Source organism: Phocoena sinus, chromosome 1 (genome assembly GCF_008692025.1).
Source record: "Phocoena sinus isolate mPhoSin1 chromosome 1, mPhoSin1.pri, whole genome shotgun sequence".
Taxonomy (NCBI): Eukaryota; Metazoa; Chordata; class Mammalia; order Artiodactyla; family Phocoenidae; genus Phocoena; species Phocoena sinus.
Window position 1 is genome coordinate 58,342,541 of NC_045763.1, and position 109,606 is coordinate 58,452,146.

The 109,606-nt window shown below is 38.4% G+C and overlaps 1 protein-coding gene across 1 annotated transcript; it reads left to right on the forward strand.

Moving 5' to 3' along the window:
* Positions 1 to 35,332: 35,332 nt before the first annotated feature.
* IL23R (interleukin 23 receptor) lies at positions 35,333 to 89,899 on the forward strand. Its single transcript, XM_032641242.1, has 11 exons — positions 35,333 to 35,411; positions 36,501 to 36,603; positions 39,491 to 39,787; positions 46,067 to 46,190; positions 57,372 to 57,532; positions 61,621 to 61,766; positions 67,741 to 67,897; positions 80,403 to 80,492; positions 82,812 to 82,917; positions 85,418 to 85,508; positions 89,074 to 89,899. The coding sequence occupies exons 2-11, from the start codon at positions 36,534 to 36,536 to the stop codon at positions 89,722 to 89,724; spliced, it is 1,893 nt and encodes a 630-aa protein (XP_032497133.1). The 5' UTR covers positions 35,333 to 35,411; positions 36,501 to 36,533; the 3' UTR covers positions 89,725 to 89,899.
* Positions 89,900 to 109,606: the final 19,707 nt, after the last annotated feature.

Sequence of the window (109,606 nt, forward strand, 5' to 3'; positions counted from 1 at the left end):
GCTATTATACTCTGTCCTTCATTATAGAACTTGGCACATTGTGTTATAGAGATTTACCATTTGACAATTGACAATGGTAAGTTCTTTCTCACTGTGTTAAAAGCTCATTTAAAGCAAGAATTGATTTACCTACCTTTGAATCTCAGAACCAGGCAAAGAATTTTACACCTAACTGGGATCTGAAAATTATAATTTAGTTTGGAGATGTCTCTGAATGAAACGGTTTAGGAGGAATAATCCCAATTTATCTGTAATGGATGATATTAATTCATGATGATTTACTGGGGATAAAATACGAAGTTGAGTGAATTATAAAATTTGGTTCTTGCCAAATCTAAACTCAGTAAAATTATTTTCAAAGGAAACTTGGATTTATGTTCTTAATTACTGGCTCAGTAATGACAGTTTTTTGAAAAAGAATACAATGAGGGCTTCCCTGGTGGCGCAGTAGTTGAGAGTCTGCCTGCCGATGCAGGGGACGCGGGTTCGTGCCCCGGTCCGGGAGGATCCCACATGTGGAGCGGCTGGGCCGCTGAGCCTGCATGTCTGGAGCCTGTGCTCCGCAATGGGAGAGGCCACAACAGTGAGAGGCCCGCATAACGCAAAAAAAAAAAAAAGAATACAATGAAATAGAGAACTTGCCAACTAGAGCAGAATAAAATCCTCAGTCACTCTCATAGTAAATCATCCACAGGCCTCACTGCAAAGACTTGGCTATATCAACAAATTTCAAGGTTGCAAGGCCAACATTATAAGCACATTAGAGACTGAGTTGTTACTAAAAATAACAATACCAAACTAAAAAGTTACTTTTAAGAGCATTAATTCATTTTAACAGTTAGCACTTTGAAAAAAAAAAGTCAAAAACCAAACAAACAAAAAGCCCAACGTTGCCAACATAACCGGCTCTGCTAAGAAGACTTCTTCAGCAAGTTGCAAATGTCTCCTATTAAAGGAAGAATTTAGGAAAACTGAAAGTGGCTCTAAACTCACAAACTAAAGAGCAGGACTGAGCAACTGTCTAGAAAATGGAGAGGCTCAAATTATAATTTACTCCATTATCTGGCTTTACCAGTTCAAATGTTTACTCCTTGCAGGCAAGGCCTCTGTCTTATACTTGTACCTGACACAGTCCACTAAACACTGTATTGAACACATAGTAAGCACTCTGTTAAATGATTACTTTTTGCTCAATAATGAGATAACTGGCTGAATTTCTTTACCTCACATTCCAAGTACACATACAAGGGAATTCTTTTTTTAGTCTAAAATGTTGATAAATGACTCATATTATAGGCTGACTTATGTCACCCCCAAATTTGTATGTTGAAGCCCTAATCCCAATATCTCAGAATGTGGATGTATTTGGAGGGAGGGCCTTTATTTTAAAGAGGTAATTAAGTTAAAATGAGGTCATTAGAGTGGGCCTTGATCCACTATGACTAGTGTCACATAGGAAGAGAAAATTAAGACATAGACAATATGCACAAAGGAAAGACCATGTGAGGACACAGGGAAAAGGCATCCATCTGCAAGCCAAGGAGAGAGGCCAAAGAAGAAACCAACTCTGCAGACACCTTGGTTTTGAACTTCTAGCCTCCAGAATTATAAGGAATAAATTACTGTTGTTTAAGTCACACCGTCTGTGGTATGGTGTATGGCAGCCCCAGAAAACTAACACAGCCCACAAATCACGAGAACTAATTTAAAAACTCATTATTAGAAGAATTAATTATTAAACCTGGCCTACGTACATAGATCCACACCGTATAATTTCTTGTCCCCTTTCTGTTATAAGAGAGCGGGAGAGGAAATTGCCTCATCTTTTTCAAACATTACTAAAATTTGCCGGTCAACCAATTTGAGGTTGGATGGTGAAATTCTAATGGCAAATATCAAAAATGTTTTAAAAGTATGATGTATATGTTCTGGGGAGTATTACTGTGGGCAAACAATGAGATAACGATTGGAAGAATCCATTGGCAAATTCGAAATCCCACCACAATTATTGCAGGAGTGATCAACTCCAGCCAGACCGGTCCAGGCCCATTCTGTCTGTTTTGGGAAGTTTGAAGGGCACCAATTACGCAGCCCAGAGTCGGCTTGTACCACATGCCCGCCCTCCAGTTCTGCTTCCCCAGGGAGCCTCCACCACAGGAACCGCCGGCGGGGTGCAGGGGCACAGGTGCACGTGGAAAACAAGGGCCCTGCACACTCTATGCCTACGATCCTTAAATAGGAAGCCAAAATATCAAAGATGTTTTGGTTGAGGAAGCTCCTTAAAATTAAGTATAGAAGAAGCAAAGGTCTTTTCAAGGAACCTGGGAAAAGCCCCTGAGGCCGGCCTCCCACCTGCAGCCCACACTCACCTGAGAAAGCGTGGTGAGAGCAAGCCCACAACCCAGAGTGATGGTGACGCCTCTCACCCAATCCCTCCCCAGTCAGATCTCACTGGAGAAATTACCGCGACCAGGGCAGGAAGGGTCTAAGACTTAATAAAACTATGCATTTCTTTATTTTTTTAATTAATTAATTAAATTTATCTATTTTTGGCTGCATTGGGTCTTTGTTGCTGCACGCAGGCTTTTCTTTGGTTGCGGCGAGTGGGGGCTACTCTTTGTTGCGGTGCACGAGCTTCCCATTGCGGTGGCTTCTCTTGTTGGGAGCACGGGCTCTAGGCGCGTGGGCTTCAGTAGCTGTGGCTCACGGGCTCTAGAGCACAGGCTCAGTAGTTGTGGCACACCGGCCTAGCTGCTCTGCAGCATGTGGGATCCTCCCGGGCCAGGGCTTGAGCCCGTGTCTCCTGCATTGGCAGGCAGATTCCCAACCACTGAACCACCTGGGAAGCCCCAAAACTATGAATTTCTTATTTTGCCTTCCATCTCCATACAAATTTTAATTTCCAGCCTTCCAGAGCCTCTACCTCCCCAGACGGCATCTACTTCTTTCTTTTCTCTTCTGGCTCTGGTAGCTCTTTTCTGCCCGCTTTAGCCCCTTGGCAATGCGTCCTGTGTCCACAGAAACAGTTTCCTGAGCTTTCCCTACCTTGAAAAGGTCTTGAGAGCAGAGTTCTCTCTCCTCCAAGGGGCTTTCGACCTCACACTTCTGTCACTAAAAACCAAAATGACTCACCAAACCCTTACGGATATAAAAACTATTATGCTGAAGACTGGAAGGAGAGAGAGGTTAAGGAAAGAAGAAAATCAAGTAAAAAGAACTGGGGAGCAGTGACTTTGCTTCTCTTTATTTCCTTCTTCCTTTTGTACTTTCTTGGAAACGCAGAATTTCAAAAAGAAGCTTAAAGCTTCCTCCATGCAGTTTGCAGCTCTGAATGGAAGTTGACAATCTATTTTTGAATACCTGATGAAAGACTGCTTTCATGACTTATGACATTAAACAAACAAACAAACAAAAGAAAACCGATTCTTATTCCTGAGGCCAAGAAACCACCCGTGTGATTGGTAAGATCACCCTTGTATTTTACAAGTTGTATAGCAGGTTTGGCCACACACACACACACACACACACACACACACACACACCCTATACCATTCATACACACCACAGAATAATAATCTAAAATTGACTGGCTTGGGTTTCCCTGGTGGCGCAGTGGTTGAGAGTCCGCCTGCCGATGCAGGGGACACGGGTTCGTGCCCCGGTCCGGGAAGATACCACATGCCACGGAGCGGCTGGGCCCGTGAGCCATGGCCGCTGAGCCTGTGCGTCCAGAGCCTGTGCTCTGCAACAGGAGAGGCCACAACAGTGAGAGACCTGTGTACTGCAAAAATAAAATAAAATAAAATAAAAATGACTGACTTGAAAACATTCTTGATTTGCTCAAGAATGGTGGAGCATTTCTACAACGATGATTAATTTTTTAGTCAAGAGTTATATTGATAACTATTTCAGGAATGTGCCTTAACTGATGCAAATCAAAATAGAAGTAAAAGCTTTAGAAAACAGCATTAATCATTACAAGTCCACGCTAGTGGCAATGACAGAACTTTGCAAAAAAAGTAGTTTTAACTATGTAATAATAAAAATTGAGTTAGAACTTGTTATTCATAGCCAATGTATGAAAAAATTGGAATCAATTTATTTAAATATAAGATTTTCAATGATAAAAGTATAAGGTAGTTTAATTCTATCATATTTTTAAAACCATATCCATTCAAGTACAATGATTTGTATGGAATTGGTAAATAGAATCTAGTGGACATTTGACTAATATTATTATAATGCCTTCACCTCAAATTTGCACAAAGGTGAAATTAGCTTCTTAAATAAAGGAGAATTGAGTTCAGAATTGTTAGCCACTTACCAATTTTTAGTCAATAAGATTTGTAAAACATGAATCTTATATAAAATTCTTAGAATATTATCATTATATGAGTTAATATTTATGGAACACAACTATGTGCCAGACACTAGACTAGAAATTTTTAATAACATCTCTCATTCAATGCTTCATCTTTCATTAATCCTGAATCTTTAATTACTATGTATGAGAATGGTATTATCTTCAATTTTAGAAATGATCAAATGCAAAGAAATTATGTGATTTGCCCAATATTATACAATGATTAAGCATTAGTATAACATAAAATATTTTCTCTTTAAAAAAAAACATTTGATAAAATGTACGCCAGAAACAATTTAAATGGATTCTTTCCTAACTTCCTTAATTGCTCTCAGTTAAATTCAACAGGTATTTACTGAATGAGCTCATGAACCTATTATAGACAAATATTGTGTAAAGGAGTCTAATGAATGCTTTATTTTAAAAGAATACAATGTCTTAAAGCATAAACAAACAACACTATCTTAAAACATAAACTGTATTCTACCAATATAAGAAAGCAAAGAAAGTAGTATCTGCAGACTTTTTCCTCCTGCAAGGTGTTTAGGCCAACCACAGAGTTAGAGGGCATCTTCCCTAAGACCACTCACTTCTGACACCAAGTTTGAACTCTCAGGTTCAATAATTAGCTAGAAGGACTCACAGAACTCACTGAAAGCCATTATACTCAAGATTAGGGTTTATTACAGGGAAAGGATACAAGTTAAAATCAACCAAGGAATAAAACACATAGGGAAGAGTCCAGGAGAAGTGCCAAATGCAGAGCTTCTTTTGTCCTTTTCCTGGGGTCAGGAACAGCTTACTCTCCCAGTATCGATGTATAACAATGCATAAGGAGCACAGCCAACCAGGGAAGCTCACCTAAGTTTTGTGCCCAGAGTTTTTATTGGAGGTTCATCATATAGGCGTGACTGACTGATTAATTGCCCACATGGTTAATCTCAGTCTCCAGGTTGACTGATCCAAAGCCCCCACTTTAAGTCACATTATTGGTCTTTCTGGAGTGGTCATTCCCCACCCCTAAGACTATGCGGGAGGAGCCAGCCCTCCACCCTAAATCACATTGTTGCACTATCCAGTGTGACCCAAGGCCCCCAGGCAAACAAAGACACTCTATCAGATACAACACTCCTAGGACCCAGAGATTACCTCCCAGAAGCCAAGGGCAAAGTCCAGAGCATCTTTTTGGGCAAGAGATTCTTTATTATATATTCTTTACTACATACTGACTATATTTTGTTCAGAAAATATCCAGATTTTTATGTAGCCATTCAGAAATGGTGAAATCCTGTCTTTCCCCACCTTCTGTCCTCTCTAGAAAAGGGAGCATTTCTTTTCTTGCCCCACACAAACCATGAGGCCTGGGAGAAGTGTCATTATTCTTCAACTTTCCTATTGTCCCTTTCATACCTCTATTTTTCTTCTTCCTTAGGAAAGACTTCCTTTTATGAGGTTTGTGCCAACCATCTCTCCGCACCTACTTATTAACAAATTCCCAGCCATTTCTCACTTTTCTGGATTTGGGACCTTTCTCAGTCTCTATATTAAATTTATGAAGTCAATAGTTTCACCTCAACACTCATTAACCTCCCAGATTAAAGCTATCTTTACTTCATTGTCCACAAAAACCGAAACTCTGAAATCTTGAGCTTCAATAGATCATCTTAGATCACAAACTCTCCTCCCTATCACCTCTCTTACTTCTAGATAATGGGCTCTTTGGCCCCTTAGTGACCCCTTAATTCCATCTCTCTTATTTGAAAATCCAATGGACATCTTTCAGACCCTATGCTATTTGACATCTTTCAGACCCTATGCTATTTGAACTCTATTCTGAATTTGACACTGTTGATTTCTGGCTCCTTGAAATGTTCCTTGGCTTCAAGGGATGCTACTCTCTCCTCCTACTTCTCCTGCCTTACTGAGAATTTTCTTATTACTTTCTTATTACTCTCCTTTATGGACTCCTATTCCTCTGCTCACTCCTCAAATATTATTCTACGCTGAGATTCTTTCCTGTTATTACCTTCCTTCGTTCTGAAACAGGAGGGAAGGGGACAGGGCACAACCTTTAAAAGAATGACATAGCTGTTGAGGATACAACATAACTGGTTAGAACCCATTTGCCCCAAGATGGCAGATGATTTGACTTCCAGCAAATGTCTGGGCCTCATTATGCACTCATTGTAATACATCAGCTAAATGACATACCCACCGGCACCAAGACAGTTCTGAGGCTGACCATAAGAGGCCAAAAAGAGAGTGATGGCCCAATTCCTGGAAATCCCCAGCCCTTCCCTAAAATACTTGGAACACTTCTTCCACTTGGTAGCCCGTGAAATTACCCAGCCCATAAAAACTAACCACCCCATATCTCGGGGCTGCTCTCACCTTTTGAGACAGACTACATTTTGTCTATGGAATGTGTATCTTTCTAAATAAATCCACTTCTTACCTATCAATTTGCCTCTTGCTGAATTCCTTCTGCACTGAGACATAAAGAACCTGAGCTTCACTAAGTCCTGAGACCAGGTGTCCGATCTCAATTAAAAGACAGCAGGTTCGAGTCCTAGCCTGTGGGTTCAAGTTCCAATCTGAGTTTTGGCTGAGTAAAAGTCTCAGCCCGTGGGTTCAAGTCTTAGAGTTTTGGCTAAGAGTCTCAGCCCAGGGGTTCAAGTACCAATCTGAGTTTTGGCTGGGTTCGAGTCCCATCTGAGGCGTGCGGTTTCCGTTCCCTTCTTGGCCTTGACATTGCCCTCAGAACACAGTCCAAATTACACAGCAAAGAATATGGATATGGAAATTTCTACCATCTGAGTCCAGTTTATGTTGAACTGAGTTCTGATTTTTTTTTTTTTTTAAATCTCAGCCAATCCCTGGTACACAAAATGACAGCCTTATCTGTTCATGTAAATTTTTCAGATGTTTCAGGTTTTCATATCTTTGTGCCTTTGCTTATGCTGCTCCCTCAGTACAGACACTTTAGAGGAATGTAATCCCAAAGCTCCAAGGGGAGAACATGTTGTCTATGCTATGCCAATGAGACCACTGACTGTACCCCCTGACCACAGTGATTGACTCAGGGAGAGGCACATGACTCACGTGAGGCCAGTTAGGGCCCTGAGTCAAGCTACCATGGAAATTAGAACTACTGTCAGACTTTTTCATGATAAAATAAATTCTCTTTGTGCACAAACCAGTTTGGATTTATTTTTTCACTTCCTATAAAAGGAAATCTAAAAACTGACACTATGCTCAACAAATATTTGTCAAATGAATGGAAACCGTAAAATAGGTAGATTAATGATTTCATAGGGCTGGTCTGAGAATTAAACGATTTATCAATCTGAAGCACCAAGCCCAGTGCCTAACAAAAGCAGATTCTCAAAACTTTCATTATGTTTCTGTGCCCCTAGCCCTCCTCCCTATCTCCACAAAGTCCACACAGTACAATTCAAAACTGCCACCTGAACTTGATTTTATAGTACCAAGAAAGTACATATTCTCTAATATTTAAATTATTAAATCCTAGAGTTTTCCCCCATAAATCCTCTCCTCCTGTTTAAGACCACAACTTTAAACATATTCCTTTGTATAGTATCTTAAAATGTTTTGCTTGCTTTACATGCAAAAACACAATATTTAAAGTAAAGGATTGTAAAATCTCGCTTCATAAATATTTAAAATTTCTGCATGTCAATAAACATCAAAACATGTTAAAGTTGGAAAACTACCCAACATGTGTAAACAAAAAGTATCTCAAAAAATCTTAGGAATCATTAAGAAGAGGACAAACACAATAATGGGAAAAAAATGTGTGTTGAATATAAACAGTCTACTTGCAAAAGAATACTTACAAATGACCATTAATTATATTTTTAATTATCAACAAAATATTCAAAGCCATATGCATTAAACCTACAAAATATAACTTTTTCCCTATCCTATCGGCAATCTGGGGAAAGAAACAGAGAAATATGCACACCTGTGCTGTACCAGTGGAAGTATGAATTGTTAGAATGGTGATTTACAATTTGTAGGAAATCTTTCAAAATATATGTAAACTTTGGCCCAGCAATTCCATTTTCAAGAATTTATATTTAGAAATTAATCACAGAAATGCACAAACAATTAGGCACAATGCTGTTAGTGTAACATTTTTTATAATGGTGTGAAAAATAAAAACTAGGATAATAGCATCTATTTATTATTTATTGACTTCTCAATTACTAAATGTATTATGTATCAAGTACTATACTGAATTTCACATATATTGTCTCATTTATTCTTCATTTTATAGATTACAAGTTGGATTCAGAAACTTTAAGTATCTTGGTTAAGATCATAAAGCTAGTAAGTGGCAGATTCAGAATTTAAACCCAGTTATATCTGTTTCCAAAGCCTATAATCTTTACTACTATTTTCAGATTTTCTTGTCAAGCTTTTGTCCAGCCATAGGATGTTACATATGATGCAGCTATTGAAAGTGATGTAAAGGAATACTTAATGACATAGGAAACTGTTCATGATGTTGTGTTAGTTGAAAAAAAATCAGATTATAGGACTTTACATATTTACATTTAGAATTATTATTATTTTTTTAACAAAGTATGGGTCTATGTTCACAGAAAAGATCTGCAATAAAACACTCTTAAAAGATGGTTATCTTAGGGTGGTAAAACTATTCCTTGGAATTTTTTTGCTACTTTGTACTCTTTTCCATTTTCTAAATGCACAAAAGACTAATGCATAGTAGAGACTACATATGAATATGTATTATATTTGCACCCAAGTTACTAAAATACTTCAATATGGTCCCCAATTTTTTTTCTTCTTGTGAAATTTGAAAATGCAAGAGCCTCTTTGAAAAAAGTTTGAAATGTCTTTCCATTTGACATTCAAAAAAGTTTGAATAAAAGTACATAAAGCTAAAGATTTAAAAAATAATAATTTAATGGTTTCAAAAGTAAGGGATAAACCAATGAAAAATAGAAAAGCTGAGTGTAGGACTTCCCTGGTGGCGCTGTGGTTAAGAATCTGCCTGCCAATGCAGGGGACATGGGTTCGAGCCCTGGTCTGGGAAGATCCCACATGCTGCAGAGCAACTAAGCCCGTGTGCCACAACTACTAAGCCTGCGCTCTAGAGCCTGAGAGCCACAGCTACTGAGCCTGCGTGCCACAACTACTGAAGCCCATGCGCCTAGAACCAGTGCTATGCAGCGAGAACCTACCGCAATGAGAGGCCTGTGCACTGCAATGAAGATTAGCTCCCGCTTGCCACAACTAGAAAAAGCCCACGTGCAGCAACGAAGACCCAATGCAGCCAAATAAATAAATAAATACATTAAAAAAAAAAAAAGCTGAGTGTAGACAAGAGGAAAATTGCTGATAATTTGATAGCAATCCCCTTTAAAATGCTTCTATTGTCTGTTCCAGGCTATGGCACTTTTACCTGAGGGAGGGGTCAAGACACTTTTGTGTGAATAAGAGCTGGAGCCCCTCCAATTGGCCTGCTCTCAAAGATGTTTTACAAATACAATACAGCAATCTGCTTTGATCCTAAGGCAGGAAAAATCTGAAATGGTCAAGACACTTTAACTCTGACATCAAGACTCCTAAATATAGATTGTATCCTAGAGTGGAAATAATAGATTATTTGCTCCTATGACTTATAACATCAGATGTAAACATTTTTATTGTTCAAAACTAGTGAAGGTACACTCAACTGAATTAAACAATCTCTTATGCTGAGGTGAACTCAGAATTCCTGCTTAGATGAACTTGGTGTTGGGAATATTATTATAATTCCAAAATCAGTCTTTCAACTTTTCTACAACTGTGATGGAAAACCAGTTTAACATGATTTTTATTTTATTTTCTTAAAAACATTTTTAAAATTTATTTATTTCATGTTTTTGGCTGTGTCGAGTCTTCGTTGCAGCATGCGGGATTTTTCATTGCAGCGCTCGGGCTTCTCTCTATTTGTGGTGTGCAGGCTCCAGAGCACATGGACTCTGCAGTTGCAGCACGTGGGCTTAGTTGTCCCACAGCATGTGGGATCTTAGTTCCCCGACCAGGGATTGAACCTGCATCCCCGCACTGGAAGGCAGATTCTTAACCACTGGACCACCAGGGAAGTCCCAAACACACATCCATAGTGCCTGGACAGGGACATGAACCCTAGGCTGTGATTTTTAAATATGTGTTTTATTAGAAATATTTTGCAAGGAATTCTGTCACTTTTTAGGAAAATTTTAGGAAATCTGTCTTATTACTTTAAACTGTTCAAAAATACTCTAAAACTAAATTGGAAAAATATTATTATTATAGTCCTAGTAGACCAGTGACAAACCAGGCAAAGTTAAACTGAGGCAGGGAAGGTAGGAGAAAGATAAAAAGGACAGAGAGAGAAATAAGAATAAACTGAATAGGAGGGAAGAGTATTAAAGAGCAAATAAATAACTTATGTCTAAATAAGGAAAAATAATCATGACGGTTTTATGGTACAAATAAGAATATGCCCTAGATAGCTCTTTTGTTATTTTCTTCTTTTTGGTACTATTTAGAGAAAGAAGGTAATACTTTAAGGGAAAGAAGTTAAGGAGAAAGGAACTAAGACACATGTGTGAGGTATTTTGCTAGATGTTTTATCTATTTATTTCATTAAAAAATGAACCACTTTTTTTCAGTTATATATATATATTTTCCAGATTATTTTCCATTATAGTTTATTACAAACAATTGAATATAGTTCCATGTGTTATACAGTAGGTCCTTGTTGTTTATCTATTTTATATATAGTAGTGTGTATCTGTTAATCCCAAACTTCTAATTTATCTCCCCTTCCCTTCCCCTCTGGTAACCATAAGTTTGTTTTCTATGTCTGTGAGTCTGTTTCTGTTTTGTAAATAAATTCATTTGTATTCTTTTTTAGATTCCACATATAAGTGATATCATATAACATTTGTCTTTCTCTGTCTGACTTGCTTCACGTGATATGTCCATCCATGTCGCTGCAAATGGCAATATTAAGAATGAACAACTTTTGGGACTTCCCTGGTGGTCCAGTGGTTAAGAATCTGCCTTGCAATGCACGGGACTTGCGTTTGATCCTTGGTCAGGAAACTAAGGTCACACATGCCACGTGGCAACTCTAGAGCCTGCATGCTCTAGAGCCTGCGCGCCACAACTAGAGACAAGCCTGTGTGTCGCAACTACTGAGCCCGGGTACTCTGGAGCCCGTGCGCCACAACTAGAGAGAAGCCCGTGTGCTGCAACTACTGAGCCCAGGCTCTCTGGAGCCCACATGCCACAACTAGAGAGCCTGTGCACCACAATGAAGAGCCCACGCACCGCAACCAAAGATCCCACATGCCACAATGAAGATCCTGCATGCTGCATCTAAGACCCAACACAGCCAAATAAATAAATAAAATAAAAAACATTAAAAAAAAGAATGAACCACTTTTAATTGGACCCTGTATTTAGGGCATAACCTCACTTAGTCCTCCCCACAGGCTTAAGAGGTAGGTATTATTATCCCCACTTCATAGATGAGAAAACTGACACTTCGACAGGTTAAGTAATTTGACAAAGCTACTTAGGTAGAAAGAGGTAAACTTTTTTTTTCTTTCAAACCCAGGAGCTTTCTACTCCACCTCACAGCAAAACAAAATCAAAGGCTATACATGTGCTTCAAAGGCAAAACCTAAGCAGAGTGAATATCCTATCTGTGACACAAGACAAATTTTACAGACTAACAGATATGCAATCTTTAGATTGTTTGGCAATGAATAGCATGACTTAGTGCTAGGAAGGATTTTTGCTTTAAAAGTAGAATTAAAGGTGAATTGTTGTCTTATTTGGGTTCTCCCAAAAGCAGACCAAGCAAAAACAAGGATTTGGTATAAGGACTTTATTTAGGAGGCGATCCCACGAAGTGTGATGAAGAAGTGAAACAAGGAAAGGAAAGAAGAAAAGTCAATGCTTTAATGAATGGGTTACTGCTGTGGGCAACTGGGGCTCAGTTTCCCTGGGTAATTCTGAGAGTTGATGGAATTGATGTAGAACCGACGACATAATTGTCCCTACGATGGGTGAGGAAGCTAGGGTTTATCCACAACACTCATCCCTCACTGATTGATGGTTATTCTGAGCCATTATATTCCTGGCACGTCGACCCTGCCCCACAAACGGGCTGAGCTCACTCCTGAGGCCAGAGAAAGTCTCTAGGCAGAAAGACACAGATGCTTGAGGTGAGATACCCTTGGCAATATAAAGCAATTCTTCTTGAAGCTGCAAGTGACATCAAGAGTGAATTGAGGGGCTTCCCTGGTGGCGCAGTGGTTAAGAATCCGCCTGCCAATGCAGGGCACACGGGTTCAAGCCCTGGTCCGGGAAGATACCACATGCCGTGGAGCAACTAAGCCCGTGCACCACAACTACTGAGCCTGCGCTCTAGAGCCCGCGAGCCACAACTACTGAAGCTCATGCACCTAGAGCCCATGCTCCGCAACAAGAAATACCACCTCAACGAGAAGCCCGTGCACCGCAACTACCAAAGCCCGTGCACCTAGAGCCTATGCTCCGCAAGGAAGAGCAGCACCCCCACTCGCCGCAACTAGAGAAAGGCCGCACACAGCAACGAAGACCCAACGCAGCCAGAAATAAATAAATAAATAAAAATTTTAAAAAAAGGAGTGAATTGAGGGGATTCAAGTAGGACATCAACAGAGTCCAGTAAATAACTGTGTGTGTGTGTGTGTGTGTGTGTGTGTGTAATTTTAGTAGAATAAAATGCAGTTACAGAAGTAGGTTCAAAGAATAAAATGAAGAGAAAAACAATATTCTCTTATTTCACACACATGCTTCTACCACTTGATGGCAGTATACAAGTTTAGATGATTGAAACTAAAAAAATAGTAGTAATGACTTGAAATGACACTAAATATCTCATGATAATGGCTGTAAAACAATTTCCCCAAAATGTGTCATTTTCCAGTTGGAGATTAAGCTACTCTTACTATATTGTAGGTTTTTCAGAAAAATTCTTTCTCCAATGTGTCCCTTCTCCCCCAGCCCCTGCCTGTTTTTATACTATTATAATAGTCATGAAATTACCATTATAATGCAGTGAAACTATTGAATTAATGCTTAAACCACTTTCTTACTTTGTATGTCTCTTTACTTTTTGCTGCTACTGAGGCCTGACTTGTCTCCTTACATTGGCATTCCTTACAGAAAGAGGAAGATTTTCCTTTCAGTAAGAGAGGAGTTGTCTTTCTTATCAAAATGCTGACAAAAAAATCATCATAAAAGCTGATAACTATGACCAGAGGTTTATGACCTAGGTTTATCTTTCCAGCCCCATTTCTCTCTGAAGCTCCATTCATTTTGTGATGGCCTGTTTAACATGTCCACTGGAGGTCCCACAAGCACTGAAAATTCAACATGTCTACTTGTTAATTTATGCCCCTTCCTAAATTTGTTCCATCCCGCACCCTTTTGCCCTTTGACTTGGTCACTGACAATGAAATATTGGAGTCATTTTAATGTGAATAATAATTAATAATTAAAATGATTAATTGAGTTCTGAGTCTTTTATATACATTACCTTATTTAATGCTCAAAACAAGCCTATGAGGTAAGTACTATTGTTAAAACCATTTTATAAATGAGGAAACAGACTTGCCCATAGTTACATGGCTAGTAAGTAGAGGAACTGAGATGTAAACTCGGTGTTTTCAGAGTCCATACTGCTAACCCACACTTATCAGGAGCAGCACCAAATATCCATGTGTCTAAACATTTTCTCACCTCCCTTGCAACTAGGTTGGGATCATCTATCTAGTTCTGGCCAATGAAATGGGAATGGAAGTGATGTGTGTCTCTTCCAGGCCAAGGCACTTAAAGAAGTTGTATTCCCCTTAATCCCTTTTTCCCTCAGTTGTGGCAACTTTAGAAGCCATGAATTCCAGATGGCATAGTTAAAAGCTGGAGGAGACGCCACATGATTAAGGAAAAATACCTTTGTGGTAAGTTCCGGAGATTTCAGTTTGTTGTGATTACTGTGTATGCTAGCCTATCCTGACTGATACAAGCAACGTGCCAATAAATTCCTCCTTCTTCACTATCCACTTCAGATAGATCAATTACCAAATCTTTTCATTCCTCCTTAATTCTTCTTCCTCTCTTAAGTCCTCATTATTTCTCTAATTGGGACAGCTCCTAAATCCTTCTATATAACTCATCTTCCTGCCTTCATCCTCAACCATCTCCAATCCATACCCCACTGTGCAGCTAGAATGACCCTTCTAAAATAATATTATATTAATGTCCTGTTCTTACTTAACATTTTTAAACAGCTTCCCATTCCCCAGCAGATAACAGCCAGTCTTCTCAGCATGGGCCACAAGATCCTTGACAAGCTTGATAACACCCACGGCACAGGCCACTCCCCTCAACCTCATGTTCATTTCATTCAGGTCCCCCAATTCCCCTTATTCTGCTTTCTAACATGCTGCTCCTTTTGGGAATGCCTCTCCTATGCATCTTTTGAAATTCAACTTAGTTGTTGCCTTTCAGGAAGAAATCTTCCCTGACACTTTATTGCATCTCCTCTTTTCTGTGCTCCCATGGCCTCCCTCTCTTCTAGCCCTTATGCCATTGCATTGTAGCCCTTTTTTCCTATATCTGTGTTCATTTCACTATCATACTCATGTTAATATCTTCACTACCATGCATGCACAGTGTCTGGCACTATTGGATAATTAAATATTTTTTGAATGAATTAATAAATACATGAATGAATGAATAATATTTTTAGCTGTAATGTGTTTCCTAGATAAACTGCAGACAACACAAGATCACTAAAATAGTAGCAAAATTGCATTCTCTTGCTGTGGTAGTTGGTTGCAAGGATGGCCCCCAGTAAACCATGTCTCCCAGTATTCACACCCTTATGTAAACAATTCCCACATTGAGTCTGAACTGGCTCTGTAATTAGTTTTAATCAATAGAACGTGGAAGAACGGATATTGTGCAACTTCTAAGGTTGGGCTTAAAATATCTGCAGGTTCCAATTTTTCTGATTGGGATATTCCCTTTTGGAAACCAACTAACGTGCTGTGGTTAGTCCAAACCATGGCAATAACATAGGGAGGAAAACTGAGGCAGTCTGGTCAGCAGTCCCAGCTGATTTCCCAGATGGCAGCCAGCACAAGCTGCCAGCCATGTGAATGAGCCATCTTGGATGTTCCAGACTAGTTGAGCCACAGACAACTGCACCTCCAGTCAACATCATGTGGGACAGAAGAACCTTTCAGCTTAGCCCAGTCATCTCCTTCTCTCCTATTCTGGCTTCATGTGATCATGTCTCCTACGTGTGTAATGACAAAAGTGACAATTCTGCTGTCTTCTAAGTCTTTGCCACAGTTACCAGTGCCTGCCAATGTCTATGCTAACATTGCCGGCACTCGACATTGAGAGTGCAGATGTCTACACTGGGGTGCAGTCTCAGGTCACTACAGAAGTTGTTGTCATGGATACTGCTGACCTCTTGCACTTCACTATCCCACAGAGATCATTGTGAAAAAGCCCTTCAGATCTGATCACATTTTTATTGCGTCCCTTTCACTCTAGGGCTCAGGCATGAATCCGTGGGGGATGGGCCACTAGATAATCTGAGTGATAGACAGAAATAGTGCCACATTCATAATCATTTCTCCTCCTTTATCCTGGCCCACTGTCCTTAAGCCATACTTTTGTGCCATGACATTCCCTTCCCTTGGATTAAAATTTCTCCAATGAGGCACCAAGTCCTTCATGTATACAGATACTAGGATGTGAACCCCACCAGACCTTCAGACATGACCAGAGGAGACTGAAACCAAGAGGCTCAACATGCCCAGATTATAGTAGAATTATGACTGGAGATATTTATTCATTCATATGTTTAAGTGCAGAATACCTCTCCTCTTCCCACTTTCATTTGCTAACAGCTACCCTTCTTCTTGGGGAAACTGTCCTTCCCCCTTTCCAATTATTTTTTATAATTAATTAATTAATTGTTGGCTGTGTTGGGTCTTCGTTTGGGCTTTCTCTAGTTGTGGTGAGCGGGAGCTACTCTTCATTGCAGTGCGCGGGCTTCTCATTGCTGTGGCTTCTCTTGTTGCGGAGCACAGGCTCTAGGTGCAGGCTCAGTAGTTGTGGCACACGGGCTTAGTTGCTCCACGGCATGTGGGATCTTCCCGGATCAGGGCTCGAACCCATGTCCTCTGCATTAGCAGGTGGATTCTTAACCACTGTGTCACCAGGGAACTCCCTCCAATTAGTTTTGGTTGGACTGTCAACTACAGTACATCACTCCACCTGGCCTATAGGAATGAGAACATGACCTTGTTCTGGTCAATCATAGTACCCCATCTCTTTAGGAAAAGGGATTATTCTAAAGGATAAGTACAGGCCCCAAGACAGGGCAGAGTTCTTCTCTGAGATTTTTTTCAGGAAAAGACTCCTTTCTTGAGGCACAAAATAAGAAAGCTGTAGTCCTGGGCTTCTATGTGGAAGATATTTTGAGAAAATAAAGCCTAGAAGAATTAAGCCGACGAGAGACGAACGGTATGAAAGAGAGTTAAGTCCTAGTTATGTCAAGTTGGAAGTTTCTCTCCCTGAGATACCTGAAGTCACCTGTTCCCCACAGAAATTCCATCAATTCTATAATGGGCCGCATGCTTTTCCCATTAATTCCCATTTTTTTACTTAAGTAGTTTGAGTTGGATTTCTAGCAGTTACAGTTTAAAAAATTCTGACTATTGCAAATACAAGCAAACCAAAATGATAAAAATATTTTTTCTTGTTTTTAATTTATCTACCTTATATTCATAATGGGAAAATGACTTACAGTAAAAAGAGCTGAAGTTGCAGTATATTTAAAGCGTTACCTAATAAGAAATCAATGTGTTATAGTATATAATTTGTAGTTGCCACAATCTGATGAGCTTAACAAATTGTTTAAGAAATGAAAATTAGATTTTCAGAGTTTTTTGTAATGGGAAAAATTTATGGAAAAAGGTGTGCTTCATTGGAGTAAAACGACAATCTTAAAAGTTACTCAGCTTTACCGTTTTCTCTTGCAACTCCAATTTGAAAACTTGGTTGTTTTTTTTTTTTAAATTCTCTATAATTTTGCCATCCAGAAAAGAAAAGGTACACGATATAATATGAAGTAATGAAACTCTGAGAATTCTTTACTATTGAATAATACTATGCTCTGGATTAATGAAGTTTTTTGTTGGTTTCTAGCATAAAACATTTACAAATGTTTAATGATAACATATTAAATCATTCTTTTATTTAACAGCTAATTAGTATTAAACTAAGAAGGAAATCCCAGCAAAATATAAAAGTTCTTGTAAACAAGGCTGCAGCAAGGACCACTTGTGAAATGCATAAAGTATAAAGGCATCTAAAGAAGACAAATTAATTAAATTAATCTTCCAAGATATACTCTGTCAAACAGGAAAGTAGAAAATTGACAACTTAATTTATACTATAAATTGCCTTTTTACAATGTATTTACAGGTGTGAACACTTTGAGTTCCCAATACTGTGAAGAAAAGGAGGCACATGGAAGAAACATCCTGAAAGAGAAAGTTGGTTAGCTACTGAAGGTAAAGTTAACATCTCTCCTATGTTAAAAAAACTGAATCACACCTGTAAATTGTGGTTAGTGAAAGATGTGTTAAGCTCCTCAGTGTTTAGACCACTGTACTCTAACAGTTTAACAGGAAGCTACATGTGCTCCACTACTGACTGAGAGGTGAAGCAAAACTCTCACAGTTAGGTTACCAGAAGATTCTCCTGACAGAAATAGTTGACAAAACAAACAACTACTTTGTTTTCTTTCAGTCGAATTTTGGTTTCAAGTATAGTGCCAATGACTTCAATGTTTTACTTTTTTTCTCCTGTGCAAACTTGTGCTCCATTTTATTTGAGACTTCTTCCATTCTGTAATAGTATTCGATTTTAGTGCGAAAAGGAACACAGAATTGAACTCAAGACAGGACTCTTGCTTTATTCCATTTGTTATCACCATACCAAGAAACTAACATTTATTGCATAATTATGTGCCAGACACTGTGATATACATTTATAGATGTGATCTCATTCAATTCTCCCCCAAATCCTGTATGGTATGTATTATTACCCATATTTTACAGAGAAGAAAACTAATGGTAAAATGGGCTTGTGACTTGTCTAAGGTCATTCAACTAGGAAGTGGCCGAACTTGAATTTAAACTTAGGTTTCTCTGGCACCAGAATATTTCTCTTTCCCATTATTCCATGCTGGTGCATTTGTTTCACAGACATAAACATTAGAAAGTTTAATAGGCATGACCTACTCTTAAAGAGGCGCCAACTGGAAAAGAGGTTATTAACTTGGAATCCTCAAGGACACTTTCTTTGCAACTTGAGAGAGTTTATGTGCAAAATGACACTGTTTCAGGTTAATAATAGCTTTTATTGCTTCTCCTTTGACATAATAGCTATAAAATTCCTAGTATACTGCTCACAACATTGTAAGGGATAACTGGTTCTCTTCCAATCCTCTCTACTTTAGCATTTGGGGATTGATAAAATCTACTACTTGATATTACTATATTTGTATCTATGTAATAATACTATACAGGACTCCTATTGTCTTGTTTGCCCAACATCCAAATTTCCTCTGGAAACTGTTTCTCACATTCACACCTTGTGGTAGATTAAATGATTTAGCCCCATCCTTCTCCCTCCCCTGTTGGTCCAGAGGCAGACTGGGCTACTTAGAGCTCTTCTCAATGTTTTGAACTTGGAGGGAGAACATGAGGGCACTCTTCCTGGGGCAGAAAGTCTAAGGTATAAAACCTAGGAGTTATCCTCAGCCATTTTGGCCGCCCTGTGGAGAAAGCAGATTTGCAGTGAGAAAGATGAGTCGGGAGGTGAAGAGCGACACCTAGGGGCTCTTTAGAGTCCCTGGTTGCAGTTATTAAGGCCTCACTGCATCCTTAACCTTTCTTAGGTTCTCTGAACCAATAAATTTCTCCTTAGTTTGACTAAGCTATTTTGGCTGAGTTTAGTCTCTTGCAATTGAATGAGTATTGACCCATACACATTCTTTCTTTTCCTTTTTTTTTTTAAAAATTGTGGTGAAACCGTATTATGTAAAATTTACCATCTTAACCATTTCTAAGTCTGCAGTACAGCAGTGCATACTATATGCGCACTGTTGTGCAACAGATCTTTAGAACATTTTTGTCTTGTAAAACTGAAACTCTATAACCACTGACCAACAACTCCTCTTCTTCACATCCTTCCTTCCCCTGAAAACTACCATTCTACTTTCTGTTTCTTTGAGTTTAATTACTTTAGATACTTCATATATGTGGAATTATGAGCTATATGTCTTTTTGTGACCAGCTTATCTCACTTAGCATAATGTCCTCAAAGTTCATCCACATCATAACATATGACAGCATTTCCTTCTTTTTAGGGATGCATAATATTCCATTAGATATGTATATACCACATTTTCTTTATCCATTCATCCATCAATGGACATTTAGATTGCTTTCACCTCACGGCTCTTGTGAATAAAGCTGCCATGAAGATGGGAAATATGTGCGAATATATACGTATTTTCTTAATGGATTCAAACCCATAATTTCTTGTGCAATCTCTGCTTCTCCACTTTGGGAGGAAAAAAATGAAAGAAATATAGATGATAATAACAGTGGTGTGAGGACACAAACACCCACCAGTGAAACATACTCCTGAGCTTTCTCACACCGGGGCCCTTGGCCATATTATACCTTCTACCTGTCAAATCCCATCCTTCCCATAGTTCAGGGGCTATCTGAGATGTCATGTCCTCTATGGAGCATCTAAGATGTTCCCAGTGGAGAATCACTTTCTTTAACTCGAACTTCCATAAAGTATTTCTGTCTCTCTGTGCCTCTTATCACACTTTACTTGTGTTACTTTCTATTTTTCTGTTGTAATCCTTCTGAAGAAAAAGACAGTCTCCTAATCAAATTTGCATTTCCCAAATTACTCTTTCAAGTGTCTTACACATAACTGGCACTCGGTAAATATTTGTGGAATTAAGTGGTCCCTCAACCAAACCCCTGGGTTAAAACTAGATCCCCTCTTTTGTCCAAGTCAACCCATGTTTACTCTAATCCACTTACTTTATGCTGGAGGTTCATATTTCAATCATTTCCCATCATTTGATTGAAATTAAATCCCTAAATTACATTGGGCAAGTGAGTCAGCTAGTTTTTTAAAGGTCAAAATATTTGTTGCCAAAAGGCCAACAGGTTGAATTTGATCATCCTTTAGGTTAAGACGTACTTTAGCTTTAAGATTCTTTAGCTTTGTGATATATAGAGTTAATTCTTTTTTCCAATCATAAATAAATGAATTTCCAGGTAACCTTCTTAAGGATAGCTAGAAAATTTGCCTTGGTTTATTTTTCCTTATATCTTTACATAGGAATGTTCTGGGCTCAGTCCAAGGGCTTCTTTCCTTTTCTACCTCTAGTTTATATCTACTTTCTTGGTAATCTCACTCTGCTTGCGGTTTTAAATTCATCTCTGTGCAGAAGACACTCAAATTTTGTATCCCACCTGTATCCCTCCTCTGAAATTCAGATTGATAGGACCAACTGCTTATTCAACATCACTGTCTGGATGCATAATAGGCATTCTAAACCCAACATGGTCTAAAATAAATTCCTAATTTGTTTCCCCATTCCTCTGCAAAATATCTTCCTCTTCAAGTTTTACCCCAACTCAGTTAACGGCCACTTTACCCAACCTTTCTAGTTGCTTAGGCGAGGATCCTTGAAGTCAAATCACGGTCACTCCTCTTCTTAAAACATTCCAATAGCTTCTCATCTCAACTGTCAGAAGAGCTGAAGGCCCATGGAGCCTGACACTATTGCCCACCACCCCTTCACTGCAGTTACTTCTCTAACCTCCTTTCCTTCTGATTTTATCTCCCACTTTCATCTCCCCTTGTTTACTAAGCTCTTCCCACACTGGCCTCCTTATCTGTACTCAAATGCAGCCCAGAGCTTCTTTTCTTCCCCTTCCCTGCCCCCCACTGTTCTGCCTGCCTGAAGCACACTTCTTCAAATTAACTCCATGGCCCCTCACTGAGTCTACCAGATCTTTGCTCAGATATTATATTCCAGCAAAAGCTTCTCTGAGCACACTGAACTCTGTCTGTCTTTCCCACTTAATTTCTCTCCAAATGGTACCACCATCTAAAACTATATTTCACTTATTTATTTTACTTACTGTCTGTCTCCTCACATTAGAATCTAAGCTCCATGAGGACTAGATTTTTGTCTGCTTTGTTTACCCCTTTATTCTCAGTGGTGGAATAATTACTGAAACATAGTAAATACTCAGTACATGTTTCTTGAATAAATGAATGTTCTCAAAGTAGATACATAAGTTCACAACAAATACAGACAGAACAAAATGATAATTTTCTTTCACTCGAATTATACCTTTCAATGAATGTGTCTAGATGGCAAGAATGACTCCATGGTACATTTTACATTGTTAATAAAAAAAACCTCTCATTCAGTTGTTTTTTAAAAATACATACGGGTAGAATGGCAGAGAAAATATGCCAAAGTAAAGCAAAAAAAAAAAAAAATAGGCTCTCTAAAAATTTATTTTGCTACAGAGGATACTCTAAACAAGTTTCCTTAGGGCAGAGTACTTCTGGTGATGTGAGTAATTTTAGATGGTACACAGGTAAACATTTTCATTTAATAGCCATGTGATTATTTTAATGTGTGTTAGGAAAAACAAAGCTAGCATATCACAGCTGTGATCTTCTGGATGTGACTTTTTTTTTTTTTTTTTTTTTTTTTTTGCTGTACTTGGGCCTCCCACTGTTGTGGCCTCTCCCATTGCAGAGCACAGGCTCCGGACGCGCGGGCTCAGCAGCCATGGCTCACGGGCCCAGCTGCTCTGCGGCATGTGGGATCTTCCCGGACCGGGGCACAAACCCATGTCCCCTCAATCGGCAGGCGGACTCTCAACCACTGCGCCGCCAGGGAAGCCCTGGATGTGACTTTTTAAGGTGAGGCTACAACAGGAAGAGCTGTGGTAATTTGTATATCACACGAATCACAGGAGTGGGACTCAGGCCTACCCATGATCATAGTGAACCTCCTCTTGGAACTGTTCATAGAATGCTGTTCACTAGTATGTTTTCTTACATACTGAATTTTCAAGTCCATTCCTGCATTCTTTTCAGCATTAAATTGAAATGTCACTTTGAAAAGCTGTTGAATGTTGAGTACTGGAGTATTAAAATGATTGCCCTAGAAGCATAATCTAGTCACTGTTTGGATGCACCAGCAAAATCCCCCTGAGCACACACATGAAAACTGAAGAGGAGTATTTAAATGATGCTTTTCAAATTGTCAATTGTATAATCCAAAGTTCTCTTAAATTTCAGATTTTTACTTTTCAAAGAGATGAACAGAGGCAATGAAAACCATCGAAGATCATTAGCTTCCATGCGCCCAAGTCCTCACTCTTTCATTTGAGTTGATAGAACTCTAAATCTTTCTGAAGAAAGCCTTCAATCTTCAAAATTGTTTTCATGAATGGATTTAAAAGTAGAATATCTTACTGATATCTCTGCTAATTTGAACAGCTTAAAATCACCCTTACAATGTGAGCTTCCATTATAATTATACATGAAGGCCAAGTGAGTGAGGGGCCTGAAAAATAGAGTGATGAATGTGTCTTGATCATGCTATATTCTATTATTCTTTAACTGAAAAATTCTCTAAAAATATTTTAATATCATGAAACACTTCCTAAATATTTTTTCCCACCGATTGGCAGTGGTAAATGGATAAAGAAAACTCTTTTATTCTATTACTTTCTATTATCTTTAGCAAATGATATAAATTTTCCATCAAAGCCAATAATACTAATAATAAATGATAATAAGTTTCATTGTTAATAATAATTATCTTTATAGCAGTAAACACCTACATTGAGAAAAAAGAAAGATCACAAATAAACAACCTAAATTTATATCTCAAGAAACTAGAAAAAGAACAAAAAATTAAGCTCAAGGTTAGCAGAAGGAAGGAAATAACAAAGATCAGAGCAGAAATAAATGAAACAGAGACTAGAAAAGCAATAGAAAAGATCAATGAAACTAAGAGCCAATTTGTTGAAAAGGTGAACAAAACTGACAAACCTAGACTAAGAAAAAAAGAGAGCAACTCAAATAAATGAAATCAGAAATGAAAGAAGAGACATTAAAACTGATGCTGCAGAAATATAAAGATCATGGACTACTGTGAACAACTATATGCCAACAAATTGGATAACCTAGAATAAACAGATAAATTCCTAGAAACAGATAACCTACCAACATTGAATCATGGAGAAATAGAAAATATGAAGACCTATAACTATTAAGGAGATTGAATCAGTAATCTAAAGTCTCCTAGCAAAGAAAAGTTCAAGACAAGATGGCTTCAATTGGGAATTCTACCAAACATTTTAAGAAGGTTAACACCAATCCTTCTCAAACTTCCAAAAAATTGAAGAGGAAGAAACATTTCCAAACTCATTTTATAAGGCCAGCATTACCATGATAACAAAGCCAGACAAGACCATAAGAAAAGAAAATTACAGGTCAATATCCCTGATGAACATATATGCACAAATACTCAATAAAATACTAGCAAACTAAATTCAACAGCACATTGAAAAGGTCATACACCATGATCAAGCCATGTTTATCCCTGGGATACAAGGATGGTTCAACATCCATTTATTGATATTGAAATCAATGAATGTGATACACATTAATAGAATGAAGGATAAGAATCATATGATCATCTCAATAGATGCAGAAAGAGCATTTGACAAGAATTCAACATCCTTTCATGGCAAAAACTCTCAATAAATTAGGTATAGAAGGAATGTACCTCAACATAAAAAAGGCCATATATGACAATCCCACAGATAACATCATCCTGAACAGTGAAAAGCTAAAAGCTTTTCCTCTAAGATCTGGAATAAGACAAGGATGTCCACTCCCATCACTTCTATTCAACATGGTACTGGAAGTCCAAGCCAAAGCAATTAGGCAAGAAAAATAAATCAAAGCTACCCAAATTGAAAAAGAAATTGTCTCTGTTTGCAGATTTTATATATAGAGTAACCCTAAAGATTCCACCAAAAAGTAACTAGAGTTAACAAACAAATTCAGCACAGTTTCAGGATACAACATCAATATACAAAAACCAGTTGCATTTCTATACACTAACAACAAAATATCTGAAAGTGAAATTAAGAAAACAACCCACTTTAATAGCATCAAAAACAATAAAATATTTAAGAATAAACATAACCAAAGAAGTGAAAGATCTATACACTGAAAACTATAAGACACTGATGAAAGACACTGAAGAAGATATAAATATGAGTGAAAAGATACCCTGATATTAATCAATGAAGTTAGAACACTCCCTCACAACATACACAAAAATAAACTCAAAATGGCTTAAAGACTTAAATATAAGACATGACACCATAAAACTCCTAGAAGAGAATACAGGCAAAACATTCTCTAACATAAATTGTAGCAACGTTTTCTTAGGTTAGCCTCTGAAAGCAATAGAATAAAAATAAATAAATAAACAAATGGGACCTAATCAAACATAAGCTTTTGCACAGAAAAGGAAACCATAAACAAAATGAAAATACAAACTACAGACTTGGAGAAAATATTTGCAAATAATGCACCCAACAAGGGATTAATTTCCAAAATACACAAACAGCTCATACAACTCAATAACCAAAAAAAAACAAACAACCCGATCAAAAAATAGGCAGAAGACCTAAATAGACATTTCTCCAAAGAAGACATACAGGTGGCCAACAGGCACATGAAAAGTTTCTCAACACTGCTAATTATTAGAGAAATGCAAATCAAAACTACAATGAGGTATCACCTCACACTGGTCAGAAAGGCCACATTAAAAAGTCTACAAACAATAAATGCTGGAGAGGGTGTGGAGAAAAGGGAACTTTCCTACATTGTTGGTGGGAATGTAAATTGGTGCAGCCACTATGGAGAACAGTATGGAGATTCCTTAAAAAACAAAAAAAGAGAGCTGCCATATGACCCAGCAATCCCACTCCTGGGCATATATCCAGAGAAAACTATAATTCAAAAAGATACATGCACCCCAATTTTCATAGCAGCACTATTTACAACAGCCACGACATGAAAGCAACCTAAATGTCCGCTGACAGAGGAATGCATAGAGAAGATGTGAGATATATATATATATATCTCACATCTTATATAAAAAAGAATGAAATAATGCCATTTGCAGCAATGTGGATGGACCTAGAGATTATCATACTAAGTGAAGTAAGTCAGACAGAGAAAGACAAATACCATATGATATCAATTATATGTGGAATCTAAAAAATAACATGATACAAATGAACTTATTTATGAAACAGAAATAGACTCACTGACATAGAAAACAAACTTATGGTTACCAAAGAGTAAAGGGGTAGGGGATAAATTAGAAATTTGGGATTAACATATACACACTATATATAAAATAGATAATCAACAAGGTCCTACTGTATAGCACAGGGAACTATATTCAATATCTTATAATAAACTATAATGGAAAAGAATAGAAAAAAGAATATATTTATGTATAATATATATAACAGAATCACTTTACTGTACACCTGAAACTAACAAAACATTGTAAATCAACTGTACTTCAATTAAAAAGAAAAGCAAAGCTATCCTGTTTCCTTGGATTGGAAAAATTAATATTGCTAAAATGTTCATACTATCTGAAGTAATCTACAGATTCAATGCAATACCTATCAAAAGTCCAATGGTATTTTTCACAGAAATGGAAAAACAACCTTAGTATTTGTATAGAACCAAAAAAGACCTTGAATAGCCAAAGCAATCTTGAAAAGAAGAACAAAGCGGAAGGCATTACACTTCCTGATTTCAAACTATATTACAAAGCTATAGTAATCAAATCAGTATGGTGCTGGCATAAAAATAGACACACAGACCAATGGAATAGAAGAAAAAGCCCAGAAATAAACTTATGCATATATAATCAATTTTTGGCAAAGACACCAAGAACACACAATGGGGAAAGTATAGTCTCTTCAATAAATGGTGCTGAGAAAACTGGATTTCCACATGCAAAAGAATGAAATTAGACCCCTATCTTACATCATTCAAAAAAATTAACTTGAAATTACTTAAAGACTTAAATGTAAGACCTGAACCCATAAAACTCTTGGAGGAAAACACAGAGAAAAAGCTCCTTGACACTGGTCTTGGCAATGATTTTTGGATATGACACCAAAAGCCCAGACAACAAAAGCAAAAATAAGCAAGTGGGACTACATCAAACTGAAAAGCTTCTGCACAGCAAAGAAAACAATCAACACAAAGGAAAGGCAACCTATGGAATGAGAGAAAATAATTGCAAACTATATATCTGATAAGGGGTTAATATTTAAAATATATAAGGAACATACAACTCAATAGCAGGAAAACAATCTGATTAAAAAATGGGCAGAGGAACTGAATAGACATTTTTCCAAAAAAAGATACACAAATGGCCAACTGGTAACAGAGAAGGTGCTCAACATCACTAATCATGAAGGAAATGCACATCAAAACTACAGTGAGATATTACCTCACACTTGTTAGAAGGACTTTTTTATCAAAAAGACAAGAGATAACAAATGTTGCAGAAGATGTAGAGAAAAGGGAACACTTCTACACTGTTGGTGGGATGTAAAATGGTACAGCCATTATTGGAGATAGTATAGAGGTTCCTTAAAAAACTAAAAATTGAACTACCATATGATCCAACAATCCCACACCTGGGTATATATCTGAAGGAACTGAAATCAGTATCCAAAGAGATATCTGCACACCTATGTTCATTACCTTTATACACAATAAATGCAATAACCAAGCTATGGAAACAACCTAAGTGTCTGACAAGATGAATGGATAAAAAAGATGTGATGTATATATACAATGGAATATTATTCAGCCATGGGATAGAAAGGAATCCTGCCATTTGCAGCAACATGTATGAATTTGGAGGACACAAAATGAAATACACAAGACAGAGAAAGACAAATACTATTTGGTATCACTTATATGAGGAATCTAAAAAAAATAAAAAGTGAAACTCATAGAAACAGAGAGTAGAATGGTAGTTCCCAGAGGCTGTGGGGTGGGGGAAATAGGGAGATGTTGATCCAGGGGTGCAAACTTTTATTTATAAGATGAATAAGTTCTGAGGATCTAACATACAGCATGGTGAATATCGTTCATAATACCATATTGTATACTTGCTAAGAGAGTAGATCTGAAGTGTTCTTACAAAAAAAAAAAAAAAGAGAGAGAGAGAAAGAAAAAGAGTAACTATGTGAGGTGATGAATGCACTGATTATCTTGATTGTGGTAGTCATTTAACATATGTATACATATACCAAATCATCACATTGTACATTTTAAATATATATTGAATACAATTTTATTTGTCAATTATACCTCAATTTAAAAACTATTTATTATTATTGCATTTCTGGTATGGCCTTCTTTTCTTTGAGTCACTAAAGACTTAAGGTCTCTTTTAAAGAAGATGGTAGAAGAATGAAGGAGAATTTAGTGGGATAAAAACTCTTCCCCCCCCTCCACTTAGAGTTGAACTTGCATAAATAAATGTGTACACCAACCAGTAGACATATCAACAATTGCCTCCAGCTGCCTCATATTTTAGAATCGACTAGGAAGTAATCTCCTCTTTATATCCTTCCCTTTAAAGACTTCCTGTCCTTAATGTGTTTAGTATTTTTTAAATGTTTTTAAATTATCATATACAATATACTCATCCTAAAAAATAGGAAGTTATAGAAAAGCAAAAGGAAGAAAAAGTAACCATAATTCCATAATCCAAAGAAACCACTATTGATATTTTGGTGTATTTTTTCCACATACGGATTTTGTTTGGCCAGTATAGGTGAGAACTAGTACAATGGTCTTCCAAATGTTTTCCTTAAATACCCTTAAAATAAACTTTAAAAATTATGTACCCTATTGCATATTTTTAAATTAATGTCTAAAATATTAAACAAAAGTCTAAAAAAGTTTACTTCCTTTTAAATAGAAATTACTGAATGTTTTACAAGATGAAATAAGTGAGACAAGGCTGTTATAGGGACAAATATGCCATGATATAGTTTGATAATAAAACCTTTAAAATTTTACTTGATTTCTTTCAGATTTGCTGTACTTTATTGATAAGGTAGTTACACATGACTTTTATCCAATGTGTCTAGAAAAAATATGACAGTCCATCAAAAATCTCATTTACATTTAAGAGGATAACCATAAGCCCCCCATATTACTTCTGATGCTCAGCATTCAGACTATTCCAAAATGGGCCCAAATATCCCCAAATTGGCTAAAATTCAGAGTACATCAATATGGGCTGAAATACAAGTATTTTAGTAAGCTTCACTTTTCTAAAAAATGTATACAATGCAGGAAAAGATTAGAAGCCTTATGAGTTTAACGCACCTTGATTAGTAATCAGACGAGTTCTCCCTGAAACCAGTATCTCCATTTCTCTGTTTGCTTGGTACCCTGGAGCTAATTATACCCAGGGTCATGCACAATACTGAGATTTGGGGTGGAGGGATACCATTCTTTAAGAAGCGAAAGAATGACTACTGCGAACCCAGGCTCATTCTCAGAGAAATCAAATGTAGGGAAGTGCACATTAGGAAGTTGAAAATCTGGAAACTGATCTTAGGAGTATGCATGAAGTCTCCAAGAGCTACAGTTGTACACTGAAGGTTTTGAGTTCACCTCCGCTTCTGAGCATTCTTAAGTCTCTAAGAAATTCATAGGAAATAAGATAAAGTTGACCTTTAATGCACACCTCACAGGAAATGGTGATGATTCAGCCAGTGGCACCCACTCCTCCGATAGAACTGAATGAGCCATAAGGTATTTGATACTGAGAAATACTGAGCAGATGCATGTAGGGTACATGTAGGGTCCTTTGGATGAGTCAAAAGATTTATGGTATTTATTTCTCTTCAAAGCGACTACCTAACTCCTTATGAATAATGGGACTATTAATTCAGTAGTTGAGAAAATTAATAAAGTGACACCTCTTTTATCTGGCATATTAGAAGAATGAGTTTTTCCAGGTAAAATTATCATCAAGAAAATTATAACTCCAAGGCCATAAAGTTACAAAAGTAAGTTCAACATTTTTGACAAAAAGTTTTCTGAAATGAATAATACTGTCTGTTACATTCTTAAGACTGCGGAACTGAAATTGTACTTTTCGTAATTACTCAGTTGTGAGTTTTGAAAAGTAGGGCAGGCCCAGACAGTGAGCTGGGCACTGTTGGTGAAGCAAAGTGATATGGTGTGGTACACACCCATTGGAGGATGATGGGGTAGAAGTAGAGGCAGCTGAAGGAGGAATGCTGGTACCATAAAAAGGCAAAAGATTTACATGATCTGAAGAGAAACCAGAGTTATTTGGTATCATAAAATCTAGTTCAGAGTCACAAGTATGAGATCAAACTGCAGGGAATAGGTACGAAACCAAGCCTGAGTCACTGACCCAGATCAGGTAAACTTTGGCCTACAGGAGTTGGCATTCAGGGCTGAAGCTTGCAAAAGTGTGATCCTAAGGCTCCTGTATATTCCTCTCTGATCCCCTAACTGTTTTCATATTTTCTATTAGCATTTTTTTTTCATTGTAATTTTAAAATACAATTTTGTTTCCTACTTCAGGGTCCTTGAAAGCCATTAACATCCTCTTCTGTAGTCACAACACTTAGCCAGTCTATGCTGGCGCACAGAAGGCACTTAAGGCCCCTTTATCAGGCCTGTAACAATAGAAGGGCAGGGTGACACAGTCAATTATCCAAATAAGTCTTCAATTGCACATGCAAACGTCAGTATATTGAAGAGTGCAAAATGGTTCTTTACTCCAGGCTCAAGCCCCTTATTGCAGTATATACAGAAACCACCTTAAATGGACCTGAGGAGTGGCTCACTGCCCCTGCACAAGTCCATCCACAGTCACAGTGGGCTTTTCTTCTCTCATCCTAAATTTTGGGGGGACCACCCATGCAGTTGCCTCTCTTTTGAATGTTTAAAGAAGAAATTGGGAGGAGGAAGCCACTTTCCTAGCCAAATGTCTATTAAACAATTAGACTATTATTCTACTATGAATTGGGGAATTGCTTCAAAGCATAACTCCTGGTTTTTGCCTAGGGAAAAAGAAGCCCTCTGTCTTATCTTTGTGCTGCAGTTTCTAAAGGCCCTTTTCTGTCATCTTGGTTCGATTTGTGACTGCCCAAGGAGGAAGAGTGGATACATGTCTTGCCCCTGGCAGGGAGTGAGGAGGGAATCCAGTCACACTTTAGTCATTGTAGTACAGTAAGCCCTCTCAAATGGGAACACCTGTTTTACATGGTGTAGCAAGAGACTGGGCTGTACCACTGTATCCTAGCTACCAAGAATTGTGCAGATATGTACAAATGTCTGCCCTGAGCGTATCCATATATTAGGGGACTTCCTCTGGCCTCTATGGGTAGCCGTTGTCATCTTCTCTCCTGCAAAAAACAATTCATCCAAACACCCATCAGTCTCCCCACCCTTCCATAATATTGATTTCCTTTTTTCCACACAGAATTGCTAGATTACTATGGCACAAAACTTTAAGCCTCCCAAATCAGGTCTACTGAATGGGATTTGCATATTTAGTGGTACCTTCAAAGGGATGGCTTAGGAGCTTTACACATGATTCAGACATTCTCCCCTACTAAAGCCACTTCAAAGAAATGCAGTAATCAAAGTAGAAATAGTGTACCTGCTTTGCAAGCACAAATTCAAGAGTTCCCTAGTCCTCCTCTCTAACCAGATTATCTGCCCTAAGCCAGGCCTATTTAAAAATGTTGGGGCTGCCATATCACTTCCCTATATAGAGGTGGTAGGTTTTCCACCTCTATTCAGAGTCAGGGAGTCACTAAGTTCCCATTTCAGGGATCAACAGTCCACTCCTTGTTCTTCTCATTCCCACCCATATAGGGCATCTGAGTTCTGAGACAAGATAGATCCCTCTAGGTCTCCTCCCCAGTGCTAGATGAGTGTTGTTAGGCAACAGTTTAACATTCAAGGTCTTGGTCCAGCTATACTTCTTAAACTGGAAGATCCTAACCAATCCACTTCAAGGAGCTCCTTCTAGTAGTCAGTTGGTTTATGACAGTGTCGCCACTGGATGGGGAAACTGGAGATATTTTCAATCCACAATAGGCAGGTAAATTTATAGAAAAGCACAATTGCATAAGGACTACAGTTCTAGCTGTTTTCTTCTGTTCTGAAGTTCCCTAAAGTGGATTTTTTTTTTTGGAAAAAAGCTAAATGTTGCATTAAATGTATTTACCCTGTATGTGTTAACTCAAAATATACTTACTAATTTAATATGATATATTTTCAAGATCATGCATTTTACACTCAATCACCCTTTTCATCCCCTCAGCCAACAACCATTCCAAACTTTTACCAAATGCTAGAGAAAAACTTGAAATTGTGTGACTTTTAGAAAATAAACAAGGTTTATTACTTGCAGGCTTGTAAGATGGTGACAAGATATCTTCCAAAATGGAATAATTTTGAAAGTAAAATGGAGTGTTATGTGTAATTACCTTGGGACAAGTTTAAATTGCACTGTCCCAGGATACCCAGATGGCAACCCTGCCTATGGAAAGCAAGCCAAGACAATGGGTTTTGATGCTTTCTGATTAGCAAGTGAAGTCAAACCATTTACGTACAAGATTTTATATAGTCGATCCTCATCATTCCAATTCTGTACTTGTGAATATATTTACTAACTAAAATTGATTTGTAACCCCAAAATCAACACTTGCAGCACTTTGTCAGTCATTTGCTGAGATTTACAGAGTGGCGAAAGATTTGAGTCACACAATGTGCAAGTTCCCAGCTAAGAAACTTGTTTCCGCATGATACTGTAATCAAGTGTCCTTTCTCAAGTCTATTTTAGTGCTACATTTTTCACATTCTGTGCTTTTTTTTTGGTGATTTTTCTGTTTAACACGGCCCCCAAGTATAGTCCTGTAGTATTGTCTAGTGCTCCTAAGTGTAAGAAGTCTGCAATGTACACTACAAAGAACACCCGTGTTACCTAAGCTTTGTTCAGATATGAATTATAGGGCTGTTGGCCCTAAGTTCAATGTTAATGAGTCAATAATATAAACAGAAACACACATAAAGAGAAACACACATAAACAGAAACACACATAAAGCAATATTACGTATTGATCCATTGATAAAATTGTAAGCAGAGACTCACAGGACAAAGAAACAAAAGAAAGAATCACTAAAATAATTAATGAATTGGACTTAATCAAAATTAAAAACTTCTTTCAAAAGATGTTGGTAAGAAAATGAAAAGATAAGGTACAGACTAGGACAAAATATTTGCGAAATGTATGTCTGATAAAGGACTAGTTTCCAAACCACATATAGAACTCTCAAAACTCAGTAATAAGAAACATAATAAACCAATAAAAATGGACAAAATATTTGAACAGACTGTTCACTAAAAAAGAGATATGCATGGCAAATATCTTTGAAAAGATGGTTAAGAAGTACCACCAGCCCCCATTAAAATAAATAAATGAATCCTGATTTGCACTTAGCTGTCCATCAATCTCATCTCCACTGTCCGAATTCCTGAAAGGTTAGATGATGTCCTCTCCTTTATTTTCTATTCTAATTCACTTCAATCTCCTTTTTGCCCCCATTTCTTTTCTGAAACTATTCTCAGGGAAGACAGACTTTTGTTAAATTCAACATTACCTGTTAGTTCCTATCATATTTAATCTCTGACAATTTGACACTTGGTCACACACTTCTCGTATCTCTTCTTCTGTCCTTTGGTCAAGATTTTTGGCTCTGGCCACCTACTCCCTTCCCTTAGCTCCCTGGATGTTCTCTTTGAGTTCTTTTATTCTAATCTTACTTTTAATACTATTGACATGCTGAAATCTTCTAAATTTAGATCTTCAGCTCAAACTTCTCTCTCAAGTTTACCCAAGTCTCCAATATCCTACCAGTCTTCTCTAAACATGCTGTAAGCTCCTCCAAATCTCCATGATCAGAACCAAATTCATTACTTCCCCACCCTCACTCCTCCTTTTGTGTGCTCAGTTAATGCTGTTATCTGCTGAGTCAGCAAAAGTAGCCACAGAGTCAATCCTTAAGCTCCCAAATTCTTAGCCCCACACAGCGGTTGTTCACTGCACAGCTGTTGAATTGGCCTCCACAGAGCTCTCAGGTGTGTTTCCTCCTCTCAGTTCTCACTGCCTTTGCTTTGCCTTAGGCCTTCATCAGACTCTGGTTTTCCATAGCCTCCTAACTGGACTCTCTACCCTCATTCAATTCTCCACACAGTAACTAGAATTATCTTTCTAAAAATCCAACTTGATTATGTATTTCTCTGCCTAACCATCTTTGCTATCTCTGACACTTTCTGATAAAGGAAGTTGGGGTTTTTTTGTTGTTGTTTTGGGTTTTTTTCAGCTGTGTAGCCTGACAAGCAACGGCCAGGTGGCGATGTGCAGCTGGGTGAATGGGAGGACGGACAGGAATACACAGGAATACAAAGCCCATTACATTCTGCCACTGACCTAATTTTCCAGCTCAGATCCTTTTCCCTTCAACCTGGAGAAACAACCTGCCAGTCCTAAACAATTTACTTGCACCTTCTGTTCTTGGTATGTGAAATGTTTTCCCATACCCTCTCCTTCACAGTTTAGAAAATTGTTACTGGTGATTAAAACCCAGTGATAGTCAAAGACATTCTTATTCGTGTATTCCAGTGGACCTCAACCCTGGCTGTTCCTTGTAACTACCAGGAGAGGCTTTTTAAAGATATCGATGCACAAACATCCACTCACAGAAATTCTGATTTCATTGGGTACAATAAATTTGAGCATAGGAATGTTTTAAATATTCCCCCAGAGTATTCTAATGTGCTAGGTGCAACAGATATAAAAATTAAAAAGACAGTATGGAGTTTCTAACTTCAAGAAATTCACTGTGGAGGAAATTAATAAATTAATTGTCATTTACAATATAAAGGAGTACAAAGAGTGAAAAGATATTCATGTAGAACAAATAAGGAGGCAAGAAAAGGTATGTCGCAGAAGTCTCCTGGTGATGCTTACTATAAACCAACCAAATAATTTAATAATTATTTTATTTGGTTGTAGGATCCTGCTAAACCATGAACAATAGTTCAAAGCCACTAATCTGTAATTTTATCATGTAAACAATACAATAAAGCGGATGTTCTGTGATTAATCACCATTATATCTTTAATGCCCCGAACAATACCTGGCACATATTAGATGCTCAAAAATGCTTGTTAAATACATGAATGGTCAACAGTAGCATTTAAACTTTCTTTTCTTAAGAAATGGGTTTATAATGGATATCACTGTTGGTTGCAAATGAAAACTAAGCATCATATCTTTGGTGTCAAAGATTTTGATAGATAAAGCATATATATGTGTTCTACTTCTTGGCTGAGACAGATTATTTTAAATTAAGATGAGGGAAAAAAAGTACTGACAAAGCAGTTCACTTTCAATAATCTGGGTTTTCCCAAATAGTGACATAAGAGCCAGTCATTTTGAATTGGACGGTTTGAGTTCCTCTTTGAGAATCTGAAATGTAGGTCGGTGCTTTGCTGACATTTCCATTTGCCTCATCACTGAAAACCTGAAGTGATCGTTGACAGGCAGGCAGTGAGGAAAGAAGATGTGACACAGGCGACAGCCTGGCTCTGAAGTGGAATTATGTGCTTCAAACACGTTGAAAGGTAAAGAGACAACGATCATCTAAATACTCAAAAAACAGCTATATTTTCTTTTGGAAATACATGTGCCAAGTTGTCTTCTCTTAAAAGTTCTTGTGGTATTTCATACAGTGGTTACTGATGGAAGTTGAATCTGTAATATTGTCTATCACATCACTTTAAATAATATTATTGTGTATATTCTATCAGGTGAGTAGTTAACTCCTAACTGGGAACATTTTAGGGCTTGTTTCGCCTATTATTTATAAAGTGAAGACCTACTATTGTTAACAAATTATGAAAGGGATCCTTATATTCATAAGTCACGGGGACCCCAGTTTTTAAAAGTGTTATCAGATATCTTGTGCTATTTGATGAGTCATGAGTTTTGTTGTTTTATATGAAAGGCTCAGATTTTACTAAAGAGATAAAAATAACTGAATAATGTTGATTATTGAATAATTTATTCAATAATGTAGGTAACTGATTACCTGAATAATGTAACTCCAGTTGTAAACTCATGGCAATATTGTTTGGAATTTCTATAAGGTATTTCTTTTGAACTCTCTACAGATAAAAGGGCTTTCTGTAGATTTAACTGGTGATAGCACATAAGCCTTTGTCTCACTTTCTCTTGCTTCATTTTGAATGCTTTTTTTTCTGGAAGTTCTGACATTTTTGGCTTTTCCTGAGTTTTACTTATCAAAGACTAATATTTCTGGAGCTTGATAGGCATGTAAACCTGGTCAGGAAAAGAACTGAGCATCAGGGGTTAGAGCAGAAAGAGATTTCTGATGAGAGAGACAAGATTAGGAGGAGTTATATTTTATCAAGGGTCAAAATGTCCTACTAAGGTAATTCATAGTGATTTGGGGAGGGTATAAAATTCCATACTTTTGCTTTACTCCTCCACCTGTATTCTACCTCCTCGCGCTCCAGTAAGTCCTTTGCCCTGTTTCCTTTACCTCCCCCTTCCTTCCTTCCTTCCTTCCTTTTTTTCTTCCTAATTATTCTCATCAAAAGCAACTGTTAGAAAAAATGTTATGCCTTTTAGTATTTTATTGCTATTTTATTAAAATATTACAATTTAAACATTTTTCATATTTTTTCTAGAGGGCGACAAAGAGCTTTTTCCTGCTTTTGGTCATGAATCAGGTCACAATTCAATGGGACGTGGCAATAGCTCTTTACATATTCTTCAATTGGTGTCATGGAGGTACAGTGTTTTGAGTACCTATTGCTATTTTTTATTCAAATAAAATGTTGAGTGTTTATTATGTTCATGGCATTATGCTAGGATCTCTGAAGAATAAAAACTTATTATATCCAAAAAATTATATGCACATAAAATTATGTGGAATGAAATAAAGTCCAACCTCCCTACTAATTCAGGATTCATTTATCAAGCATCCTAACAGACAGACGTCTAATTCTTATACCAACATTTCCACGAAGGAGCTTATTATTTTGAGTTGGCATATTCTATCTTTGAACATTTTTAACTTATACGATAACTCATCAAACATTTCAACTTAATTCAATTCCACAAACCATTTATTGATGGTTACCGTGTGTCAGGTGCTGTGCTAAGCCTTGTATTCCTTCGTGCAGTAGTATTATGTGCTATTATTATTCCTATTTTGTAATTCACACAAACATCTGGCATTATGACAAAGGCATACACTGATTTTAGGAGTCCAGGAGGGAGATCATCAGAAGTTCAGGCAGGGCAGCCATCAGCTTTTGAGAGTTTCTGCATAGCATCCTTGGCAGGTGACAGGGATTCATTTACTAGGAGATAAGCAACACCAAGGCAGGGTTCTAGACCTTGAAGGAAGCTTTGCAAATCATGCAAGTTACTCAGAATAGTGACAAAAGCAAAACTGTCTTCTGTAGGTTGGGACACATTATATTAGAGATATAGAAGTAGCCCCACCTTGAGAACTAGAATCCTTCCAGCAGGATATTGGACACTTCCAGAGTCAGACCAACAGCTATCCAAGAAGATTTAGTAAAAATAAGACACCAGCTACTTTTTCCAGCTTCTGGAAATATGCAAATGATAAGTAGGACTTCTGTTTATATATCCAAGTGATTAATATAAAGCATAGAGAAATAAGACAAGCCCGTGTCATGTGGCATTAGAGACCTACCAGCTGTCCATTAAAAATTATTCTATATATTATTGTTCAATCTGCTATGAATATTTTTAATATCATCCAGACTATCTTTTCTACTAGAACAATATTTTACCCCTTTTTAACAGATTTGCTGAATAAAAAATATACTATGTTTAGCATTCCTCTGACCAATCTAAAAAGAAGAAATTAATGTTTTATATGACTTATTTTAACATATTAAAAAGAGAAATTGACAATTTTTCATATGACTTATTCTTATATAATCCATGTTGATTCCTGCTGATTACTGATTTTTTTCTATGCACTGAAAAATGATCAACTTATTAATTTATTCTTGAATGTTGTGAAGCTCAGCAGTCCAGTGTTTCTGGGGTTCTTCTTTATTCCACTTTTGAAAACCGGGAGAATATGTGTCCAAATCTGAAGTCTTCTGACATTTTTGATATTTTCTGTGTATTCTCAAGCACTACTCACAATGGTTTCATGAAAGTATTCACAGATTTTTTAAGGTGCTCAAGATGCAGTTTGTCTGAACTTGAATTGTTGAACTTATTTAAAGCAGTCAGATGCTTCTTAAAACTTCTTCCATGTCTTTGCCTTCAATTCCCTATTGATAATGATGGAATTATTTTTAGCATTACCTCAACATTTAAATATTTATAACTTATATGTAAATGTTCATTACATAACTGGCCATATTCAATTATGCTTATATTATAAAAAATTTAACTCTTTTTTAAAATTAATTAATTTATTTTTGGCTGCATCGGTCGTTGCAGTGTGCGGGCTTCTCATTGTGGTGGCTTCTCTTATTGTGGAGCATGGGCTCTAGGCATGCGGGCTTCAGTAGTTGTGGCACGTGGGCTCAGTAGTTGTGGCTTGCGGGCTCCAGAGCGCAGGCTCAGCAGTTGTGGTGCACGGGCTCAGTTGCTCCGCGGCATGTGGGATCTTCCCAGACCAGGGCTCGAACCTGTGTCCCCTGCATTGGCAGGCGGATTCTTAACCACTGCGCCACCAGGGAAGCCCCCAAAATTTAATTCTTTAAGCTTTGAATTCCAAAGATAAGAACTTTTAAAAATCAAATACTGACCTTTAATTATCACTATTTTGATAAGGTTTTAAGATATTCTGATACAGGTATTTCCAGAAAAAGCCTACAATAAATTTTCCTTGCTGTGAATTTAATTTAATTGATATTGCATTGCATTGTCATTCAAGTTTATGAAAATGACTTTATTGTCTTTTGGTTATAAAAATAATATGTTATTATATAATTTTAAAAACACAGAAATATACAATAAAAAATTACTCTAACACACAGAGATTATCATTGTTAATATCTTAGTGTATTTCTTTTTAATTCATTCATCGAGTTATTTTTAACATTGAGCCTCCATTAAATATGTTGTTTTGAAACTTGCTTTTCAACTTAAAAGTGATGAATTTTAAGTGATTGTCAAGCAATACATTTTTGCAGTTAGTAATTAGTACTGATTTTACTCATTAAACTCATAGTTTTCTGTTAAAAGTAGCCTTTATCAAGTGAAAGTGAAAATAGCTGGTGAAAGAGTGAAAGATTGAGTAGCTGGTTAGTGGGGTTTGGATTCTGCAGTGCCAATTCTTATTCCTAATGTTACCTTTGAAAAATGAGGTAGACTCAAAAAGTCTCAGTCCTCACCTTTAAACCAGGAGAGCTAATCATATTTGCTCTTTAGACAGCTAGAGAAACTTAAAGGCTGAAAGCTGACTCTAGTCTTGTGTCATGCTGCCGAACATCAATAGAACACGGTAAAAACACACTTTGATAAACTAAACAAATGATACTCTGAGTCCTAAAACTCTTTTCCAATGGAAATTATTCAGTTAATCGAAAAAAAATTTTTAATGCAATAGCACATTCTTCTGAATCTCTGGTTTTAATGCTTTACATGGAATTTTTAATTTTATCTATTTGTTTTCCAGGAATTACAAATATAAACTGCTCTGGACGCATCTGGGTAGAACCAGCCACAATTTTTAAGATGGGTATGAATATCTCTATATATTGCCAAGCAGCAATTAAGAACTGCCAACCAAGGAAACTTTATTTTTATAAAAATGGCATCAAAGAAAGATTTCAAATCACAAGAATTAATAAAACAACGGCTCGCCTTTGGTATAACAACTTTCAGGAGCCACAGGCCTTTATGTACTGTACTGCTGAATGTCCTGGATATTTTCAAGAGACACTGATATGTGGAAAAGACATTTCTTCTGGATGTAAGTGTTGAGGTGCATTCAAAATCCAAATGAAAGTTAGGCTAACAATTAACTGGTAATTACCAATCTTGTCTAATAATAGAGGCAAATTAATATAGTTCACTTCTTGTATTAGTTTAATGTAGGAGTTGCAAATTCAAATGTCTCCAGGGGCCAGGCTGGTGAAACGTGTGAGTTAAGGAGGCTGATGGGATCCGTGCAGAGAGGAAAGCACAGTGATGGTCTACTGGGCTCAGCCACTGCCCAGCTTCAGCATCTATGAGGGTCCAGTATCCCTAGATCTTTGGACACTTCAAAAGAAGACAGAAGTGTAAATTTTCAATGTGAACTCTACAAACTTTAAATGTTTGTATGCCAATGCATTCAAAAAATAATTTTTCAACACTAGTCTGGCCAAACACAGCATATGTGCAGGGCAGCATCCTCAGATTTTCACTGTTGCTCTTCTCATCTGTTTTTTACTTAACATTGTTATCCAAACTATTCAATAATATCAACCTTGAAGCAGATCCCATTGAAAAATTTTGAGGCTAAGATTTAGGAAGGAGAAAAATATTTGCAACATTAGCTTTGTGTCCCTGCTATACTTCTTACCAGCTGTGTGACCTTGGGCAAGTTGCTTAACTAGTCTGAGCCTCAATTCCATGTCTGTAAAATGAGGCTAATTATATTGGCCATGGTAAGCATCAAATTTCAATAATTTATTTGAAAGCACATTATACACTTTAAACTACAACATTAATGTGCCTAAACCCTCTTAAATGCATCCTTTTGATAAAACATGGGGGGATTCTGATACAATTCCCTGCACCTAATGTCACTGCCCTAATTGTGAATAATTGTGTTTGTTATTATTAAGAAAAAAATTAATTAAGTTAATTTTTTAAATATTTGGTAAGTTCAATTTGTGTTCCTGGTATTCTGAAGGTGTTTAAGTTACTATAGTAATATGGGCTGGCTTGTATAATTATACACTTAACTCTTGGTTCTACTATTATGAAGGAACAATCAGTAAGTTCAGCACGGTTTTAACCCAGAGGTTCATTCCCTACAGCATCTGGGCCCATTTTCAGTGAAAGATAGAGGGCTTTGGGTCTTTGTCATGCTCCCTTTCTCCATACTTTTGAGAATCAAATCTGAGTTCTTCCTCATCTCCAGTCCTCAGCTAGACAGAGCAAGCCCACCTGGCCACCTCCACCTGCCCCTTGAGGGGATGTCTGAGAAGCAAGAGGCTTTCTTGTTCTCAAGTAAGGCTATCGTCCTGCTGGGCTCCTGATCTCTGCGATTTTCAAGAGAGAAGAGCCGTGGGAAGTGGTAGAGGTCAACTAAGGAAGGAAATTTGTAGGCTTTGGAGTCAAAGAAAAAATTTATGCCTTAAAGTAATACTAACATGCTAAACTTGCCCTAAATTGTAGGAATTGAAACCACAAGTAGACATCTTATCTGATGTCTAAGGACTTCTTAGCTTGTCCACATCCTCAGGAAACAGAAATAACCCTTCATGCTTAAATACTTTCCTATTTATTCTTTGGGGGTGTGGTGGGGTGTTGAGAGAATATTTCTTTAGAGGGCAAATGAGTAACTTTCACAGTTGTGTGGAAAGATTAGTTTTTAATTAAAGCCAGAGTAAGAAAGGAGGCAAAAGAAGTACGCCTCCTTCCCTCTGTTGCAGTTTGGGTGACAGGTTATTGCCAACCGCTCTCCCTGTGTTGCCTGAGGCCCTCTGCCCTCAAACACAAACACCAGGCGATGTTTAGGGCCAGGAAATGGCCTTTTCTCCCCTTCTAGGACAACATATTAGAAGCACTTATACTTTTTGCTGATGGCTGCTTAGAAAGAACATCATCCTTTCCACTTATTTACTTCGTGCGTTGGAACTTCTTACATAGACCTCTGGTTATGAGCGTGAAATTGTAACTGCCATGTAAGGGTGTACTCAAACTCCTGGATTCAAGAACCCCTGTGTTCTCAGGCGCTGCACTCTTAGCAAACAGAACTTTCTATTTAAGTAGGTCAAGCAAAGGTTTCTGAGGGGTTTTGTGGTATTCTAGAAATCACATTGCTTTCACTGGATCACTTTGATTACAGGATATTCATCCTGTGAGCTTTATTGTGTCAACTTATCATCACTGTTCTGAACAAAATGATTATGTATATTTTTTTAAACTGGAGACAAATCATAAAAGACAAAGAGAAGATAAATGAGTCGTTGCTGTTCCTAAAAAGATATCTAAACGTATTAAAAAGGTTCTGTACCTTAATGTGTAATTTGTGAAATACAAACTATTATTATCACAGTTTTCATTTTTAGCCATAATCTTAAAAACTTCTTAGATTCTTATCTGTGATTAAATGCATGCATATTATGAAAAGTATTCTATTACAGTCACACCATTCACGGGATAAAATACTATAAGATGTCTTTATTCATTTAAAAACACCAGATTAAACTATTCATGAAAGTCATATATCCACATAATCATTTACTTAAAAGTTTAAATATCTTTGACTTAAATTTTAACCATCTTTGATCTCTACTTGTCACCAGTGCCTAGAAGGCACTGAATATTCATCTTTAACATTGCTACTAAGTCTCATTAGTGACACAATAGGCTGGTCTGCGTGCTCCTTAGGTAAGGAATTATGGAGTGATCTTTGCCAGAAGTATTGACTTTCTTTTAATTTTAAATTCTTCTCATTGTCATTTTATTAATCAAGCCAATCAAGTCATGAAATAAACTTTACTAAGTGGTTGGTATGCACCAAAAATGTGTTAAATGATAGAAATTCAGAGAAGAGGGGATCACAGACAGTGCCTTCAAGAAGCTCTCAGTAGAAAATGATACTTGGCTAAACTTTGAATTAACAAGAAATCTGGCCTGTGAATAGTGAGGGACCCAATGGTAGGGGAGAGGTGCAATTAGTAGGAGAGAGCAGAGTGTTTTCTGCTATCTGGCTGTACAGAAGGTTTTTATCCATGGACATTTAATAACCTGGCAATGAGATCTAAAAACAATTCGGTCTTATTCTTATAACCATATTCACATTCCCTTCTTTACATAGCTTCACGTTAACAAAGTGTGTATATTTGCATGTGTGTATATAATCTATTTGATCTTTTGCAAAGTTAATTAGTTACCAGACACTTCAGAGAGAATGCTGTGGCATAACATAGCCCAAAAGACTGACAGCTGTCTTTTAGGATGGCCAAATCAGTGATACTCTGTCTGAAACCAGAGGGAAAAAATAACTTCAGCACAGATCACTGAGGGACCCCAACTCAATCAATATCCAAAATGATTTAAATTTATGTTTCCACAGCTACCTCCTTCAAAGCTCAAAGAAAACTTAAAGATTTCTTTTATCCTACTTGGAGTCCAGTTTCTCCCCATTGTAACTTGATACTACAACTACACATTTTAGTGTGTTCTTACTGTTTGAAAACACGTTTTTTTTTGTTTTTTTTCTGAGAACGCCAAGTTAAAGTTTTATTTAACATCTTTATTGGAGTATAATTAATTTACAATGGTGTGTTAGTTTCTGTTTTATAACAAAGTAAATCAGCTATACATATATCCCCATATCTCCTCGAAAATATTTTTTTAATTGTAAAATCAAATTGCATTCATGCAGAAGGTTTTTAAAATTTTGGACTAACAAAAAAGAAATACTTATCATTTCTATAATCCCATAATCTCACTACTAACAGACTCCCTCTTTAATAATTTGGAATATGCCTTTCAAGTTTCAGTATTTTTCTCTCTCTCCCCTTCTCTATCTCTCTGTTTGTCTCTCAAATGAGACTACTATACTGTACTATTTTTTTCACTTTATCATATGGCCAGTACTTACCTACTTAATTAAACATATTTCTAGTGCCTTCCAAAGGCCATATACTTAAACTGTCTTCTATAACTTTGTTTTTGGATGTACTTTAGGAGTGCATTTTGGGTTGTTAAGGTGGTCTCCAATTCTTTCATTATTAGGAACAACACTTTAAGAGGCAAACCCTCTTTAGCCAAATATTTTTGTATATCTATGAACATTTCAATATGGTTGCATTCCTAGATTTAAAATTGCTGGGTCGCAAGATGTTACTCCCACTTTTAAAGATTGTGATATGTAAAGTGCTCTCCATAAAGGTTGTATCAATTTGCATTCCCACCAGCAGTGTGTTAGAGGATTTCCCTGAGTTCATTCCAATACTGTGGATTAACATTTTTCAAAATCCTTGCCAATTTGATAGATCTAAATGACATCTATTATTGGCTTAATTTGCAATGAGGATAAATTTTTCATATATTTATTTCTTCTTTTATAAGTAGTATTCTTGGTAGATGATTTACAGGTGAAGTGCAAGAACATACTTGTATTTAAGATAAAGCTTTGGGTATAACTTCAGGTGCATAAATGTCTGCATTTTTATTCTTTCTGAGCCCCCATCCTTTCCTTTTTTTTTTAATGGGAAAGAATTATCATGTTCTTTTTTTTTTCCTTTTTTTTTGGGCGCACAGTGAGGCATGTGGGATCTTAGCTCCCCGAGCAGGGATGGAACCCACGCCCCCTGAAGTGCAAGTGTGGAGTCTTAACCACTGGACTGCCAGGGAAATCCCTCTTGTCATTTTTTGAGTTGTCAAGTTTCCCAGGCTGTATTGCAAATGTAGGCACAAGCTGAGAGAGCCACACCTGAAAAGTGAGCATATGCTAAACACTCAGTATTTCCATACTTCTTTTTTTATCTTGATTCTTGGTAATTTATTATTGGATGATGCATCTGAAATTCCAGATGCAGTTCTACAGTTGCTGGGGTTTCATAGGCTTCAGAGGCTCCAAGGGCTCAAACAATGTCATTAGAACTCTCTCATCTTTTCTCATTTCTTGGGTTTTATTTTCCCCTGTGTTGGCTTCATTCTTAAATAGACTGTTTCACTATGACAGCAAAATGGCCATCAACAACTCACTGCTCACATGTTACTCAGAGATAGCAGTTTCAGTGGGGGAAGCACCTCTTTTACAATGGCTCCAGAAGAAGATCCTTGGATAACTCTGATTGGTTCATCTTGAGTCATGTGTTCATTCCCAAGGGAAATACTCTGATTAGTTAGCCTAGGTCAAGGGTACACTTCTGTGTGATTGACAGCCCTTGTCATAGGGGTGGCGGTTGGGAGTGAAGGAGATGTCAATTCTCAAAGGGAAAGATGGTAGCAGACAAAAACTAACAATATTCCCCATAACAGGGCCACTCGGAGAAAGAGTTGAGGGCATGGGAGAAGGGAAAAAGAGAGAGAAACTAGAAATAGAATTCTATGAATGCCAAAAAATTTTAATCTTTTTTTATTGTAGTAAAATGTACCATTTTAACTATTCTTAAGTGCACAGTTCTGTGGCGTTAAGCATATTGTACATTCACATCACTGTGTAACCATCACCACCATCCACTCCCAGAACTTTTTTCATCTTGCAAACCCAAAGCTCTGTACCCATTGAACAACAACTCCCCATCTCCCCCATCTCCCCAGACACCATCATTCTACTTTCAGTCTCTGTGTGTTTGACTGTTCTAGATACCTCCTATAAGTGGAATCATATAGTGTTTGCACTTCCATGTCTGGCTTATTTTATTTAGCATAATGTCCTCAAGGTTCATCCATGTTGTAGCATGTCAGAATTCCCTTTCTTTTAAAGACTCAGTAATACTCCATTGTATGTATGAACACCAAACTTTTAAAGTGGGTAGTGGAATAGGTGCTGGAGAAGTAGATAGTTGCCAGAGCAGAAGAAAAACACCATGGAGAACCCTTTCACAAGAGCCAAAAGGCAGAGAGGTTTCAAGGTGGGAGTGACCAAAATAGCAAATGCTGCAGAGGTCAAGCTCAATGATGACTGCACAGAAATCACGGGATTTGTGGATTAGAAAGTCACGATGACCTTAACAACAGTGGTTCTGGTGGAATCACAGGTCTGAATCTTGATTGTTTGGGGTTCAAGAGTAAGATACGTTGGCAGCTGAGGGGAGAAAATTTGGAGAGGAATTTTCTTTTTGGATGGGAGGAACTTGATCACCTTAGTATCCCAAAGGAGGGGAGAATATAGTAAAATATATGGAGGAAAGTAGCAATGTTTGAGGGCAAAGTGGGTTGCAAGGTGAGCTGGTAGGGATGGAATGGGGGAGGTGCTGTGTACGAACTGGCCTGGTTTTCCAAATAAAATGGAAAGTTTATCAAGTAACTATAAAAAACTTTATGTTTCTATGCTCCTAAGTGATATATTTTGTTGCAGATCCACCAGATGTCCCTGACAAAGTAACCTGTGTCATTTATGAATATTCAGGCAACATGACTTGCACCTGGAACCCTGGGAAGCCCACCTACATAGACACCAAGTATGTGGTGTATGTGCAGAGGTAGGTTCCCTCCTAACAGTCTAACCTGAGCGAGTCCACTGCAGTCCAGCCCATGCTGTGCCTCCAGCAGAGATCCAAGAAATCAACTTTAAATATTAAATGCATCCTTTTTATCACCAACTCCCTAATAATGATCAAGGAAGCTACCAGAACACTTTTCAGGCCATTAATATTTTCACTCTGTGGGACAATGTGTTCCACAATCTTTCTACTCTTTTCACTCATTGGAGGTAATTGGCGGCAAGGGCCTAATGGGATACAGCACAGCACAGTTTTAAAAGGATCTTTGCTCAAATCCCAGCTCCATCCTCCTTCTAGGGTTTAGGCAATTTTAATCTCTCCAAATTGCCATTTCTTTATCTTTAAAATGGTTTTAAAAATAAAACCTAATGCACGGGGTAATTTTAATTATTTAAGTGGAATTTGGCTTTTTAAGTGTGTATCACTGTGCCAGGTCCATAGTCAGCACTACATTCATGGAAGCTGTTAGTTATTAATAATGACCCCCAAATCTTAAATTTGGTGTCTGTGTAGGCTGACCATCTTCCCTGGTTTGCCTGAGACTAAGGGAGCTATCAGGACACAGGACTTTCAATTTTAAAACTGAAAGTAATAATTGAATGAAAGTAATAATTTTCTAATTGAAGTTGAGGAGGGCTTTGTGGAAATGCTCTTTGGTTACGTTCTAACAATAACCAGACTTCAGGAGCCAGACAACCATGCAGCCAAAATCTCTTAAGTTTTATGCTTAAGGACAAATAATTGATCATAAGAGTTATATTACTTCATACTAAATTAAATTGGGAGAAACGTATCTTTAGTTTCTGCTATTCAGAAACTGCAAAATAGGAAAAGGTTGATGTGAAAAAAATCTTTTCCTTCCTGAATGTACATAGTTCAAATGTTTCACTGTTAGAGCAGTTCTTCAGAGCTACTGAGGCTGTCTCCTGGGCTATAGTCCTGTTTGCCTTGAATAAAACTCTCTTCTATCCCTTAAAAAAAAAAAATGTTTCACTGTTACATCTAAACTATATCCACATATGTCAGTCTGTGTTGGACTCCTTTGCGAGTGTTAAAGATGGAAATAATATCATTAATTTGGGGGGAAAAATTGTGGGCAAACTGGGCTACATTGGTCACCCTATCCTTGTTTTGTTTCATTTATTATTTTTTTAAAAGAATGTCTTTAGTTTTGTACAATTGATCCTTGAAAAACGCAGGGGTTGGGGTGCTGACCCCTTTGTGTAACTTCGTGTAACTTTTGACTCTCCCCAAACTTAGCTACTAATAGTCAACTAATAGTTGACCAGAAACCTTACTGATAACATAAACAGTTGATTGACATATTTTGTATGTTACATGTATTATATACTGTATTCTTACAATAAAGTAAGCTAGAGAAAAGAATATGTTATTAAGAAAATCATAAGGAAGAGAAAATACATTTATAATACTGTACTGTATTTCTTGATACTGTAAGTTAATTTTGTCTGTTTACAAGATTAATCATCTCTTACTACTGATATCAAAAATGAAAAGATCATGTGAAAAAGAAATTCATGTTTATTTACAGGTGTCACAATTCATGCATTGATAGGGAAGAAGCAGCAATATGATTGCTTTATAATAGCCTAGCCTATACACTAATGAATGAATCATTATAAAATTTTTATGGCATACAATATTGCAGTCATATTCATAATACAGCATTGGAAACTTTGTTACATTTTTTAAAAAACCACTTACCTGTGATGATAGGCTGATACGCAGTTTCTCTGATTAGGAAAAACAGGCGTACTATATGGTAATGTAATTCTTTGAAAGCAAAATTATAGCACAGTAAGAAAGTAACACATCATTAATTTTATATTAAATATCACTTACTTTATGCCTATGTAAGGATAGACAAGTATCTACTAACATCTACAAATATTTTATGCATTTATGACATACCTAAGTTTTTCTTAATTTTTTGATATCTCTATGCAGTTCATCTGTGAGTTTTTTCAAATTGTCGCAAATCTCCTAAAATTTTTCCAATATATTTATTGAAAATAATCCACCTATAAGTGGACCTGCGCAGTTCAAACCCATGTTGTTCAAGGGTCAACTGTATTTGAAGTACACGTTTACTCTAGTGATTCTCAAAAGTTTCACAAACTACTTTTTCTTTTATACTTAAATATATATATATATATTTATTGGACTCCTACTGTTTGCCAAGCACTGGGCCAAAAGCTTTATATGTGCTACCTCATTTAATCCCCTATACAACCTTGTGTGGTACATATGATTATTTTTCCGATTTTTGTAGACAGGTGACTGAGGCTTAGCTAGGTTAGGTGATGCATTCAGGGCCACACAGCTATGAGAGGGAGAGGTGGGATTTGAATCTGGGGTGGCCTGACTGCTTTCTTCCTAGTTTAGTCTTTTCTGCTGAAGTGGTGTGGGAACCCAGATCACAGGGCATATTTGAGAGATGCTATCCAGGTCTCATCATTATGGGAAAGAATAACCTTCCAATCTTACTCTCTCTCTCCATCTGTTAGGTATTCAGAATAACTTTGATTAAGTGAAACATAAAAAGTAACACCTCTGTGATCAAGACATTTTGGGTAAAAACTAGACAGATTTTATGAATACATTGCTAAGCCTGGGGTTACTGGCTACATGTCATGGGCAAGAAGCTCACATCCTTTACTAAGTTGCGGTATGGTCAGGTAGCAAAGGGATGATGGAAACACTGAGATCAGTGATGGGTTGTGTTGTCAAATATATAATATACTAAACACTGCGCTCCATACTTCATGTGCCTTACATCTTCAATCCTCAGCTTAACCTTGAGCAGTAACTATTAGAATTGTCCCTTTTACAGAGCTTATGTTACTTCCCCTTAGACATAAGGGAGCCAGAATTCTAACAGGTGTCCAAGACTTAACCAATCCTCCTTGCCTCTGGGATAAAGTAGTCCCCTCGAGATGAAGAGTCCATGAGGACAAGAATCTCATTGCAAAGGCAACTTTAGGAATGTGAAAATGAGGGCAGTATGGGAGCAAACACCACAGTTTAAGCTCAAAGAAAAGTTAGATAGTGCCAGATTGACAGAGAATGCCTAGGCTTTGCTATCTCCTGCAACTTATACTATCTCATGGACTCACTGATCTTGATTAGTTGGTTAATTCTTTTTCTTTTAATATAACAGCTTTATTGAGTATAATTCACATACCATACAATTCACCTTATTTAAAGTGTACAGTTCAATGATTTTAGTATATTCAAAGAGCTGTACAACCATCACCACAATATTAGCACGTTTTCTTCATGCCAGAAAGAAACCCCATCTTCATTAGCAGTTACTCCCCATCTCCCCCCAACCCTCCCAGCCCTAGGCATCCTCTGTGCATTTGCCTACTCGGGACATTTTATATAAAAGGAATTATACAATTTGTGGTCTTTCATGACTAGCTTCTTTCACTTAGTGTAAGGTTTTCAAGGTTCATCCATGGTGTAGCATGTATCAGTACTTCATTCCTTTTTATGGCTGACTAAAGTTCCATTATTGTATGAATATATCACATGTATCCATTCATTAGTTGATGGACATTTGGGTGGTTTCCATTTTGGGGCCTACTATGAATAATGCTCTACTAACATTCATGTACAAAATTATGTATAGACATATGTTTTCATTTTGCTTGAGCATATATTGATACTTAGGAATAGAATTGCTAGGTCATATGGTACCTCAGTTTAAACTTTTGAGGAACTGCCATACTGCTTTTTTTAATGGAAGTATAGTTGATTTACAATATTATGTTAGTTTCAGGTGTACAACATAATGATTCAATATTTTTATAGGTCATATTCCCTTTAAAGTTATTGCAAAATAATGGCTGTGTTTCCCAGTGCTGTACAATATATTTTTGTTCCTTATTTGTTTTATAAATAATAGTTTGTATCTCCTAATCTCATACACCTATCTTGCCCCCCACACACACTAGTAACCACTAGTTTGTTTTCTATATCTGTGAGTCTGTTTCTGTTTTGTTACATACATGTTTTATTTTTTAGATTCCACATATAAGTGATAACAGAGTATTTGTCTTTCTCTGTCTGACTTATTTCACTAAGCATAATACTCTCTAGGCCCATCCATGTTGTTACAAATGGCAAAGTTTCATTCTTTTTTGTGTCTGAGTAATATTCCATTGTGTATATATATATATATATATATATATATATATACCACATCTTCTTTGTCCATTCATCCATTGATGGATACTTAGGTTGCTTCCATATCTTGGCTATTGTAAATAATGCTGTTATGAACATTGGGATGCATGTCTCTTTTTGAATTAGTGTTTTCATTTTCTTCCAATATATACTCAGCAGTGGAATTGATGGATCATTTGGTAGTTCTATTTTTAGTTTTTTGAGGAACCTCCATACTATTCTCCATAGTGGCTGCAGCAATTTTCAATCCCATCAACAGTGTACTAGGGTTTCCTTTTCTCCACATCCCTGCCAACATTTGTTATTTGTAGACTTTTTGATAATAACCATTCTGACACGCGTGAGGTGGCATCTCATTGTTTTGTTCTGTTTTGTTTTGGCCATGCCACACATCTTGTGGGATCTTAGTTCCCCGACCAGGGATTGAACCCAGGCCCTTGGCAATGAGAGCGCATAGTTCTAACAACTGGACCGCCAGGGGCCCTCTCATTGTTGTTTTAATTTGCATTTCTCTAATGATCAGCAATGTTGAGCATTTTTTCATGTGCCTGTTGGCTACCCCAATTTCCTATTTAGTATCATAAAAATGTTCTCCTAATATTTTATAAGATTATTATATATCTCTTTTAAAAGCCATTAATGCATTAACAATTATATCTGTCTAAATTATTTACACGTGGTTTTTGAGGGACACATCTTCTTTATCAAGTGAGGAATACTTGCAGTAGTTATGAATACTGAAATTGTTCTCAGTACTCAAAAAGTCACTTTGGAAATCTTAAGAATAGATTTATTAAAGAGCAAACTGTCAGAAATATCCATTGGAAAGAGTACAGGCTTTAGAATTTTATGTTTGAATTCCAGTTCTGAGGCTTATCATTTAGATGTCTTTTATGGTACAAATATCTGAAAACCCAAGTGCAGTGACTTAAACAGACAAGGCCATAGTGGTAGGTAGTACGGAGCTAGCATGTTAATTCAATGATACCCCAAGGAACCAGGCTCTTTCCACTTTTCTCCTCTGCAGCCTTTAGTGTGTTGGCCTTAATCCTCAGATGCTACACATCCAGGCTTCTCATCCAAGTTTCAGGAAGGAAAGAGGTGAAGGGAAAAGGATATCCTCCCATGGAATTCCACTTGCATCTCATTGGCCAGAGTTGAGTTACATGTCTACTCTGTCAGGATGGCAACCTCAGAGAGGGGTGTTATGGGTGGAGCTCAGTACTGTCATCTAACAGTATCTGCCACAATTGCTAGCTGAGGGATCTTGGTAAATTTGTTTAGCTTTGCTAAGCCTCAGCCTCCTGAGAAATGAGTATAAGTAATACCATACTGAGTGTTATAAAACTTACAAGAAAGCAAATTATAAGAAAAGGCTCACAAATAGGAAATGCTTAGAAACTGACAAAAAGGTGATGTTAGAATATTAGAACATTAGGGTGAAACTCAAGGCTGGCTCTCTAGACTTGTTTGATTTGTTCCAAAATCAAAACCTGACTGATCTGGGAGACAAGATTAATGTAAAGCCATAAAAAATGATCACTTACAGGATATTATAAACACTGACTTTATTTACATTATTTTCAAGTAACAGTAATTTTGGACAGATGACTATCTAGAAAGATTGTTAAATGTGCTCTAATAAGACTAATTTTCTAACTGTTGTACATATGTCAGTAGTAAAGTCACTCATTTATTCAAACTAGAAATGTAAACCCAATGTGGGCAAGAATTTTTGTTTGTTTTGTTCATTGCTATATTGCTTGGGCCCAGGATGAGGCCTGGCGCATAGTAAGCGCTCAATAAACACTCGTTGAGTGATTATTCTGATAACTAGAAATAAACATTTACTGCATCCTCCCTTCACAATCTAGTTAACTAATAATACTACAAGGTCCTATATATTAAAAAAACTTTTCTTACTGTCTTTTCTGAAACCAAGAGCAAATTATAGCCAAACTCAGGCAAACCTAACCCAAATTCTGACTTGATTGAGTCCAGATTAATAGAATTTTATCATTTTTTTAAAAACTTTATCATAGGTTATCATAAAAGATGTGAAGGGTTACCATAAAAACAAATGTTCTCCTCTAGCAAATTCAAAGAATGAGCTCCTATAAGCATAGACAAATTGGAAAAGAAAATAAACATCTGTTTGTCTTATAATTAATTAAAAATGCACCCATGAGTTGAGAAAAATTAGAGAAATCCATTTTTTCTAACTTATGGTTAAGAAGGCCTTTCCCCCTAGGAAAAAGGTGAGTTATAATGAATTTTGTGGTTGAAGTGGTATCAGATTTAAAAAGCCTTTTCTAGATCCTGGGTTCTCAGGGTATTTTCCACTTGGGCAGATAGGTAGAGATCAGCATTTGCAAGGTTTCACTTCCAACTCATGTGGTTCTGTTTTCCAGTAAAATCACATATAGAGAGAGGCATTTCACCTCAGCCCACCCACTTGTTTCCACAGTGGCAGAAAGATGGCATTCCCTCTATGGCAGCATAGGGGCCATCAGGGCCTCCGTCTGGTGTTGGATTGAAGTTGTAAAGTAGAGGAATTGTGTCTGTGTTGCTTCAAGAGTCTTCTTTCTCCCCGGAACCTTTGTGGTGACCCCACCAGCAGAGCTGCATGTCCATTCACATACACTCCTCAACCCCTTTGTATTTTGCTATGTACCAGTGGGTGGTGATAGAAAAAAAAAAAACGAATCTCTGCTAATAAATATCTACTTACTGTTGTCCCGTTACGCTCAACAGCTTCATGTAAATACGTTCTTTCTTTACCTTGGATACTCTTGCAATGTCTGGCACAGTACCTTGTTGAATGAAAATAAATAACTTGTTGAATGAAAATAAGTGCATGATGGCCCTTCATTCTATTCTATTCAAGTCAATTTAACAAATATTTATTTAGTATTTCATGTCTTCTTGGAACTATGTTAAATGCTAGAAAAAATTTTTAAAATACGCAACATGTCGGTACATGACAAGTTTATCAACTGTTCAGAACAGCACCGATGGTAGAATTTTCAGGTACTATGAAAGACCAATAGGGTCTTTTAATTTTTTGTTTTAGATATTGCATTATTCTTATTATGTAACTGCTACACTTCCACTTTTTATTTATTTATTTATCTTTTGGCTGTGTTGGGTCTTCGTTTCTGTGCGAGTGCTTTCTCCAGCTGTGGCGAGAGGGGGCCACTCTTCATTGCGGTGCGCCAGCCTCTTACGGTCACGGCCTCTCCCGTTCCGGAGCACAGGATCCAGACGCACAGGCTCAGTAGTTGTGGCTCACAGGCCTAGTTGCTCCGCGACATGTGGGATCTTCCCAGACCAGGGCTTGAACCCGTGTTCCCTGCATTGGCAGGCAGATTCTTAACCACTGCGCCACCAGGGAAGCCCAGGGTCTTGTAGTTTTAATGAGACCCCTAAAAACAACTGCCTACTCTTCCAGTTCATAAGGCCTGCTTGTTTTTGCCACATCTTCCTCTCCATATGCACATTCATTATAACCAGAGTTCTTAGATATAATTCCAAATATATTTGAGGCTGTGATGTTATATTTCTACTGAGTTCAATAACCAGTTCATATGTTAAAATCCATCTCCTCACCGATTCTGCACCAGTGCTTGGAGAGCTAATTGTGGCTGGGAACAAACACAAACTTACTGACTGATATTACTTTATATTCATGACCACTCACCTCACCTGGACCCAGGTAGCCACCCAGTAGTCCTACTACACTTCACTGGTCAAGTCACTCCCCCACTAACCGGGTAATTATTTCATTACTCTTTCTTTCATCTCTGGTCTCTAACATCTTCTCCCCTTCCTCACTCTATTGATGACCTGCTTTCTATTTCACTGAGAAAATAGGAGTAATGAGAAATACCACAGCCTCCCTCATCTGCTGACACACTGACATCTGTACCCACATACTTGGTCTTCCCTTCTAGTACTGTGGATGAAGTACCATTGCCCTGATGCCAGCTCTCCACTGTGTACTAGATCTTACCCTGCCTGCCTACTAGAGGACATTGCTCCAACAATACTCCTTTCTTCTGTATCATCACCTTTTCTATCTTTACTGGATCTCCTCATCAGCTTTCAAAGATGCTGTAGCATCTGCTCTCTTGAAAATACAACCCTCCCTTGGTCCTTGCCTTCCACTAATCTATTTCTCTGCTCCTTCTATGGCAAACTCCTCAAAAGAGTTTTTTGTACTTTCTGCCTCTACTTCCTCTCTTTTCATCGACTCTTTAATCTAGTCAAGTTTTTGTCCTTCACCTCCAGGTCTTAGCAGTGTCACTAATGACTTCCCCATTGCCAGATGCAATGGTTTATTCTCAGTCCCCACCGTCCTTATCAGGAGGATTTACCATCAGGAACATTTAACTTAGCTTTTTACTTCCTTCTTTTGGCTTCCAGGACAGCACTCCCTTTTGGTTCTCCTCCTACCTTCCTGTATGCTTTTTCTCAGTCTCTTTTGCCAGTTCCCCTTTATTCCAGTAAAGTAATGGTGACCCAGAGCTCTATCCTAGGACCTCTTATTATCTCTATTTACATTCATTACCTAAAAGATCTCACCCAAATTTATGGTGTAAAACTCCCTAATCTATATCTCCAGTCCGGATATCTCTCCTGCAATGCAGCCATCATTTATCTAACATCTTACTCAGTATTTCCTCTTAGATGTCCAAAACGTATTTTCAAGCTAACACTTTCAAAACCAAATACCCAGTTTCCTTTCCCCAGACTCGCATTCCCTATCTCAGTAAGTGGTAACACCATCCTTTGCAGTATTCAGGTTAAAATCATTGGAGTCCTCCTGGATTCCTCTCTAACACGCCCCCCATTCAACTGATCAGCAAAACCTACTAGATCTGTCTTTAAAAAACTGACTTCTCACTGCCTGGTCCAAGCCATATCATCTCTCACCTGCATTAGTAAACTGGTGCTCTACGCTTCACCTTTGCCCTGCTACAGTCTATTATTCACAAGTAGTCAGAGTAACCCTTTTCACATGCACATCAGATGTCACTCCTCTGCTCAAAATCTCCCATTTCACTCAGAGATCAAAGGCAGCATCCTTCCATGGCCTTATGTGACCTTACAATGCCTTCTAAATCTCCCACTCCTCTAGGACTCTCTGATACCATCTCATCCCTTTCCATCCCTCAGTCTACCAAGCCTCAATGACCTCCTTACTGTTCTTGAACAGGACAGGCAAGGTCCTGCCTCAGGGCCTTTGCATATCACCTAGAATGCTCCAAAGGGCCACAAGACCTGATTCTTTACTACTCTAGTGTTACCTTCTCAGATGCTCAGATCTTCCCAATCTCCCTAAAAAAAAAAAAAAAAAAAAATACCCCCACACCTACTCCTAGCATTTCCTAACCTCCTTCTTTTCTCTTCTGAATGTTTATCACCACAAGACATATTATATATGCATTTGTTTCCACCAGAATGTGTGCTCCACAAAGGTTGGGACTTTACCTGTTTTGTTCACTGTGGTAGCCCCAGTGACTAAAGTAGCGCTTGGAACATAGTGGGTGTTAAATAAATATTTTTTGAATGAATGATTAAATTAAAAAGTACTGTTCACCATTATCACCACAAATCAGCAGTGTTTATTAAAAATCTATTAACTCCAACTAGGATTAGGTGCAATGGAAACTTCAGAAAAATATAAATCATGCTGACTCCTTCAACAAATAATCTGTTATGTATTAGTTAGCACAAGAAAAAAAGAAATAGAAGTAAGAAATTTAAAAAACTTTGTAACAGGGCTTCCCTGGTGGCGCAGTGGTTGAGAGTCCTCCTGCCGATGCAGGGGACACGGGTTCGTGCCCCGGTCCGAGAGGATCCCACGTTCTGCGGAGCGGCTGGGCCCGTGAGCCATGGCCGCTGAGCCTGCGCATCCAGAGCCTGTGCTCTGCAACGGGAGAGGCCACAACAGTGAGAGGCCCGCGGACCGCAAAAAAAGAAAAAAAAGAAACAAACAATAAAAAACTTTGTAACATACATTTGTATGCAAAAATTGTCCTAAAGTATATAGTCAGTCATTACAATTAGATTCTTCATCTAAAATAGTGCTTTGTGGTCTAGGTGCTGATATGAGGGGTAGACTTTAAAAGAAGAATTAAATTGCCTAGTAGCTATGGTTAATGTCGGTTTGAGAATACATTTCCATTTTGACTTGTGGTCTCAATACGTGTGATAAAAGAATTAGCCACAAACCAATTAACAACGTGTATGTGGTTTTCTCTAACTGGAAAATATTCAAAGATGCCCTACTTACTACTTACACATAGTTGCCATTCTCTTATTTTCACATTTGAATACTTATTTACCATGAAGTTAGCATTCCTTATTACAAAGCCCTTGCATGGAACCCCTGTGCAATGCTCCTTCTCAGAGGGAGCTCATTTACTTCAAGCCATGTCCACAGCTGCCCTTCCCAAAGAGGTACAGTAGGCATAGTACCCAGGGCTAGCCATACTTTCAGGAGTCTACAGGATGTTTAATTGCATTTAAAATCACAGGAAAAAATGAACCATTAGGTCAAAGAAAATGGTTTAATATGTGATATTAATATAGTTGCTTTTATATCAGCAGTTGTGAAACATAATCTATATGAATGTGTGTGTGTGTGTGTGTATATATATATATATAAAAACATAAACATACCTACACACATATAAACTTTTTTATGTTAATGGGAGAAGGGGTCTATGAAGGCAAAAGTGCTTAGGGCCCATGAAAGTCATACTGTGGCCCTGGATGGTCTTGACTTTGTTTTAAAAAATTCTAAAAGTGAAACCAATTCTGATTCATTTTTAAGTAAAAGGTTGCTTTCTGAAAGCTAGCTAAAAAGATAGCATCAAAAAAATTGAGGAATAATTAATTCAAACCAACATAACTGGTGATCATAATCTTTTTTTTTTTAAGTTTAGAGACAGAAGAAGAGCAAGAGTATCTCACTTCAAGTTATGTTAACATCTCCACTGATTCATTGCAAGGTGGCAAGAAGTATTTGGTTTGGGTCCAAGCTTCAAATGTACTGGGCACAGAGAAGTCAAAACAAGTGCAAATTCACCTGGACGATATAGGTAAAGAAAAAGAAATTCTGTAATGGCTTTACGAATAAACAGCTAATTTGTTCTGACCTAATCAAATGAAATTGAGATTTGAAAAGAGTTTCCCTAAAGTTCCTGAAGATCATGATACAGACAACAAGAATTACCCATAAGTCACTGCCTGAGACAAGCCAAAGATAAGTAAGGCTGCCATTGTGTTGTATATTCTTCCAGTCTTATTTCTACATGGGGTATGTCTTTTCACAATATTTACTGAGAACTTCTTATGTTTAACCATTGTTCTAAGGGCTAGGGAGAATGAGATAGACAAGGAAGATACTTCCTGTCCTAAATATCTTGCAATCTACCAGGGAAGAGGGAAAGAAATAAGGATTATAAAAAAGTGTGATGAGTCTTATGTTGTGAGAAGTATAGCATACTAAAGCATTCTACTGTATATGCTATTTTGGAAGTTATGTTTTTGTTTGATTTTGTTTGAAAAGTTCTACAAAAAACAGAAAATTGTGGAGAATTATGTAGACATCTCTATGTACACCAGCCAGATTCAACAAAAGTTAACATTTTTTGCTTCAGGTATTTTAGAACTTGCCTTTAAAAAAATAATAATATAGAATATATATTTCTATTAATTTAATCTATAATCTTATTTTTAATTAATATCTTTAATTAGTCCCTTATTATTGTTCTCAATTTTTCGCCATCATAAACTACACTGCCATGGACAAACTTTTGGCTGAATTTTTGCATAGTAGTTGTTTTTTTCCTTAAGATAACTTCCAAAAAGTGATTGCCCTTGAGCCTTTTACAACTATATTGTAGTCCTAAAGCCAGAGTACAGCCAAAGAGCACCAAGTGTGAATCACCTTCTCTCTGGAGATTCTAGTGCCAATTATTCTTGTTTTTATTATTAAAGATGATTTCAGTAGCTAACATTTATGGCACACTTTCTTCAGTGCTAACTGCTTTTACATACATTATGTTATTTAACCCTCACAACAGTCCTATTTTGTAGAAGAGATTATAATTTACACATGAGGAAGCCAAGGCTAGGTGGCATTAGAAGTTGAGTTTGCAGAGCTAGGAAGCCTCTAGTTCTAGTATCCTCAACTCCTATCCTCAGTCTTTATTTAAAGCACACTGCAAAATGTGCAATTATTTATTTTAATAGAAAGACAACTTTCCTGCTGATTAATGTTCTAGGGGATGTGACACCTCTTGGGGCACAACACGGGTATCCTTTGGGGACTACTGGGGTCTTTTATTGGAACTAATGTCTCAACGTCTCAACTAAACTGAACTATCTCAACTAATAAGATTGGTTTAAAAATCTGTCCTTATGCTATGAATATTGGCTTTGAAAACAAACACTGCTGACTATGGTGGTGAATAGTAACTCCATTGTATTGTATATTCTTGGACTTATAGTTCTCCACATTTTTGTAAGTTTACATTTTGAGGTAGGATATAGCCATAACATGCCCTTATCTTAAAACAGGTTCCCCTCAATGGATTAATGATGTTTAAAGGCTATTGTGTTCAGTATCATTTTGGCAGTATCATTTTTAGGAACTAGATTATTACTATTAGTCTTACTGCTATTATTACCATTGTTATCTTATTAAGATCTTAGTGTCATTGCATCCATTTATTGAACACCTATAGTGTTCCAGACAATTAACATGCAAATCACATTTAATTCTGAAAACAATCATGCATGGTACCACTGTGCCCATTTTACAGACAAAGAAAGAGATAAAATAATTTGCTCAAAGCACATAGCTAGGAAGGAGGAGAGCCAGATGTCATCTCAGACTTGCCGACTTGCTGTAGTTAACCAGCACCCCACCTCCCATAAAGGGAAAATCTCATCTGGCTGTCACCTCCAAATCTGCTTTTCACACTGAACCAGGGAGCCTCTTGTTTAGAGTTACTCCACCTCCTTCTCTTCCTCCTTTCTCAGTATCCCAAAATGCACTCTTAGAAACTCAGGTTGAAAAGCACAGGTTGACAGTGTAGGAGGCTACTCCCAACAGAGCCCCTAGGTTATTAACGGATGAACTACATTCATTTGTGGCCCTTTAAGAATGAGACACTGCAAGTTAGATATATGAACTGTTCTATGAAACTGAAGACAGGGAACTCTGCTGGGAGCAATTTCCACATAACGGCTATGGGATTGGTCTTTAATTAAGTTAGGAAGATATGCTGAAAGGCAGGGCTGAATTAAGAGTGCAGTAACACTGCCAAAATGACATGTGAGAGGAATGCTTAAACTTCTTTTATAGAGAAATAAGTTTCAATACGGAGAATGCAGTGCCTTCCGGCTGCCATTTTGAACATTAGTTCTCCCCACTGAATAATTATAAGCAAATACATGCTGTTAGAAAGACACCAAAGAACTACAATATGGTTATTTATTTCAATATAAGTGGAAACTAAAGATATGGCATCTACGATGGAACTGACGGTTTTTTTAAAAAATGTAAGATCTAATGGGAATGTATGAAACCAAAGCAATGAGAGCAAAAATTCAACATTCTGAGTCTGTGTAACAAACTACTGTTCAAGTACATATTACATAACATGTTTTTATTTGAAAAATATAAGCTCATTCAAACCTAAACCGTCAGATCTCTATTGCACCTATCTGCTCTGTGCTAAGACTCTATCTTAAACCCAACTTACATTTCTCATAGGACTAAGCAGACTTTTGCTTCCTCCCCAGAATATCTCTTTCTGCAAAAGGGTCTCGTAATGCTTGCGTTGTTACGTCTGTGGCAGGTCACACTCAGAGGTGGGAGACAGGAGGGGGTAGGTAATTTGTAGCCTTGAGGGTGCTTAAATGGTCCCAAGTGGTTTCAGAGCCCTGGAGATCCACTTCCCTGACTCTAGAAATCTCTGAATTCTGATTCTCATTACAAGAAGCTTAAACTAGCAAAAGGAAACCACCTATGGAATTCAGATGATAAAACTTCAGTATGGTAAGCTCTTTAATAAGATTAGTCCTGCTACTACTACTTTTGTTCTATACTGGGTTTAGCCCAAGGATTTTATTTTAGGTCAGTGCTACTAGAAAGCAAATCTTTAATTTTTATATTTTTCTACAAATCATATATCTGTGCACATCATTTTAGATAATATTATTCACTGAAAATAAAACAAATTTCCCAAAGAATACTTTATAAACTTAGAATAAACAAAAAGGAAACTAAGTCATAGAGAATATTAAGCTGTAATAATGGCCTCTAAAAACACACATACAGGTTCTTGAGTTCTTTGTTAAGTAATACATCTAACAAAGTTATAGGTTTTCACTGTTCTACTATGCATATAGGAAAAATGGGAAATGCCCATGATTTTACTCTGTTCAGACAGAACAAATTTACAAGAATTTACACAGTTTAGAAATACAGAGCTTCCAGTTACACCATTACACGTAGTACAAAAAATAACTAGTAAGATAACCAATCAGAATGTCAGTTTCCTTTTGAAAATCATAATCACAGAACACAGCAATAATTTGTAAAGTCTAAGAGTCTTGTGAGACTCCTTGTTCAAATCATACTTTCAAGTACAGATTTATTTTAATAGATAACAAAAGTTAGCAATAAATATAAATATTCATACAAGTTTCCCTATGACACAAGAGAATAAAAATATTATTGTGAACGATCTTAATTTTACATCTTACCAAATTAGATTCTCTGAACTAAATTTAGGATGCAAAACATCATTTCTCCCTAAACAGATGCGGGAAAGAAGAGATATCTTCTTTTCCTCCTTTTTACATTCTTTTGTTAATAGGCCAGGCTTCAGAATTTCATTAGTTTGGAATACAGGGGAGTATGAGGTGGGAAAGGACAAGACAGAGCTCCATTTAACAGAAATGGAGAATGGGTGGAACAGAATTTTACTTAAGAACAGCAGTTTTCTCCTACATAATAGATTAGAAAACAAGAAAAATTTCATGTTAATTAGATCATGAGATTTTTTTTTTTTTGGTACTTTGAGTTTTAACATTCTAAATATTGATGAAAAAATATTGATTTCTCCCTAGGCAAGTTTTAAGCTGCTGGATTTCTGTTTTTGTTTTTCTTTAGTGATACCTTCTGCATCCATTATTTCCAGGGCTGAGGATATAAATACTACAGTGCCCAAAACCATAATCCACTGGAATAGTCAAACATCAATTGAAAAGGTTTCCTGTGAAATGAGATACAAGGCTACAACAAACCAAACTTGGAACGTAAGCTAACTTTCACTATTCTTTTGCATGTAAGTGAGTGAAAGAAAAGCCAGCCAATAGTCAGTGACCACAGTGGATGTATAATGATCTATTTTACATGTTTTTATCTGATTGTTCATGTAATATTCAAACCACTCTACTTTTAATAATGATGCTTCCAAATAGAGAGGTGTTTCCTGAAAAGGTCTCTTGCCTTTTGTAAACTGCTAAACAGACAAATGTCCAACTAGGACGGATTCATCTCTTTAGATCCTTGTAATTCACTGTCTCTTAGGGTGAAATTTATATCAGTGATTATGAATATAAAATGTAAGTATTCTATGCTGAAATTTAACAGCCACCCAGGGAAATAAAATCTGTTCAAAGAACTTCAGATTTATGGGTGTCTCTTTTTAAATAAAAAATGTGCAATCCAAAATGTAAAATTTGTTACTATATTAGTCTTAGATGAGCATAAGGTAAAAAGTGAATGTCTAGGCAAACTAATCATCCTTAAATACCAATGGTAAGTTAGTAAGCATCTTAGGAGAGGCATAGGTACAAGGTTCATTAATAAAATCGCATCACGTGACAGCACCTGTGAACATTATAATAAAAACTCACTAATTTGAACTACAGGGTAACACTAGCCTGGCTGAAGAAAAAGTACCAATTTTAGTGTATTTGAAAACAAATGCCATTTTATTATTTATTGTGCTCGGCCCTGGGCGTCCCCGGGAGTCCCGACCAGCAGGACAAATCCTTGTGAGTCCGAGGAGGAACCTGTAGGGGTTGAAAAGAGAAGAAGGGGCAGGAGACGCGAAAGAATGGAGGCAAGACAAAATCCTGATCAAGCCTCAAACCTTTATTGTTGCAGTAGCTGTATTTATACAGTACAGAGAAAGGGGGGCGGGATCCAGAATAAGGGAAGTACTTGGCAAATTATCATTGGTGCTGCGTGCGCGGGCTTTCGTTGGAAGCGCGGGCTTTTGTTTTTAGGCGCGGGCTTTTATCTCATTAAGCAGGAAGAGAAGCAGGATGTCGGCCATCTTCTAATGGCGAAAACTTCTTGGCTCCCAACAATTTTTAAGTACAATAAACTGGCATTTAGTCAAAATAATTAAGGAATGGAGTTTATGGCTTTGCTTAATTAATAGTTATGTGTCATGTATGAATTTACCGGTTTTCAGAGAGTTAAGTGAAATGATATGTATTTATTCTCTGGTGATTAGCAGGGCTCCAAAGTTTTCATCATTCTGAACATGAACGATATTGGCTTTGCTGTAGAACAATATGTTTAAAGAGTGTCAAGAAAATGAGGGTAAAACTATACTGATTTCATGACATACTCTAAAGACTGCTCTTTAAAAAGAAATCCCGGATGCCAGGTTGTTTATTTACCCTTGTTAATGTACATGAGAAATGTGATCTTTTAGTTGTTTAGATTACACTTGGATGCAAGTCCATGTGCTGCAACATTTGGTCAGTAACCACATGAAGATCCTGCTGGACTCGTTGACTAAATAACTGTGGCATTTGTGTGCACAGCAACCCCATGCTTGAAGCCTAGGACGAGCAAGATTAAAAACTTCACAGCCAATCTTTGGCATATGTGGAATTTAGGTCCATTTGAAAACAACCCAAATGAAACTCTCATCCTCGATTCTGAGTGGATGAGGCTTTACTCTAATAAGACACCTGGGTAGTGTCAGGGTCATAGGATGATATTGAGAAGACGAAATTTCTTGATTTGGCATAATAAGCTATAAGAATGTTTAGAAAATATAAAGGAGTTACAGTATCAGTATCCATGAATAGATTTTCAGAAACCAACTGTTTTCCTGTTGAAATTCTTGTTCTCTGCTCCCCTTGGTGGTGCTACATATGCCACTGTGAGACTTGGTAACTCAGAGGTAAATCTGAGTTCCCTTTTCAAAACCTTCTCTTTATCAGAAGCAGGCAAATGGAGGAGCTGAAAGAATATTTGTTACCTCATTTCATCTTCATCACAATCTTTTATGATAGGTAGTATCAGCTCCATCATCGAAATGAGGACATAGGGCTTGAAAAGAGCTTAAGCCAGGTTCTCCAAGCTTACAGAGTTAGTAACTTAGTGCCTCTTACAGACCCTACATCACTTTGGGCACCCCAAAAATGTTGGGAAAATGAAGGAACCAGTTTCAATTCAATATGTGTATCCTATCCCTTTTACCATGATTCCTCCAAATGTAATTACTCACACAGATGACCCAAGTCCAGTTGGTAACAGCCAGAATGATGCTTTGTTTTTTACAGTTGTTACCCGTCAGTTTCATCTGGATCATGCATAAAATGTTGTCTTTACCTCCTTGTAAGGAGACAGGAAGCGAGAGTCATGAAGATTGGGCAGACACAAAGGACTACCGATTTGTTCTTCCACCTCAGCTCTGCCTGCATCAGATAACTGATGGAAGGAAGCTCTTCACTTCAAAGTGGCAGACAGCTATGCAGAAAGCCTTGTGGCTAAACACATAGGCTCTGGAGTTCAAAGCCTGGCTCTACCACTTTCTGGTTGCGCAGCCTTGGGCAAGTTCCCTAGCTTCTCTGGGCCTCATTATTACCACACCTAAAAGAGGGATAAGATAAGCACCTACCTCATATGGTTTGGGGGATGGTCAAATGATGGAAGAAGCTAGCCCAGAGCCTGGAATAGAGTTAATGTTCAGTAAATGCTGGCTGTTACTGTTCCTCTTCATCTTAACCTCCAGGAGAGCCATGCAGCAGGTGTGGCTGAGCCAAGGATGCCCACCTGAAAATCAAAATCAGTGCATTGAGGGTGTTTTCAGCTGTTTTTAGCTAAGCTGCATATAAATTACGAGGTATCAGCCAGTCCTTCAGGTGAACTTGCAAGGCTGACACCATGGGGAGAATATCTACTTGTTGGTTATCTTCATGGACTGTCTCCCTACCTCCCTGGCATCCTTGCCCACTTCTGTGTACCTTATCTCAGGAACATTTGCCATGTTGTTTGTATTTACCTGTTTACATGTGTATTTTCCCATCCTTTAACTACGAGTCCCTGGAAGACAGGACTGTTCCATAATCATTTTTGTATTTCTATTGATATTTATAATGTCTGGTTCACACAGATAATATTTTGACACATTAGCTATTAGTATTATTATTATTTGCCTTTAATGGTGCCAACAGCAGTGATAGTAAAGTAGGGAAATCTTGACTAGAAGTTCAACTGAATGGATTAATATTGACTCGAGTCTCTGATTAAGCTAGACCAGGGTATTGGCAAACTTTTTATTCAAGGGCCAAATAGTAAACAATTTAGGCTTTGCAGGCCATAAGATCTCTGTCCCAACTATTCAACTCTGCATTTGTAGCATAAAAGTAGCCATAGACGATATGTAAATGAATGGACATTGCTGTGTTCCAGTAAAATTTTACTTTTGGACACTGAAATTTGAATTTTATATCATTTCCATGCATCATTGAAATAGTCTTCTTTGGATTTTCTTTCAACAATTTAAAAAATGTAAAAAGTCTTCTTAGCTCATGGGCTGCACAAAACCAAGCATTCACTTTTTTCCTGGAATGGCTAATAGAACAGCAGGCAGACAGCCAAGGTTCAAATCCTTGGCCTTTGCATTTCAAAAGTATAAATGCTAGTATAGGACAGAAGACTTGTAAGAAAATGTGATTAGTCATGACTGGCTTTCTCAATACCCATCCCCCTTCCCTCTCACACCAAAGACTAGATAAAGATTCCTGAGCAGAGAGAGGGGGAAATGGGTGAGGGGAAGAGGTTGGTAAGGGGGAAGAACAAAAAGAGTTTAGACTTGGGTGGTTACTGAGCAGGACCCCTCATCTGGGCCATGCCCCAGGTTGGGAGTCAGAGGAAGTTGGGATTATAGAACTCTGAATAGGTTGAGATTCTCCCCTTCACCCAAGGATGCTCCCAGAAATTTAGGTGTAACCCTAAGAAAAGCGGTACCTCAAAATGATGGAGATTAAGTTTCCAGGCCTCACGTCTTCAGAATTGAGGCTCTAAAAAGAAAGTAGCTGCTATAAAAATAAAGTTATATTTCTGGCCCTTGAGGTCATACCCTCTGCATAGGAACACAGTTAGGTCCAGCTCTCTCAATGTCTATTGTAGCCTCTGAAAGTATCATTTTGAAGGTACCGTCTTCAGCTTGCAAGGCCCTAAGCAGGCACCTGGTTGGCCTCTTAGTAGAAGCAACTGTTAACAGTTCCATAAACTTCTTCTTTCTATTTTAGAACTCTGGCTGTACTTTAGGGTATTTCTCTTCTTAGAGGACTTATCTATAAACATAATGGCAAGAGACATATTGGAGAACAGCAACTCCTCACCAAAAGAAGCTCATATGAAGCAGGGTGCATATGGAAGTCAAACTTTTGGCACTAATAAAAACTCTCCCGGCACAGGGAGATCAGCTCGGTGCTTTGTGACCACCTAGAGGGGTTGGATAGGGAGGGTGGGAGGGAGGGAGATGCAAGAGGGAAGAGATATGGGAACATATGTATATGTATAACTGATTGACTTTGTTATAAAGCAGAAACTAACACTAGTTGAGTGTAACACAATTATACTCCAATAAAGATGTTAAAAAAAAAAATTTCTCCTGGATCCTAGTGGACTCTAGGGGCCTTTGGTCATATTTAGAAGAGCAGAAAATTTCAAGGGCCGTGGGTAGAAATGTGGCTTACGGAAACTCTGAATGATATCTTTCAGGAAACATGATATCCCAAAACAGATATGTTTATGATTTTTACATTTTCAATGCATTGAAAGTTTTAAAGATTTATGTTAAGACTGGGTTTTAACATTAGAATCTCTAAATGACATGTATACCTTGTTGTGTGTGTGTGTGTGTGTGTGTGAGTGTGTGTGTTTTAATCGTGATAGTTTTAACTTTCTCTTTCATGGTGACTGTTTTCTCCCAGTTGCTGAATAAATGCATTTCTAGACTTTTTTTTTTTTTTTTTTTTTCCGATACGCGGGCCTCTCACCGCCGTGGCCTCTCCCGTTGCAGAGCACAGGCTCCGGACGCGTAGGCTCAGCGGCCATGGCTCACGGGCCCAGCCGCTCCGCGGCATGTGGGATCTTCCCGGACCGGGACACGAGCCCGTGTCCCCTGCATCGGCAGGCGGACTCTCAACCACTGCGCCACCAGGGAAGCCCTAGACTTTTTTTATGTTTACGTTTCAATTGTGCTTCACTTTTTTCAATAGATCCACTATTACAACACACTAAGGTGTTGTGTAAATGCCTTGGTTTTTCTCTCCCATCTGAACCAGCTTGTTTGGGGGTCCTTTTTCATTATATTTTATAGCAGGTTGTAGTCCCAGAAAAATGATTTTTAAGTTTATCCCTCAGCTATTTTCTTGCTTATCTTCCATTGGATTTTCACGTTTCAACAGTCTTAAATGTTTTGTTTTGTTTTCTCATATATATATATGAGAAAGGATATATATATCCTTGTAGAATGCATAGATCTGCAATAAGGACCAATTTAACAGCTTAGTTTGTAGGTAATTTTTTCCAAAAGTCATCATTCACAAGTGAAATTATTTCATCATTCAGGAAGAATTATTGATCTAAATATGCAACTGCAGAGAAAGAGAGAGAGAGGAGGGAAGACTGAATTCAAACAATTGCTATTATGTCCCCCTTTCTCCCACCCTATTAAAATCTGCTGTTCCAACATTAAGAATATATTACATTTTGGAATTTCTTGATATTTAAAAGCTTGAAAGAGTTGTCAAACACTAAGCAACATGTATTTCACTTTTAAGGTTAAATAACATGTATTTGATTATCTTTGGCCATCTTTTATACAAAGTGGCCTATTCCTCTCTGTTTTCCCAGGGTCCTGGAACATAATAAGTGTCCCATACATTTCTGCTAAATGGAATAATTGTTTTAAAAGCACAGTGCATCATTTCTTTATGGTATTTCACTATGGTTATTCATCCATTTTAGGTTAAAGAATTTGACACCAATTTTACATACGTGCAACAGTCAGAATTCTACTTGCAGCCAAACACTAAGTATGTATTTCAAGTAAGATGTCAAGAAAAAGCTAAAAGGTACTGGCAGCCCTGGAGTTCACCCTTTTTTCATAAAACTCCTGAAATAGGTGAGTGTACTATATATTTAATTTCTTAGGCTTCTCTTTTGACTTCTGTCTCTTTTCTAAGTATATATTTGTTTCTCCTTAATTTCTATCAAAATCAACAAAACTATTCTAGGGCAGGTGATAACATTTAAATTGTCATTTTCCTTTGATTTTGTTAAGGCTGACTACAATTTATGTAATGGTTCTCAAACATTTCAGGGCATAAAAACCAATAAAAACCACCTGGGGGTGCTTGTTTGTATGCACGGGATTACGTAATTCTCTTCTCAATAAAATCTAGCTGAGCTATTATCTTTAGGTATTTTCCTGCTCTTAATATTATTCGTTTAATTTTCTAGTCATTTACATATCGTTCCATAAAATCTTAGCCAAATAGACTCAATTGTAAGCAAATAATAAAATAAATCTATAGTAATTTTCGTAATACTCCATAGTGGCCCCATTATCCTGAAGATGTCTCCCTACTGTAGGTAGCTTATACACTAGATTAAAATTTTTTTTTCAGAACTGAAGTACTTAATTGTAATCACAGCATTGTTAATATCGTTCTTACTATAATACAACATCTTGGAATTGTGTTTTATGTTTTCAAAACACTTTGACATACATTATAAATATTGATGGACACCAAATAAGCAGAAGTGCCAAGAGCCAGACAAGCTAAGAAGTCCTTTTGGTGCCCCCTACTGCCAAAATCTCAGAAACACATTATTAAGGGAACCATTTACAATACTGGTTATCGGTTCTCTTTTTTTAAAGTGACTTTTTAATTTAAGGTATTCTGTTTTAAGTTGATATTGTTAAAATTCTTAGGACTTTAGATGCCATTTTAGAATAGTCAGAATTTAGTTGATAATCTATTTTAATGAAATCTAAAATTGTTTAGCAAGATTATTCAAATTGATAATTAACATTTACTTACCTCTTACAACGTACCACTACATATAAGCTTGTTTGACCTTTACATTAGTCATATTTGGTAGTGTAATTGGCATCATTTTACAAATGAGGAAACTGAAGCATGATTTGCTTCAAGCATGATTTGCTTTAACAGCAGTTAAAGGAGAACACGAGTTTTCTTACTCACCACCAGCCCTCAGTAATCTCATCAATTTCTTTCTTTAACCAATTACAATTGACCCTTTAACAACATGGGTTTGAACTCTGCGGATTCACTTATACACAGATTTTTGTCAATAAATGCTACAGTACTACACAGTCTGTGGTTGGTTGAATCCACGGGTGCAAAACTGGGATGTAGTGGAACCAAGAATACTGAAGGCCAACTATAAATTATACGGGGATTTTTGGCTGTGTGGAGGGTCAGCACCCCAACCTTTGTGTTGTTCAAGGGTCAACTATACATCAAAGTGGAGGAACAGTTTACTAAAATATCCTACAGGTTAAGTACAGTCAGCTCTCCATATTCATGGGTTCCACATGCACAGATTCAACCAACCATAGATAGAAAATATTTGGGGAAAAAAAGCCTGGAAAGTTCCAAAAGCAAAGCTTGAATTTGCCTCACACCGGCAACTATTTCCATAGCATGTACATTGTATTTACAACTATTTACATAGCATTTACATTGTATTGGGCATTATAAATAATCTAGAGATGATTTAAAGTATACGGAAGGATGTGCATAGATTATGGGAACATACTACTCCATTTTAATTAAGGGACTCGCGCTTCCTCAGAGTTTTGTATCCGCGGTGGAGGGCGGGGGGGCGGTCCTAGAACTTATCCCCCATAGATACAAAGGGACTACTGTATAGGACCACAAATGTTCTCCTTTAAAAGTAAAGGCCGTAAACCTCACATAGAAGGAACAGGAATATCAGCTACCCCGCAACAATTCTAAATGTAAAGCCTTTGTTTCCTAAGGGGGAGAAAACCACTTAAGAGGCAAAAATGCCAGTTAAAATGAAATATCCCTGAAAACTTGAATCTATCCATGTTTAACATGTTAGCTAAGAGGAACCATAAACTATTCTCTTGGTACAAATTCCTTTCTAAGACACATTAAAGAAGAAACAGGGAAAGTGTGTTAGGGAAAGTGCTAGTATTAAATCTTTTCAAAAACTTATCTCTTTTTATCTATTTGTAAAAGCAATGTAAGTCTGTTGTAATATGCGACCTAGAAATAAGTGTTGTTTACATTTTAATGGATTTAATACTAGTTTTTTCCTATGCACATATTTTTAAATGGTTGATGCTGTGGTATATGTACTGTTTTATATCCTGATTTTCTTACTTAATCTACCTTGTTGAATTTAAAAACCTATTAATGGGTGCATTCCAGTTTATGGATGTAGTATAATTTAATCATTTCTCTATTTAAACAATATCTAGGTTATTGCATTTTTTCCGTTATCAATAAACTTCTTTGAATAGCTTTGTATATGAACTCTCCTTACGTCTTTAGGTCTTTTTGGATCGAGAGTTAAGCACATTTTAAGATGTTTGATGCAAGTTGCCAAACTGCTTTTCAGTAAATCTTTAATATCAATTTCTTTTTAAAAAGGTATCCATGAAAAGACAGTAATTCATTTAAGTTGTTCATGAAGTATTCATGTATCCTCTACCATGCACCAGACACTTGCTAGGTACTTGCAGAACCTCAGTGAGCAAAGGAGACAAAGATTCCTTAATTCTAGAGAAGACAGTCAATACAAAAGTATAATAAAAAGTATATAACATTATAAATATAGAAATCAAGCAGTAAGAATCAAACCTCACAACTGAAGTTTGAATTGTTTCATAACCAACTTGTTTAATAATGGGTTTTTCTTGGCTAAACTTTCCCAGTCATTAAGGTTTATTTATTTATGAAGAAACACAGCCCAGGCAATACTTCACCCTCCATGCAGGAATTTCCTGTTTTTGTTCTCTAAAATTCTCCTATGTGTATCACTAAATTGATTCATCCTGAAACAATGTGTTTCCAAAATTATGCCCAGATGGCACAGCAGGACAAATCATGAAGTAGGTACAGCTTTTCCTGCAGGCCCCTAGCATTCTTCTGTATCACTTTCCCTCTGGACAGCGCCTTTCCTTGGTCTTCAAAACCTGGTCTCCAAAAGAAACCAAAGGAACTCAATTATAATAAGGGTTAAATGACGTATTATCTTTTCCTGCCTTAGAGTGTTTAGACTTCAATGGAAAACAAAGCCTCACACAGTAGTCCCCCCTTAAGAGTTGGGAGATATATTCCAACCCCCCAGTGGATGCCTGAAACCACGGATAGTGTTGAACCTTATATACGTTATGTTTTTTTTCCCAGTACATACACACTTATGATAAAGTTTAATTTCTAAATTAGGCACAGCAAGAGATTAACAACAATAGCTAGTGATAAAATAGAACAGCTATAACAATATACTATAGTAAAAGTTATGTGAACGTAGTCTCTTTCAAAACATCTTGTGGAAATTTAATGCCTTTTGCATCTTAACTAAGCACTCATCACACTCTATAGCTGTAACTTTTGCAGTTTCAGGTATGACAGCAAAACTAGCACAAATTTCTTTTTCCCTCTTCACAATTTCAAGGATAGAAGATTCATTCTCACCGTACAAGTTAGCAACCTCAGCATAGGATTATTTTTCCTTCCTTAATAAGTTGAGAACTTGCATCTTTTCACTTAAAGGAAGCACTTTACGGCTTCTCTTTGGCATATCCAAATTGCCAGCATCACTGCACTTGTACTTTGGGCCATTATTACGTAAAATAAGGGTCACTTGAACACAAGCACCATGGTAACCAAGACGGTGTTCTGATAACCAAGGTAGCTACTAAGTGACTAACAGGCCAGATCCGTGGATGATTCCCATCTGGGGTGGGACAGAGCTAGACAACGTGAGATTTCATCACACTACTCAGAATGGCATGCAATTTAAAACTTAAGAATTGTTTATTTCTGGAATTTTCCATTTAATATTTTGGGGCCCAGTTGACCAAGGTAACAACCCAAGGAAAGCAACACGTTGGATAAGGGGGGACTCCTGTACTAAAAAAGAAAAAAAAAAAATCAACCTTAGTTGATTACTTCCTCTTGGGCTTTAACAATCACATAGGAGAAATTTCTCTAGATTACAGACTTTTTCTATACTGGTATAATAACAAGAGGCTAATTCAGTGACTGAATCCAGGTGACTTCAGGATAATAAATAATATAGTAACATTTACTGGATGCTTATTGTGTGTTGGACACTGCGATAAGGATTTTACTCATCACTGCAGCCCTATAAAACTGTTATTCCAGCTGTGCAGATGAAGAGATGAGGCTCAGGGAGGTTAAGCGGTTGGCTGAACATTATAGCGCTGGTAAATGGTAGGGCCAGGGCATAGCTCAGGCTGTAGGATTCCAGCACTCACCCTGTAGCTCTGCTGGTCTCCTTCCTAAGAGACCTAGGAGGGTCCCATGTCAACCTTCCCTGGGTCACCTAACCATATTCTCCTCTACACATTAGCTAATATGCCAACATAACTTCATTTAATGTAATGCTTGTTATGAAATGCAAATAAATGAGAGAAGAGGGAACTGTAAGATGCTATCAACTATTTCTACTTTGGCAATGAATACAAGATGTGGAAGCACGTTTGGGTTAAAGTGATGAGAATGAAACAATGGAAACCTTGGGATAGGATAGTGCAGTCTGAGATGAGGACAAAGTATACACGGGAAAGGTTGACCTTGCCCAAGACAAGGCACCACAGGGAAATGCATAGTGTGTTTTTCCAGCTGGCCCTGGCTCAGGAAAATGTCCTGAAAGCAATGTTTCTCAGAGCGGGGTCTGTGGACCATCTACATTAGAAATGCTTGGTACTAGTTTAAAATACAGATGCCTCAGCCTCTAGTCAAGTGATACTTCTGCAGCGAAGTGTAAAAACCAGTGTTCTGGAAGTTGGACACACCCTTTAAGAGGGAGAAGTGTCACGAAGGGTGTGGGTAGGAAATGTGGACAGAAAGGGGGAGAACAGAGTGCCCAAGCCATTGCCTTGGTAAGAGTGGTTCTGGGGGCCAGAAAAGGGTGGGCACATGAGAGTCTCAGGCCTCTCTCTCTAGTACTCTCCGGTTCCCTCTCTATTCCTTTTCCTCCTGCCCACCGCTTTCTCAGTCACTGGGCACCCCAAGTCTCTTGGCAGCTCAGGATCCCAAGAAGCACGGGATGCAGGACCTAGGCTCCAGTAAACCATCACATCCCACATTACCCCCACTGCCTACACCCTCCCCTGCCTCTGGGTGTGAGGTTTCAGCAGGGGCTCTGAAAACCTTCAGGGGCTGCTGAAATGGCAGCTTCTAGACCACCAACCTGGATAGTCGCTGTAAAAATTTCTGGGGTCTTTAAGCAGTACAGAAAGAGCCCCAAAGGGGAAAAGATGGTTTGTCAGCATAAAAAACCAACACTGAAAATGTGACCATGAATTCCCTACTACCAATGTGAGAAGAGGTCTTCCAGGCAGGAATGTTTTTCAATTCTGCATTGTAATACAGATCCGTTTGTAATGAAGAAAAGGTAGAGGCTTCTCTAATCCCTTTAAAGACAAGTCAGAAGCCTGAGGGAAGGGCAGTCACATTTCATAATGACTAATTAACTTGCTTGAATTGCAACTTGCAGTAGAAAAGTTTCCCAGAGAACTCATATTCTGTTTTTTTTTTTTGACAATTCTCCAGAGGAAGGCAAGTATAAGCAAGATATTAAACCACATCGTACTTTGTTCTCACAAAATACTGTTTGTTGTTGCATTACCAGTGACTCAAAGATTCTCATTAATTTTCCAGGACTTTTAGTGGCTTTTTAGCCACTAAAACAAATGTTATATCAATGGAACCAAATATAGGTGGTATTAAATATAATGCAAATTAGAAGTGGCACACAGACACATAATGTACTCTTGCAAAAATTCTGTCATTTGTAACTAGAGATTTCTGATTCATTCATATTGAGATGGATTATAAATTTGTAGATTTGTGGTTACTAAACTGGGTTAAACATATACACAATATTCCTTGAAATACTAATCATTTTAGACCCTTCATCTGGATTTATTTAATCTTTGGGTCCTGTCCCTAATAAACCACCAGGGTTTTGTAGAATAAAAAGCAATTCATAAGAGTTTCACAATTTCTCTGAGGTTTGCAATCCTGTAATAGAGAATAAAGATTATGCTTTTTCATGAGGAAGTAATAATCTCCTGTATTAGTTTCCTATTGCTTCTGTAAAATGTTAGCATAAATTCAGTAACTTAAAACAATACAAAGGTATTATCTAGTAGTTACGGAGGTGAGAAATCCAAAATAGATATCACTGGGCCAAAACCAAGGCATCGGCAAGACTGTGTTCCTTCCGGAAGCTCTAGGAGAGAGTCAGTTTCAGTGCGCTTTCCAGACTCTAGAGGCTGCCTGCATTTCTTGGCTTGTAGCCTCATCTTTCATCTTCAAAGCCAGAAGTATAGCATCTGCCAATCTCTTTCTCTGACTCTGACCCCCCTGCCTCCTTCTTATAAAGACCCTTGAAATTTTGTCCCTGTAATTTAGGATAATCTCTCCATCTCAAATCCCTTTTGCCATATAAGGTAATCTATACACAAATTCCAGGGATTAGAGCATGGTCATCTTTATGGGGTCATTATTGTCCTACCATGTCTCCTCACCTAACCACCCACTACCAACAATTGCAATTTTTACCAACTACACAAGTTTTCACTGTGATTAGGTACAAGCAAAAGAAATAAAATCTGGTTCTCTTAAGCAGAAAGAGAATTATGGGAAAGATAGCTGGAAAGTAGTAGAAAGGCTGGCAAAATGATCACAGGCAGGATCCAAGGGCTGCAGGAACTAGAACCACAGCCAAAATCGCAGCCTAGGAAGAATCTGGTGAGAACTCTGCAGCTGGCACTGTGGTCACTGCCACTGCCTGCCCTGTGCCCTGGACACTCCATCGGTGCTGCTGTTACCAGACCCTGGATATAGCTGTTGCACCCATATTGGATTCTAAGCGATTTCCTGGAGCTGTGTGTCCTGTGCGAGGTGGGGAGGAGGGCATCTGATGAGCTAGGCTCAGGTCATCTGCTTGCAGCTACTTGCTGGCTGTGGGGAGAGGGGCCCTCTGCTCCATTGAGGCTACCACAGTGGGAAGCCCTACTGGCCTCCTACCTACACTAGGATGCCCACAGAGTAAGTCCTGGTGCTGGGCAACTGAAAAATGGCAAATGTCCACTAGACTGTTCAGACTCAGGAACAGGAACACGCTGGCTTGACAGCAAGATTGCACCTCTGAAGAATCCGAAACCACTGGGTAAAACTTGGAAGCTGCCTATTCTTGCACATAGAATTTTGCTACACTTTGACATCAGACCCTCACCTCTGTGTGGTCCATGTCACTCAAGAAAATGTCTAGGTGGCTGCTGCTTTTTACCTTTTCCTTCTCTTATTCTTTCTCTTTAACAATATGATTGCCATATACATATTTCTTACCTTCTTTACTCTCTATGTACCAAGTACTTACAGCCTAGGAATATAAACATGAAGACGGTCCCTTGAATATGCCTAGGCACGACCTCCTATCATTAATATACAAGGATAACACGGTAACTCATGAAATGATTCATTGTTTGACTTGTTTTTCGAGGTGTGATAAAGAGTTTGTTCTGATGTATTGTTTTCTCTGCCCTGGGCTTCTGCTGCCTATTTGATAGGTCTGGCCACTGTCTTTTGCTTTGCCATCTGACATGGACTGGGGTCCAATCTTCACCCTTGGCCCAATAATGTTGAATTCCAACCACAGAGCTAAATTGGCCTAGGGAGATAGCATGTAAATGCTGTGAATAGCTAAGATTATTAGAAGAAGGAGAATAGAAAGAAATCAAAAGGAGATGTTTATGTTTTAAGAAAAACAAAATGGAAAAAAAACCCTTCACTAACTTGAAAAACACACCTTTAATATGGTTCCTCTTTCTTAAATATCTAGAAACTTCTGAAAGAGAAAGATCTAGAAAGGTCCCTGTGTCGGCTCTGGTCAAACCTCTAAGAAGCAGGCCTTGATTAGTGTGGCTCTGACACCAAGACTGGCAAGGACAAAAATAAACAAAGGAGCATTATAAATGTCCATACCCTTTGGCCCACTAATTCCACTTATAGAAATCTAGCCTTAGGAAATAAGCAGAGCTATGGAAAGGAGTCTTATGTACAATGATATTTATTTAAAAGCTAATTATAAAAGTAAGAATTTGGTAACAATCTAAAAGTCCAATCATAGCAATAGCTAACGCTTATTAAGCTTTTAATTTGTATAAGGCATGGTACTAAGTGCTTTGTATGAACTATGTCATCAAACCTCATGAATGAAGCGTTGTTATTACCCAATTTTACAAATGAAGATACTGAGTCACAAAGCAGTTAAGCAACTTGCCCAGGGCCAAGCAACTCCAAGTGGTAGAGCCGGGATTTGAACTGAGTTTCATCTGAATCCAAAGCTGGTATTTGAAATCACCAAGCTATACACTTTTTTAATGGAGGATGATTGAATAAACACAGTACAAACATCATGAAATATTACATTGCCATTAGTATGATGATTTTGAACAATTTTTAAGAAAATTTAAAAATGTTCATGATATAATATTAAATTTAAAAATCCCAGACACAACATTTAGTAAAGAGCATGATCTCAACTGGGGTACAGATATACACAAAAGACTGTTAACAAATGTAAAAATATGATTGTTTCTAAACAAATGTAAAATTGTATTTTCTTTTTCATACTCTTCTATACTTTTCAAGCATCCTACAGTTAGCAAGTATTGCTTGTATAAAAGGGAAATAGTTGGTGTTCAGAAGAAGATAACTCTAGGCTGGAAGAGTCTGAGAATCAGTGCTCAATGGGTTAGCCCAACCATCGTCCATTGTGGTGGGTTCTGAGCCCTACGAGGCCAGGCAGCTCTAACACACTGGCCAGCCCCCAGGGAGCAATGGCTAAGTCTCAGCATGGGAGCACTGCTTGCAAGGCTGACTCAGCTGCTCCATCTGGAGCCATCCTGCTACAAAAGTGAGATTATTAATTAATGGAGCAGAGACCAGCACAAATTACATGCCAGAACCAGGTAGGAATTTTCACTCTTGGACCTCTACCTAGGTGACTTTGGACAAGTCATTTATCCTTTTTATGCCTTTGTTTCCTCATCCATAAAATGAGGACAATAGTACTATCTACCTGATTGGGTTGTTGTAAGGATTAAGTGAGAGAAAGCATGTAAAGTCTAGTACATTATCTGGAACATAATTAGTACTCGATAAATCATCACTTTAAAAGAATAACAAAACACACTTTGCCCCATGGTAGACGTAGAGGGAAAGGCTGAGGAGGCTGATTTGACATTATCCCTAAGAAACAGATGGAATACATTATCGCTAAAACTAATTCCTTTTGAGTGGATTTGATTAAATTAAGCTGGTATTGGGTAGGCCAAAGAATGTAGTTATGCTTCTAGTTTTGTCCAAGAACAAGAAACTGCATCTTTTTTTAAAACCATTCTAAACTCCCTATAAACATACTGCCTTCTGTTAAGACTAACTCTAGTGTCCAATGTCAGTGTGTATAAGTTATAGAAAAATTCTTACCAAATTAGAGATGATTTGGGGTTTCTGAGTATACTCAAATATATGCTGTGAGAGTAATAAAGCATAATTTAATATTCCGCTGCAGGGACAGAACTGTCTCTTTACAGACATAACACTGCAGATATTAAATAAATAACAAAAATACCATGAGATTTTCTTCTAGCATTTTAGGCAATACACTGATGATTAGAGTTGATATAAACAATGTTTTTCAGTCATGGCAAGTGAATTAAGGGGATGTATTAGAGTTTTTTTCCCTCTCTCTTTTATTTTTCTTATTAAAATTATTTTTTCCTATTATAGTTACTGCTTTTATAATGAAAAATATTAAGTATGATTTAAGAAGAAATGACCTAGCCACTTGGTGGCAGTATGTCATGAAGATAATAGTCTATATGGCTTCATTTCAGTCCTTCGCTTAAAAATTTTGTCATTGACATATATACACTACATGTATAAAATAGGTAACTAATGAGAACCTACTGTATAGCACAGGGAACTCTACTCAATGATCTATGGTGACCTAAATGGCGAGGAAATCTAAAAAGAGTGGATATAGGTACAGCGTATATACATATAACTGATTCACTTTGCTGTATAGCAGAAACTAACACAACATTGTAAAGCAACTATACTCCAATAAACATTAATTAAAAAAATTTGTCATTGGCTTGATCTCTTCTCTGACAGTTTTGTTTATAAATTGTCTTACTTCAGATATCTGATTCTTTGTGAAATTACCCTCTTACAATTAAGCATCTCTTTTAACTGACTTTAATTTAATCTAATTTAAATTAATACACCTGGTTGATTTGAAACTATGATAACAAAAAGACTCTAAAGGAAGATTATGTTTATTCTCTATTAGGGCTAATAAAGCCCTAGTCAGATATGAAAATTATTTTTATGTGATGCAAATTAATAACTGACGTTTCATGCCAAATAATCACCTGTAGTTTATACAACAGAATTATATTAACCTGTATTAAAAGCCAACAGCACCATATATATTTTTAAATAAAAATGCTAACTTTAAAGTAATAAAAGTGAAAACAAAAATAATCCAGCAACATATGCTATAAACCCATGATTTTGCAAAATTGAAAGTTGTGTTACATTTTAATGTAATATTTTTCTTAAAATTTTAAACTAATGTAGATGCACACTCCTGCTTGGGCTCCCTGAGAATGAACATAAGCCTGTAAAATACTAATTTAGATGAATAAACCTGGCTGTTGACCACTGGGGATGGAACCACATACTTAGGGAAAAAAGAGACATAGTGAAGCACTGAGGAGCCAGAAAGAGCTTCTGATTTGTCACAATCCACAGTGAAACATTTCTCTCTTGCTGTGGAGAAGTGAGAATAAAAACACAGGAAAGAACTTTTGGCTTTTCTGATGTTTTCATCTTCTAAAATTCCCTACCCATTGTTCTTAGAAAACTACTCTTCAATCGAGCCTGTGTTTGCACCCAGATCAGCCTTTTTAAAACATTTCCAAAGACCCATAGGAATCTTTTTATCGGAACTCTGTGATATTTTTCTCAAAGAGAGTTGCCCTGGCCACATAGCTTGTTATACAAGCCTATGATATCTCCGTAGCAGTTAAGGACACCTCAAGTTGTGATTTCTCCCTGGCCCCCAAAGTGATTCTTTTAATAGAAGAATTTGAACACTGAAATCAGAATGACTGAATAAATAGGGCTTGAGGCCCTCTTGGAGATCCAGAGCTTAGAACCATTTTCATGAATATCTTCTGTCAGCTGGGAGAATTGTGTCCTTGAAGTCACCTCTGGCAGCTTTTAATTATCAGGAGGGAGGAGGTGGGTAAGGAAACTCCAGGACTCTTTTTTTTTCTTTTATAAATTTATTTATTTTATTTTATTATTATCATTATTATTTTTTTTGGCTGCATTGGGTCTTCATTGAGGTGAGGTGTGCGGGCTTCTCATTCGGTGGCTTCTCCTGTTGCAGAGCACGGGCTCTAGGCGCACGGCCTTCAGTAGTTGTGGCACGAGGACTCAGTAGTTGTGGCTCCCAGGCTCTAGAGCACAGGCTTCAGTAGTTGTGGCACATGGGCTTAGTTGCTCCGCGGCATGTGGGATCTTCCCCGACCAGGGCTTAAACCCGTGTCCCCTGCATTGGCAGGCGGATTCTTAACCACTGAACCACCAGGGAAGCCCATCCAGGACTCTTCTGAGTTCAGGCTGAAAACAAGTTAGCTACCAAGGCAGCTGACCCCACCCTGGTCAGAAGATTTCATTAGCAGTGTTCTGACAGGCTTTATGGGTAGACAGTGCTGGCCAGGATCCTTGCCCGCGGGGAAGGAGCAGAGGGAAGTCATTAATGGCATTCCACCCTTATGTTATAACCTCAACGTGTCTGCTAATCAAAACTGGGCTTCTTATATGAAGCCAAGAGGCTGTTCACAAACAGCATCTCTAAGACTGTGCAAAGGCAAAAGTGACACATCTTGGAGGCTCTTAAGGAAATCTAAACTTTATTGCATCATCTATTGGAAGGAATCAAGTAGAGACCAGTTGTGTGTTTTTTTCTGGCTCGGTGAATGAAATAAAGCTCCTTGGAATTTGTTGCCTAGAAGCCTCATGAAATTAGTGGACACACCTTCAAGTCTTACAAACCCTAGGTAGTTTTTATTGTCCTTTGAATGTTTCCTCCTTTAGGAAGACACACACACACACACACACACACACACACACACACACACACAGACGTTTTGCTTTTACTCCATCTTTCCAGTCTATTAAAGTTACTGGTTTGCTTTAATCATCTCCAAACAAGTGAAGAAACTCTCTTAGGAAATTGGGTAACCTGAGTGCAAAAAATAAAAAGCTGACACTATTTTCTTTTTGTTTAAGTTCCCCAGGTCACACTGAAATCATTTCAACATGATACTCAGAATTCTGGGCTTCTAATTGCTTCCATCTTTGAAGGACACCTTACTTCTGGTAAGAAAATACTGCTTAGGTTTGTTGAGTAGTCTTTACTAATCATCCATTTGAATGCTCCATACTGAAAAATCATGTGTCAGGCATATGTTTCTTGACAGTAAGATATGCCACATGCTTTCCATAGGAAAATAATCAAACAAAAATCTGCTTTAAATTGAATGTAAGGAGTTGTTTAGGTAGATTTTGCCAGCTTTGCTCTGGGTTAGATACACGTTCAGTTCAATTGCTGCTGGGGCTCAAGACCTCAAAAATTCTTCCTAAAAAATACCATTATTTGAGTGTCTACCATGTGCTAGGAATTTCATATACATCATCTTTTTCAACCTTCAAAATCTTCATCAATCTTCAAAACAACCTGTTGAGGTAAGTGCTATGTATCTATTTTACAGATGGGAAAACTGGAGCTCAGAGAGGTTGAGGAACTTGTTTGGACTAAAATTCAAATCCAATTTTCAAATCCTGAAGTCTGTGCTCTTTCTCTTATACAAACCAGCTCCCATTTTATTTGTTAGTATGACTTTGTATTTTCCATTGATAAGCATATCTAAATGTTTCAGGCATAAAAAAGGTATTAGATCAGGTTGTAGAGCATTTATCTCCTTGCACAGAAATCTGGCAAGAATAGTATAAAAACTTTGGCAGGTGATATTGACATTCTTTGGACTTCTGTTTATTTATTCAAAAAATATTCTATGTTGCCAGGCGCATATTTTATGTGCCAAGCACTATTCTGAGTACTGGGGAATCAGCAGTGAAAAAGATGAACAAAGGCCCTGTCTTCATGGCGCTTCCATTCCAGATAGACAGGGTGGGGTGGGGGAAACCACAAACAAAAAAAAGGAAAGGAAGGTGGCAGCTAGTGTTATAAAGGAAATGAAGCAATGTAAGGGTACTCTGAATTTGTGTTATGTGAATCAATTACAGGCCAAGTGCTTAGGTTCAGCACAGATCCCTAATTACAAATGCCTGCACAGACCTGCACCTTGATATTTCTGTGGGAATTGTGGAGGCTAGGAACCCATGGCTGCTCTGTGAGATAGGTATTATTTTACAGAAGAGGAAACTTGAGCTTCAGCAAGTTCATTATTGTGCTCTGATGTTACAGAGCTAATAAGCAGCAGCATCTAGTTTGAACCCAGGTATCTCAGGTTATTCTCTTGGTGACTCCGCTCTACTCCTCAAAGCCCTTTACCTGGCCCCATGTTAACTTGGGAATTCCTCATTCTCCTCCAGGACTAATGCACAAGGATATGTGGAAGCCAGTACCTCCCGTTAGTTGCTTGAAATCCTTAGCAATAGTATTGTAGTCCTAGGAAAACACTAATTCCATACCCCACTGGGACTTTGGAGCGAAGTAAGCCACACTGGCCCTGGCCCACCAGTGGCTTTAGGAGAGGGGCTGGACAGCGTGGAGACCCCCAAGTTCATGTTAGGTGCAGCTGGGGAATAACTAGGGCAGGGCCAATTCAGTGTCTGACACATGGTAAGTATCCGATAAACGTCTGCCAAAGCTGGGGAGGAAGGAGGATGGAAGGGGCCAATATCCAGCATGGCTCAGAACCAACTCCAGCATGACAAGTTATGTCCAAATTAAAGTTTACATTTGAAAATAGAAAATAGGGTTTTTCATGTACTAGGGAGAAAATAGGATGAGCCTGGTAGGTAACACATGCCGAATATAATAATTATTTAAAGATTACAGGTGATTAATTCCACTTCAAAATTCAAAAAAAGCACTGTCTTTAAAATAAAATGTCAGTGTAAGATATATGGCAATTTGGATTTCTCTCTTATAACAAATATTGTTCTAAGTAGAGTGAAGGTTCTTTTTTAGCAGGAAAAAATTCATGAACAATAAATTTCGAAGAATGGTGACAAGTTGTACATAACTTCTGTCTTGTACAAAAGGTTAAAAAAAAAGAAAACAACTCAGTTGTGATTGTGGCCAGCTTTAGACTCTGTTGCAAGCAATTGGGAATTCGCACTCGTGCCGAACAAACCAAGTGATGTTTATCACTAAACTTTTTTTATATAAAATATGCAAGCACAAGCTCAGAAAAATGTCTAATGCTGACCACGTTTGCCAGAGACTCAATTCACTGACATCAGATATATGCAGCCCAATTCCCTCAAACAAAAGGTATTGTGCAGTTTGGAAGGGCAGTCACTTTACAGCCCAAGGTAAAGGTTAATTTTATTTCCCCTTCCTATTTCCTTTGAGATCAATGACCTTCACTTGGAGCAGAGTAGAAGAACAATGATTCTGGCGTCACATAGATGGAAATTATACCTAAAATTATTTTTCTTTCCTCTCAGACAATAGGCAACAAGACATTGGGCTTCTATTAGGAATGGTCTTCTTTGCCGTTATTTTATCAATTCTTTCTTTGATTGGGATATTGAACAGATCGCTCAGAACTGGGTAAGTTTTTGTACAATTTGTTTTCTCATTTAGACATATATTGGTACCATCAAAATGTAGTCAATTCTATGATTTACTAGAAAAATTCATCAACATTTTTCTTGAGAGAAAGACAAAAGAAACTGTTCAATGAGTACCCATCCATGCCAAACTATTTACAAATGTCATTCGTTTAATCCTTGCAAGATCCTGCCAGAAAAGCTCAGTGGCCTATTTTACAGATGACTTACACGAGGCTTAGGGAGGTTAAGTGCTCAGCCCAAGGTCACCAAACACTAAGCCAGGAACAGCTGACGTCTCAGCCCATGTTCTGTCTTTCCCTACGCAGCCTTCTCATTGTGCCCTCAAGTCTGTCTACAGTGCCTGAATTCTTCACAGTAGTTTAAGTCGTAACCTACCTCAAGTTCTACCCAAGCAAATCCCCTGAATCAATGTGAAGAGAAGTGTGGCAATGTGTGAATTCATCACTTTGATACCAATCGTGTTAGTGTTTTAGCATCCAGCCCCAATGCCCATTCCCCTTGGCCTCCTTCAGTCATTTTTTTCCAATATGGTATTAGTATAATAAAGATCAATGCCTAATTATTTTAAAATGAGACTTTGAGGGAAGCAAGTCCTTTGACACCCTAAATCTTACCAGATGCACTGAGTATTTCTAATTGGTTAATAAAGTTGTTTGAGGTGTCAGTCCCCCAGTTCGTCCAGTGACGCACAAATTTAACACATGTGAATGTTCTTTGCCTAATTGGCACTGAGTTTCTATTTCTTGCCATCACTTGCTTCGTGAGATAATCCTTTTTTCTTTGAAATTTGTAATCAAAATGCAGTAGAGAGATTCAGAATGAGCTATTGTGAATAAGGTACACTAGTGATATATTTTTTAAATTTACATAGGCTTTTTCCTCAAAACCTAAGCTTTTAAATTACACATTAATAAATATATCCCTGGTACCCTTGTGAGGTGAGAAAACTAATATGGAACCTTATTTCAGGTTGTTTTAAAATATACTTGATTATAAAACCCTTTGAAATATCTTAATGTCTAACTTGTAGTGCATAAGCATATTAATATTTGTGTTATTCTCCAAAGATGTCCTAGAGAGTGTAAAATTTTAAATAACATTAAGTTTGTTACAAACTAAAAATTAACTTCCTACTGGTAACGATAAATAAGAAAATAAAACAATTCTTTGCTAATTTAATTATTTAAATAAGCATTCTTTTTAAAAAGATAAAACCAGAGATAATTCCAATATTACTATTTTACAAATGAGCAGAAACTGTTTTTACTATAACTTTACATTATTTATAAAAGCCTTATTTCAGAAACAGAACTGGAAAATGGAGAGCAAAACAATTTTTAATATAATGAAAACAAGAGTGGTATCTATCTATCTATATATATACACACACACACATATATATTTTTCTCACTGTATCAGTATGCTGTATAAAAACTTTTCTTCAATAGCATGAACTTACTAATTTGGTCTCATTTTAGGTATACAAAGGGAGTGTGAATTATTTAAAAAACTGAACCATAAAACATTGTATAAATATGTGTAAAGAAATTAGTTTTTACCCTACAGTTCAAGGTCAAACTGGGCAAGCAAATTTCATGCAGCTAATTTGGTTGTTACTTAGTAAAAGTTCTTAGAGAAGCTGCATAAGAGTCTGATCTGTTGTGCTGCATTGTTAACACATAATAACGTGCCAGACATCAGTGTAGTCTCTTCGAAGCTCCCGGGACAGCCTTTTTGCTCAAATCCGTTTTTACGTAAATGCAGAAAGTGCTTTCAACACAGTGGCAGTGCCAAGGGGTAGCTTTGGAGGAAAGGTGAGGTGTTCACAGCTTCTCACTCTTCCTTCCACCACCCGATCCCAGAGATCCATAATAAGCACACAGCCTAAGTAAAAACTGGTGTCCTCACCATGCCACACAACTGCAAGCCAACTTCCCAGGACTCCTGCTCCAACTACATAAGGAAAGTCTGTAGCCACCACTATCATCTCAACCTTATTTAGAATCATTACAATTAGAGGAGCTCAAATATTATAGTTTTATTATATGACATTCTCTTCTTTAATATTTCTCTGTGGTTATGGTCCCCTTGGAAAGTTTTACAAAGTATCCCTTAGGTTTTACAAACTTTTCCACACCGACATCTCCGCTTATAATGGTTTGCCATATTTAACATGTGTATAGTTTCACTTCCTGGGTGGTTCTCCCATTTATCTTGAATCTAGTGTGAGTGTTTTGTAATGTTCCGGCTTATTAGAGACAGGCAGAGCAATAGAGAGAAGAGGATAATCTGAAAAGATATTGAATCAACTTCCCACATAACTTTTTAAAGTAAGAGATGGAAATCTTAGTTTCTGCATCGGAAAGTTTGGTTTTAATTATGCATTCCATTCTAGTTGATTTCCTAATCTCCTAGATGATTGCCTGCACCAATCCTCAAGTAAGATGCTTATTCTTAGTCATTTTTTTGTTTTTTAGAATTAAAAGAAGAATCTTATTGCTAATACCGAAGTGGATTTATGAAGATATTCCTAATATAGAAAATAGCAATGTTGTGAAAATGCTACAGGTAACCAAACACCATCAAATACAAACTAAATGGCAGCTGAAACCAAGAGTGCAGTCCAATAATTAGAGTAGAATTTCCATTCAAATAAAGAAATATGTGTGCATATTTGCACAACTGTATGGCTTATGTAGAGATAAAATTATACATATTTCAAATCATACTTAAGAGAGATAAGAAAATGGACTAAGGGAAGAAAAGAGAGATGAAAGAGAGAAGCAATGTCATTCAAAAGAGAAGAGTGAATGGAAGATTGTAAGCCAGGTGCCAGAGCCACTTACTTGGTGGCCAAGCAGTTGGAAGGTGTCTTCAGGGACAAAAGGAAGAGGGAAGAAAATCTCAATAGATCGAGCCTCAGAGACACAAAGGGGCTTCTGTTTTACATGAGAAGCAGGTGGAGCCCAGGGAGGACACCACTTTGCTCCTGAGACCCAGTGGAATTAGAGAAGATGAATGTGAGGGGACTATGGCAGATGGCGTCACCAGGGGTGGGCCAGGTATCCAGTTTAGCAAAGAATAGAAGGGTGCCCCAGGAAGACCCTGAGGCTGTAGGGGACTTTGCCAGTTATGGAGGAGCTGCTGCTGATTATGGAAGAGGGGAAGTAATCTGCTATGTGTGCTCCTACACTTTCTGGCTCTCCAGCCTGGCTGTCAAGGGGTTCAAAACTCAGTTGATGGGACAGACACATCATTCAAGCATTGCAATGCAGTGACGTAGTACAGTAACAGAGATGAGACCAAACATGATGAGAGTATAGAGGAAACATATTAAAAGACAGGAAGGAGTTGCTCAGGAGAAACGGAAGACATTCAAAATAGACAGGCTACATGAGCAAGGGCACAGAGGTGAGAAGACCATGTTGGGTGTTGCTTTGTGGAAACACTTGATGTGAAGAGTGACTGGAATAATGTGGGAATGCAGAGTGGGATCAGATCACAGGAGATCTCATTATGGAACTCAGACTTCATTCTGCCAATCAATAGTTTTCAAACTTGAAAAAAAGTTATTTTTAGCCTAGGAACCCTTTGTTCAAATGATGTGAGGAAGACAAGTATTTGTAAAACAAGAAAAAGTGGCTCTTTTTGGAGATCTAGTGAGCCCGTTAACCAACTCCTTCCCTAGTCCCAGGTGAGTCCCTAAGGCAACAGTTCTCAGCCTTGGTTGCATGCTAGAATCCTGATTCCCAGGCCACAACCCAGGGTCTTTGGGGGAGGGAGGGCAGGGGGAGACCCAGGCCTCAGCAGTTTCCAAAGCTTTCCAAGTGATTCCACTACACAGCCATGCTGAGCACACTGTTAAGGGGTTGAAAACTATTGCTAAAGCCAGTGAGGAGTCAGTGAGGGTGTGTCCATTGGAATAGGAATGGTCCTAGGAAAGAGGCAGAATGGGAAGGTAGAGAAATGAGCATCATGAGTTGTGGGCCAAGTGTCGAGAAGCAAGGGTCCTTGGTGCTGACTTTGTAGAGGGTCTGTAACATAAGAAGTGGAATTCATCTGTGGAATGTGACAAGGAGTAGGTCACTGGTGGTCCCGGCTCAGGGGGTCAGTTAGAAGTGAATGGAAGGGGACTGAGAGTGGAGACATCTTTTGAGGAGTGTAGTCTAGAAGGGAAGTAAGAAAGGGGCTATGCTGACACATGATCAAATACTCTCAATACTGATGCGACGAATGTATTAACAGTAGCTCCAGAGCAGTATGGACTCAGAAGCGTGTTTGTACTAAATTGAATGGGCTTGAGAGGACTAGTATGGGGGGAGGGGCGGGGGAGGGAGGGGACTGATCAAGCACGACTATGAGGGGATGTGGAGGAAAGTCTCACCTGGAGCAAGAGGAGGGATCCTTGTCTCTGGATCCTTGAAGGAGAGAAAGGGTGTGGACGTGGTTGATTTTGAAGGAGGTAACGTTGCCTACACAGTGGACGGGTGGTCTGGAATAACTGAACCCACATATAGAATAAAGTACATAGTTAACAGCTGACTGAAGGACAAGTACATAGTCACCAAACTACAACTAATAAATACTGTGGTCTTGATATACATTCCACTTAGTCGTTCTGTCTTGCCCCCCCACTAGTTATCCTAGGGAACTGGGGACACTCTGTGATTCAGAGCATTGTCCCTGCCCTTGTTGTGATCAGATCCTCCTCTTCCTTTACTGTCCTCACACTGGAATAGTCCCTGTTGCTCTTCTATGTCCTTCACTACGGTCTGACTCCCATCCACTTCTCCACTCAGCTGCCAGCCTGAAGAGGGGAAAACACCGCCTTCCTCTCAGTTTACTATAGCAACTCTAGCTCCTTTGACTGCATCTGACCCATGACTACATGTCTGCCCTTCCCAACCCAAACCTGGCAAGTGCCTTGGGGAGGCAGAGTCGATGAAAATTTGGATGACCCTTCATGCTGCTTTATTCAAGGTCTTCGTCTTTGTCAAACTTCCTTCCCATTCTGGGCTCCTGGAATTAGAAATGAACCTTAGGGTTTCCTTCAGATGAGGCTTTGTTTTCTGCCCAAAGACTAAGGGGTAGTGTTCTAGTCAGTTCAGGCTACTCCAACAGAATACCATAGACAGGGTGGCTTAAATGACAAACATCTATTTCCTACAGTCCTGGAGGCTGGGAGGTCCAAGATCAAGACACCAGCAGATCTGGTTCCTGGTGACAGCTCTCTTGCAGATGGCTGCTTTCTGGTTGTGTCCTCACATGGCAGACAGAGAGATCAGCTCTCTCGTGTCTTTTCTTATGAGAACGCTAATCCTATTCATGAAGGCTCCACCCCCATGACCTAACTACCTCCCAAAGGCCCCACCTCCTAATACCATCACATTGGGGGTTAGGGCTTCAACATATGAATTTTGGAGGGACTCAAACATTCAGTCCATAGCAAGTGGCTATAATTTTGTAATTGTGTTGGGTGGGAGTTATTTGCCCTGGGAAGCCAGCCATCAGCTGGAAGGCTTCGAGTCCTTTTCTTACCAGAAGAGTCATCAGGCTTTTATACAAAGAAAAACTTTCTTCACCCACCCTCCTGACTGATCATCACAGACATGTCTGAATTGTGAGCAGCTAGCTGCACCCCTTTAGAACCACAGCACAAAGCATTTACTACAACTTTATTCTCAAATGGAAGCAAAATAGGATTCTCATGCACTATCCCCCACCGCCAACTTTCTTTTATTTAAGCAACAAAGTATTTTCTTGTAGAAAGGAACTATAATATTAAGAAATAGTCCAAAATTTTAAAAGGTCCTGAAATAATTTGCAAGTTAATATGAAATAGGCTTCTTTCTCTTTAAAATTTTTAAATAAAGGCATGTGCTTACAGCATGGACTATTTTTATTACTCCCTTCCTTCAGTCTCCTCCTGGGAGAATTTAACAAACATTTGGAATGGAGCAGGGTTAACAAAAGACAAAAGGAGGAAATCATATGGGAAGCGAAACAATATGAAGAAAAATGAGGGGGAAAGGAAAGTTGAGGGAAAGCAAAACTCCAGTCCTTACTCAATTATCCAGTTGGCTCCTTTAAACTTCTTTTGTAAAAAAAAAAAAACAATGTCTTTTCTTTCTAGGAAAAAAGTGAATTTATGAATAATAATTCCAGAGAACAGGTCCTATATGTTGATCCAGTGATTACAGAGATAGAAATCTTTCTCCCAGAAGAAAAACCCATGGACTACAAAAGGGAAAAGAACGCAGGATCCGTGGAGACAAACGACAGCCTGCAAAAGTCACTACTCACCAACACTACAATTGTATATATTCCTGATCTCAACACTGGGTATAAACCCCAGATTTCAAATTTTCTCACTGGGGGAAACCATCTCAGCAAAAATGATGAAACAGCTTCCTCACCTCTGGAGCCACCAGCTGATTGCTTAAACCTGGGAAAGAATGCCAGGTTTAAAAAATATCCTAATTTTTCTTTCTCTGTCTCAAGTATGAATTCGCTAAGCAACACACTATTTCTTGAAGAATTAAGCCTCATTTTAAATCAAGGAGAATGCAGTCCTCCAGACATGCAAAACCCTGTAGAAGGGGAAACCACCATGCTTTTGGAAAATGCATCACCAAATGAAACTATTCCAGAACAGACCCTGCTGCCTGATGAATTCGTGACCTGTTTGGGGAGCATGAACGAGGCGTTACCACCTATAAATTCTTATTTTCCACAAAATATTTTGGAAAGCCACTTCAATAGGATTTCACTCTTAGAAAAGTAGAGCTGTGTAGTCCAAAGCTGCCTTGCAATTTGAAGATGGCTCTCTCCCTCAACACAAATTTAATTCTGCCCTATTTTTTTTAATTGGAGAATTAAGATCTAAAGATAGAACATAATTCATGGCCACAAAAGCAGCAACAATATTAGGGATGCCTCCTATATTTTAGAAGATGTATCAACTATATCTTTTTTAATTTTCCTCATTACAAGGCACAAAACAGATCTCTCTTTTGTATGAAGGATAAATAATACAAAATATGTGGTAGTGAAATAAATGCTGAAAATCGTTCTTTGAAATTGAGATATTAGTATTCGCTTACAAGAGGAAAAGCAAGTTTAATTTTCATTTTATTACTTAGTGTTCTCTCGAGTAGATAAAAATACAGCCCACAGACGACAAAATAGGTAAGGGATGGAAACAGAGGAACAATTAATTGCATGTTTACTGTGTTGGGTTTTTGCCCTACTACTTTCTATTCAGATGTTAAGAATTTGATCTTCCTTATTTTGATTTTGGACTGAGAGAGTTGTAAAACAGTGTGTGTGGAAATCATGAGATAGCTGTCTTCATTCCAGTTCAGAGTGATGGCATTGTTCTCCTGTGGTGTAGTTGGTGTATTAATTACACTGTAGTAGATTTATTGAGGTAGAAGATCAACAAGGTGTAATTATTTCTTTTGTATTAGATATCTGTCTCAAAATTATTGTTAAACCAGGTATTTTTCCAAATCTAGGATGGCAATACTTGCCACACCTGTCACTGCCCCATATCCTATGTCTCCTGTAAACATCACCAACTCATCACCACGTGCCTTTCTGCTGAGCCCTAAGGTGGCCTCAGAATCCTCGCAACACAGTGCTCCTCATGGCCACAGTCAATAAGGGCTGGGACTGGAGATGAACTCTATCTGCCAACCAGGTCAATATTGGAAGTGGGTGATCTTAAAAATATAAAATGTATATTTTAATTGAGAAATGGTACCCAGCAGACATCTCTATTATGATTAATTTTTACATCAGGAGGAACTTTTTTCTAATGATCAGAACAATTTGAAAATTGAATAGATTACCCATTGAATTTCTCTTCTTCTAACAGTTGTCAGCAATAATTTATATTCAGATTAAATAGTTTTATTTTAGCAAACAAAGCAGTTAATCAAAAAAGGACCAGTTGTTAGCACATAAGCAAGCTATTTTGTTTTGCTTTGGCTTTTGAAAAAAAGAAAAACCACAAAACCAGTTTTGTTGTCATTAAATGTCCCCATGGGGCTTCCCTGGTGGCGTAGTGGTTGAGAGTCCGCCTGCCAGTGCAGGGGACGCGGGAAGATCCCACATGCCGCGGAGCCACTGGGCCCATGATCCATGGCCGCTGAGCCTGCGCGTCCGGAGCCTGTGCTCCGCAACGGGAGAGGCCACAACAGTGAGAGGCCCGCGTACTGCAAAAAAAAAAAAAAAAATGTCCCCATGAGGAGGATGACCACACATCCTGGTTTGTCCTGGTTTTTGTCTGTTGTCCCAGTGTTAATTATGGCCAGTGTGCCTTTTCCCTCTCAGAAGCATCCCTTTGGATGATAAATCATTTGGTCACTCTATCTATGAAGACTGTTTAATGTCCAACATATAAATAATTTATCACAATTCATCTCTTTTTTTGCCTTGATGGTCCTCTTTATTTTATATCATTTACTAAAGCCATTGTGCTCCAAAATGAACATACTATTGGTGTAAAAAATATATCTCCTGCTGTGAAATTCTATTCTGTTTACCCTAAAATATGTATATATTTGTTGTACTTCACATATTCTGAAAGGTGTATATTTTAAATCACTAATGAAATGCTAACATTAAATATGTTGACTTGTAAATGATCATATGCCTTTGTGTTATTCCTTATCCAATGGGAGAATATAATGAAGCAAAGAGGCGGGTAGTATTTGAGATAGAGATACCAAAAGACCAAGATGAATCTTTGATGTTTACCAATCTGCTGAAGACATCTGTTAACAAGTGAAAAATATTTTCATAGTGTATTTCAGTATAACTGTAACCTGCCACACATCAAAAAAGCTTTTGTCAGGCTTATAGGATTGCAGCATTATTTGATCTTCTGTGTGTGCTTTCAATGCAGTCAGTGCTTCCTTTAGAACATCTCCTCCTTGTCCCCCTGGAGCAGAAAGGGGGCTGCTTTCTCTTCCTATAGTGTCCTTCTCACACCCACAACACGTTAAGAATGGAGGAGACACTTCCATCCACGCCATTGGCCCTTGTTGGTCCCAATGGACTAAAATTTGAGGCTATACCTATAAACAAAGCAGTATGCTTGCCACTGCCCCAACTCAGAGAAAATTTCAACTGCTTCATCACAATGCAACCTTGGTAAACGGCAAAGGGTTTTCTTTCTATGATTCTTTTTTTTTTAATAAAGTTATTTATTTTATTTATTTATTTTTGGCTGCATTGGGTCTTCGCTGCTGTGCGTGGGCTTTCTCTAGTTGCTGTGAGCGGGGCTACTCTTTGTTGTGGTGTGCCTCATCATCGTGGCTGCTCTTGTTGCAGAGCATGGGCTCTAGGCACATGGGCTTCAGTAGTTGTGGCACGTGGGCTCAGTAGTTGTGGCACGTGGGCTCTAGAGCACAGACTCAGTAGTTGTGGTGCACAGACTTAGTTGCTCCACAGCACGTGGGATCTTCCCAAACCAGGGCTCAAAGCCATGTTCCCTGCATTGGCAGGTGGATTCTTAACCACTACGCCACCAGAGAAGCCCATCTTTCTATGATTCTTATTCAACAAGTATTCACTGAAGTGTTGAATGCCCCTACTATGTGTAAAGGCACTTTGAACCAATATAGATGTTAACAAAACCAGCCTAGTTCCTGCAGCCTTAGAGCTTATATTCTAAAAGCAAGAAGCAGATAGCACATGGAACCAAATCACTGCCCTTCAGGGAGCTTTTTGGTGGGGAAGAGGGTGAGGATAGGAGATGGAGAGAGGCAGAAAAAAATAAAGAATAAAAATGCCAGATAATGAGTGCCATGTAGAGAGGTAAAATGGGATAATGTGATAGAGAAGGACTTGGTGGCCACTTTGTGCTGGGCAGTCAGGGAAGGTCTTTCCCAGGAGGGGACGTTGCAATCTGAATCACAGGTAGGAGCTGCATGTGAGAATCAGCTTGCCACTGATAAGTCCCTTTTATAGAAGAATTCTCCAGAGCTAATGTCTCTACTTCTTTCCCTCCTGGACAAGTTGCCCCTAACCCCAGACCTCTGCCACCTTTCCCTTCCTCAGTCAGAATTTTCTGTAGCTTTAGGGGACAACTTTGTATCTTTTCATCTTTCCATCTAGCCCTTGGGCTTATTATTAACTTTCTCTGAGTCTCACAATCTAAGTTGCTGCTTCCTAAATGAATGTGTCATACTTATTGGAGTGGGTTACGGAGAAAGAGGAAGAGAGAGAAAAAGCCCCTCAAGATACCATCGAGAGGAAAGAAGGGGAGAGAAATACAAAGAAAGGAAGGTAGATTAGTATGCAGTGATGCTGAAGCAAAATGGAACACCTTGGTTCTGGACAATACTGAAGCTGATTAAGGGACATCTAATTTCCTCCTGTTCTCGAATCTTCTTTGCTCCCTACCTCTCTTTTCTTACACAGAAGCGATATAGGGAGGAAAAATTGAATTACAATTTGGGGGTATCTTCTTGGTTTGTGTGTGTGTTTTATCCTTTTTTAAATTAGGAATTTGTTTTTGCCAGAGTTAGAAATAATATTGATGCTATAAGAGGGCTTTAGAGTTTTAGCATGCAGTTTTTGGGTAACATGGGTTGTTGTTTGGCCCTCCTGGTTCAGTCAGAAGGTGTTCCCAGCTTCTTTTCTTTCCTTCTATTTTCAGTCCCTTTGACATAGAGGCAGAAGATGACTAGGGCATAGGGCAGAGGTTTTCAAAAATAAATTTTAGCAGCTGATCCCCTTTCTCCAAGTGAAATCTGTTGCAGAAACCCCAAATAAAAAACAAGTGAAAGCAAATATTCTGTTGAAACAGAGGGTGACGTTCATGCTTGTCCCCGCTACCCCTCCTCTGTAGCTCCTGCTGAAGCAGCCTATCCATCCATGCATAGGCTTGCATATGAAAATCCAAGGCTGGGGAATTTCTAGTCCACACCTGGGTGATCCGGGTCCTAGCCCAGCCTTGAGAAGCCTGTACCTCAGGATTGAACAAAACTCCCCATCTCAGCCACAAGGTTGCCTAGCAGGCAAAGAGGACCAGAATTCCCTCGAACCTCCCTACGCTCTGAATGACTTTGTAAAAAGCTTTCTCTCAGAGATTACTAATAGAGGTGGTACTATATGCAATAATTAACTTGTTTCTTTCCAATTACTTCATCGTAAATGTCTGGGTTTTGTTCAAGTTTATGTTCTTTTTGTGATTACTAAGAATAAAATATTGTGTTGTGAATATAATTAGATTTTATAAACCCAAAGACTGCCAAATTGTACTGCAGTTTATCTCTTTATGAAGTAATCATACCAATTACAGGGAGATGATGTTTTAATGGAAAACATTACCCACTTGGCAGACACTATTGATTTAAGATAAAAGAAGTGATTAAAAACAATTTATGGATCTCTCTTGGGTAAAAGCATGAAACCAATAAAAAATAATTGGATTCTGATTCATGGAGTGGATTGTGTGCAACTTTCTTGGATGCTATCATTAAGGCAATATTACAAGGATATCTAACAAAGGTCTGATAGACTATTATGTCTCTTTCCTACCGCTAAGATTATCACCATTAAATCCCAATTAATGTTTCATGTTAGGACTACCCTAGCCACTTTGCTAATTTCACTTTTGAATTTAATTTAGGATAAATAATCTGCATCTTTTATATACAGAATTTCCATCGATTTTCTGAAGATGCATTTCCTTTATGTTTATGGTCAGGAAAACAACTTATTATCTAATTCTCATAATTAGCATTTAGCAACAAATTAAGAATTTATTCTTAAATGGTCCCTTTTTGTTTGGGGTAGGAAGAGGATTCGCACACTAAGCAAGTGTTGCAGAAACACAGTTCTTGAGATCACTGGTTCAAAAATTCAAGCAAAACAAAATGCAGTTTTTAACCATAAAGGCATACCTATAATTAGTGACTTTGTCAGAGCACAGGAAGGAAATCATAAATAGTCAAACACTGGAACCCAAGTGTGAGATGCGGAAGTCCATAAACCTGACTGTTTCTTTCTGTTCACATCCTGCCTGAGAATTTTATTAGAAGTGAGTGAGAAAGAAAGAGTACAGTAGTAAAATATATATATAGTTTTAAGCTATACAGTTATACATGAAAGAAACAAATCTAAGCAATACCAATGTAAATGGAATGAAAAGTGACAGTGCCTTTTCCCACCCCTGCTTCCCATGTGTCATCCCCATCATCAAAAATAGTGACTCTCAACAAGTTAATGGTGTTCTTTCCAATATGTTTTCTACCTAAGTGGTTAACATATAGTATTATTCTGTGACTTTTTATTTTCACCTATCAATGTATCTTGGAAATTTTTACGTCATCATATTTAACCTTATCTTACTCCTTTAAACAGTTGCACAGTATTCCATAGAATAAATGTGTTTTAATATATTTACCTATTCTCCTGTTACCGGATATTTAGATTGTTTCCAATTTTTCACTAGTATACCCATTCCTGTAATGAATCCTCTTATATATGTCTGTACACACATATGTGAGTCTGGGGGAAGAGACAGATACTTAAATGGAGACAGCAAGAATGGGAATATGAGGTACCTGAGAGGAGAGGCAGGAAGTGTCACTAGACTTGTGGACTGAAGAGGAGGAAAAAGGACTAGAAAAGTTGAAAAGCATGCATTTTAGGTAGTGCAGGCTGCTCATGTCCACCTAGTAAACAACACCAACCCTAAACTCTCATCATACTCCTGCTGTTTTCTTTTCAGTGTTCATGATTTCATGGTAAACATGCAAAATTTGATATTCATTGGATACTGGCTGATGTGATGCTTATTTAAAACCTCTTCTCATCTGGATTTAAACAAAGTTCAGCACTCATTTTACTTTGGTATTCAACGTAGAATATTATTTTAGTAGCTAAAATTGAAAATCACTTGTATTTCATTAAATGAGATTAGGATTTTAAGAAGCTGCCAGCTGCCAAGTGTTTGCAGGTTCATTTTTCCTTTTTTAGTATTCATTGCACATTCCACCCAGCATGCTACTTCGGAGATTCCACTTGATTGAAGAGAGGCAGCATATGTAGAACCTTGTGAGGGATGAGGAAGGAGCTCGCTAAAGCCCAGAGTAATGCAGAAAAGCAATTTGAATGCAACAAACAAACCAACCCGGAAACACTTTGGAAAAATGCTAGACGTTGGTTTCAGCCTATCCTCATAACGTTAATGAAATGATGATTTTTAAAACTCCTATTTTTTCCCCATTTTGTTTCCTTTGTTTTACTAAGCATGGAAATCCTTCTGTTAAAAGTCCAATTTTTTTAACAAAAAATTTGCAGAAAAGCATGTAGAGCTACAAATACAACTGATGTTGTAAATAGGTGGACTAGACTTTGTTTTATTTTCCCTTTAAGAGCTTGGATTAAGGTCAAACAATCAGGGTTTTTGAATCTCAAATCTACCACATGCCAAGTGTGTGACCCTGGGCAATCACTGGAGTTTCATGTTCTCTCTCTTCATCCTATTTTCTGGGACAGGGACACGGATCTTGGCGTACCTTGCAGAAGAAGATTTGACTGAGTTGACTACTCTCTCCTTCCTGAAACGCTCTCCTCACTTCACTCCCAGGACACCACTAGCCTATGACCTCTTTCTCTGGCTACTCATTCTCAGCCTCGTTTTCAGGTTTCTCCTAGGTCTCTCTGTCACATAAATGCTGGAGGCCCCACAGCTCAGGCCTTTGGTGATCTCGTCCATTCTTGTGGCTTAAAGCACTATCTACATGTCATGAAAACAGATTAGCCCGACCTTGACCCTGAACTCCAGACTCATACATTCAATTGTCTGTCTGACGTGTCCATTTGCACCTCCTCACAGGCTGTAAGATCCAATACAAGATGATCTCCCAAGACTTCTCTTCTCACAGGCATCCCCATCTCAGTAAATAGTACTGCTCACAAATCTTGGTGTCATCCTTGATTTTTTTTTTTTTTCTCTTACTCCTCATGTCTACTCTTTCAGGAAAATCCATTTACCCCACCTTTAAAATATATCCAGAAATTAAATCACTTCTTACTACCTCTGCTCGACCACCCTAGTTCAAACCACCATCATCCCTTGCCTGGGTCATTGCAAAAGGCTCCCACAGATCTTCTTCAATAGAGTAACTAGATGATCCTGCTAAAACAATGTTGTCTGTTCAAAACCTGTCAATGGCTCCCCATCCCACAAACAATAGTAGTCCAAGTCACTACAGTGACCTGTGAAGGCCTACCTGGTGTACCTCTCTCTGTCCTCTGGCCACCTAGTAAACACCTCAGGGCCTTTGCCTTGCTGTTCCCTCTTCCTGGAATGCTCTTCCCCAAGGTTGTTGCATTGCTCACTAGCATACCACCTCTGTACCTTCCCTGGTCACTCTATCTAAAATTGGAAACCTGCCCCCCATACTTCCTACTCTCCTCCCCTCCCTTTTCTTTATTTATTGTACTCACCACCATCTAAAATCAAACATATTGCATATTTCATACATTGTTCATTGTTACCTACTACAATGTAAGATCCAGGAGGGCAGAAATTTTGTCTGCTTTTTTCCCCACCGATCTTTAATGCTTAGAAGAGTGCCTGGCACATCGTAGGTGCTCAATAAATATTTGTTAAAAGAGTAAATGAATAATAGACAATGACACAATTTATTAATTCCATCCGTTTCCCATGAGAAGGAAAACAATATTACATGAAGGCATCAGAGAACTTTCAGGCCTCGGTGTGTCTTCTGAAGCTCTTCCCTATAGTCTATTATTTTATCATCATCATTGTTGTTTCTCTCTAAGCTGCCACAGTATAACTGATGAGAAAGCAATACACAATGTAAAAATATGCATTTCTCTTTTCAACTCTGCAGTTTTCTTTTATTTCCTTGGATCATTTCAACATGGCAGTTATTTTTAACCACCTTTTTAACTTTTGACTGAATTCCTTACTATAAATAGATTCATATGGCAGAGTTAATAACACCTCAGTGAGCAAACAATACTTTCCGGGCTTCCCTGGTGGCGCCGTGGTTGAGAGTCCGCCTGCCGATGCAGGGGACACGGGTTCGTGCCCCGGTCCGGGAAGATCCCACATGCCGCGGGGTGGCTGGGCCTGTGAGCCATGGCCGCTGAGCCTGCGCGTCTGGAGCCCGTGCTCCGCGACGGGAGAGGCCGCGACAGTGAGAGGCTCGCGTATCGCAAAAAAAAAAAAAACAATACTTTCCATTTCTTCAGGAGAAAATGTTTCTAGCTACCACACTAATTAGATAGCTTTCTCTGATAATCAGGAGCAGAAAAATTGTGTGGTGTGTTAAAGAAAATGAGCAAACCAACAGATGTGCTCACCTTACAGGACATTCATTAAATAGCTCACTAATAAAAAAAACACCAGCTGAATTCTGAAAGACCAGGCATTTGCGTCGATAGGAACTTTGGTGTAAAGAAAATCACTATATTCAACTAAAATAGTAGAGATAATACGTAGAATATACTTACTTACTTATTACTTTTCTAAATGTCATCTATTTTGTTTCAATCTAGCCTGTTAATTTTTTCAATGAAGCTGGGGTCGGCTCGGTGATTTATGCAGTGTGGCAGATCTGGGGGCACATCCACTTTCCTGACTCTTACTCCAGGGTTCTTTTACCACCTAAACCAACTTAATCGCTTAGAAATAGACCAGTAGTATGGACTTGGAGGGCATTATGTTAAGTGAAGTAAGTCAGACAGAGAAAGAAAAATACTGTATGATATCCCTTACATGTGGAATCTAAGAAATACCCAAACTAGTGAATATAACAAAAAAAGAAGTAGAATCACAGATTAAAGAACAAACTAGTGGTTACCAATGGTGAGGGGGCTGGCAATAAAGGGGTAGGGAATTAACAGGTATAAACTACTGGGTATAAAATAAGCTACAAGGATATACTGTACAACACAGGGAATACAGCCAGGATTTTATAGTAACTAAAGTATAACCTTTAAAAATTGTGAATCACCATATTGAACACCTGTAACTTATATAATATTGTACAGCAACTGCACTTCAATAAAAAATTAATTAAAAAGTAAACTATTGATAAAGAAAACCCAAAACCTCCTGAAGCCTGATCACGGTCTCCAGCCCCATCAGTACCTTTTTAAAGGTTCATCAGGGGTATCTTGTGCACTGCCAGGGTTCAGAACCAGCCACTTAAATGTTTTTCCTTGTACAAAGGAGCTTTTTGCCTTTGTCCGTTATTATTCAGCATCCCCACTTCTTCCATGACCTCTTCTTCTCAGGGACAACAGACGCCAATCAATGGAGCCCCTTCCTCACCACCACCTCACCCACAAATTGCTTTCCCCCATCCTCTCTCCTTACTTCCATAAAGCAAAAGAGATACCCCTTTCCCTTGTCAAGCTACTCTCTCCACCTGGCACTGGACTCGCCCCCTCATCTTGTGCCTCCTTAGGAACTGGCTATAGTTATCTGTTTATAAATCACACCCACCTCGTTCTTGTTTACCAGTGTCTGGCTCACCGTAAATGTGGTAGAGTCTTCTAGTTGTCTCTTCAGCATCCATTCTCACATTCTTACTTACTATCAGGACCTCTCTATTATTGAACCACTAAAAGCCATTTTCCAGCCTCCCTTACGACTACGTGTGGCCATGTGATTGAGTTCTGTCCAATGAGATTTACATAGAAGTTTTTAGAGGGATTTCCAGGAAGTCTGTTAAAAAGGGAAGACAGACACATGGAGAAACCTCTTCTCCTTTCCTCCCCCTTCCTTCTTCCTGATGACTGGAAAGTAGACATGACAGCTAGAGCTCCAGCAGCCATCTGGGACTGTGAGACGACCTGAAGGATAGAAGAAGCCACACACTGAGGACGGTGGGCAGAAAGATGGAAGGAGCCCACGTCCCTGATGATTTTGAGGGGCTGCCCTGGAGAATTTACCTCTATTTTTAGGTGAGGCTAATATTTTTAACTCACTGTTATTGGTAGTCTAGATATTTGTATATGAGTTAATCATTATGGATGCAATAAGTAATCAGAAACTAATTTTCCTAAGAAAGGATGGAGTACACCCTTATGGTGGCCGTCTATCGTCTGCCCAGTTCCCCCTCTCTGGGAACTGCCCCTTTCCTCCCTTCCACATGTTCCTTCAGTGTCACACTGGTCAGCAGACTGTAGTTGATTATTGTGGGGTACCCTAATCCAAGGCAGGCCAACCAAATGCCCTCCTAGGACTTGACTCTGGTTATAACAATTGGGCTAGAGGTTCACACTTGACCTAAGCTGGACCAATGAAAGGCCTTCCCCAGAAATTCTGGAGAAACAGTCTCTCCAGTGATAGAAGTTTAGATGCAGAGTTCAGAAGCTGTTGTTAGTCATGTCTTTTTCTCACATGACCAGAATTTAAAAAGGAGGATGGTTTGCAGAGAGCAAGAAGAATAAACAGATGAACAGAAAAGGGCAAAGAGGAGAGGTGGAATGAGAACCCCAAATGTATCACAGTCCCTGGTTTTAATCGTTAACAAGGTTCAATTACATTCGTGACCTACAGTATAAGAGAAAACTTTATCATACAGCCATCTTTTTGCATAAACTACTTAGAGCTGTATTTCCGTTATTTGTAATTGAGAGTCCTAATACAACCCTCCAGAGTTACAGCTTTGTATTTTGCTCCCAGAATCTATATAGTTTTAATAATGATTAGCAATAGTGGTGTTTATCTCGTGCACTAATTTACCTGAAATTGAATAGGGACTACTGCACACACATATATTCGGTGTTGTTTTCAGTAAATTTTTAGTAAACTGGAGTTAAACCTCAAGCCATCCTGACAACTTCTTCCTCGATCAACCTCTTTGCAATTACAGACAGAAGAATTGGCCATAAATGCAATTCAGCTTAAAAAACACCATAAATTTTAAAAGCCTGTGAGGGGACCACTGGATTGCATTATCAATTCATTGTACTTCCTATTTGGAAGACTAAAATTAGAAATGAAATTCTAATGTTTTTGTTTATATAAATGTTTATAACTGTCCTCTTTCCATCTCAAACAATTGTGCCTCAATAAAGACATTGCACGCTATTTGAGAAGAGGAAAATACCTTTAAATTATGTGACTGAGTTTTAGAATGTTAATAAAGTATGGCTAACCAAGATGTTCAAACTAACTGATGAAAATTTCCTTTTCTATGACTACATAAAGAAAAATCTTTTGCGCAGTACCAAGTTTTTTTTTTTTTTTTTGCGGTTCGCGGGCCTCTCACTGTTGTGGCCTCCCCAGTTGCGGAGCACAGGCTCTGGACGCACAGGCTCAGCGGCCATGGCTCACAGGCCCAGCCACTCCGCGGCATGTGGGATCTTCCCGGGACCGGGGCACGAACCCGTGTCACCTGCATCGGCAGGCGGACTCTCAACCACTGCGCCACCAGGGCAGCCCCAAATACCAAGTTTTATGTGGTATAATGTGTAAAAGAGAAAGCACCTTATCTGTGTTTGTGCAGAAACCAGGTAACCTTGTCATAAACTGGGGAAGAAATGACTTAAGTGTCACCGCCCACTTCTGCTGTGAATAGGCTTAAGGGCTACTAGGTGTCATAACCATTAACACAAACTTGACAGAAACTAAATCTCAGTGCACAAACTAAAAACAAACCCGATCTGCTCTAAATGAGTTCTATGAATTCATATGGGGCTATTCCCAAACATTGTTTAACTTCCCAACAACTTGTGAGGTATTATCATCACCACTTTGCAGCTGAGGAAACTGAGTCAGAGAGCTGTTGCATTGTGCCAGGGTCACCCAGCTTGTAAGAGTTTGAACAAAGGTCACTCACTCCCACCATATGCTTAACTCAGCACTGTGCTCTACTGTGAATTTCTCAGCTGTGGTTTAAACTGTTTCTTTAAAATTAACATTTGCTACTCAAGACTGGAGTTTTCTTCTTGGTAGTAATACTGTACACAGCACCAAGAATATAGTAATTATACCAAGAGTATATTAAAGTCAGCAGGTGTGTGTAATAGAGCAATTACAAAAAGCACACCTGTGAAGCATGTTCAGATGCAGCAATAATAAATCATTTGAAAACTAGGCTTGACCACTAAAACCGACACGTGATTCTGGACCGAATCCTATGCCCAGGGCAAGTATGAGGGGCAATTTACTATCAAGACTATTATTGGGACATTCAGCAGAATTTTAATATGAGCTGCAGTTTATTTTTAAAATGCTGTATCAATGTTAAAATTTATTTGATACCTGCACTGTGAATATTTAAAAAAATACTTATATGAAAACACATTGGAGTATTTTAGCTAAAGGGTAATAATATATGCAAGCAATCTCTCTCAGATGGCTTAGTGAAGAAATTGTGTCTCAAGAGAGATAGGAGAGAGATGACAAAACAAAAGCGACACGTTAAAAATATCCAGTAAAGGTATATGTGAATTCTTTGTGTTATTTTCATAGTTTTCCTGTAAGTTTGAAATTATTTAAAAATATAAGATTAATTTAAAAAGAGTCCTATGGGCTTCCCTGGTGGTACAGTGGTTAAGAATCCGCTTGCCAATGCAGGGGACACCGGTTTGAGCCCTGCTCGGGGAAGATCTCACATGCTGAGGAGCAACTAAGCCCGTGCGCCACAACTACTGAGCCTGTGCTCTAGAGCCCACGAGCCACAAATACTGAGCCTGCGAGCCACAACTATTGAGCCCGAGTGCCACAACTACTGAAGCCCACGCGCCTAGAGTCTGTGCTCTGCAACAAGAGAAGCCACCACAGTGTGAAGCCCGTGCACCGCAGTGAAGAGTAGCCCCTGCTTGCCACAACTAGAGAAAAGCCTGCACGCAGCAACGAGGACCCAATGCAGGCAAAAATAAAAATAAATAAATTTATTTAAAAAAAAACTTACACACAAAAGAGTAGATATTAAAAAATTTTAAAAAAGAGCCCTAGGTTAGACCCAGGGGTTCTGGATTCAGGCTCAGGTTTCCCACTGTTCAACTGAGTGACATTTGCCATTTCACATAACCTCTCTGGACCATGTAAAATACAGAAGTTACTTGTTTTAATTATGGATTGGCATTCCATTATATGAATAAACCTCAGCTCATCCATTCCCCTACATGGGGTAGTTTCAACTTTTTCACCATCACAAATAGTGCTGCAATGAGCAGCTGTATACATGCTTCCTTGTGCTCACATGCAAGCTTGTCCCAGACCTGATCCACATTATCGACAGGGATAAATTCAAGAATATGAGTGAGTGGGGAAAAAAGCACACTGCAAGAGGATATGTCAATCTGATTCCCTTTATACAAATTTTCAGACACTAAAATACATCATAAAAGTACAAAAACATATACTGGATTGATGTATACCAGCTTCACCGTAGAGCTAACCTCTAGGCGGGAGGGAGGAAGGGAAGGATAGGGTGGGCTTTGGTCGTATCTATAATTTCCTTTTTTTTCTTTTAAACTTATTTTATTTTATTTTATTTTTGGCTGCATTGGGTCTTCGTTGCTGCACATGGGCTTTTCTCTGGTTGCGGCGAGCAGGGGCTATCCTTCGTTGTGGTGCGCAAGCTTCTCACTGCGGTGGCTTCTCTTATTGGGAGCACGGGCTCTAGGTGCACGGGCTTTGGTAGTTGTGGCTTGCGGGCTCAGTAGTTGTGGTTCACGGGCTCTAGAGCGCAAGCTCAGTAGTTGTGGTGCATGGACTTAGTTGCTCCGCGGCATGTGGGATCTTCCCGGACCAGGGCTCAAACCTGTGTCTCCTGCATCGGCAGGCGGATTCATAACCACTGCGCCACCAGGGAAGCCCTATAATTTTCTTTTAATAGATATTTATTGGAGTATAATTGCTTCACAGTGCTGTGTTAGTTTCTGTTGTACACCAAAGTGAATCAGCCATATGCATACACATGTTCCCATATCCCCTCCCTCTTGAGCCTCCCTCCCACCCTCCCTATCCCACCCCTCTAGGTGGTCACAAAGCACCGAGCTGATCTCCCTGTGCTATGCAGCTGCTTCCCACTAGCTATCTGTTTTTCATTGGGTAGTGTATGTATGTCGTTACTACTCTCACTTTGCCCCGGCTTCCCCCTCCCACCCTGTGTCCTCAAGTCCATTCTCTATGTCTACATCTTTATTCCTGTCTTGCAAATAGAGAGAGAGAGAAGCAGAGGGGAAGAGACAGTGAGACAGAGAAAGTAAAAGGATTCAGCTAAAGAATCTTTCAGTCCTTTCCAGCTCTCATGTTCTATATTCGAGTTAGATTTGTAACCTTAAGAAACTTTATAACCTTTAGGCTAATAGACAAGTCAGAGACAAGTAAAACATAGTTTAGTATGCTTTGAAGGAAAAAGGACTGATGTTGTATTAAAGAAAAAGCTTGATTAATCATTTCCTTGAGATAATGGAACTTAAGCTGCAATTAGAGGAGATAGTGAACATGGGGAGAAGGGCAGGCTTTGGTTAGAGAAGTGCTTTTAGCCATAGATTCCTGATGGGGAAAGAGGACCTTTTCATTCTTAGCATTGTTTGCTCAGTGAACCACCTAAGGAAGTTACACCCCAGAAGGAAACCTGTTATTACACATTGGAATTGACTGGTCCTCCATTAATAGCTAAAACTGAATAGCATGTTTTGAAACAGCAGAAAAGCACAAAGAAAAAATATTTTTGATCCAGGACTGGTGTCATTTAAAGTAAACAAAGTAGAAATTTCGTAATTATCCGGTGAATTTCTGCAACTTGATTACTAGACTGGATAGTTCAAGCAAAAAGTGCATCTATTGGGACTTCCCTAGTGGAGCAGTGGTTAAGAATCTGCCTGCCAACGCAGGGGACACGGGTTCAATCCCTGGTCCGGGAAGATCCCACATGCCGTGGAGCAACTAAGCCTGTGTGCCACAACTACTAACCCTGCGCTCTAGAGCCCGCAAGCCACAACTACTGAACCCGAGAGCTACAACTACTGAGCCTTCATGCCACAACTACTGAAGCCCACGTGCCTAGAGCCCATGCTCTGCAACAAGAGAAGCCACAGCAATGAGAAGCACGCACACCGCAACAAAGAGTAGCACCTGTTCACCACAACTAGAGAAAGCCCGCATGCAGCAACAAAGACCCAACACAGCCAAAAAAATCAATCAATAAATAAAGTTTTTTTTAAAAAGTGCATCTCTTGGTGAGTACACACAACTGCAGCAAAACATCTCTCTAGCTCTGAGGGTCACCTTATGTAAAATTAAACAGAGAGGGGTTTATCCATCAGGGCTCTTTTGGTACCAAAGAGTAGAAAACCTGATTCAAATGAACTTAAATGAAAATAAGAGTTTATTGCATCAGGTTAAAAAAAAAAATCCAAGGGTAGATTTAACTTTAAGTACCTCTTGATCCAGGAGCTAAGGCAATGGCATCAAGACTTTGTTTTCCCCCATCTCTTGGCTTGTCCTTCTACACTGTTGGCTTATTTTCAAGCTTCATATGGTGTCCACCATCAGGTCACTCTTACTGCTAGCAGTCCCAGGGAAAAAGAGATGGTCTCAGCTGAGCAGCTCCTACACAAATTCCAACAATTAAGGTGCTTGGAATAACCCACATCACATACTTATCTCTAAGCTAATTAATCACTGTTGCTAGGGAGTGCAATGCTTTCATTGGCCAGGCCAAGTCACATGCCCAGGAGTCAGGGGTGGAGTTAGTTCCAACCTCAGCTCCTAGGGGAGAAGAAGTGTTATCAATGAACACTTCTCCCACTTTAATGTGCACTAAATTGCCAGGGAACTTCTAAAATGGAGATTCTGATTCAGGAGGTCTGGAGTGGACCCAGAATTATACAGACAGAGAGTCTGTATTCACAATAATCCTGGCCATATAAAACTCCCAAGGAGAATGCTAAACTACTGTTTAAGGATCTCAAGTGTTGTTAGTTACAGGCCAAGCCAGCTACATAAATTAAGGGGCCCAGTGAAAAATGAATTGGAGCTCCTTGTTCAAAAATTATTAAGAATTTCAAAAATTGGGGACAGCAGAGCATTAAACCAAGCGCAAGACTCTTTTAAGCTTGGGACCTGTGCATCCTTACAGGTCCCACATCCATGAAGCCAGGCTTGATTGCAGGCTTCTGTTTTGATGAGTCTATGGCCAGAGCAGGATTTCTGTGAATACTAGGGGACAGGCTGAGGCAGACCCTGAGGTCCTTCTCTGCTCTTCCCCCAAAGAGATTCAGCCTCATCTTTGAATAAATGTTGAATATCTATTTGAAAATCATCTCCCTGAAGGAACACCAGTTATTAGGCTGCCTGTGGAGCCCACGAATCTGTCTGACTCTCATTAGAAGAGCCCTGCAATGCTTACTCCTCTTCTTAATTGCCACTGATTTTACTCCCATATTAGGCTAGATATTCTTGCTGTGTGTCCCAAGGCATCCCACACTTTCACAATCATTGCACTTAGCACATATTATTTGTTAGCTAATTTAGCTGTCTGTCTTCCCTCCCAGACCACAAGTTCAAGGAGGGTAAGAAAAGTGTCTACCTTGTTTAGAGTCCCTTTCTCTAGTACAGTGCCTGGGACAATGTTTTACAAATATCTGTAAACTGAGTCGACAACTATAGCAATAGTTAACACTTTTGGCACTGTCAGATGTTTAAATTTTAGCCATTCAGGTGGGTGTGGTGGTAGCCTAGTGTTTTTAATGTGCATTTCCCTGATGATTAGTGAGGTTGAACACCTTTTCGTGTATTAACTGGCCTTATAAATACTTTCTGCAACAGCTGGCTGGGGCTGCCATAACAAAGTATCACAGACTAGGCGGCTTAAACAACATAAACTTATTTTCTCACAATTTTGGAGGCTAGAAGTTTGAGATCAAAGTGTTAGCAGGGTTGCTTTCTTCTGAGGCTTTCTTCACTCTTTGACTTGTAGATGGCTATGTTCTACCTGTCTTCACGTGGTTATCCCTCTGTGTATGTCTGTGTCCTAATTTCTTCTTATAAGGACACTAGTCAAATTGGATTAGGGTCCATCCTAATGACCTCATTTTAACTTACTTCCTCCTTTAAAGAGTTTATCTCCAAATACGGTCACATTCTGTGGTACTAGGGGTTAAGACTTCAACATATGAATTGGGGGAGGGGGTGCATAATTCAGCCCATAACCCCTCTTCTGTAGAAGTGCCTTCAAGTCTCTTGACCATCTTTCTTTTGAGTTGTCTGCTGCTAGAAGCTCTTTATATAGCCTGGATTCTGTCCTCTGCCTTCTTCTCTCTCAATGGACTCCAGCTCCATGTATGTTAGACCTTTTTACTGTGTTCTACGTGTCACTTACCTCTTTTGTCTCTCCCTGCTTCAGTCTGGATATTTGACTCTGACATATATCCAATTTTATTTTCTCTTTAGCTGCATCGAATCTACTATTAAATCAATGTATTCAGTGCTTACTTTTTATTTTTCAGTTCTAGAACTTCCATTTGATTCATTTTTATAGTTTTCAGTTCTCTGACAAAATTATTCATCTTGTTCTTTAATTTCTTAAACACATTCTCATAGTTATTTTAAAATCATGTCTAAAAACCCCAACATTTGTATCTCCTGTGGCTCTGTTCATATTTTCTTTCTGGTTTAGGTTAATTATTATTTTGGTAGGCTTCATTCTTTTTTATTGAATTCTAGACATTGTACATGAAGAAATATGAAGGCAATTTGGGGCCCTGGGTTGACTTTTACTTTTGGCAGGATGTTTGGCGAGAGGTAGATCATCTTAATGCAATCTGGGATTAAAATAATGCAAAGTTAGGCTGGAGTTCTTGTGAAGCCTATTTCCTACTCCCATTGACTCATAGGCTGAAGCCCTTCAGGATCCCAACTGAATGCCTGTAGAGTTTACCAGGGAACATTTTCTGAGATCCATTTTTTTGTCCCTGCAACTCCTGGGACTTCTCAAGGAGCTTCTCAGTCACACATTTGTCTGGCATCTCTAAAAGGAAAGAGTCCAAATGCCAAGCTCACATACCTAGACTTTACTTCCAGGTCTTGCTCCTGCAAATTCTCATGGTCTTCCCTGGCCTCTTGCCAGCCAGGTTTGGATGGGAAGAGGTAACCAGAATCAGTTTTTCAGAAGCTGACTTTCTCAGAGAGTCCCACTGTTGGGACACACGGGCTGGTCCACTGAGCTGTGCTCAGGTGTCTCTTGGAACCAGTAGTACTGCCTCTTCAACAAGGAGCCCCATCACCAATCTTAACTTTCTCCCACAGGCAGGAGTGTATGCCTGGGAACAAGTAAGCCTTAAAAATATGTTCTCTAGAGAATCATTTTTTTTTTAATTTATTTTTTTGGCATGTGGGATCTTAGTTCCCTGACCAGGGATTGAACCCATGCCCCCTGCATTGGAAGCGTGGAGTCTTAACCACTGGACCACCAGGGAAGTCCCAAGAATCAATGTTTCGAAGGCATTTATTTTCAACAATTCCTCCTCTGAATCTGTGTATGTTTCAATTAGATAGGAAACTCCATCTTGAAGCTGGGTTGTTGCATGTAAGCACAGCCGGCAGCATAAGCTCTCTATGTGAGCAGCCTAATGTGAGAACTCTGCCTCATACCAGTTTGGAGAGTGACTGTGCTAGATTCAATAATGTCTCCAAAATTCATGTCTATCCAGAACCTCAGAATATGACTTTATTTGGGGAAAAGGTCTCTGCAGATATAATTAACTAAGTTAAGATAAAGTCATACCGGATTAGGGTGGGCACTAAATCTAATGACTGGTGTCCTCATAAGAACACCTCATGTGAAGAAATAGGCAGAGATTGGATGCTGCTACAGCCATGGAATTCCAAGGACTGCTGGGAGCCACCAGAAGCTAGGAAGAGGCAAAGAAGGATTCTTCCCTAAAGCCTTCAAAGGGAGCATGGTCCACCTTGATTTCAGACTTCTTGCCTCCAGAACTGTGAGAGAATAAATTTCCATCATTTAGGTCACCTAGTTTGTGGTAATTCTTTTATGTGTGTGTGTGTGTGTTATGCGGGCCTCTCACTGTTGTGGCCTCTCCTGTTGCGGAGCACAGGCTCCAGACGCGCAGGCTCAGCGGCCATGGCTTACGGGCCTAGCCGCTCCGCGGCATGTGGGATCTTCCCGGACTGGGGCACGAACCTGTGTCCCCTGCATCGGCAGGCGGACTCTCAACCACTGTGCCACCAGGGAAGCCCCTGTGGTAATTCTTTATAGCTGCCTTAAAGAACTAATAATACAGTGACAAACAAATTTAATCACAACTTCTCCCATTAGTAATATTAAATCCGAGACATTGTCTTGATTGTACTTGGGATTTATTTTATAGAGATGACTGAGTGATGACATGGAAAGGAAACTGTGCGGGGTTTGTTTTTTTTTTTTAACATCTTTATTGGAGTATAATTGCTTTACAATGCTGTATTAGTTTCTGCTTTATAACAAAGTGAATCAGCTATACATATACATATATCCCCATATCTCCTCCCTCTTGAGTCTCCCTCCCACCTTCCCTATCCCACCCCTCTAGGTGGTCACAAAGCACCGAGCTGATCTCCCTGTGCTATGCGGCTGCTTCCCACTAGCTATCTATTTTACATTTGGTGGCGTATATATGTCCATGCCACTCTCTCATGTCGT

What these genes read in the sequence shown, in the direction of transcription:
- IL23R (XM_032641242.1), top strand. Translation starts at nt 36,534, where the DNA reads ATGAATCAGGTCACAATTCAATGGGACGTGGCAATAGCTCTTTACATA. An exon ending in CTTCAATTGGTGTCATGGAG is followed by an intron (nt 36,604 to 39,490) that starts GTACAGTGTTTT and finishes TTTGTTTTCCAG; the next exon opens with GAATTACAAATATAAACTGC. An exon ending in AACAGATCGCTCAGAACTGG is followed by an intron (nt 82,918 to 85,417) that starts GTAAGTTTTTGT and finishes TTTGTTTTTTAG; the next exon opens with AATTAAAAGAAGAATCTTAT.